This window comes from Culex pipiens, chromosome 1 (genome assembly GCF_016801865.2).
Source record: "Culex pipiens pallens isolate TS chromosome 1, TS_CPP_V2, whole genome shotgun sequence".
Classification (NCBI taxonomy): Eukaryota; Metazoa; Arthropoda; class Insecta; order Diptera; family Culicidae; genus Culex; species Culex pipiens.
The window spans coordinates 61,849,960-61,985,910 of record NC_068937.1 but is presented as its reverse complement, the minus strand read 5'-3'; the positions used below and the strand labels follow the sequence as shown (position 1 = coordinate 61,985,910).

General features: G+C 40.6%; 8 protein-coding genes across 11 annotated transcripts; 3 read left to right on the top strand and 5 right to left on the bottom strand.

The window, feature by feature from the left end:
- Positions 1–34,345: 34,345 nt before the first annotated feature.
- Positions 34,346–35,328, top strand: LOC120419901 (protein stunted-like). 2 transcript variants are annotated; one of them, XR_005605791.2, is made up of 5 exons: positions 34,347–34,438; positions 34,509–34,575; positions 34,688–34,818; positions 34,913–34,982; positions 35,245–35,328. XR_005605791.2 is itself a non-coding variant. In XM_039582769.2 (4 exons), exons 2-4 carry the CDS (start codon positions 34,547–34,549, stop codon positions 35,259–35,261), a joined length of 177 nt encoding a protein of 58 aa, XP_039438703.1. In that variant the 5' UTR covers positions 34,346–34,438; positions 34,509–34,546; the 3' UTR covers positions 35,262–35,328. The 2 variants fall into 2 exon arrangements, 1 of the variants encoding a protein (XP_039438703.1); XM_039582769.2 differs by lacking the exon at positions 34,913–34,982 and having other exon boundaries at positions 34,346–34,438.
- LOC120419900 (diphosphomevalonate decarboxylase-like) lies at positions 35,307–37,592 on the bottom strand. Its single transcript, XM_039582768.2, has 5 exons — positions 37,396–37,592; positions 37,248–37,318; positions 37,061–37,175; positions 36,222–36,353; positions 35,307–36,165 (listed from the first exon to the last, which is right to left on the bottom strand). The coding sequence occupies exons 1-5, from the start codon at positions 37,445–37,447 to the stop codon at positions 35,417–35,419; spliced, it is 1,119 nt and encodes a 372-aa protein (XP_039438702.1). The 5' UTR covers positions 37,448–37,592; the 3' UTR covers positions 35,307–35,416.
- A 73-nt stretch (positions 37,593–37,665) lies between these two features.
- On the bottom strand, positions 37,666–41,510 carry LOC120419881 (uncharacterized). Its single transcript, XM_039582745.1, has 3 exons — positions 39,921–41,510; positions 38,611–39,846; positions 37,666–37,722 (listed from the first exon to the last, which is right to left on the bottom strand). Exons 1-3 carry the CDS (start codon positions 41,508–41,510, stop codon positions 37,666–37,668), a joined length of 2,883 nt encoding a protein of 960 aa, XP_039438679.1.
- Positions 41,511–50,220: 8,710 nt separating this feature from the next.
- Positions 50,221–129,931, top strand: LOC120419869 (E3 ubiquitin-protein ligase highwire-like). 2 transcript variants are annotated; one of them, XM_039582729.2, is made up of 37 exons: positions 50,221–50,407; positions 50,523–50,568; positions 50,869–51,186; positions 51,241–51,528; positions 51,584–51,775; positions 51,828–52,214; positions 52,270–53,133; positions 53,194–53,377; positions 53,434–54,010; positions 54,075–54,618; positions 54,676–54,812; positions 54,880–55,049; positions 55,636–56,171; positions 56,228–57,208; positions 57,268–57,423; positions 57,484–57,534; positions 57,593–59,100; positions 59,159–59,409; positions 59,533–59,665; positions 109,007–109,229; positions 109,303–109,860; positions 112,931–113,104; positions 113,183–113,552; positions 113,611–113,702; positions 113,764–114,341; positions 114,414–114,701; positions 114,761–114,948; positions 115,007–115,156; positions 123,202–123,326; positions 123,394–124,596; positions 124,654–124,833; positions 124,895–125,787; positions 126,948–127,583; positions 127,643–127,811; positions 127,875–128,542; positions 129,368–129,467; positions 129,538–129,931. In XM_039582729.2, exons 1-37 carry the CDS (start codon positions 50,337–50,339, stop codon positions 129,919–129,921), a joined length of 14,373 nt encoding a protein of 4,790 aa, XP_039438663.1. In that variant the 5' UTR covers positions 50,221–50,336; the 3' UTR covers positions 129,922–129,931. The 2 variants fall into 2 exon arrangements, with proteins under 2 accessions (XP_039438663.1, XP_039438662.1); XM_039582728.2 differs by having other exon boundaries at positions 112,931–113,552.
- LOC120419871 (uncharacterized) lies at positions 59,672–74,955 on the bottom strand. The gene is made up of 5 exons (XM_039582732.2): positions 74,612–74,955; positions 61,079–61,288; positions 60,690–61,017; positions 60,497–60,628; positions 59,672–60,441 (listed from the first exon to the last, which is right to left on the bottom strand). The coding sequence occupies exons 1-5, from the start codon at positions 74,801–74,803 to the stop codon at positions 59,939–59,941; spliced, it is 1,365 nt and encodes a 454-aa protein (XP_039438666.1). The 5' UTR covers positions 74,804–74,955; the 3' UTR covers positions 59,672–59,938.
- On the bottom strand, positions 76,768–96,105 carry LOC120419870 (uncharacterized). Its single transcript, XM_039582730.2, has 8 exons — positions 95,755–96,105; positions 88,435–89,310; positions 79,688–79,964; positions 79,472–79,617; positions 79,227–79,412; positions 79,047–79,150; positions 77,526–78,685; positions 76,768–77,460 (listed from the first exon to the last, which is right to left on the bottom strand). The coding sequence occupies exons 2-8, from the start codon at positions 88,786–88,788 to the stop codon at positions 77,048–77,050; spliced, it is 2,640 nt and encodes an 879-aa protein (XP_039438664.1). The 5' UTR covers positions 88,789–89,310; positions 95,755–96,105; the 3' UTR covers positions 76,768–77,047.
- On the top strand, positions 117,051–123,195 carry LOC128092421 (uncharacterized). Its single transcript, XM_052706183.1, has one exon. The coding sequence runs from the start codon at positions 117,321–117,323 to the stop codon at positions 122,613–122,615; it is 5,295 nt and encodes a 1,764-aa protein (XP_052562143.1). The 5' UTR covers positions 117,051–117,320; the 3' UTR covers positions 122,616–123,195.
- Positions 129,932–130,033: 102 nt separating the features above from the next.
- LOC120419872 (rhythmically expressed gene 2 protein-like) lies at positions 130,034–131,197 on the bottom strand. Of its 2 annotated transcripts, none has more exons than XM_039582734.2 (2): positions 130,986–131,197; positions 130,034–130,931 (listed from the first exon to the last, which is right to left on the bottom strand). In XM_039582734.2, the coding sequence occupies exon 2, from the start codon at positions 130,923–130,925 to the stop codon at positions 130,146–130,148; it is 780 nt and encodes a 259-aa protein (XP_039438668.1). In that variant the 5' UTR covers positions 130,926–130,931; positions 130,986–131,197; the 3' UTR covers positions 130,034–130,145. The 2 variants fall into 2 exon arrangements, with proteins under 2 accessions (XP_039438668.1, XP_039438667.1); XM_039582733.2 differs by having other exon boundaries at positions 130,034–130,928; positions 130,986–131,195.
- Positions 131,198–135,951: the final 4,754 nt, after the last annotated feature.

The window sequence follows — 135,951 nt, the reverse complement described above, 5'->3', positions numbered from 1 at the left end:
GCAAATATTATATGTGATCTTCTTTTATTGTGTGATACACGTTGTTTAAAATGTCGCCACGTGCTTCCGAGAGACAGAACGCGCGCGCAAACACAAAAAAAAACGATGGGAAGTTGACAGATTTTCCCCCCGTTTTCCGGAACTCGTACTTCATTCACAGCTTCACTTTCAAATCGGTGATCGAGAAAATTTTTTAGACTCAACGCATGCACCCAACCTGGATTAGCAAAATTCACAAAATTCACGAATCACAAAAAAACACTTTTTTGCTGTCTTGTTTTGATTGCTGTTTAAAAATACTAAATCCGAGATGGCAGCCAAAAAATCAAAAAAAAATCTTTTTACTTCGTATCTATGTGCATCGGAAATAGTTTAAATTTATTCAAAACATTATTTTGTGTACATTAATTTTTTGATATACCTACTTATCAACTACAAAACCCTTACGCATTTGATGTTAAATTAATCGTCCAAATATTTTTAAAATCAATTGTTTAAAAATGTGCTGTCCTGTCACTGAAATGACCTTTAAGTTTAAATTATTGGGTTATTTTTTTTACGTACATGGTTTCCTTTAGCATAATTGAAGATTACTTACTGCAGTTTGAATCATTTGTTTTGTAAACAAAAATTACCAGCTTTTGCAAACATGCTCAATTTAGGTCCAAATTAGTATATTCCTAGTTTTAACGTATATTTTTTACACTATACTTAGGTACAGGTGTTATGTAAAGTTGCTGTAACTTACAGAAAATCAAAAGTCTGGACGAATAAGAAACATCTTGCCTAAGATTTCTATAAAGTGTTAAATGAGGATTTATTCACCCCTAATATTTTGAAAATGCCGGCTTAGAATATTTTTTTTAAACGCTTGGCATGATTCAAAAAACTCATCTGATCAAATACCCATATCAGCCAACCAAAGTTGATTTTCAAGCTTTCAACTCTTGCAAAAAAAATCATAGTTTTGTAATAAATTGAAAGAGCTATGTGCGATCCAAAAAGGGGATTAGATCTCCCCACTCTCCCCTACATTTATACTACCAGATCGTATTCTTTATTCTCTCGGATGACGCTGTCTTACTGATGGTGTGGAAAATATTGTTTTACGTCAGTTGCTTGGTGACCGAGCCACGTAGCCCAGTGGTAACACTTCCGCCTCGTAAGCGGTAGATCGGGGTTCAAATCCCGGCTCGAACCAACACAACTGGCGATCTTTTCCCTTCTGGATTCGATTGATTAGTAATGGGAAGGTAGTGTATCGTCACAAACTGGACCTTATCACGACACCTTAGGAAGACAACATATGGAATGTTTACATTAACCTTAACATGTTAACATTAAGTTGATTAACAAACTGTCACTGAATCCGTTTGTAAATGCCGGCCCCGATACTCTTCACGGGTGTTCCCCTCAGGAACAGGGAAAGATTCACTTCAGTTGCTTGGTAAACTAATCAACTTTAAACCCGTTGTGCGTTTGGTGCAAAAGTTACTGATTCTCTATTAAAAACGTTACTTAATCCACCTTTAGGTGGTTGATGCCTTCTCGCATTCATAAAGTGAATACACTACACAGCCTCAAAAAAGTGTATAAATAACACTTATTTTTATCAATATCTGAGATCTGGCCTCAAAAAGGTGTATTAAGAACAATAAAGTACTTATGTATTAAAAACAATAAAGTACTCATAACTTTTGGTGGGGTTGTCAGATCTTCAATCCTTTGAACGCGTTGGAAAGGTCTTTCAAATACCTTTCCAACAGTATATAGCATGACAGGTTTTCTTACGAAAACCACCATTTTGACGTAGACTTACGTCTTTGTCGAAGGTACTGGGGTGTCATTCCAAAAAACCCGGGCCGAAGGCCCTGGATTACTGCGTCATCCGTCAAACGCTTATATCTTCCTTCCCTCTAATCGAATCGACACGATTTATGTTTCATTCGATTCGAAAATTATTCAGCAATTTGCTATAAAACCTTCATTGTTGGCAAAATAGTTTAACTATTGAAACAATTGAATGTTTTAAAATGTTTTCAAAATGCACAGATTTTCAGGCAAAATGAGCGCTTCCCACTCACGGACGGGAATGTCAAGTACCTATTTTGAGGGGAAAATCATCCGAGCAACGCGACCGAGTGTCGGTCGCGAAAAAGGAGGGGAAGTAGCGGGCCGAAAGGCTATATAAGAACGCGCGCCAGAGCCCATTCTATCATTCACGTCTCAGACGTCGGCAGCAGCAGTAGCAGGAAAGCTCAGCCCAGAGCAGCAGCAGCAGGAGAGACCAGAGCAACAGCAGCAGGAGAGAGGGACCAGAACTGGAAAAGAAGCGCGCATCGCCTTCTCGTCGTCACCGTCAGCCAGTTGCCTCTCGATTCGCGATCAAAAGCTCAAAAATTCCGACAGATGGCGCAAAGCATCGAAGAATGACGATTCAGATTTTCGCTGTTCGGTTACATAGGAATGCAAACTTAAAATTGAATTTACAGCTCATAGAACAACTTTTGAGAAAAAAATCAAGTAGTACGATTGTTAACTCTTTGCCCTCTATAAAATAACGCAATAAAAAAAAATTGAAAAAAAATAATTTTGAAAAAATAATATTGTAGCATCAAAAGTTAGCAAAGTATCAGCTCAAATTTTTGCTCAAAAGTTGTTTTGAACGCTGGAATTTAACAAAACAGAATTCGCATACATAACCTCCAAGGGCGGAAATTTCAATCGACATTCTTCGCTCTGTTCTGCTACTAAACACTAGGTGTCGCATGTCGTTTGGCTCTTGAACGGCAATGGCCGGACCGTTTAGATCTTTCGTGGTTGCCGTGGTTCGGAGTTGCCTCACTCCCCGTCCCTCGTCCCACCCGGGACGAGGCATCAACGAGATGAGGCGCGCGCCTGCTGCCTTCCGCTGAAGAGCCTCTCGTGGGTCAAGCCGTGGTTGTGAAACAACAACTAGCTCGTCGCATTCGCGGCGAGCTCTTCTGAAAGAATTGCGTCGTGTCCAATTCCAAACTGTTGAAAGAGTTGCCCTCATCCCTCGTTCCACCCGGGACGAGGCAGCGAGCTAATTTCAATTTAAATTTCAGGAACAAATTTTGGTCTTCGGGGGCGACGGAATGCTCAGCATTCTGAGGCTGCTCTCGCCCCCAACCCCTTCCCCACATTCGGCTCGCTAAAATTCCTTCGTCTCTTTCTTTCCTCTCTTTGGCGTTCGAATGGGTGTTCCGTCCAAATAAGAAACTGCGCCAGATTTCAGACCATCATTCACGTCTCAGACGTCGGACCGGCAGCAGCAGCAGGAAAGTTCAGCCCAGAACAGCAGCTGCAGGAGAGAGACCAGAGCAGCAGCAGCAGGAGAGAGAGGGACCAGAACTGCAAAAGAAGCGCGCATCGCCTTCTCGTCGTCACCGTCAGCCAGTTGCCTCTCGATGGCCGGATCGTTTGGATCTTTCGTGGTAGGGGGTGAAGACTTCCCAACTCTTCGGAGTTGCCTAACTCCCCGTCTCTCGTCCCACCCGTGATGAGTCGGTGAAATGCCTTTCAGGAACTAGTGTTGGTCTTCGGGGGTGACGGATTGCACAGCTTTCTGAACCCCTCTCTCCACCACATTATGCTACCAAACTTTTATTCGGTTCGCGAAAAAATCGTTTTTCGTTTTTCTCTCCTCCATTCGATGTTTCCATTGTTTAAATAAGGCTTTCTAGTCAAAGATTTACCAACACATTCAAAGTATGGTTACATGGCAGTTGAGTTGACTGGAGTGTTTAAGTTCTGTTTTGTCGGGGGGTCCATCTCCCATTTACGATCTTATTCCGTTAATGTATTTCAAGTATCTAGCTTATTCTTCAAAATTAAGATATGGAAAACTCAATGTCCATATCTCAAAACTTTACGTAGTCTACGCCATTTCGGTTATGTCTGTGACATAACTACTTTGACTTTTTACAATCTTACAAAGTTTAGCTAAAATCGTTTTTTTAGCATAACTTTTGAAGTACTTTTCTAAACTTCATAATATTAACAAGGGTCTTGTTGGACCCCAAGACGGATCGAATGAGACCAAAACGGTCCAAATCGGTCCTGCCGTCCGGAGATAATCGTGTGCATATTTTTTGGTGCACGGACTCACATCCAGACACACGCACAGACATTTGTTCAGAATTTGATTCTGAATCGATAGGTACACGTGAAGGTGGATCTACGAGGTCCAATTAAGAAGTTCATTTTTTGAGTGATTTTATAGCCTTTCCTCATTGAGGTGAGGAAGGCAAAAACGTTTTCTAAATAAAGTGCCTTTGGAGAGACTTGAACCCTACATTTCTACAGTTTTTGGAACCAATGCGAATTTAAAAAAAAATACAGATGTCCAATCTGCATAAAAACCAATAAAATTTACAACTTCAACTCATCAAACTTACGTGAAATTTTCTGAGGATTCAAATATGTCCAAATTGAGCCCAAAAAGTGCCGTTGTTGGCCTACAGCGAAAAAACTAACGGTGTTAAAATTTTGTTAAAGAAAAAAAAACCTTTTCTCATAGTCTACAATTTGGCTAAAAGTTATTGCCACATTCTGCTGTGACGATACAACGGTTTGACGTTTCTTTTTCAGTTTTTTGCTGTAACTCGGAAATATCAAAGAAAAAACCACATTTTTTACAGATATTCTTTAAGTACGGTGAATTTGCCATAAGAATAACATTGGACTAAAGATTTAACGTTTTGGTTGCTGTTCCACAAGCGATTTCTCTGTTTTTTTTTTTTTTTTTAACTGGGGCAACTTTTGGTTTGGTTGAAAATTAGGGTGGGTCACGATAAGGGCGATTTTCAAAGTCTAACTTTTCAGGAATATTTTTGGATTTTTTTGTCTTCTAGAAAGTTGTTGGGCTTGCAAATTCAAGCAACTTTGTCGAGGACACCAACATTTCATCTCGCAATCTACGCCTTCTACGGCCAAATTTAGAGAAAGCAACTGAGCGAACCTTCAAAAATATTTTTTTTAACGTAGCAATTCAGATTTAGCACAAACGCTGAACAAAATCTCAGAGGTATTTTTCTTTAAACTCGAGATATATGTATGGGACCAACATAACAAAATTCAAAGTTTTCACATTGAGGTGAGTCTTACGCTTACCAGATAAAGATTAGAAAAAAATTAAAGCATTCATATCGTTTTTTTTTACCTCAGTATACTCTACTCAAACCACTGGTTTTATGGATTTCCAGCAAGTCTTAATTTTGAACAATTATTCAAATTTGAAGTAGAAGAAGGTAATTGGACAAAGCATTAACAATATTTTATTATTCGTAAATTTCAAATTTACTATTTTATACACAGCCCTATTAACCGTAATTTTTTTTTTAACTTAAAAGTTTGATCGTGTGAATCCAATCTATTTAATAATCTACGCTGGATCTAACGACTCAATTACTAATGCAATGCAAACAGAAGACTCCTTTTTCCCAGAAAAAAATCACCGTAAACTGTCGTACGTGTGGGAGAGCGGAAAAACGGGCTTATATTTCCCTAGCAAACCGCTACAACAGGAACGATCGTCACTCGTCACTTCTATGTCCATTCCTTATCGCGATTGCAACTGATCTGAAAAGTGTCTTCAAAATTGGGAAAACACAACCGCCCGAACGCTGTCGTGACGCTGCCGAAAGCGGTTGAAAACGCTTCAAACTGGAAAAAACTCGTCAAAATCCATAGATAGAACAACATCTACGTCAATAATGAATAAAAATCCAATTCAGAAACACTGTCGGTGACTATCACGGTGGTGTTGGGCGATGACTCTTTTACCTTGAAATCCGTTCAACTTGCGATTCGGCTCTGTTGTATTTTGTGTTGCACACGCTCATCAGAGTCGACGTTTTACAACGGAACAATCACGCACGTGATTTGGTTTCGATACACGCTTCCCGAACCATCATGCACCCTCGTTTGAACGGTACCTATTTCCAGCGATAGCACTCTGTGGCGCGTTGCGAGGGCCATGCGTAGAGGTTCCGTTCCGAACGAGAGTGTGGAAAAATCGGACAAGTGGATATTGGATTTCGCCAAGAAGGTGTGCCCGGACTCGGTGCCGACACAACCATCATTCGACGTTGTTGATGGGAGCGATTCTAATCCTCCCTTCTCGATGGTAGAGCTCTCCATAGCACTATTGACGGGCAACAACACTGCTCCTGGTCCGGACAAGATCAAGTTCAGCTTGCTGAAAAATCTTCCGGACGTCGCCAAGCAGCGTCTGTTGAATCTGTTCAACAAGTTCGTGGAGCAGAACATAATTCCACACGAATGGCGACAGGTCCGGGTGGTTGCCATTCAAAAGCCCGGTAAGCCGGCATCCGACCACAACTCGTATCGTCCAATCAGCTTGCTGTCGTGTCTACGCAAGTTGCTGGAGAAGATGATCCTCGACCGCCTCGAACCATGGATGGAACGAGAGCACTTGCTGTCTGACACGCAGTATGGCTTCCGGAGAGGCAAGGGAACAAGCGACTGTCTAGCCTTGCTGGCCACAGGGATCGACATAGCCCGTGGTAAAAAACAGCAAATGGCTTCTGTCTTCCTAGACATCAAGGGTGCATTCGATTCAGTCTCCATCGATGTGTTGGGAGTAAAGCTGCGGCGGAGCGGTCTCAATCCGACGATGTGCAACTTCCTCATCAACCTGTTGTCAGAAAAACACATGCACTTTGTGCAAGGTGATCTGGCAATCACCCGGATAAGTTACATGGGTTTGGCACAAGGCTCACGCCTTAGCCCATCCATGTATAACTTCTACGTCAGCGACATCGATGATTGCTTGACCGGAGACTGCACCCTTATACAGTACGCAGATGACGCAGTGGTTTCAATCGCTGCCAAGAAGGAAGTCGATCTGCTAGAACCCTTGCAAGATACCCTGAACAACTTGGCCCATTGGGCAGTTGGAAAGGGTATTGAATTCTCTCCGGAGAAGACGGAACTGGTCGTTTTTACGGGGAAGCATGAACCGCCGCAGCTCAATCTTTCTCTCTCGGGAAAGACTATCGAGCAGTCGGACCACTTCATGTACATGGGTACCATCTTCGATCAAAAGGGAACATGGGGGAAGCACATTAACTACCTGAAGCAAAAGTGCCTGCAAAGGACTAATTTTCTGCGCAGCGTCTCTGGCAACCGGTGGGGTGCTCATCCTTCTGACCTGCTTCGACTGTACAAGACAACGATACTCTCGGTGCTGGAATATGGCAGTTTCTGCTTCCAGTCAGCTGCGAAATCACGCTTGTTGGTTCTCCAGCGGATACAGTACCGAAGTCTTCGCATTGTCTTGGGATGCATGCACTCAACTCACAACATGACCCTCGAGGTCTTGGCGGGAGTGTTGCCTCTGCGAACTCGTTACTACGAACTGTCTTACCGGTTCCTGATCCGGTGTGATTACAGGAATAAACTGGTAATTGACAACTTTGAAACGTTGCTGAACCTTCACGTTGAGTCTCGGCGCATGCTTCTATATTATGACTTTATGTCATCGTGGGAGTGGAGCCCGAGCACAACGGTACAGCGCACGCCTCCGTTAACCAGCAGCACCCTGATTGGCTTCGACACGTCCATGAAAGCCGATACTCGCGGTATCCCAAACCATCTTCTGCGGGGAGTTGTACCGTCGATCTTCGCATCAAAGTACAACCATGTTCCTCCAAACAACAGATTCTTCACCGATGGCTCCAAGCTCGACGGCTGTACGGGCTTCGGTGTTTATCATGAATCTTATCAGCTGTTCTTTAAGCTGAAGGACCCGAGTTCGGTTTACGTCGCAGAGTTAGCCGCGGTTTACTGCGCACTGCGAATCATCGAGACCATGCCACCTGACCACTACTTCATCTTCACCGATAGCTTTAGCTCTGTTGAGGCTATCCGGACTCTGAAGCCGACCAGGGAGTCTACGTTTTTCCTCACGGAAATACGCAAGACTTTAAACAACCTGGCGGCTCAGTCCTTCAGCATCACGGTGGTATGGGTCCGCGCTCATTGCTCGATTCCGGGTAATGAGAAAGCGGACTTGCTCGCCAAGAAGGGTGCTGAGAGTGGAGACATTTTTGAAAGGCCAATTAGCCTACAAGAATGCTACGGTTTGCCGAGGCAGCGTGCGCTCCTGGATTGGCAAAATCAATGGGACGACGACACCAAAGGACGTTGGATGTATTCCATACGACCTAAGGTGCAAAGAAAAGCCTGGTTCAAGGGAATGGACTTGACGCGTGGATTCATCAGAACGATGTCCCGCCTTATGTCGAACCATTACTCGTCCAAGGCTCATCTTTACCGTATCAACATGAGTGATACAAACTTATGCGACTGTGGGCAGGGTTATCAGGACATCGACCATCTCGTATGGGCGTGTCCAGATCACCAGGCTCACAGAATTAAGTTGAAAGATACCCTCAGGGCCCGAGGAAGACCACCAGAAATCCCGATGCGAGACGCGCTATCTCAGCTAGACCTTGATGTTCTCTATCCTATCTATCAGTTCCTCTCAGATTCCAAAATATCTATTTAGTTTTCTTCCAGTTAGTTTCTCTTCAGTTAGTTTTCCTCTATTTAGTATAACTCGCCTTCACACAAAGCCGTCGTTTCTGGTTTGCACCGGAAGCAAAGCAAGATCGCCCCAGCAGCTGGACACCGAGTTGCGGCTGAGGACAAAACGCAAAGGCCAGAAGAGCCAACCAAGACCCCTACACAATCCCCCTTCCCTTCCCACGCCTTGTCTTTAACATCAATCCCTTCCCTACTAACCCCGAGTAGGCCGCGGGTAATCGGCTCCCCTCCCACTAACATTTACACACAAGATCCTCTGTAATTATTAAGTTTTTTGTAATTACAAAAGCCGACTCGGTCCTAACCAGGTCCCAGTACCGAAAAGGACCTAATAAAAATAATTTTATGAAAAAAAAAAAAAAAAATATTTCCAGCGACAGTGCCCAAGTGACGACAACTTTGCTTTTGCTTTGAGATGTGAATCAGATTCTCAGGACTTGTAATTTTTAACTATTATCTTTTTGGGTTTTTGCTTGAAAACAACTAAAGTGTGTGAAACATTAAAGATATGAAATAAATAAAATAAGAATTATTAATAGAGAGGAAGTCCATAAGGTTAGATACTAAGATCTTTTCTGAATTAAAAATTATGCCTGGATGTCATGTTGTTAGATAGGTTAATTAAAAAACGTTACCGATTGGTCAAAAAGGTTGTAGCCGCTGCGATTCTATCGGTTGGAAACGGTGCAGCTTATGCGCCACTCCCGCGAGGGAGACTACCCGCCATGTCAAATTTGCCCGGTTTGAAACTCTCGAAGAGGTGCTCGGTTGAACTTCTTCCCAGGGAAGAAGCAAGATCGAATCGGCCAGCGTACCAAAGTGACTCACAAGAACGGTACGGAATGCTCAGCCTCATCATGGGTAGTACCGACATCCGCCACGAGAAAACTTCACGAAGCATGGGAAATACGCAGAATGTTTGCATTGGGGGAGGAAAGGATTGTGAACGGACCCTAAAGTGACGGAAGCAGCGCTCCGGATCGACCAGAAACACTAACACCTGAGATCATTTTAACTGCAGGGACTTTATTTAACTTTAGAATAATTACTCATAATTTAGTTGGAAGGGAATCAAGAAAGGTGCTCGTTTCAATGCTTGAAAAGGGATCTATCACTGAACGTGACTGCTCGATATTCGATAGAACTTTCTGTCAGCGATCATTTCCCAAAACGATATTTGATCGCTGACACACAACGCCTATCATGACCGTCATTGCTTGGCGACGGTCGATTGATCGTAAACACGAAGACGAAACGAACGAAAAATGAGCAAAACTCAAGCAGCCGCCCGAACGAGACAACGTACTCTTTCTCTTTCTCTCGTTTTTGTCTCTCTCTTCCTAGTGTATGCTGCGTGGTGACAGAAATCATATGATTGCTATCATAGAGTTATCTACGTGCGCAAGTATTGCGTGTACGTACACGAAAAAAAGTGAGGTTAAAATTTGTACCAGCCTGCAAAACAAATGGTGCGCTAGTGTGTGTGAGCTCGGGCTTAGAAAGCTCTATAGAGTTATCTAAGCCCGATCTCACGCACACTAGCTCACCATTTGTTTTTGCTGGCGGGTACAAATTTTAACCTAAAAATCCTTCGTGTACGTACACGCAATACATGCGCACGTAGATAACTCTATTGGAGAGATGATCGGAATCTCGGTAGAATGTCAAACGACCGCTCTCTAGGCGATTTTTCTCCTGAAGGGAAGTCAATGATTGTGTGAGTGACTTTGAGTAGCACTCATTCCTTTGTGTGTGAAACGAACTAAAGCAGAATGTAAAAATCAGGTTGTCGTGGTGAAGACGATTGGAGTGCTCTGTCAGCTATCACAAACAAAATCGAAATTTCGCAAGCCCTGGCTCGTTTATTTGACTAGTCTAAGGTCAGTGTATTTCATTCATTGTTCTATTCTAGCGTCTAGACATCTTCCTACTGTGTGCGTTTGCTCTCCCTACTGTCTACTCTTCGTTTTCTGTTACCCCGTGCTTTTGTACTCAAACCTCTACCAAATCTTCAATTTAAAGCCTAACCGGAAACACTACTACGCCACTTTCAAACCTCAGGACTGGACAGGGGAACCCGGGATAAAAGTCTGCGCACTCCACACTTCACAAGGATCTGGGACAAAGTGAACGAGTACTAGGTTCCTCAGAACGGGGAAAGTGGCCCCAGACGTATTTTTGGTACGTCGTTTCCCGGAGATTGCCTCGGGCTTCTTCGGATCTTTAAAGATCTGAGTTCCCGTCCCACTCTAGCGATCGGCAATGGCTCTGACCGTCCCTTTACGTCTTCCCGAAGGATTCAACATATAAGCGACCTCAGCGAGATTCTCTCTCCAGGTCTTTAACCAGTAACGATAGTTACCAACGATCGTGAGGGCTAACATCACCTACATTGATTACCCCAACGGAGATCAAATTACATTTAAAGACGAACGGAAACCCCAAAATAAATAAATAAATAAATGCTAACAAGTGCAACCGTTACAAGGTATAGAACGTACCGTCATCTGGGGTGAATCGAGGCACATGGGGCGAATTTAGCCTTGTAACTGCACAATATTTGAATATTTTTCAGATAGAACAAACACATATCCTCAAGCTTTTAAATGCTCTAAAACCTGCTGCCTCTGAGCAGTTCTCCCAGATTTCAGTCATTCGATATGTATGCCCAAAAAAGCCATTTTGCATCATTAGTTTGTCCATATAATTTTCCATATATGAAAATTCAAAAATCTGTATCTTTTGAAGGAATTTTTGATCGATTTGGTGTCTTGGGCAAAGTTGTAGGTATGGATACGGACTACACTGGAAAAAAAATGATATACGGTAAAAAAAAAATAATGATTTTTTATTTAACTTTTTGTCATTTAACTTGATTTGCAAAAATAGTAGTTTATGCAACAAGTTGCAAAAAGAGGATTTTTTCAGCACGAGTCGTAAATACGAAGAGGTTTGAAATAATCAAGTTTTGCTACGAGTTCCATACAACATTTTTTGCAATTCCAAAAAACACACACTGAGTGAAATCATTTGAATAAAAAAAAATGTTGAAGAGTGATACTTTTCAGCATTTATTTTGTTGCTATTCGATTCTGTTATTTTTGGTACAGAAAAGTAGGCTATTTTGTCCTTCAAGAATGATATGAAAAGTAAGTAGTTTCACGACGGAATTGCAAAAACACTATTTTTATTTTTTTTATTTTTTCATATGTTTTAGAGGACATTAAATGCCAACTTTTCAGAAATTTCCAGGCTGTGCAAAAAATCTTTGAGCGAGTTATGAATTTTTGAATCAAGAAGATTGGTCGCAACAATTTTTGAACTTCATTTTTCGATGTAAAATCATATTTGCAATCAAAAAGTACTCAAGTGAAATTTTGATAAAGTGCACCGTTTTCTAGTTAAATCCATCTTTAGGTGACTTTTTTGAAAATAGTCGCAGTTTTTCGTTTTTTTTTTTTTCAATTCGTGCACATGTTTGCCTACTTTTGAAAAATATATTTTTGAAAAGCTGAGAAAATTCTCTATATTTTGCTTTTTTGAACTTTGTTGATACGACCTATAGTTGCTGCGATATTGCCATGCAAAGGTTAAAAAACAGGAAAATTGATGTTTTAAAAGTCTCACCCAAACAACACACCATTTTCTAATGTCGATATCTCAGCAACTAATTTCCGATTTTCAATGTTAAAATATGAAACATTCGTGAAATTTGGAATCTTTTCGATCTTTTCGAATCGATCTTTTCGAAAAAAAAAAATTTCAAAATTTTTAAACCCATACTAACATTTAAAAAGGGCGTAATATTGAATGTGACGATAAATTTTTGTTTGAGACTGAGAGGATCATAACTACCATGTAGGGTACGTTATCCATTAGTGGACCCCTTTCCTATAGTGGACCCTCTGAAGAGTTTTTGATGAAAAATTCAATAAAATCACAATTTCAAGCGTGTTGTTGCCTACAAATCTTTTATTTGGCATGTTCAGCATCATTTAAAACAATATTGACTGACATTGAATTGTCCTTTTCACCAAAATAAGTGTTTTGAGTTCGGCATCTGAAATCAGCCATGGCCACTAGCATTTTCACAACAAAACTGCATTTATATTTTTTGATTGAATTAATCATCCAATCATTTTTTGACTGATTAGGTATTTAACTTCAGCGAGTCGAAATAATGTAAGTTTAATGAGCTTTACTAAAATAAAGCGAAGTACTGCTCATTTTCGAGCAAAAATCAAGGGGGTCTAACATAGGACAACGAAAATCCAAACTTTTCCAAAAGTGGACCCCTGTTAATTTAACCTTCAAAAATGAAGAAATCTGTGTATTTAGCATAAGTTTCTCTTAAACATACAATAAATGTTTGTTGTTATCAACCTAAACACATTTTTTTTTAAATATGAGTATAAATTTAGCTGTTTTCATATTAAAAGTACCAAAAATGCTGAAGCCGTAAGAATTTATAATTAATCAAAACTATAGTTAATTGTACTTAATTGAAGCATCATTATTGCAGTTTGAAATGATATTTTGTAATACTAAATCAATAACAACACTTTTTTTTAAATAAACATGTGTGGTTTTATCAGCAACTGTAAACAAATCTTTTTTTTTAGTTTCGGTCAACCATTTATGTAATTAATTTGGGAAAATTTGCTTCAAAATTACTTTTTTAAAAATTATTTTTATGTTTACATGGTTTTTTGAATCTTTTTCTCTTATCTTTTTCGGAAATAAATGTGTTTAAATGTCTGTTAGGTTATTTTGTTGAAAAAAGCAAAACTTGTTAACAAAACATATTTATTTATTTTGAAAAGTATCCATCTTCCATCTTTTATTCATTATATCTATCATTAGACCTACACCATGCATCAAAACATCAAATATCGGTTAAATTTGGTATAAAAATAACAGTTTTCCTATAGTGGACCCGGGTCCACAATAGGATTATGGACCCGGGTCCACTATAGGAAAAAGGGGTCCATAACAGGCAAAAATAACTTTTTTTTCAAATGGCGTTTTTCTGCTCAAAACCAAATAACTGATGAAACAAATAGTCAAAATTGTTCAAAAGACTTCAGATTTCATTGTTTTGTACAAAGAGTTATGAAAAAGTGCTTAAAATATTGAAAATTTGTGAAAAATGTGCTTCGGCTCTACTAGGGGGTCCACTAATGGTTAAAATACCTACCATGCATACTGTACCATGCGTACTGCGACACTACGACCTCTACCTGCTGAATTTTACAATGATCTGCAGTGGAATGGAGAAATTGGTGATAACGATCTACGATAGTGGATCGGGTTGAAACACACACTAGGACATGGGATGCTGGGCAAATATTTTCACCACAGATCCCACTTTTGGGATTCAGAACAGATCCGTAGGAAACTACAAAGTAAGTTGAAATTGGCCGTTGATTGTTCTGGATGGTTTCGGTTTGAACCAGGGGGATGCTAAAGGCCGCCATGTTGGTTGATTGAGATTAATGACGCGCGCAAACTGCGCACAGTGAAAACAAAAAATATTGTTTTATTTATAATTCAATTTTTGTTCGTCAGGATTACTGTAGAGCAGTTCTCTACGGAATCGGTCTTTTTTCTTTAATTTTAATTTTTGTATTTTTTAATCCGGCTGAAACTTTTTTGGTGCCTTCGGTATGCCCAAAGAAGCCATTTTGCATCATTAGTTTGTCCATATAATTTTCCATACAAATTTGGCAGCTGCTCATACAAAAATGATATGTGAAAATTCAAAAATCTGTATCTTTTGAAGGAATTTTTTGATCGAGTTGGTGTCTTTGGCAAAGTTGTAGGTATGGATATGGACTACACTGAAAAAAAATGCTACACGGTAAAAAAAATGTTGGTGATTTTTTATTTATCTTTTTGTCACTAAAACTTGATTTGCAAAAAAACACTAAAACATTTTAAACGGGCCAAACATTCAATATTACGCCCATTTGAAATGTTAGTCTTGATTTTAAATTTTTGAAAATATTTTTTTCGAAAAGATCGGAAAATTTCACGAATGTTTCATGTTTTAACATTGTTAATCGGACCTATAGTTGCTGAGATATCGACATTAGAAAATGGTGGGTTGTTTGGGTGAGACTTAGAAAACATCAATTTTCCTGTTTTTTAGCCTTTGCATAGCAATATCTCAGCAACTATGGGTCGCATCAACAAAGTTCAATAAAGCAAAACATAGAGAATTTTCTCAGCCTTTCAAAAATATTTTTTTCAAAGGTGTGCAAACATGGGCACTAATTTTAAAAAATAAAAAACTGCGACTATTTTCAAAAAAAAATACCTAAAAATGGCTATAACTTGAAAACGGTGCACTTTATCAAAAATTCACTAAAGTACTTTTTGATTGCAAATTCGATTTTACATCGAAAAATGAAGTTGAAAAATGTTTGCGACCGATATTTCGATTTTTTGAAAAAATCAGTATTGATTCAAAAAATCATAACTCGGTCAAAGATTTTTTGCCCATTCTGGAAATTTCTGAAAAGTTGTCAGTTATGTCCTCTAAAACATATCAAAAAATAAAAAAAAATAAAAATAGTGTTTTTTTGCAAATCAAGTTTTAGTGACAAAAAGTTAAATAAAAAATCACCAAAATTTTTTTTACCGTGTATCATTTATTTTCAGTGTAGTCCATATCCATACCTACAACTTTGTCGAAGACACCAACTCGATCAAAAAATTCCTTCAAAAGATACAGATTTTGGAATTTTCACATATCATTTTTGTATGGACCCAAATTTGTATGGAAAATTATATGGACAAACTAATGATGCAAATTGGCTTCTTTGGGCTTACCGAAGGCACCAAAAAAGATTCCACTGGATTAAAAAATACAAAAAAAAAATCGAATGACCGAAAACTCAGAGAATTGCTCTGTAGTGAAAGTCAAATTACACAGTGGTTAAGTTAAACGTTTCATGTGATAAAAGTTTAACTTTAAATGAGGTCATCGAGCAGATGTGTGCTTAACAATCCCAACTTTAGTAGTTTATTTTGCAAAGAAATTGATAAAAACCACCTCAAAAACATAAACCAACTTTTAAACGTACATTGCGGTCAAATTTTACATGGAAACAATAATTACTTCATTTCCATTTTATGCCTGCAGTTTTTGTACTTTTTTTACAGTGCGCAGTTGCTTTGTTTTGGTTCCATAACGAACAGCTGTTCTTTTGCGCTGGCGTCGTACACTGTAACTGAAAATCGCACTTTGCTGAGTTCGTTTTCGCACTTTTTCATACGATTTTTTCAGTTCGACTGCGATTACACAAAAAAGTGTAATCGTAGTTGAACTGAAAAAATCGTATGAAAAAATGCGAAAACGAACTCAGCAAAGTGTAATTTTCAGTTACAGTGTAATTGACAGCCCCCTTTTGTTCTGGTGCCAAAGTTGACAGCTTGTGTTGGCTGCGGGCGAGCTGTCTGTAGTGAGATATAGATGTCGCCCTCCTGGTTAGAACAGGCTCAGACCAACAAAATGTGTACATTAATTTCCAAATTTAAAATCTTTTAGTACTCTAGAAAATGCTGTCCCTATTCTCCGATCGGGCTCAAAACTTTTCTGGGAGTAACTTGGCCAAAATAATAACACTGACAAAGAAATTGCATGCAATAAGTGGGGGTAGCGAACAGCCCTAATTCTCCATACAAACTTTGGTGTTTATGGAGACCTCAAATTACATGTTTTCCCTCGAGTTGAACCTGTGCAAAAAATTTGTTGGTTGGTGTAACCCAGTCACGAAATATTCTAGCAGAGCTGGTTCTGTCAGAATCCTGCTAGAACGGTGGAACATTTCTACTAGAATACTGTAAGAATATCCAGCTCTGTAAGAACCCTGCTAGAATCCTGCTAGAACGTCGTGACTGGGAATACCCGTATTTTTTGTCCACTGAGAATTTTGGCTCGAGATCGAGCCTAAATTCTTAGTGGGTGTTTGATTATTAGGGTGAACTACGCCGTGGTGGTCCCAAAAATGGTAATTTTCTTAAATTTTCGCTGAAACCATATTTTTTGAAAAGTCATAACTCCGAGCCGTTTCTACCAATTTGAGTTCTCTTGGACGCAAATGAAGAAGGCTTTTATAGAACTTTAATTAAATTTAAAAAATCGTATGAAAATTTAAAATAGCGTTTGACCGTGCTTGAACCAAAGAGGCTATGTCTTTTTTTTTTTCTTAAAATAGACCACCTTAGGTCGGGGTCGCTGTTCGTATGGGGTGAGTGATTGTGGTAATCGAATAATAGCATCATTAGTGCGCTGGAAGTGGGGACGCGAAGTCGTCATTATTCAGGTTAATTTTTTTGTGTGCTTTTGTGTCACTATTCGTATGGGGTGAGTGATTGTGGTAATCGAATAATAGCATGACTTACTGAATTATTTGTGTCTTGAGCGTAATTTTTCTTAAGTAATTGGTGTTTTTTGTGATTTTTTTGGTGATCTTAACTAATTGTTTTGTGATTTTCAAAGCCCTTCCTATATCATCTTGATCGGAAGGCTCGGCGTCGGGTAAATTGTGTATAATTTTTTGAATAAGGTTAAGGGGTGAGTGATTGTGGTAATCGAATAATAGCATGACTTACTGAATTATTTGTGTCTTGAGCGTAATTTTGCTTAAGTAATTGGTGTTTTTTTGTGATTTTTTTTTTTTGGTGATCTTAACTAATTGTTTTGTGATTTTCAAAGCCCTTCCTATATCATCTTGATCGGAAGGCACGGCGTCGGGTAAATTGTGTATAATTTTTTGAATAAGGTTTTATTTTTTATGGTGAAAAAGCCATTTCTATATAATGATCGAAAGATGCACTGTCATTTTGGATTAATTAATAGTGGAGTGAAATAATTGTGCGTGAGTGACTTTGTGTGCTAACCAAAAAGACCTTCCCATAGCATCGTTGCTCGGAAGGCTCGCCGACGGGTCTGTTATGAAAGTCCTCCCCATAGCGTCGTAGCTCGGGAGGCATCGAAAAGCCAATACCTTATCCTACTAACCCAAAAAATAATAATCACGTGATGCTTGAAGGAGATGCTGTGGATTCAACGGTCTCAAGCGGTATCAACAAGTATATATCGAAAAACTATGTGCTTGATGAGTCTGCAACTTCAACTATCGGACTAACATTCCTCCCTTTCGTTGAACTGCAGGCTTCTCGGGAGGGCGCCGGTATTGACTAATAAAGTAGGGATCTTCAGAGGTTAAACAGTGAACGGATGGTTGGCTCCCACTGATCATTTTTGATTCATTGTCTAACTTCAGCTGATCTGTCAATAACGGAGTAGCAGCTCATTGGCAGTCAACCATGCTCATGCTCATGCTCATGCAAATAGACCACCTTAGGTCGTTACAAACATTTTTTGAAGTTTATGTACCTCGCCTCTGACCAAAGTCGAGGAGGGGGGCAACACAATAAAAAAAAAAAGTTTAAAAATTGAATTAATGAGCCATGGTTTCAACATTTGAATGAAAAAAGTGTTTTAAAATGCATTGCATATCTAAGTTTTGACGAAAATTTTATTTTTTTGCGAAATAAAAAGTTTTTGTGGTGCTGTGCATTGGAATTTCATCAAAATTCAAAATATTTTCAATCCATCCCAAACATGCTAAACATGATTATCAATGCAGAAAAATGCATTTTACGTTGTTTTCAGTTGATTTAACTTCTATTTTCATCAAAATTTGAAATTCTGATGTTTCTTGAAAAATAAAATTTTGCCCCCTGATTTTTCGGACAAATTTTGAAAAATATTTCCAACGACCTCATGGCCAGACAAAACAGGGTCTAATTAGTTTGGCCAAGGAAGTCCAAGAAAAATTTTGAGCCCGATCGGTGGACTTTTTTTTGGTTTATGCTCTTTTCAAATGAAATTGCAGTGTAAATAAATTATACAGAATTTTTTTAAAGACAAAGCACAGCGGTGCAAGAAAAAGTCATTCAAAAACATGTTCAAATGTACGTTACATTTCTGGGCACATATTTTCAGCAAATTTAATTAAAGAGCGTCATAGTTGCACACCTCGGCTTGGATTAGATTCGATTGCGGTTAGAACCGATTCTAACTGAGCCCGACGCGAGGTCATTTCGTCAGCAAAAATCCACGAGTGCTAGCTACTGTCGTATCACTGTTCAAATGGCCATTTCCAGCCATCTAGCTAGGATAATAAGCTGTAAAGGTATAAATATCTCTGATGTACAGGACAGTGCGAGGCACGATTGTGATTATTTGCACGAGGATTAGCCGCGCTGACGTTCAAGAGTAACTTGACTAGTTTGTGTCACGTTGATGACGATCACATCGCGGTTCGTACGTCCGTTAAGGCTGGTGAATCCAGCAAGTGACAAGGTGAGTATAAGCTCATCCTAGAAATGCAAAATACTATAAATTAGGTTGACTATTTTCTGCATACCCTAATCTGTTTATTAACTCAATCATTGAGCGGCAACCACTGCCCCATTACCTTTGCGCGCTACTGCGCCAACAGAACTGTCAGCAGATGTTCCTGTTTACTTTGTTTACAATAAATCTTAGTCTTTTAACAACCGCTCTAAACGTAACACACGTGTTTTAATTATCCTCCTGTAAGCCATCCGAACCTCTTTTAGGTTATGGGCCCAGCCCGTTGCTAATCCGGGTTGTCGTTTCTTAGTAAACTTGTCGGGATGTCGGAGGACGCGGTTGTGCGCGAGGATCGCTACCATGTCGCGCTGTTTGACGGCAGGAACTTTGCCGCGTGGAAGTATCGAGTTCTGGTACTCCTGGAGGAGTACGAGCTGGACGACTGCATTCTACACGAGGTTGGAGAGCTTCCTGAGCTGATTCCGAAGACGGAAGATTCGACGACGGTTTCGGCGGACAAGGAGAAGAGGCGGAAGGAACAGCTGAAGAGAAGGCGGAAGTGCAAGCGTTTGTTGATCGAGCGCATTCACGATTCCCAACTCGAGTACGTTCAGGACAAGCAGTCGCCGAAGGAAATCTGGACGACGCTCAAGAATGTGTTCGAACGGAAGAGCGTCGCGAGCCGTATGCATCTCCAGCGGCAAATCCTGAGCATGCGATTCGACGGTGGCCGTTTGACGGACCACTTCTTGCGCTTCGACAAGCTGGTGCGTGAGTTCCGTGGAACCGGGGCCGTAATGGACGACATTGACGCGGTTTGTCACCTTCTGCTGACGCTCGGTTCGGCGTTTGCTACCGTGGTGACGTCGATTGAGACCATGGCGGAGGAGAACCTGTCGATGGAATTCGTCAAATGTCGGCTGCTAGACGAGGAGACGAAGCAGAAGGGTTTGGGCGTCGATTCGCTCACCGCCGGGAACGAGGCCGCTGCTTTCTCCGGAATGAAGATGCAGAAGAAGATCCGCTGCTTCAGCTGCAAAAAGGAAGGCCACAAGAGTGTAGACTGCACGGAGAAAAAGAAGAAGAAACAACAGTACAACCAAAAACAACACGGTGCAAAAGCAAACGTTGCTGGCACGAGTGAGCGAAACAGTGTTTGTTTTGTGGGCGTGAGCGGCGGCGAGCCGCAGAAAGTGCAGCGGCGGGTAAAGTGGTTCCTTGACTCCGGGGCGTCGGACCATCTGGCGCGAGAGAAAGAGTTGTTCGTCGAGCTGCACAAACTGTCCAAACCGATCGAGATTGCTGTGGCCAAGGACGGGGAGTTTATTGTGGCCGAACACGCTGGCACTGTGAAGATGTTTTCTGTTGTGGGTGGCCGGTCCGTCGAGTGCACTGTGAAAGATGTTCTTTTTGTTCCGCAACTGCGCTACAACTTGTTTTCCGTGGTACGGATCGAGAAAGCCGGGATGCGGGTTGTTTTCGACGGTGGTAAAGCGCTGATTTACCGCGGCGACGAAATTGTTGTGTGTGGTGCTCGACGTGATAAGCTGTACGAGCTGGATTTTCGTCCTTTCGATTGCGAGAAGTCGCTGTTGTCTTGTGGCCGCGTTCAGAGTGATTCTGTGTTGTGGCACCGTCGATTTGGCCACCTCAACGAGAGAAGTTTGACAGATCTCGCGCGAAACGACATGGTGTCAGGGTTGACACTGACAGTCGACAAAGGAGTCGACCAAACGATTGTCTGCCAGTCGTGCATCGAAGGTAAACAAACCCGCAAACCTTTCACCCCGCGGGGTGGTAAACATTCGTCTCGAGTTCTCGAACTAATACACTCGGACGTGTGTGGTCCTATTTCGCCGCATGGATTGGACGGTAATCGATTTTTTGTGACTTTCATAGACGATTGGAGTCACTTTACCGTCGTGTTCCTGATGCGATCGAAGGACGAAGTGCTAGGCTGTTTCGAGCAGTACGAGGCGCTGGCCACGGCGAAGTTCCAGACGAAGGTTTCCCGTTTGCGGTGCGACAACGGTGGCGAGTACACCGGCCGGCGTTTCAAGCAGTTTTGCCGTACGAAGGGGATCCAGATCGAGTTTACCGTTCCGTACACACCGGAACAGAACGGGACGAGCGAGCGCATGAACCGGACACTGGTCGAAAAGGCCAGGACAATGCTGCTGGATTCGGGACTGGACAAGCGTTTCTGGGGGCAAGCGGTGCGAACGGCGGCATATTTGCTGAACAGGAGTCCTACCAGCGCAGTTGTTTACAAACAAACACCGTTCGAACTTTGGGAGAAGAAAAAGCCGGACGTTTCGAAGCTGCGAGTTTTTGGGTGCGAAACGTTTGTACATGTGCCGAAGGAACTCCGAAAGAAGCTGGACCCGAAGTCTTGGCGTGGTTTCCTGGTCGGTTACGCTGCGAATGGGTATCTGGTCTGGGATCCGGTCAACAAACGAATTGTCACTGCTCGAGATGTGGATTTTGTCGAAACCAAAACGACCGTGAAGAAGAACGACCAGCATGAAGTGGAGCAGTTCGTGGTGTGCCCGATTCCTGACGAAGCTGAAGAACCTTTCGCCCCTGTCGCGCCGGCCGAGCGCGAGGGAGAAGAAGAAGTGACGTCCGATGAAGAGTTCGGCAGTTTCGACGACGACGAAGAAGCTGACGGCGATCAAGAAGAACTGGACGCGAGAGGAGTTCCCGCCGCAAAAGAAGGGCCTGTCGGAGAAGATCCTGAAGTCGGTGCCGACGCTGATCCAGGTAGACCGCCGAGGGATCGTACAGCTCCATCCTGGCATCGTGATTACGATATGGATTACGCTGGTTTCGCCTTGTGTGCTACAAGTTTCCTTGACAACATTCCACAAACGATTGCTGAGCTGATGAAACGGGACGACTGGTGCAGATGGAAATCTGCCATTGACGTGGAGATCGATTCGTTGGGGCGCAATAAAACTTGGACCTTGACGAAGCTCCCCGCTGGTCGCACGCCGGTCACCTGCAAGTGGGTGTTTCGTGTGAAACGCGGTGACGGAGTTGTGGCCGACAAATACAAGGCGAGACTGGTGGCTAGAGGCTTTAGCCAGAAGGTGGGATTCGACTACACGGAAACGTACTCCCCGGTGGCGAAGCTGGACACGCTGCGACTGGTGTTGGCGCTGGCACATCGGCAAGAGATGCACGTTCACCAGATGGACGTGAAGACGGCGTTTTTGAACGGGATCCTGCACGAAGAAATCTATATGACGCAGCCTGACGGGTTTCAGCAGGGGAAGGACCTCGTTTGCCGACTACATCGTTCGCTGTACGGGCTCAAACAAGCGTCGAGGGCGTGGAACGAGCGTTTCGACGAGTTCATCCAGAAGCTGAAGTTCGTCCGTAGTCCTAACGACCAGTGCCTGTACGTTCGAGGAACCGGAAGAGAGCAGATCATCGTAGTACTGTATGTTGATGACATTTTGGTTGTTGGGTCGTCGCTGAAGCTGGTGAAGGTCGTGAAAAAGTGCTTAAACGGAGAATTCGAGATGACGGACGCCGGCGAGGTGGGACAGTTTCTTGGATTGACCATCGATCGGCAGCCAGGGGTCATGCGAATCAGTCAGCGGCGGTATTTCGAGAGTTTGCTGCAACGGTTCGGCATGATGGAGTGCAAATCGACGTCGACGCCGATAGAGAATCGTTTGCGACTGGAGAAGGGAGTTGAAGCGCAGCGTACCACCAAACCGTACAGAGAACTCATTGGCTGTTTGATGTACGCAGCACTCACCACGAGGCCGGACCTTTCTGCTGCAGTAAACTACTTTAGCCAGTTCCAGGCATGCCCGAATGATGAGCATTGGATCCACCTTAAACGGGTGCTCAGGTATGTCAAAGGAACGCTGGATGTCGGGCTTGTCTATCGGATCGAGAAGGATGCGCCGTTGCTGGAAGTCTTCTGTGACGCTGACTGGGCGAACGACCTGGTCGATCGGCGATCGGTGACAGGGTGCATCTTCAAACTGTTCGGCTGCACGGTGAACTGGATTACCCGAAAACAACCAACTGTTTCGTTGTCCTCGACGGAAGCTGAACTTGCAGCGCTGTGTACCGCCGCTTGCCATACTCTCTGGATGGTGCGGGTGCTCCGCGACTTGGGATTGAAGCCGGACGGGCCGATTCCCCTGCACGAGGACAATCAATCAACAATTCGGATTGCCGAGGATGCGCGTGATCACGGGAGGCTCAAGCACATCGACACGAAGTTTCATTTCTTGCGAGATTTGATCAACGAGGGAGTGTTGGAGCTGAAGTTCGTGCGTTCTTCGGCACAGCAGGCCGACATGATGACCAAGGGCCTTCCGGCGACTTCCTTCAGGGAGTTGTGCACGAAGATCGGGCTTGGAGGGTGCTGTGGTTGAGCAGGGGTGTTGAGATGGCAACCACTGCCCCATTACCTTTGCGCGCTACTGCGCCAACAGAACTGTCAGCAGATGTTCCTGTTTACTTTGTTTACAATAAATCTTAGTCTTTTAACAACCGCTCTAAACGTAACACACGTGTTTTAATTATCCTCCTGTAAGCCATCCGAACCTCTTTTACATAAGTTTAACGAATCCCAGTAACAATTGGTTACTGGTAATTCTAGCATATATAAAAATTCGTGTCATTTTATATTTAATTAAATATTGCAATCAATCGCCGAGAACTTCCCCTATGTTTATATGGTAATAAGAAGCCTAATCTATAAAAATTGACTTCTAAAACTTACAGCGACAGTCCCAAATTTCAGTACAAAGAATGTTTGAAAAATTACCCTAATAATACTATTTCTGGAGCAACATTTGAAAAGGATTTAATTAAAAGCTAACCCCTCTTCCCCATCTTTAGAACATAATAATACAACAATTCGAAAACAGCAAAATTTGATTTTACGTAACTTTTCCCATACAATCTGCAGATTTTCCGGAATCGGTTCCAGAGTGGCCAAAGTTGTCACTTTTTGGCATAAGAACCTTCCTTGAACTTATACGAACTGATTCCCAGTCGCCAGCCAGCGACAAGTTAAGACGTGTTTTGCTCGTGTTGTCATCTCGCGTGCTTGGAAGTTTTTGACAGATGGAGGTGGAGGAATCTTCCGAGGAGGAAGATTTTCGTCCCGTCCGCGGGAATCGAAAGCGGAAGAAGTCCAGCGAGGTCACTGGAATCGGCATCGAAGGAGAAAAAGTTGAGAAGACCCTGCTCAACAACAACAACTTCAGCCCGCTAGCGGATAACAAAAACAACAACAATGCCAGCCCAGCAGGAGGAGGGGACGCCCCGGCGGTTCCACCACCCGGCCAGTCAGCAGGTAAACAAAAGCAACCACCTTTGGTGGTGAAGAACACCACGGATTTTTACAAGCTCGTGGCGATAGTGGCAAGTTGTAAATTTGGTTTCAAACCGATTTACAAACTAACCCGATTTGGAACCAAGGTGACCTGCTTCTCTGTCAAAGATTTTGACAAGTAGCAGAGCTACTCAAGAAGAAGAAAGTGGAATTCTACACCCACGATCGGCGGAGCGAACGAAATCATCGGGTGGTTCTTCGTGGTTTTCCTGATGAACTGAAACCGGACGAGGTCAAGTACCTTCTGAAGAGGGATCTCAAGCTGGACGCGCTTGAGGCCGCATTTCTGGGGTAACATTTGAAAAGGATTTTAAATAAAAAGTTAATTAAAATGTGATGTGATGATTGTCTAACCTAAAATTGCCTAGGAATCGATAATTGGGAATAGAACCAATTCCACCTGAACCAGATTCTCACCACCATGGCAGCCGTCCATTGCCGGCCGCTCCCATCTCCACCGCGCACCAGGGACAAGGAAGGGGATTTGGAAGACGGGAAGTGTTGATGCTCCACTTGTTTAAGGGGTCAAGGGCAAGTCACCACGGAGTCCCCAAGTAAGTTTCGCTTGGAGTTGGACGGTCTTGGGAAGGTGAATGGTCTGAGGAGCCACCCTAGGCGAGTGGTAACGACCGTTTTGCATTGTTGTTCGAATTCTTCGTGTGATCATTCTAATGGGAAAGCTTTCAATTCTTTTTCATCTCTTATTGAATGAATTCTATCAGTCGCCCATGCTATTTTTAGCGAGGTATTTTCAGATTCAATTTCAACTGCGCATGCAATCTTGTTTTGAGAGTTCTGATGTTCAAACTTGCATTCAATTTTGATTCTTTGTCCGATTCTTGGATTCAACTATACCAGTCTAATTCCTCCTCAAGCTACCATGGCAATGGCTCCACGTTTAAGTACGGTATGCTGATCGGAAGGAACGCGGTCAAGAAATGTTGCTCGTTCTTTTCGTGACCCCCCCAAGAAAAGTTGACAGTTCGGTATGAGCGCGATTGACGGTGTGCGCGCTTGAGGTTGTTTCGAGGAAAACATAGAAAGATTAAAAATATTCAAAAGTTAAAATTAAATAGATTATAAATGTTTATTCAAAAACTTTTAACAACAATTATAAACAAAATTAAGAAATCAATAATTGAACATTTCTTTTAAAAAAACAGAAAATTAGAAATTCTTATACAAGAAAAACTATAATTAAAAAAATAGGAAATCAGGGAATAAGGAAATTTGGAAATTATGATATTAGCAAATTAGTAAAATAAAGAAATTAGGAAATAAGGAAATTATGAAATAAGGAAACAAGGAAATTAAGAAATAAGGAAATAAGAAAATTTTGAAATTAGGAAACTAGGAAATTAAGAATTTAGGGAGTTAGGAAGTTAAGAAATTAGGAAATTAGGAAGTCAGGAAATTAGGAAGTTAGGAAATTAGAAAACTAGGAAATTAAGAGTTTAGGAAGTTAGGAAGTTAAGGAAATTAGTAAATTTGGAAAATTAGGAAACTAGGAAATTAGGAGTTTAGGAAGTTAAGGAAATTAGTGAATTTGGAAATACGGAAGTCAGGAAATTTGGATTTATTAAATAAGGCTGGTACAAATTGGTTACAAATGTTTAATTTTTTTCCTGAATTCTTAAATTCTTAAATTCATAAATTCTTAAATTTTTAAATTCTTAAATTCATCAATTCTTAAATTCATCAATTCTTAAATTCTTAAATTCTTAATTTTTCATTCCAGATTTTTTTAATTTTGGAAGAAAAAGAGTTTTTGATTGTTATAATTTCGAGGTTTTCTTAAATTTGTAATTACGAATTTCTATGTTTCCGATTTTTAAAACTTTTGAAATTTCGACTTGTAAATTCGTTCCGAGTTTTAACATTTTTGAGCTATTGAATTTATAAAAACTTTAATATTAAAATTATTATTATTCATACATTGTGTAGGCACTTTGCATAAAGTGATTTTCTCGATTTTCCCCGTTTAAAGGCTAGTGTGGAGATCGGAAGGAAAGGGGTCAAGAAACAGCTTTACGAACAGCAGAACAAAGGAGAGGGAGCGACTTCTTGGGGCTTTTCTTCACCCTCTCTGACTTGCTTGCGCTGCCGCTGCTACCCATTTGATTTTTTTCTTGACCGGTTCCTTCCGAAGTGCGTATACCGCTTTAAGTGGAAACCATTTTTGCTTGCCGACCCTAAGGACAGGGGAGCGAACCTCGCCGTGAGCTTTTGAAAAAAATCATTTATCTCAATTTTTTTAATGAGTCCAAGACTTTCTTGTTGGGAGCACATGGGTATCGAACCCAGAACCATTCGCTTATAAAGCGAACATCGTAACCATTCAGCCACGACCGCTCCGTTTGAGTGTAGAAGATAGATATCAAAAAACTTGTGAAGTTCTGTTTTCAATATTCCAAGGTTTTTGAAAATAAAAACTATAGGTTTTTCCATAGTCCACCGGAAGTTCACCGCGCAAAAAATGGGAAAATGACGAAAACGGGAAAAAACGACTCGTATCTCGGAATATTAAGGAATATTAAACATCATCAAAATCAGTTTAGGTACTACAATCACAGACAACCTGTCTGTGCTACAAACATAAAAATGGTGATATGGGTTGAACTGAAAAAAATCGTATAGAGCTTTAGGCGTCATCCATAAAGTATGTCACGCTAAAATCGGCCAAAATTAACCCCCCCTCCCCCCTATGTCACACTTTTTCACGCTGGCTCTGACCCCCCCTCAGAAAGTACGTCACGTTTTGTCGGACCCCCCCCCCCCTCCGCACTATCTTGTTTTTTGTACAATTTAAACAGTAAAAAAATCATGGTAATATTACATCTGGGAAGGGGTACATCTTTTATGTCAGAAAAAGGGTGTAATTTTACCTCTGAAAATGAGTAATTTTACCACTTTTCTGGTGTAATGACACTAAATGAGTCTAAATTGAGGTAAATTTACATCAATAAATCTGTAAAATTCAACTTTCAGAAATCACAGCTTCGAAATTTACACATTTTTTTACTGTGTGGCATGATTTATAAAAAGGATGATTTTGAAATTCGGAATTCATTCGAAAATGTTTTTAATTTTTACAGGTTGCGTTTGGATTTTTTAAATTTTGTTCAATGTTGTAGTGATGAAAATCACCATCACAGTTTTTGAAGCATAGTAATCTATCATCAAAAACTCTGTTGCATAAAGCCTTGAATCGTGTTTCATTTATGAGTAAAAGTTATCAAACATTAAATTTTTAAAGCTATATTTAAAAAAAAAGTTCAATATTAAATAAATAGTCTAGCGTGACGTCAAAGTCTCACGTACCCCCCCCCCTCTCCCCCTTGTCACACTTTGTCACACTTGCGACAACCCCCCTCCCCCCCTAGAGCGTGACGTACTTTATGGATGACGCCTTATGACGTTTCGCATACGCACACTAGCGCACCATCTGATTTTGCTGGCCGGACAAAATTTAACCTCAATCTTTTTCGTGTACGTACATGCGCACGTAGAAACCTCTATGAAAAGTGGAAAAGTGGGATATTGAACTCAGAAAGTCATGATTACTAGGAGACTGGTCGATGTGAATTCGACGTACCCAAACAGACGCAAGTTTGACTTTACGCCCAGCAAAACTTGGCAGTGTTGGCAAGCACAAAACATACGTTGCCAGATCGATTTAGCAAAGTCTGGCCAGTCTCCCTATTTAGGGTCTCTAAGGGCATCTCCACCGCAGAGATCTAATTGCGTGGCAAACCTATCGGTTGGATCCCCAGTTTAAGCTTTGCTCCGTAGCTAATACACGTTTTCGCACCGCTGGGAGCAAATTTGGCTACCGAATCAAGCCCACCGCAGGGATCTAATTTATTTATTTTCAAATTCTAGCCGTTTTGTTTATCGAAATCAATAAAATTACATTCTAGCATAATAGAACATGCTTCCAATTGCATTATATGTCCTAATTGTTTACTTACATCAATAAAATATCATTTTCAAATTTTCAAAAGAGTTCATCCGATTTGCTCCCGACATGTTTGCACCCCAACTTTCGCACCGCGGGTAGCAAAGCTAAAGCTAAATTAGCCTTCGAGTTCATTCAGCGAAGAAAAAGTTCATCGGGGATCCGTCGAGTAGCCAAGATAGGTGCTCGAGAAGTCCCCGAGCTGCCAGTGGCTAATTTTTTCAGCGATTTTTTGAATTATTTGTCTTTGTTTTGATTGAAATTGCATTATTTTGATTATCAAATTTGAATGAATATTGAAGAAATTAGTAATTTGGTTCAAAACGACTTTATCAAATTGAAAAATTTTGTTATTTGTCATTTATTAGTATTTTTTTAATTAAAAATAATCAACCACCTATATTTAAAATAAGCAAATCATCACAGAAAAATTTAACATGAATGTTCAGAACTTAAAATAACTTTTTTTGAAATAACCCATTTTTGAATTATGTATTAAAATTCAAATATATATCAAGAATTTTCCTTTTTGTATGCGACTGAAAATCACAAACGTTTTAATAATATTGTATTCGATTTAATAATATTGAAAATCCCCGCCGAATCTCATGCAGAAGTTTGAAATTAAAAGGACAGATATAGTTTTTTGGTAGAAATGAGTTAAAAATAGAAGTTGTCTTTATAGCTGTCGGCCACTATTTCTAGTACCAACCAGCAACCTCTGGATTGTGAGTCCAGTGCGCTGTACAATTGGGTACTAAAGTCCTATGTCAATCTATATGTACAACGGTAAAAAACACGATTAAAAACCATTTCTGATCACTTTTTTCATTTAAATGCAAGTTTTTTTTTTTTTTTTTGACGGGACAACATTTTTTCGTTGTGGTATGGTTGAGCGTTTTAGCAGAATGCATTACTATGAATACAAAGAGACGAGTTGTTCCTTTTAACATTTTTTCGATGGGTCAACTATGGTCCCCTTGGAACGAGCTGTCAAGTAGGAGCTTTTCTGTCAAGAAGGACCGCGAGGTTAATTGTTCAAAATTTATTTCAAAATCCATTTTAAACTCCTTGTGGTCGTACAAAGGGTCATTGTACTCAGAAAAATAAACTTTATCGCTGTAAACAATAATATCAGCAATCTAAGCTTCATTTTAGGACCCAATTGATCCACACGGATCGAAATGAAGTAAACCAGAGTGAAAATAAACTTGACAGTTATCAGACAAATATCTATTATCTGACTGAAAAACTCAATAGTAAAAAATTCTTAAATTTGGAAATTCTAAATGAAAAATATGCAGAGTTGAATAATAATTTTAATATTAAAGTATTTATTTTATTCAGAAATAACAAGTCGAAATTACAAAAGCTTAAAAATCTGAAATTTAGAAATTCAAAAATTGAATTATTTTCCATAAGCAAATCTTATAAATTTTATGTATGAGCGATTTTTGCTTTCATAAGAAAAACTTATAAACATAAAATATGATAAACACACAGTGTTTGGTTTTTTATATAGTTATCTTATAAATGTGATATTTGTGTTGTTGTTTAAATTAAAACTTAATTAATGATTGAACATAAATATATTAGTTTATTTCACAAAAGTTACATTATTTAATAAGTCATTGGCAGAAAAAGTAGCATTTTGATGATTTCACTGGAAGGGTCAATTAATGTCAACGCGATCCTTCAGCTTTCTGAACAAGTTCACCTTGGTCATGCTAGTGTTCGACATTCCGCTGTGAATCTTCTTGATCGTTTGCTTTTGCTGATCCAGGGCTTCACACAGGTCATTCAGCACCGCCGAGTACAGCACGGCGTATTCCTCTTAGGCGTTCGAATGGATTTCGATCGGCTCCAGCGGCTGCCTGCCAGCCTCGGCCAGGATCAACTGGAACTTCTTTTGCTCCTAGTCGATCAGCATCGTGATTAAGGTACCCGATTTCCGGCACAACTTGTTCGCCCGGTCCGGCCAATTTACGTGTTGATGTGGCGCGGCATGTTGACGAGATGACCACGTCGATGTCGTCAATGTCAATATCGCAACCCAGAGCGTCCGTACGGATGATGCTGGAAGAGGAAGTTGCTTACATATTTTATATTAAAAAGTATCTCAAAACAACTCACCCATTAACCTTTCTCAACGCGAACCGACTCAGCAGTGCTCAGCACGAACATCCTTGCCTGAAGACTGAACGACGAGGACCACTCCTCGATGACCAGCACGGTGCTGATAATTTTCTGCAGCATAAACAACAACCGATGCGAGCCTTCGATCGAATTGTCCCTGCTTAGCCCATGTTGTTCGATTGGCGTCGATTCCTGGAAGTCGTTGCCTTTGTCCAGGTACGTCTGGTCTCTGCAGCAAGGAAAACATTTACTTAACCTGTTAAGCAAATCAAAGCAAATTAATAGCAAAACAAAACGTAAAAACTCAAAATTTAGTTAAAAACCTGAAATCTGCTGAAGGCCGCTCCTCCACTTGATTAATATTGTCCGCCATACTAATTTCTGGTTCATAAGGTTGGCCATATGATATTTTCACATAAATAATTTTAATGAATGCCATAAGCCTACCATATAAATTGAATAAGATTTAGAAAAGTCATAATTTAAACTTATGGAATTCAAAAACGATTAACTTTTCACAGTTTATAAGGTACGCCATATGAATTTTAATAGATATTTTGGCTGAGTGTGTGAAAGAAGATTGTGGTCGCAACATCGCCAAAAGGCCAAACGAGGCCAGACGACCAGCAGCAGCAATCTGAGCAGCAGTCCACGAAGGATAAGCAGGTTGCTCCGAAGGAGATGACTCCACCACAGGATCCGTCTTCCTCCGCAGTAGCGGGCGCCTCAACAGCAGCCTCGACATCGGTAGGCCTACCGGGTTAATAGTTGGGCAAAAGTGGAAAAAGGTATGTCCTCACTAGTCAGCCGCTCATCTGACCCTGACCGAGACTGCCCCAATCTTGTCCCGCAAAGCAAAGATTGTGGGCCACCGTTAAAATTACTGAATTCCATCATATCTGTTTTGACTTCATTTGCTGCCACGTGCTCACGCTCAAATTTACAACAACAAAAACACATCACACACACTGAGGAAAGACGGACGAGCTGTCACGACAGCAGCGCCATCAGCACCGGGTGAGTGGATGCCGAAGCTAAAATGCATTTGAAATAACCGTTTTTGGCTCGGTTATTGAAGGACGATGGTTCCGCACTCGAGTGTCCCGTCTGTTTGTCTGTGGTATTGTCGCTCTGGCACTAAATCGAACTGAGCGATTTCCACTCTCACCGCGCTTTTTCTCTCCGCCTTTTTCTGTCTAGCCTAATTCGGTATTACTCGATAAGTGTGTAGGCCAAGTTTGTTGTGATTCCTCCATCTTGTTTTGATTGGCTAAAACTTATGTCGATGGATTTTAGCTGATTTAATTAAAAACGAAAGGAAATATGTACTTTTTTTACTTGCATAAATGGCCAACATCATCATCCAAAACCTACGACAACAACACGCAAGCACTGATACTATTTAGTTAGACAAAAAAATGCGGAGAGAAAAAGTGCGGCGAGAGTGGAAATCGCTCGTTTCGGTTTGGTGCCAGAGCGACAAAATGTTTTTCAGTGACGTTTAACCTCGCGTTCAACACAACATCTCGTTGCACTCAAAATTAGAGTTGATCAGTTTGCGGAGCGTAGTGTCAGATAAGTCGCCGCGAAAATTCGATTTATTTCCGAAACCATAATAATTCCATGCGTAAACTTGCAGCACGGGAGGGAAAATAACTCGAAGTATCAATCATCACTCAATCATCACTCCTAATGTAAACATTTACTGACGTGAGCAGGATAAACTCTTTGTTTTCAAACTCACATTGGCCCAATTGGGTACTAAAGCCATATGTCAATTTTCATGTATAACGGTAAAAAACACGATTAAAAACCATTTCTAATCCCTTTTTTTCATTTTAATGCAAATTTTTTTTTGACAAGACAACATTTTTTTCGATGGATCAACTATGGTCCCCTTGGAACGAGCTGTCAAGTAGGAGCTTTTCTGTCAAGAAGGACCACGAGGTTAATTTTTCAAAATTGCCAGATCGATTTAGCCAGCATGCAGCTTCATTTCCATTGATTCAAATTCCTAAGCTAAGTGAAATTTTCTAAGCTAAGCCCGCATAGTCAACAACCATACAGTCACCATTTGTCGAATGATTTTTCCTAAATGATCTTAATAATACACCAAATAGGGTGCAACCGTACATTTTCCATTCCCCAAACAATCCTACAATTTATTAAATAGGTCGTTAGGTAATGTTACAATACATTTTTACAAGGGATTTTTTTCGTGGATCATAGTCATACCCTACCCCAAACTGTTCAATTCTTATTTTATGTGAACCGTACCACAAATTAATAAAATATGATTTTAAATGGTGAACTGCTTTACCGACACTTACCGACACCATTTGAAAAGGGAGGAGCCAAAAAATAAACTTTACAAATGTTCTGGGAACTATGGATTTAACGGGAATGGTATGTATATGATTATTAATGGTGAGCGTTTTTTTTTTGTAATGTCCGGGATTTGTTACCGCTTGATGATGATGTCTCCTGTTGATTCTTCCGTGGTGCTTCCGCCTTATCTAATTGAGCTATCTCAGTTACATTACGTTTGGCGGTTTAAAATGCATTTTATTATGAAATGTGGCCTCAAAATTTATCATAAATATATCGTAACATGTATGGTAGAACCATACAAATAAATTATAGACCAATCACATGGCGAACAGTTATCGTTCTGATAATGGTCAATCAATTGATTAAATTATTTGGACTTATAAAAATTATCACGAAAATAAATTAGCTTTACATACAAACTATATGGCAAACAGGTATATCGTTCCATGAATTGTTGAACAATGGTTTGAATTGTTGGGACTTAGGAAAATTTTCGCTGAATTCAGGTATATCGTTCCATGAATTGTTGAACAATGGTTTGAATTGTTGGGACTTAGGAAAATTTTCGCTGAATTCAGGTATATCGTTCCATGAATTGTTGAACAATGGTTTGAATTGTTGGGACTTAGGAAAATTTTCGCTGAATTCAGGTATATCGTTCCATGACTTGTTGAACAATGGTTTGAATTGTTGGGACTTAGGAAAATTTTCGCTGAATTCAGGTATATCGTTCCATGAATTGTTAAAGTATTATTTGAATTATTCGGACTTAGGATTTTTTTTTTGCTGTAGTTCAATTGGCTCAATCATACAATACCTGTTTCAAATAATCCTAAGCGTTTGGCGAACAGTTATATCGTTCCATGAATTGTTGTACAATTGTTTGGATTATTGGGACTTAAGAGTTTTTCGCTGAGCTTCAAGTTGGAAATACTACGTCGGCTATGGTACCCTTATGTTTTAACAATAGCTGTTCCGAAAAATCCTTACCATATGGCGAAAAGTTATATTTCTCCATGAATTGTTGAACAATTGTTTGAATCATCGGGACTTAAGAAAATTTTCGCTAAAATTCATTTTTGGCTCAATCATACAAAAACTGTTTGAAATAATACCAAACATATGTAGGAATAATTATATCGTACCATTAATTGTTGTGCAATTGTTTCAATTATTAGGACTTAGGAAATTTAGGAAATTTTCCGCTTAGGTTTCTTTGACTAAATCATACCGAGTATCATAACTTTTATCATACCGGCTACAGTACTATTATGTTCTAACAATAGCTGTTTCGAACCATCCTAATCGTATGACGAATAGATACCGTTCATTAAATTGTAGGAAAAAAAATCAACCATTCGAATATGTCAAGATAAGTGTTACAATTCGGGAAATAGTACCATTTTAATTTTGTTATATGATCGTGACATTATATCAACAATATCACAAATGGTAACCATACCAGAAATAATTTTCTTATGATTTCGACAGTTTCACCTTTGGTATTTGATTATGCGGGAGTGATTGTAGATAGGCCATTACTCATCATTGAATCACCCCTCGTCCGAAGTAAAATACCACCCAGCTCTATTCATTTCGCAAAACGTCATCTGTCAAACGTTCTAAATCCGTCATTCATTTGGTGCGTTCTCGAAAGCCGCAGACATTTAGATTTTTGGTGAGTAAAATCAATTTCTCTAGATTCAATACTTATTTCAAATAACTAAAATTGCTGTATTCCGTTCCAGCCTTTCCTCTAGTCGATCCGCGACAAAAGCATCCCAAAATGACTGCCTGGAGAGCTGCTGGATTGAAGTGAGTATTGAGCCTTTGCGACGTTGTTTTTCTTTCTCCTTACGTAACCCCTCTCGTCGGTCGGTTACGTTCCGGCGGCCATTAATCGATTTTTTGTCCGCTTTGATTCCAGCTACATCAATTACTCCAACATTGCCGCTAATCTGCTGCGCCGGGCGCTCAAGTCCGAGCTCCGGGATCAGGCCGCCCGCCGTGATGTCACTTCCATCAAGTTTACCAAATGGGCCAACGGCAAGCCAGAAAGTAAGTTGAAGGACGAATGACGGGCCGGGTTTATTTTTCTAGGTTTTCAGAGTCGTTGCAAACTATTTAGTAACTTAATTTCATTTTCCTACAGATGAAAAGTAAATCTTTTCTTTAATGTGTTGTTGGAAGGTTTAGTTGGTTTGCAGTTTTTATGGGGAATTGTAAGTTCCGGGTGTGCTTCTCTGTTTGTGTGCACGCGCCCGATTTGATGCTGCTGTTTTCCGCAAACATATTTCGGCCATGTTCCTCGAATAATAAAATAACCATCAAAATTGTTACCAAAATGTGTGCAAAACACTAACATGAACAGTTTTTTCCAGTAGTAATTAAAACATGTACAAATATCCTGTTTGAACAGTGCATACTTAAACTTGTGAGAATTCGTTTCCTAATTTTGCTCTTTTCCCTGTTTTTTTTTTGCAGAGGTTGCCGCAAACTAAGTCCGGATTCCTGAATTAAACTTCACTAAATAAAACAGAGTTCAGTAATATGGAAAGGTAAACAACATTTATTTTTTAAGACAAATCATTCGAAAGAAAGCCATTGCTCCAACACCGAGAATTTTGGGAGAAAACAAAAGTAGTTTATTTGTGTATTAGGCTAATCGTTTTGGTCCTTCGCCAACCCTCGTGTTTATGATGTATTTCAACTGATTTTGTCCATTCGCACAAAACTGCTCATCAGCCGCTGGCAATTGCGAAACTTCAACTGGAATTCCCTTGATGTACTCTGGACTTCCCAACGCATCGTTGGGGAACACTTTGTTCACAGTGGCCAACACTTCCGGCACGTCTTTTTCCAGCAGATAAAGGCACGCGTTGGGACCAGCGTCAAACGTGTACGCCACTCTGATGTCTTTCTTCAAATCGTTGAACCGGTGCACCAGAGTTACAATCGCGTGCGAAGTGTCGTTCATGTAAACGCACGGCGGGAACGTATCCAAGCAGACGGCGTGAAACTGGTTACTGTCCTGCATCGTGATTTTGCCAAATATTTCAAAATCCTTCCCCTTGAGCGCCTCAACCAGCTGGGCTGTGTGCTCGGGAACGCACCTCTCCGCACGATGCTTCAGCAGTTTGGAGGTTTTCACACTGGTCGACATTCCACCCGTAGAGCTGGTCTTTTTGCGCATGTCGTTCACAACCAGAACGATGATGCGCATCTCGGGCCAAAAGTCGGCCGGCGTTAGCTGAACCGCAATCGAATCGCTCCCGTCCGGCAACTCTCCCTTGCGCCACTGCACAAAGCCCGAGTACAGACTGCGACAGGCCGAGCCGCTGCCCTGGCGCGCGATTGACGAAATCTCCTGGTCCTCGATGCCGTACAAGCAGGCCAGAGTGTACACTGGAATTGAACTATCGATTAATTCTGATCTGGAGTTCACTGTTTGACGAACTTACCGAAGCAAGCATACCCGGATGCGCTCGAGGCCAGCCCGGCGGCCGTCGGGAAGTTGTTCTCCGTGGTGACTTTGATGTTCCACTTTAGAATGTCCTTCCGGCACTTGTTGGCGGCGTCGGCCTTTTTGCGCACTGAAATCGAATGAAATAGAAAAGAGTGGCGCTGACGATAACAATTGATAAAAAATTCGTGAGAAGGTTCAAAACTGAGAAAGATCGAGTCAACAGCTGGTTAAGCAAAAAAAAAAGGGCAAAGGTTAAGAAGGTAATCACTCCTGTGGAGACCCCAAGTACCTGATCTGAATCGTTAAAGGGGGGATCAGATAGCTACAAACGAACAACGCTTTCAAAATGGCTCGTGAGAAAAGCAACGGAAACGCAAGAGTTTATGACTCTTTCGGAGTCGGACAACGACTTTGCAGAAAATTTCAAAAAAAAAAGTTTGGTGAACGATTTTGATGTTTTCAACGGGTACATCTTCATTTCACGATCGGCTTTTAAACACAAAAAAAAACTATTTCGCCTTCTCTATCATACTCTCATAATAATCAAGACAACTACCTATGCCAACCCAATTATATACGTAGTATAGCGTTTTCAAACAAATGCCAATCTTTTGACACGTCACACAAATTCTTGGAAAACGAGGGAAATTTGTTGTCGATCCATCGTTTTGCTTTGACCGTTTGAAAGGTCTTTTAAAACCTACGACCTCGAGTTTCGAATCTTTGACCTTTAGACTACGCGATCAAGCGTATGAGCCAAACTTCAACTCAAAATTTATCAGAAATTAATACCTAAAAACAACCGACCGTTTATGCCCAGGTTTCCCCGATTACCTTCTTCCAAGCACCGGATCAACCGTGGATTCTCGAACGATTCCTCCTTCCCGTTCAGCACAATCTTGTTCTCGGTCAGGCTTTCACTGGTGGTGATGGTCGTTTTTGTGCACAACTAGAAAAGAATACATTTACATAAATTCATATTCCCTCAAATTTTCAAGCTTCTTTCAGAATTCTTCCTTACATGATCAGTTGAGAGCGTGGCACTGACGGAGTCGTTCAGTGGTAAAATCAGATCCTCATCACGTTTGCCCCCTTAGTTTCAAGCAAGAGAAAAGAGAAAGTTTTGTTAGCCCATCTTCAAAATGTATCAATTTCCCAACTATACTCACAATACTTTATCACCGCAATGTTTACCGGTGCTATGCAGGTTACAGACAACATCTCAATTCAGTCACTATCGTCGATTAGTAAGTATGTTACAGAAAATTACGTGGCAGGAGAAAACACCGTGGGTTCTCTTGTGCGTTGATTCCAAATTTGCTGCTGTTTTGCTGAACCATCCGTGGACGACTGACACATAAGACTGATGCTTATGCGTAATGTTTATCATTCGGAACACTCTCCTCCTTTAGCTCTCTTGTTTCTCTCGCAGCTCTTCTTCATTCATTCATCGTTGCTTTCTCTCCGATGTCATGTGCCGGTTGATTGGTGTTGGACTGTTGTAGTGTTATCAGTATGAGTTTGAGTATCAGTTTGGAGTAAAACTGGCTCAGGAAGCTCACAAAACCAATGTTATATATACCAAAAGCTGCGCAAAGATCTGTCCTGCACACCACTAATGTTTGTTATAATCGCATTAGTGGCGAAAATGCCTCTAAAAGTTACATATGTGATAAAAAAACTCGGACTCGATGCCGACACAACCATCATTCGACGTTGTTGATGGGAGCGATTCAAATCCTCCCTTCTCGATGGTAGAGCTCTCCATAGCACTATTGACGGGCAACAACACTGCTCCTGGTCCGGACAAGATCAAGTTCAGCTTGCTGAAGAATCTTCCGGACGTCGCCAAGCAGCGTCTGTTGAATCTGTTCAACACGTTAGTGGAGCAGAACATAATTCCACACGAATGGCGACAGGTCCGGGTGGTTGCCATTCAATAGCCCGGTAAGCCGGCGTCCGACCACAACTCGTATCGTCCAATCAGCTTGCTGTCGTGTCTACGCAAGTTGCTGGAGAAGATGATCCTCGACCGCCTCGAACCATAACTGGAACGAGAGCACTTGCTATCAGACACGCAGTATGGCTTCCGGAGAGGCAAGGGAACAAGCGACTGTCTAGCCTTGCTGGCCACAGGGATCGACATAGCCCGTGGTAAAAAACAGCAAATGGCTTTCGTCTTTCTAGGCATCAAGGGTGCATTCGATTCAGTCTCCATCGAGGTGTTGTTTGTTTGTTTGTTTATTAAGTATCAACAGGCCACCAACGGCCCCAATGATACTGTGACTATGTTACACAATAATACTTTAATTACATCTAAAAAACTCTAAAAATTGCTTTTTCAAAACATCACGTGACACATTAAAATCGAAAATTGAGGCTACTCGATTGAAGGTCCGTTGAAGTCCGATGATGGAGCCATGTGCACTGTAGTTGGCAGCTTCTAGTGGGATTCGGAAGAAGGCACCTCCGCGCAGCACACGAGATCTAGCTTGCAGATTCAGCTCACCGAGTAGGGAGGGGCAATCAATCCTTGATGTGAGCAGGTCGGCAACAGCGGTTACACGTGCGGCGTTGCGACGAACAGCCAAAGAGTCCAGATGGATTAGCTGACATCTGCTTTCGTAGCTTGGGAGACGGTGGGGGTCACTCCATGGAAGCAAGCGGAGTGCGAATCGTCGCTGCACGCTCTCGATCCTCTCCGAGCTATTCTGGTACCAGGGATTCCACACCACGGAACTGTATTCCAGGGTTGACCGAACAAGGCCGCAGTACAATGACTTCAGGCAGTAGACGTCGGTAAACTTTTTGGTCGCACGAAATATGAAACCAAGCAGTCTTGAGGCTTTTGCAACGATGTATGCGACGTGATTCTTGTACGTGAGCTTCGCGTCTAGCAGCACTCCGAGATCGTTTATGCATTCGACCCGCGGGACGGTTGTTCCGAGGAGCGTGTAGTTGTGCGTGATCGGCCTGAGCTTCCTGGTGAACGATATAACGGAACACTTCTGAGGATTTAAGGTCATGCGGTTTGTGGCACACCAGTCGGCGAATTGATCCAGCTGCTGTTGAAGTAGTTCAGCGTCATCCGTTGAGTTCACGTACCGGAAGATCTTCAAGTCGTCGGCATAAGCGAGTCTTGGTCCATCCAGTACAAAATTGCTGTCGTTAAAGTAGAGCAAGAATATAAGAGGCCCCAAGTGACTTCCTTGCGCTACACCGGAGTAGGCGAGGAATAGCAGCGAGACGCATTCACCGATCTTCACACTGATTGTTCGTCTGGAAAGATAGGACTGAAACCAACCGAGCAAACTGCCACTAAACCCTAGTTTTTCGAGCTTAGCGATCGCGATGTCATGGTTGAGCCTGTCGAAGGCTGCGGAGAGATCAGTATAGATTACGTCGGTTTGGCTTCGACTAGCTAGCCCCTTGGTCAGGTAGGTGGTGAAGGTCAGCAAGTTCGATGTAGTCGAACGTCCCGGCATGAAGCCATGTTGCTCAGCGCAGATCTGTTGCTTGCAGTGAAAAAACACCAGGTCGAGCACAGCGAGCTCGAACAGTTTGGAGACAGCGCAAAGCGCCGAGATCCCCCGGTAGTTGTCCATGTCACGTTTGTTTCCCTTTTTATAGACTGGAAACATGAAAATGATTTCAATTTGGCAGCTGCGTTCATGATTCGTTGGTCGTCGAGTACGAGTCGGTCCAGAACGTTGCCGCAGGGTGGCACATTTTCAGTGGCGGCTGCGACCTCGTGCGGTGAAAGGGTTTCATTGATGAACATTCTGGAAAATTTCTCTGCAAACAGTTGACAGATGGTATCGGGATTTGAAGCGGTCTCGTTGTCAAGGAATATAGAGGAAGGCAAACCACTTTCTTTCCTCTGGTCATTGAAGTGTTTCCAGAAGGCCTTCGGATTAGATTTCAGTTTTTGTTGGATCCGGTATCGATAGCGGTTGTAACAGTGATTGTTCAAAGTCTTGTACCGTTGGTTCAGTCGAAGGTAGTGGTCTCTGAGTGGTAGTGTGCGCCTTCGGGAAAACTTTTTGAGAGCGGCTCGTTTTTTGGATTTCAGCTTCTTCAACTCGTTGGTCTGCCACGGGATGCGATCGGGGGGCAGGATTGCTTTTTTGGGTACGTGACGGTCAATTGCGTACGAGAGAATGTTAGAAAAGGTCTGCACCGCCACATTAACATCGTCTGGGTCTAGCGTATTAGTCCAGTCAATGCTCGTTAATATCTCAGCGATTCCGTTAATGTCAGCCTTGCGGTAATCGTACCGGATCGGTTCGAATGTCACAGTGCGTGCGGGATAGCGGAGTACGTCAAGGGACAAGATCAGGGGCTGGTGATGGGGAACGGTCTTAACTAGAGGAGCTGGGGCGACATATATTGGAGGCGCAACGTCCTGCCGGCTGACGAAGCAGAGGTCAAGCGTATTGTTGTTCTCGTTTGGGAAGCTATTTATCTGCTCCAGCGTGGCGGTACTGTAGACGTCCAACAGATCGGTGATGTTAACGGACTTAGCCTGGAGGCGTGGATCAGGATACAGGAATCCATCGTGAGAGTGCAGCCACCGAAGCTTGTCAAAGTTCATGTCGCCGATTACCAGGATGTCATCTACGGGTCGAGCATCAGAAGTGACGGTGTTGACAGAGTCAACATGCGCTTGAAATAAGACAGTGTCACGGTACCGATCAGGTGGCAAGTAGACCGCGCAGACGTACAGCTTGTGATCGCCGAAGTTCAGTGCTAGCCACACCTGCTCCACACAGCACCAGTTCTGATTCGTAATGTGAACGACTTCAATTCTGAGACGGCGCGCCACTGCAATTGCTACTCCTCCTCCTGCTGACTTGCTGCTGGTGCGGGGAGACCGGTCGCAACGAAAGACTTCGTATCCCGGACCAAAAACTTGACTCGACAGTGTTCGATCATCTAGCCAGGTTTCCGTGATGACGATTACGTCGTAGAGGGTGTCTGCGCAGGCCAGCAGGTAGTCGTTGACGTAGGTATTTAGCCCTCCTGCGTTTTCATAATAGATGTTTAGGTGCTCCGGAACAAGTCTGGTGCGACCTGGGCGACGAGCTCTACGGCTAGGAGCTGACCGGTAGCTGCAAGCCGAAGAATTTTCAGTGCGAGTAGATGTTACAGATGTAGTGATTGAATACTGGCCTGGGGTGTGGGATTGGAAGACCCCCTCCCGTATTCCGAACACAGGGCCGGGACGACTGAGCTGGCCGCTGGCTGGGAGCGCGACTGCGTCGGATCGGTCAGGGGCTTCCATGTTGCTGTGTGACAGGCGTCCCGGTGTTGGCAGCGTACAGACACATGTTGCAGGGCTGAAGCTGGTGATGTCGACTGGTAAACTCAGGCTAGGCACGGGGCTGAAATCCGGAAGATTTTCAGGACATGGACGGGCTGATGTGAAATGGTACTCGCCTGTAGATCGGACTTGGAAGACCCCTTCCCGGATTCCGAACGCAGGGCCTGGACGACTGAGTGTTGGGAGTAAAGCTGCGGCGGAGCGGTCTCAATCCGACGATGTGCAACTTCCGGAGACTGCACCCTTATACAGTACGCAGATGACGCAGTGGTTTCAATCGCTGCCAAGAAAGAAGTCTATCTGCTAGAACCCTTGCAAGATACCCTGAACAACTTGGCCCATTGGGCAGTTGGAAAGGGTATTGAATTCTCTCCGGAGAAGACGGAACTGGCCGTTTTTACGGGGAAGCATGAACCGCCGCAGCTCAATCTTTCTCTCTCGGGAAAGACTCTCGAGCAGTCGGACCACTTCATGTACATGGGTACCATCTTCGATCAAAAGGGAACATGGGGGAAGCACATCAACTACCTGAAGCAAAAGTGCCTGCAAAGAACTAATTTTCTGCGCAGCGTCTCTGGCAACCGGTGGGGTGCTCATCCTTCGGACCTGCTTCGACTGTACAAGACAACGATACTCTCCTTGCTGGAATATGGCAATTTCTGCTTCCAAACAGCTGCGAAATCACGCTTGTTGGTTCTCCAGCGGATACAGTACCGAAGTCTTCGCATTGTCTTGGGATGCTTGCACTCAACTCACAACATGACCTCGAGGTCTCGGCGGGAGTATTGCCTCTGCGAACTCGTTACTACGAACTATCTTACCGGTTCCTGATCCGGTGTGATTACAGGAATAAACTGGTAATTGATAATTTTGAAACGTTGCTGAACTTTCACGTTGAGTCTCGGCGCATGCTTCTATATTATGACTTTATGTCATCGTGGGAGAGGAGCCCGAGCACAACGGTACATCTCACGCCTCCGTTAACCAGCAGCACCCTGATTGGCTTCGACACGTCCATGAAAGCCGATACTCGCGGTATCCCAAACCTTCTTCTGCGGGGAGTTGTACCGTCGATCTTCGCATCAAAGTACAACCATGTTCCTCCAAACAACAGATTCTTCACCGATGGCTCCAAGCTCGACGGCTGTGCGGGCTTCGGTGTTTATCATGAATCTTATCAGCTGTTCTTTAAGCTGAAGGACCCGAGTTCGGTTTACGTCGCAGAGTTAGCCGCGGTTTACTGCGCACTGCGAATCATCGAGACCATGCCACCTGACCACTACTTCATCTTCACCGATAGCTTTAGCTCTGTTGAGGCTATCCGGTCTCTGAAGCCGACCAGGGAGTCTGCGTTTTTCCTCACGGAAATACGCAAGACTTTAAACAACCTGGCGGCTCAGTCCTTCAGCATCACGGTGGTATGGGTCCGCGCTCATTGCTCGATTCCGGGTAATGAAAAAGCGGACTTGCTCGCCAAGAAGGGTGCTGAGAGTGGAGACATTTTTGAAAGGCCAATTAGCCTACAAGAATGCTACGGTTTTCCGAGGCAGCGTGCGCTTCTGGATTGGCAAACACAATGCGTCGGCGACACCAAGGGACGTTGGATGTATTCCATACGACCTAAAGTTGCAAAGAAAAGCCTGGTTCAAGGGAATGGACTTGACGCGTGGATTCATCAGAACGATGTCCCGCCTTATGTCAAACCATTACTCTTCCAAGAGTCATCTTTACCGTATCAACATGAGTGATACGAACTTATGCGACTGTGGGCAGGGTTATCAGGACTTCGGAAGCAAAGCAAGACCGCCCCAGCAGCTGGACACCGCGTTGCGGCTGAGGACAAAAGCAAAGGCTAGCAGAGCCAACCAAGATCCCTACACAATCCCACACCTCTGTAATTACTCTTAGCTTTAAGAAAAATGTAATTACAAATGCCGACTCGGTCCTAACCAGGTCCCAGTATCAAAAAGGGCACAATAAAAATAATTTATGAAAAAAAATTAATACTATGCAATCATAAAAAACAACCTAGCGTGACGTCACAGTCTCGCCACCCCCCAACTCCCCTTCCCCCTAAAAGCGTACTTACTTTATGGATAACACCTTACGGATTAAATCCCATTTAAATTGTTCCTGGTACCGACAAGCCAGTTTTCAACCAAATTGGGTGAAATTTGGGCTGGAGGCTCTATTTTTAGTACTCTTTCATTTCATTTATTTGGTGCTGAGATATGGACTACCTTTCAACAGCTGATTTGTTCTAAATGGGGAGAGAGTTTACTCTTACGAATTGGACAGAGAAGGAAAAAAAATGCAAAAATAACCTTCGAAAAAGCAAATAGATGTGGGATAGTTAGAGAAGGGGACGGTACTTATTCTAATATCACAGCTCAAGGGGACAACCGCTGCAGATTCTGGCAATCTCCTAAACTTTTTGATCTTAGCATTTTTTTTTATTTGGCCCGGGCTAATGCAGAGTTTTAGAGATCCTTACAAAAAAACGTTACTTAATCCACCCTTAGGTGGTTGGCGCCTTCCTCACATTTAAAGGGTGCTATCCAAAATGCAAAAAGTGCGTAAATAATACTTAAGTGCTTGTAACTTTTGATAGGATTGTCAGATCTTCAATGTTTTGGACGCGTTGGAAAGCTCTTTTGAATACCTATCCAACGATAGGTCGCATGAGAGATCCGGACAGCTTTTTCATCAACATATCTGAGATCCGGCCTCCAAAAGCGTATAAATAACACTTAAGCGCTTATAACTTTTGATAGATTTGTCAGATCTTCAATGTCTTGGACGCGTTGGAAAGGCCTTTTAAATACCTTTCTGAAAATGTATAGCATGACGGGTTTTCTTACAAAACCCACCCTTTTTACAATCTTCCGGACTTTTGTTAAAATCGTTTTTTTAGCATAACTTTTGAAGTACTTTACTAAACTGCATAATTTTTAATAGCGACTTATGGGACCCCAAGACAGACCGAATGACGCCAAAACGGACAAAATCGGTTCAGCCAATGTCAAGATAATCGAGTGACAATTTTTTGATCAACATCCCACCACACACACAGACATTTGCTAAGAATTTGATTCTGAGTCGATAGGTATACATGAAGGTGGGTCTAGGACGTCAAATTAAGAAGTTTAATTTCCGAGTGATTTTATAGCCTTTCCTCAGTGAGGTGAGGAAGGCAAAACACATTCTAAAACAATCGCTACTATTACTAGCGAAAAAGGCGTCCAAGCCGAAGCCGCCAACATGGTAGAAGGACAAACAGACTCCGGCTGGAACCGCGTTCCTCCGCTACCTGGAGTGGTGCCGTCCGTCGAGCCGGAAGAAAAGCATCCTCGTCCCGCAGGAAGAAGTCGAGAAAATAGTGGCGCCGGTGCAATCCCGAAGGAGCAACAAGGTGAACGGAAGTTGTACAGCGAGTCCGAGCTGTGGACCGTTTACCGAGAATATTGAGGCAGTGCAAGACACCCGAGGAACAGATTGATGTGATTGCACACTAGTTGACACATGGCGCGGGAAAATGATCATCTACTTCAGTAACGTTTTTTTTTTCTTTTATTATTTTTGTACCATTGACCCTGGTCGCAGCACCTAAAAGGACATAATAAAAATAAGTTATGAAAAAAAAAATACTAGGGAAAGCGAAGGAGGATAGGAAAGCTTAAGTATATATATCTCATCATCTTGAACCTATGATAAACAATTTGTTTTTTTTTTTTTTTTCATTGAATCGTCGTTGGAATCAACCCTTGAATTTCTTTTTTTTCTAATCATATATTTTGTTTGTGTTCAGCTTGTTAGGCTGGTACAAATGTTATTGAAAGTTTTTGAAATCACATATAGCTAGAAGTAATTTTCAACAAACTTTTCATATTAATAATTTCAAGAAAAATTAGAATCCTGCGCTTCAATTAATCGCCGCAGAAAGATACCGTCGCAATGGAAAAACCTATGGAGAAGTCAAGAGAGTAGGCTTAGACAAAAAATAAAATAAAAACATTTTGATTGTCAATCTTAAAATAATCGTAGGGACTTTGCTGCTGGTGTCGATTGCTTATTGGTTTTAGCTGTCTGATATTTGGTGACGGAATATGCGGTTCTGTTATCTTTTAGGCCGGCTCGATGGCATCCGTACTGGTGCCGGAATCTGCGACGTTCCCGATAAGCTGTACCGTACCGTCGGATGGAGGCACTGCGGGCGTTATTGGCTTTGTCGGGCAAGCTCCCCCCTCGTCGGCGAACCTGTTGCCCAGGCATACGCTTATCGGGGCATGCCCTGAGGTTAAGCCGCCTGGTTATGTTGGCACTAAAAGGCGCAAGACGACGGGGAAAATGGATACGAACCTAGATACGAACAGTTTAGTTTTAGTTTCCAAAAGCTTGATTTTTCACTAAGAAACCGAATGTAATGAAAAATCACACCGCACGAACCAGAGTACGGGCCAATTTCAACATTTCTTTTACCATGAATGTTTATTTAAAACAATCTTGGAATAAAAAATCCGTAAGAATTGAACTTTAAAACGGGTTTCAAGATCTCCGGTGGCCACATCCAGAACCGTACAGTATAAACTGGTCATGCAAAGTACAGAACTTCTTGAATATAGAATGTCTGTAGTGCAATTTCGTCTTCTGGACAAGTTTTTCATGTTCCCCGGTGGCCATATCCGGTTTCTCGAGTGTAATAAAGTCTTCGACCCCCGAACCCCACCCCCTTACTGTGTTACATTATAAAAGAATGCCTGCGGTTGGCCGGTCGTTTGGGCTGGATGCAGCGGTTCTATGACCTTCGCGGCGGGCTTGGTGTTTTTTTTACCTTCGCCCTTGGCTGGATGAACGCACTGCGTTCCTGGCTTCTTCGGGCAGATATCTTCGGAGTTGAATCGGCAGCCCTAGCATCGCGTGATCTGGTTGTGGGCTCGAAAAGCTCGAATGGTTGTGGGCTCGAATAGCGGATGCAGGTGCCGTCGATTCACCAACGAGGAACAATTCGGCCCGACAAAGCCATCACCACCTCCAGTGCGTCCATCCGACCCACGGAACCGTTGCATCCGGCGGAATTCCTGATCATAATTTTCTAAACCTTTGTAAATTGACAGCAATGGAAAATTAAAATCAACACGGTTGCTGCGATGAATTTGAAAAACGCTTGCGCTCGTATCTTTGAGACCCCTACAAGAAAATCACCAAAACTGATTTTTTCTCAATACGCGCAATACGAAAGGGCTTTGTAGAAAATGTATTCCAGATAAGGTACAAACACACATCTTGAAACTATCTTACTATAACTTTTATTTCAGAATTAAATTTATATACTTATTTTCGCTTGAAACCAGTGCAAAACTTGATTTGGTCATTTTTGGTACAACAATATTTCAGTGGATTCATTTGGCCAGCAAATAATTGAAATATTAGTAAAAGCCATAACACCACGCCATATCCTTGCCAAAAAAAGGACCTGACATTCGGCCATTTTCCTGGCACTCACGAAACCACGTGCGATTTCCCCTTATTTGAGATACCAACACGTGCGTTTGTTTACACTCAATCCACCAATCGGAGCGTTTGTTGTGACACCGAGCGCCAGCTGATTTTGACAGTTTGACCGGCCTTGCCACACGGTTACTGAAAATCGCACTTTTGGGAGTTCAGAAATCGCACTTTTGGGAGTTCGTTTAATCGAACTCAAAAAAGTGCGAAATCGCGAACTCGAAAAATGGTAAAAATCACCAAAAAACGAGTTCAGTTAAGCGAACTCTCAAAAGTGTGATTTTGGACTTAGCGATTTTTTTTAATTCGCTTGAAACATTTCGTCGTAAATACATGTTAGTTGTTTTTTGCGCTCCGGAGTTTCGGGTTGGATTTCTGGTAAGTTAAAAGGAAGGATTGTCCACCGGTGGACGGATTGGCCGACAATGTTGTTGAAAAGGTTCCGTCTACCGGTGGACGGATTGCCCGCCAACATTAGCGAAAAGGTTCCGTCCACCGGTGGACGGATTCTGGACAAAGTTTAGTGAGAGGAATCCGTCCATCGGTGGACGGATTGCCTGCCAATCTTGGCGAAAAGGTTCCGTCCACCGGTGGACGGATTCTGGACAAAGTTTTGCGAGAGGAATCCGTCCACCGGTGGACGGATTGCCTGCCAATCTTGGCGAGAAGGTGGACAAAGTTCTGCAAGAAGAATCCGTCCACCGGTGGACGGATTACCCGCCAACGTTGGCGAAAAGGTTCCGTCCACCGGTGGACGGATTGCCCGCCAACGTTGGCGAAAAGGTTCCGTCCACCGGTGGACGGATTCTGGACAAAGTTTAGCTAGAGGAATCCGTCCATCGGTGGACGGATTGCCCGACAACGTTGGCGAAAAGGTTCGGTCCACCGGTGGACGGAATACTGGACAAAGTTTAGTGTGAGGAATCCGTCCATCGGTGGACGGATTGCCTGCCAATCTTGGCGAAAAGGTTCCGTCCACCGGTGGACGGATTCTGGACAAAGTTTTGCGAGAGGAATCCGTCCACCGGTGGACGGATTGCCCGACAACGTTGGCGAAAAGGTTCGGTCCACCGGTGAACGGAATACTGGACAAAGTTAAGAGAGAGGAATCCGTCCACCGGTGGACGGATTGCCTGCCAATCTTGGCGAAAAGGTTCCGTCCACCGGTGGACGGATTCTGGACAAAGTTGTGCAAGAGGAATCCGTCCTCCGGTGGACGGATTGCCCGCCAATGTTGGCGAAAAGGTTCGGTCCACCGGTGGACGGAATACTGGACAAAGTTTTGCAAGAGGAATCCGTCCACCGGTGGACGGATTGCCTGCCAACCTTGGCGAAAAGGTTCCGTCCACCGGTGGACGGATTCTGGACAAAGTTTTGCGAGAGGAATCCGTCCACCGGTGGACGGATTGCCCGACAACGTTGGCGAAAAGGTTCGGTCCACCGGTGGACGGAATACTGGACAAAGTTTAGTGAGAGGAATCCGTCCACCGGTGGACGGGTTGCCCGCCAATCTTGGCGTGAAGGTGGACAAAGTTCTGCAAGAAGAATCCGTCCACCGGTGGAACAATATTGGGGAAAAGGTTCCGTCCACCGGTCCAATGGTTGATGTTTTTAAGAGCAATGTTCCGTCCTCCGGTGGACGGATTGTCTGCAAGAGTAGGCAAAAGAATCGGTATGGACAATCTTTTGCAAAAGGAATTCGTCCCCCGAAGAACGGATTGCCTGCAAGAGTAGGCAAAATAATCGGTCCACAGGTGGACGAATTTTTTTTTGCAAGTTCTGCAAGAAGAGTCGCTCCACCGGTGGACGGATTGCCTCCCAAAGTTGGCAGGACGAACCGGACCAACTTTGGACAGTTTAGAAAAGGAAATTATAATATTTTGTTTACTTTTTCCGGCAGAACCATAGAACCTAGTGGCCAGTGTGGAAGCGGAATGAAAGGGATCCGGAAATATGGGCCAGCGGTTGCAAGACTTTATCGGGAAGCTAATCTGGCGGTCCGTTTCGAGGACTCTCGGATGCTGCGGGAAATGATCTGGTTGAGAAAGCGATGTTCTCCAAGACAACCGGTTGACTCATCACAATACTACCAGCAGGGACCAGCGTACCAAACTTCACCAGAGCTTTTGAACGAACCCGTTCATGTCCCGACAGCAAGTCATGGTTGTCAAGAAAAGAACACCAACAATGACCAACAAGGCCAGAACCGGGCCGAAATGCTGCCGACGAGTTTTAAGTACCTTCGGCGTGTGGTGAATCAGTCCGACTTGACGTTTTTCATCAGGTGACGAAGGTGTGTCCCATCGGTCCCATCAGTGTTGCACAACAACTAAATCTGTTCTACCTCAACCTTTTTCAGACAACCAACTTATACGAAACGACGAAATCCAGCTAGAACCGAGCTGCAGGCAAATGTGGCACGAACGGTCATCCTACTCGTTAGAAACGGGCTCTATCATTGTCACCGATCTCGGCAGACGGCGGCGGCAACGATCAACTCCTCCACGGGCTTCCCGGCGGCCGGCGACCAACGACACGCTTATGTGCAAGTTGCAGCTCTACGACGACGACGAGGCCAGCACGTAGTCGCTGCACAAGTTTTCCGAGACGTAGGTCTGCCTGACCGGATCGATGAAAACACGAAGCTGGAGAAAAGTGAACAACGTCATGGTCGCAGGAGCCCTGTGTAACTTTTGGTCCTGGAACGAAATCCTTGACCTCGATATCGCTGCACCACCCAACGCGAAGCAGCCTGCCGGAACCAGGAGGGATCATGACCATTTTCCCCAAGGAACCAACATTGAATACCATGAAAAACTTTCTTGAACGAAGCTTTATTTTATAAAATATGATCCTGTCATTATATTTTTGTAATTATTATCAAATAATTCAATAAAAATGCCGTTTAGTTGTTAATCAATTATTCACTGCAACTAGTTTAATTATTAATTCAAAGAAAATCCTTGGAAACGCCCTCAAGTAGGCAACCTCTCAACCGGTGAAATATTTCCCCACGCTCGAACTCGACAAATCACGAAAATCATGATTTTGCCAGTTCGACCCACTTTACCAAAAAAAGTTTTATCCGAGTTGAACTCCAAAAATCATGATAATTACCATTTTTTTGGTTTTATTTGGTAAGCGTGCAGTATTGATTTTTCCACTTCCATCGACGCAGCCCTAAACTTCACGTCGTTGTAGTTCTTCATCGTTGGAAAATTACTTAAGTGGTGTAAGTTTACGGGGTTTCGCGCTAAATGTGGAGTAAAAGTGAGCTTTAGCATGGAACTGCTCGATTCGGATAGATTTGGTGAAAGTTTCCACGATATTTTCGTGCAAAATCTTGCAAACAGGTAAGCGAGCTAATGGAAGACGAAAGTCCTTTGTGATATTTCTTGAAGGAATAGTTGGAGTTAAACTAGATCAAGAATCCCGCAAATATTCTCAAATCTGTTTAATTTGTTCCAGGAAAGTGAAAGATGACAAAATAAAACGGAAAGACCATACGAATAAGGTAAATAACTAAAACACAAATTTGCGTAATATCATTGAAGTTTTCTGAAATGGCAGCCATTTTTCTTTTCGGGTAACTCGCGTCACTCACGGCACTCATTTTTGGTCACTCTTTTTAAAAAAATAGGGGATGGAAAATAAGGGGTGGTTGAGTTCGTTGAACTGCTTCATCGATTGTTTACATTGCGTATTTTTAGCTCGACTGTTTACGATTTCTTTGCTCGATTGTTTACGTTTTCGTCTCTGATGCCGGCATTTTTTATTGATTTAGAGTATAGCAGATATTACACGTTCTTTTCAGGATGGAGAGCTGCTATCTCCGTGGATCGAAATCACACCGAATGCATCCAAGTTCGCGGTTTACAATGCGATTCGCTCGATTGTGTTGGAGGTGGAGACGAAAAATTCAAAATTTGCTTCTACCGGAGGACCGTTGGGTAAACCAAACAAACCGTTCTGCTATCATCAAAATGGCTCTGGAAATGACAATGAACAAAACTGCTTATCGTGCAAGGAAAAGGCCAAAGATCTGAACTCGTTCAAGGAAGCGGATATTCCGGAATTTGATTTCGAAGAGAACTTTGATAACGATGAATCGGTCCCGTGCAATGTTCCCAAGGTAAAGAGAGTTGATCTTTAGTTATGAAAGTTGCTAACATTTGTATTCTTTCAGATTGTCGGCGCTGGTTTGGAGAGTTTGTTCGAAATCATATCAGAAACCCGGACTGAACATCCAAGGATTTGTACAAAGGCATTAAAATCACTGTATGATATTATTCAAGGTCAAGATCCCGAAAGCTTTCGTAATGAACCTGAAAAGCTATTCGGTTCGCTGTATGATATTTTGCTGGAGCTGGCCACTATGCATAACCAACCGCCTCCAAACATGGGTCTGCACCAAAAGGACACCAATTGGTCATCAATTAGTTGCTCAACCCTTTTAGCTCTGTGCACCGTGCATGTAAGTAGTAAAGACCACGCAAAAATAATTGATTAACACTTGTTTATCGCTGCAGGGAGACACTGGCAAGATTCTGAAAGCAGTTACATCAATTTTGATGTCACCGAAGATACTTTCCGGGCAGATGATTCAGTTACCACAAAGCATAATTAAACTGCAACGTAGCGTCCAGTCTGTAGCGCTGGGAAAATTAAGCATTCCAGATTACTATACGTATGGAATCTCTCAGAATAGCTTGATAGATTATGTGAGTTGTTATGAATTTTAAGTGCTCGAAGCTAATGGAATTTTCTTTTCAGTTCAATATAAAAGATTACATGTTTGTCGAGAAAGTTTTCTCACCAAACTGTATCACCTCTGATGGTAAATTTATCTACATACTGATATCAAAATCGCTGGTTAAAATAGGTTCCGGATTCAACGGAACCGTGCCCGGCTTCATATATGGAATTGCTAAAGATTTCGGTAAAGAACGTAACGAATGGATCGGGTATTGCAACAACAAACTGTTCTACAAGAAACTTTCGAAGCGTACCATGGACAGTCTACTCGTGGTAGATACCGAAACACTGCAGATAACAGGTTCAATGCAAACGCAAGCTTCTGTATCTATGAAAGATGGAAATAACTGTTTGCTGTTTTCGGACGGAGAATCCATCTGCAGTATTTGTACCACATCTGGCAGCGTAAGTCCTGTCTTATTCAGAGTTTCAATAGCTCAACATATTTGTTCTATTGCAGGATAATCTTCTTGTCAAGCAACTATATTCGAAGAACTCGTTCGCGTTCGATCTCAACTTAAAATTAGCCAAAAATGGTTTCTACACCTTAGGATATTCCTTGTTCGAAGAGGAGATTCTCAGTGAGAACCAGCTCAAGAAAATACAAAGCACAAGCAATGGATTTATTCCAACGCTTCCCAACGAGGTCAATCTCAACGGCATATCCTGCGGAAAAGAGTTTGGACTTGTCGTGGGAAGCAACGGCAAGGTGTATTACTACGGCAAAGGAAGCAGTCTTGGGTTGAAGGCCGTTGGGAAGAATCCCAGCTTGAAGCTTAACGAGATCGTCATTTCTAAAGCAACTAATTTTACCCAAGTTTTTGTCGGTCACGATGGCATTCATGCACTGCTGCTGAACGAAGATGGAACGGTTTTCTTCGCCGGAACGGCTCGCAGGGGAGAAGATGGCGAGCAGTCCAAGAATCGTCGCCAGCTGAAAGCGGTTAAGCCGAAAAAGATAAGTAAAATCGACGGATACTTTATCATGAACATCTCGTGCAACAATGGGACGTCGGCATTCGTTACCAAGGACGGAAAGCTGATCATGTTTGGGAAGGACACCAACTACTGTGACTCGTCCGGTATTGTAACCGGACTAAGCGATGCTCAGATCGTAAAGGTTGCACTCGGTAAAGCGCATTGTGTCGCTTTGGACGCCAAAGGACAGCTGTACACGTTTGGGTTGAACAACAAGGGTCAATGCGGACGGAAATTCATCAAGGATCGTAGCGAGGATACTTTTGATCCCAAACCTGCAACAAAGGCGTCATTCAAACCGATGTGCTCAATCGACGAGCACAACATTGTTGATGGCAAGTGTAGGGTGAGTTTGAAGAGTTATTCTAGATGTCGTTGATTTTAAATCACATTGAAACCATTTTAGATCTGCAACGTTTGCCGTGAATGCACCGGCTACAACACGGCATGTGTTTCCACCAAGAAAACATTCGTCAACGAGCGAGTTCCGGGAATGCCATGCTCTTGCGGTCACGGCAGTGCTGGATGCTCAAAATGTGGAAGTTGCAGCACTTGCGTTGCTTCGCAGGAGAATGGCTCTCTTTCGATTGGTTGGTTTAATTAAACATCACCTTTGAAGCATTTATTGTCATTATTGTGTTTCTAGAAAACAACTCTGAAGCTCAAACAATCCTTGAAAAGGCCAAAGAGGCGCTTCACAAAAAGTACGACAACTTGCGGCACGCGGATGAGGCGAACCAGTTTTCCGATCCGGACACGCCCCGTGTGGTGCCGGTTCCTCCGCAGCGGGTAGAACTACCCACAAAGAGTCCCATCGTGCAGATCAGCTGTGGGCTTCACCATACCGTCGTGCTAACGCTCTCCGGTGAGGTGTTCACCTTCGGCAGTAATCAGTACGGTCAGCTTGGAACCGGCGACCTGCAGCCAATTTCCGGAGCACATTTGGTAAAGATCCCGCACATGGTCAGCCAGGTCGCTGCCGGAAGCAATCACACCGTAATTTTGACGACTAAGGGCATCGTTTACACTTTTGGAAACTATCAAAAAGGTCAGTTGGGCAGACTTCCGGGTGAAACTAACCTTGTGGCGGGACAGGAACCGTATGGTATATCGTCCAACAATATGGCAAATCGGATGGATCAATCGAATGATAAGGGAAGCGTCGCAGATATCCTGATGCAGCGGCAAAAATTCCTGTGGAATTGTTCTCCTGGAGCCGTGACGTAAGTCGACCAAGACGCTGTGGTTTGAATTGATCCTTATACTTTTTTTTATTTCTGTTTCCAGCGGTATCGGCCCCTCCACGGGCAAGAAGGCATCGTGGATCGGGGCCAGCGGCGACCAGACGTTCGTCAAGGTCGACGAATCGCTCGTGAACGCGTCGATGCTGTCCAAGTTCAGCGTGGTGGCAGATAAAAACACCATCCTGTTGATCCCGAATAGCAACTATCAGCTCAACTGCATCGCCATCAATCGGCGCAATGGAAACTGCAAAGCTCACAACGAGAACCAGTTTGACTTCAAAACCATCGTCAACAGGGTCGACGAGGGGGGTTTGAACGCCGCCCGAAAACGTCCGAAAGTACAGCAGCCGGCGCAGCTTCCTGGTGCGGAAGCGTTGCTGGAGAACCAGCCAGAGGCGTTGGCTTTGTCGGAGATGGATATTGGTTACGAATCCAAGTATGGCGCGGCGGATACTAGTAAGCATCCCACCGTTAGCTTGGCGTTTGCCGTTGATCCGTGCTTCAATATTTTGTGGGGTTTTGATAGCGTGTCCAAAACAATGATGTTCTTCAATGTGATTGCGTCGGAAATTTCACCAAGCGCAGAGGTATTGTATTGATTTCAAACTTGACAGAACTTTTCAAGACATGTTTTATTCTTCCAGCACGCAAAGGACTTGGTCGCCCTGCTGACGCCGGAAATTGCATTACCGACTCATGAAGACGCTGAAGTCACCCGGTACCAAGCATCGTTGAACATTTTAGCAACGCTGGATATTTTGACGACCAACCAGAAAATGCTGTAAGTTTTTGCCACTTCAATGGGTATGTCGTCTGAGACAATACTAATTTTACGTTTAACGTTTCAGCAAAACCTGCTTCCTGCCCTCAGACGTGAGTCTCAAAGTGAACCTGGACGGCAAGGACAACTGCGAGTACAACACCGTGTGTCGTTTCGAGAACTTTGGTGGAGGATGGGGCTACTCGAGCTACAGCGTTGAGGCCGTACGCTTCATGTGCGATGCTGACGTTATCATTGGTGAGATTCGGATTTAATTAACGATGCTCGGAGGCTCAGCCTTTGTCGGTAAATTTTTAACAGTATCGAATGGAATTGCATTAGAATTACCAAATCAACTGAGTTGGTGATAGAGCACCACTTGACGAGTGATTGTTTACGTTTGCGTGCTATCCAGATTTTTAAGCGAATGCTATGGCACACTTTTTTGTAATGTTGGTACCAATGCGTGATTTTGACATTTCGGGCGTGCACCAATCGTAACGCCATCTTCGCTTACAAATCTGGATTTAATTCAAATGTATAACGAACATTCGAAACTCGAGCAAAACTCAGAAAACTGAAACCGGTCTGTATTGTTCTCCACAAGCAGCACACTCAGTTAACGTCAAACCAGTACAAATTTGATGTCGGATTTTTTCAGGAAGAGATGGACATTATGGGTTGTTGTTTTAGTTCAGTTTCCCTAAGTAGTCTAACCTTAACAGGGAAACTGGACAGAAATGGTTGGAAACAATGTCGGAGTCAGCATCGAAAAATCTTGACTAGACTTAGTCAGATTCTTTCAATGGTTACATATTTAGCACCAACTGTTTTTTTTTTTCAGCCGGTTTCGGTATGTACGGAGGTCGTGGAGAGTACACGTGCAAGCTAAAGCTGTTTGATCTGGGTTATGATGGTGGAACCAACGAAAAGGATGGCGTTCTGATATCCGAAGTCGAAGAAGTGCCCTTTGAGTGTCCTTCAAAGTGTAAATTCAACATCACTCTACCAAGTCCGGTGACAATCAGCGCAGAACGGTGGTACCTGGTTCTGGCCAAGATCTCCGGCCCATCGTCCGACTGTGGCTCGTCGGGGCAGTCTTCGGTCACGACGTCCGACAATGTCACGTTCCACTTCAAGACGTCGAAGAAGGCGAACAACGGCACGAACGTCAGCTCGGGACAGATTCCGTCCATTTTGTACCGGGTCATATCGCAAAACAGCAAGGCCGTGTTTCCGACGGTTTCGAGCGAGCCCGTTTGCAAGCTGACGAAAAAGTTTGCCAACACGCTCACGAAAGATTGCTTCGAGAGCTTGGTCATGCTGCTGAACTGGTCGTGGAGTTCGTTCAAAATATCGACCACCGATCTGCTGGAGACTGTAAGTTTCCATGCTCAAGCTGCTTGAGTTTAATATAACCGTTTTATTTTTTTTAGCGCAAGGCGAACCAGAATGCAATTTCGCTCAACAGACTCGTTTACATTTGCAAGGCAAGTTTGCGTCTACTGAGGAAGTATATAAACGAGATTTATCCGTACAAGGGATTCAACAATAGTGAAAAACCAAACAACAAAGTTAAAACACTTGGTCCACGGCAAGACTCTAAGCAGGACAAGTCACCGAAAAGTAAAGTCTACGAAGTGAACGGACTCATCTCGTCGGTGGAGAGCAAAACCGACCTGCTCAAGGTGAACGATATCAACATTATGGAGATCAACACGCCAATGTCCAACAAGAAGATTGCATCCGAGAGCATCCAGCTGGCGGAATGTATCGGCGATGTTCGAGCGCTACTGACGCAGATACTTTGTGATGAACTGCCATATCAGTCCGGAAACGATATCTGTACAATGATTCTGGACGTGCTGGATGAATGTCACAAAACGTTTGTTAGCTGCTTCAACGCGTTCTATCCTACGTCATTCCTCAAGTGGAACTGTATTTGCAACCTGTTGGCACAAATAGACAAGGGGATCCTACACTCCCGCTTGCTCAGCGGTGTGCTGGCAGGATTGTGTGATCCAAACATCAATCTGCGGTCGACGTTCTCGATGCTGTCGCCCAACGTGGAGTACAAATCGCTCACGAGTCCCAGCGATAACTTGGGCTTTCCGATGCTGGTGAGTTCGGAAAACTACCAGTACCCGATCCTGGTTGAGCAGATGCTCTACCGTACGCAGAAGGAGAAAACAATCACCTGCAACTCGTGGACTTTTAAGGACGTGCTGAGCCGCTTGCTTGACATCATCTCCAAACCGATTCGGTTGAAGATTGAGAACATTTACAACAATCAAAGTACGGACATTTATAATGGTGATGGGATGAAGCAACGCTTGAACAACAATTTGATAACCAACTCGTGTCGGTTGCTGTCGAAAATGTTGGCTGAAATTATCTACCAAAATTGTACCATTGATGTAAGTTGTTCGCTCTATACAAGTTGTAACATTTTGTCTAATATTCTACCATTCTTCAGAACGAAACAGCGATCGTCCCTTCGAATATTCTCCATTCCAGCGGAAATCGTTTTGCAAAGGTCGATGTAAGCAAAACCTGGAACACGGGTAATTTCGGGCCGGACGCGATTGCGTTCACCGTTGATCGTCCGGGAATTTCCATTGCGGGAGCTTGTGTAAGACGGACCTAACATTTCGTTTTTGAGAGTTGTATTGATTATTATTTCAAATTTTAGGTTTATTCCGGATCCGGTAGCTACGAATACCAACTGGAACTGCTGTACGATGTATGAGTCACTTCAAGTTAGGATTTGTAATTTTGTTATTAATTTTACTTGATTTCAGAGTATGGAGTCGAAAAGCCAGCTTCAGCACAAATGGGAAGTGATCGAGTCCGTCGTGGGTGCTTACGAGCAAAGCATGGTGAAAAACTTTATGACGGAGATCAAGTTCGATCGTGCCGTCAACATAAAGGAGAACGTACGATACGCGCTGCGACTGTGCTCTCAGGGAGCTCGAACGTGTTCCGGCGATGGAGGCTTTGCGGCCATTCGTGGACCGTGCGGAGCAACGTTCAAGTTTTATCCGTGCGATCTCAGCTTCAACGGGACGACTCCGGCTCGCGGACAGATTCCTAGCATCCTGTACTACAGTATTCCGTCCATTAACGATAGCTATTCGGGAAAGTGCAGCAAGGAATCCCACGCACGGGATATCGCTTTGCACATCTCTACTGATGTAACCTCCCGGTGCAAGGATCTGTTGATTCACGCAAGAAACGCAATTGCATTTTCGTCGACTTCAAGCGATAAGAGCTCCAATTCTTCGCACAACACACATACCATCGACTCGGAGCATAACATAACGCCCATCGAGGAGCATTTAGACATTGCTTGGATCAACAACTCGGACATTGCGAACGTCAACAACGTGACAAGCGCCAATTTTGATCATAACAATACATCAACCGCTAAGGACATTACGAAACGCATAGAAAACTTTTCAAAAGGTATCATCGAAACGCTAAAGTTTGACAAAAAGTCACGCAACTCGATTGACTTTGATATCGAGATTGAAATTGGTGCCGAGGAGATCACGCCGAATGATTACATAGACGATCGAAACAACAAGTTGGACTCGATCTCGAATGGGAATTCTTCCGGAGTCGGAATGCATAGCAAAGCTGAAAACTTTTCAATATTGAACGACGCTGGAAGTGACGTCGAAGAGTTCAACCATCAGCTCAATCAAGAACGCATCATCCAACTCTTCTCCGCTGACGATTCGTGCCTATTTACAATGCTGCTACCCCTGACGTTTGCTCACATCGGTCCGCTGGTCTGCAGCAATCTCAAAAGTTCCGTCGAAGTTCTGAGTCTCATTCGCGCCATCCTGCCGCATGTGTCCGCGCTAAATCAGATCAACAATTTCAAGCTGTACGATAAACCGGAACTAGAGACATCACGCAAGACTGCGACCGCAGACCAGAACGATCTGTGCACGACCAGCCACTACTACTGCATCGTCGAGAGTGAACATCCGTACAAGTCCAGCACGGTGGCAAACTACCGCGTAGAGTTCCCCGCGAGTGTTCGCTGGATAACCATCGAGTTCGATCCGCAGTGTGGTACGGTCCAGCCGGAGGATTACGTCCACGTAAAGATACCGCAGTATTCCGAGCGAAGCTCGGAGCAGGCTTTCGTCAACGACAACCACGCTGCGTCGTTGGCATCGGCTACTTGCCCACGAAAGAGCAAGGAGGTCAAGTTTGAAAGCAACTCGAAACCGTCCAATTGCAGCCAGAAGGATGAGCAAAGCGAGATAGATTGGACGATTATTAAGAAGTTTAACACGTAAGTTGACCTAACGGGCAAAAGAAATTTGTGACTTTAATGGTTATTATTTGTGAAGATCCTCAAACTGGAATAGCAACGCCATCGTGCTGCCTGGCAACAAGCTGGAGATTTCGCTGGAAACGGCCTCCACGTACGTGCGCGAGCACAAAGGCAACAAGTACGGCTTCAAGTGTCTGATCATCGGGTACGACAACAAAAACCAGATGAAGTATCCGAGTACGTCGTTGATACACCTCGAGTACGAACTGTCCTACCTTGGGGGCTTGTGCAGTGCAAACCTGCTGAAGAAGGATCTCATATTTTCTGGTGAGTTTTGTGAGCGAGTTTTATTTATTCTTCTTTTCATAGGGGTTTTGTGTTGAGAAGTAATGACACGATGATTTATCTAATAAAGATAAAGCTAATAATCTATCTACGTTAATTTTATAGATGACATAACGGAGAACATTGCTAACGTCGAGGAAACGCTGAACAAGCATACGGCTTTGTTGTCCAAAGGATTGATGGTGTCGGACACGGTGCTGACTATCGGTAATGCACTGGAGTCTAATCTACCAATTACGTAAGTACACTTTGACTAGAAAGGATTTTTTTTCTGCTGCGCCTTAGTTGTAAGAAACATGAGTTTCTTACATTCAATTTCTACTTGGGAACGATAACATACTTCGATGTACTAGCTATAACTTTTAGGTATCTTAAATCACCCTGTTGATCGTCACGTGTTGACCAAAGGATAAATTAATGGTATTGTGTTGGGCACTAAACTAGCTTTTGCCAGATTTAGGCTTGAGTACGCTAGCTAAGCAAAACTAACACACCTTTTCTGTAACTCATATCATAAATCCGTTTTTAACAGACCATGGTTCTCAATCTGCATCACGATCTGAGTCTCGCGATAGGTCCGTGGTTCCGGCATTACGACCTCCAACGCGCGTAGCTTCTTTCTCCTCTGCGCTAAGCAATACCACGAAACGATTGAGCAAATTAAAACTAGAACAAAAGCACCCACTGTCACACCGATTATTAAATACAGCCAAAAATTATTCTCCAAACATTGCACCCGGCGAATGTCGTTGAACGATTTGAACTCGTTTCCAGCTCCGGAAGTGCTGTAGAAGATGTCGTTTGGATGGCTTTTGAACAGACTGGATTGTTCCAACGAGACCACGTCGTTGCAGGATATGCCGTGAGCAATGTGCACTCCTTCTAGCTGCAGGTTAAAGTCGTCCGAAAAACGCAACGCGTTTGATTGATCTAACTGGCCTATTCGGTTGTTGGAAAATTGCAGCGCAGGTTTCTGTGAGTTTCTACTGAAATAGGAACTGTCCAGGGAAATCGCTACGAAAAGAGGGAAATTACGAAAGGGAAACATTATGTTTTGTCGTTGTTTTACCTATAAATGCTGCATCGTTAATTTTGTTGAAATAATTTCCAGTTATTCGAACACTTTTTCTAATTTGCAAATTTAGAGATTCTCCATCCATTTTTTCAAACTCACTATTCTGGATTTGTAGGTGCGTCACGTCTGCAAAAAAAAAACAACCTTATTATCTATCTGTTCCTCAACCCACCGTAACTTTTCTAACTTTTCATGGTGAACGCACTCGGCATCAGTTGATAAAACGAGCAATTTCTTATATCGAACCGTTCCTGCACATCGACCTCGTAGAAACTTTGCGATGAAATTGGCGCGACAAATTTACTGCCCTCAAGCAAAATGTTGTTCACGTTGAAGCGCTTGAACGCGTGGCGCTCTATTCGGTTGATGAACGTCTCCCCCATCCGGAGAGTTTCCAACCGGTCTCCGATGTTTGCCACGCTGAACGGCCGAAACACTCCGATTCGACATCGGACTAAGGCGATTTCGTGGATTGGTCCGCTGATTAGGTTCGACGGTAGTTCCTCGATGAGGTTCTTTAGAAGGTTAGAAGCAGTTATAGTCAGTTTGGTAGTTAAACTCCCCAAATTTACTCACATTAATGAAACTGATTTTTAGCCGGGCTGCAGGATCATTTCGTGCAAAATTTAGCGCACCAGGTTCCAGGATTAGGTTTTCTACGTTGATGATACTGAGTCGGGAAAGTCCGAATAGGCCCAAGAAAGTGTCGGACTTGATTAGCAACGATTTGCAGTTAACCAGCTCGATTTCGGTTGTACTGCCGTCAAACCTGGGCACTATAAAGTCCTAAAACAACATATTGAATTATGGACATTTGGTTGTATCGAATATACAAAAAAGTCAAATGATACTTGTCGTGTCTAAAAAATGTAAATGCAAATGGCAAAGCGAGTTGTGGCAAATAGTGTCCAGGACATTCGAGGAAATACAATGTACCATCCCAGAGTACCAAAACTTTTTAGCTTGGTGCTCTGCCGTTCTACGCATAATTGTCCCATGTAAGTTTTGGACGATTTTGACTTTATGATATTTTTAAGTTTAGTTTGATGTGTATTTTAAGAAAAACACATAAAATCTGGTACTTTGTTCGGAAACTCATTGAAAACAACACCAAGTCTGTTTGTCCCATCGTTAAACTTCTACGCATAATTGTCTCACCAAGTATTTTCTTACACGGAATCATTAGTTTTACTAACCATTATGTCTTGTTTATCTGTTGTATAGCAACAGAATCACAATTAAGGGTGATAAGCTACTAACTGGGGCGATTAGGGAGACATAGGGCGAATAGGAACCCACGGGACAATTATGCGTAGAAACACAGAAATCATCGAAAAATTTCAATCGCGTTTTTCTCAGTTGCACTTTTTTGAACATGGGACAATTATGCGTAGAACGGCTCCCAACGAAAAAAACTAAAAACCAAAAACGCAGAGCGTATGCTGTCCCCACGCTTCTTCCTCCCCTGTAGATTCAGAATTGTGTTGTTGTTTAAACACTTCGTGCGCAAACCCACTAAAACGAATCATCTCTGTGGTAAACTTTACGCAGTAGGCCTGGCCGCTTACACGTATGTGATGTCTCAATGCATTACAGTGCAATGGCGCACTACAAATGTTAATAAATGACAAGAACAAGGCTAGGCGTAATCTAACCTATATCTTTCTCCAGGATCCCTTCAAAAGATTGGCCGCCTTAGAGTTTGATAAGTTTAGATAAGTTTAGATAACTGTAGGGATTATGGGTTGCAGGATTGAATATGTAATAAATTATTAAATGAGTATTTATTATAACATTGATACAATTCATAAATAATAGTTAAGAGCGCAACAAAAAGTGCGCACCTTCATGAATATTGCCTTGTTAGCTGATTGCGGATGGAGTGCGAGAGCGCGCTAGCGCGCTGCGAGAGAGAACAACAAGCGAGAAAACAACGAGATGCGCGCGGCTGGCGAAAGAGAGAATGAAGATTGTCAAATCAGTTTTGTGGTTAATTTCTGTGGAATAAGACGTGTTGTTTGTTAATTGCAAAATATCTGTGTTTTTATTATAAAAGAAAGTCCCCGATCACGACAATGGCACAGTCCGGTAAGTCGAACCTTTTGATTCATGAAAGATCGTTTGTTTTGCTTGAATTGTTGTGTTGTGAAATCCAACAGTTTTGTTTACCTGCCAGGATGCAGGTCCAAAGTTTCGCTTTGTTGTTTTGCCTGTGTTTTGAAACAGGTAGATGTTTGCTTGAACTTGTTATTTGAAATTGATAAAAGGCATAAAACTATCTGCGATAATTGACGGTCTTGAATTTAATGAATTATTTGCTTGTTGTTGTGATATTGGGAACGAATGTTTTGTTTTGAAGTAGTAAGTTTGGCTTTTCGTTGTGATAATTGAAAACCAATGTTTTATTCTAAGTTAATGGTGGAATTTGAAGGCAAATAATTTGCTCGAAATTTGATTGTTTTTGTACAATCACATTTTTGCTTTAGATTTGATTGATGTTGTTTTGATTGACGACCAATGTTTTGTTTTAATTTGATGCAATGTTTAATTGTTGTTGTGGAAATTGAACTCCAATGTTTTGTTACGAATTAGACTTCATTTTTTTTTATTTTTGTGATTGATGAAAATCAATATTTTGTTTATAATTTGACAAAAGATTTGACAAGATTGTGGAAATTGAAAATCAATATTTCTTTTTGAATTTGATGGAGGATTAGTTTGCGATTGAAGGTAGATAATTTGTTTTTAATTCAGTTGTTGTTTTGGTAATTGAAATCAAATTTGTTGTTTGAATTTTATAGTTGTTATTATAATTGACGACCAATGTTTTGTTTTGAATTTGATGCAAAATTTGATTGTTATGGATTGTTGTTATTATTGATGATCATTATTTTTATTTTGGATTGGATGCTGGTTATTTTGGTAATTGAAGACCAATGTTTATTTTTGAATAAGATAAATATTTGCTTCTTGTTAGTTTTGTTTTAAATTTAATGAAAGATATGCTTGTTGTGGCAATAACTTGATGCAAAGTCCAATAAAATCACAAATTACAAAATTTACAGGTTTAATTTTGATTGAAAGAGTTGATTGTTGATGAGGGCATTAAAGACCAATGTTTTGTTATGATAAGATGACAAATTTGCTTATTTTTGCGATAAGTGAAAACCAATATTTTGTTTCGATTAAGATACGAGGTTTGATTGATATTGTGGTAATCGAAAACCAGTTATTATTTTGAATATGCTGATAGATTTGCTTTTTGTTGTGCAATCGAAGGCCAAGATTTGTTTTCAGAATTTGAGTTTTGTTATTATAGAAAGGTATTTTTTTTCGGTTTTAAATTTCATGCAATATTTGATTGTGGTTTTATAATGGGCAATTTTGAGTTTTAAATTTGACGCAATATTTGATTGTTCATATGGTAATTGATGACCAATGTTTTGTTTTGAAGTTGATGCTAAATTTGATTATTAATTTTATGGTCAATGAAAAAATGTATAGTTTTCATTTGAATGAAGATTTGATTTGATTGACGATAAATTTTTAGTGTGAATTTGATGCAATATTAGATTGTTGCTTGATGCTGTGGAAATTGAAAACTATCGTTTTAGAATTCTAATGAAAATTTTATAGATTTATGCAGAAATTGACAATCAATGTTTTGCTTTGAAATTTGATTTGAGCAACGTTTTTTGCCGTTATAATTGATTAGTCATAGTTAATTTTGAAGTCTCTTCTGTGTTGGAGACTGACAAACCTCTGTGATGGTAGTCAGAAAAAAGTCTCCTGTGTGTTGGAGCCTGACAGACCTCTGCGATGGTAGTCAGAAAAAAAGTCTCCTCTGTGTTGGAGCCTGACAGACCTCTGCGATGGTAGTCAGAAAAAAGTCTCCTCTGTGTTGGAGCCTGACAGACCTCTGCGATGGTAGTCAGAAAAAAAGTCTCCTCTGTGTTGGAGCCTGACAGACCTCTGCGATGGCAGTCAGAAAAAAAAGTCTCCTCTGTGTTGGAGCCTGACAGACCTCTGCGATGGTAGTCAGAAAAAAAAGTCTCCTCTGTGTTGGAGCCTGACAGACCTCTGCGATGGTAGTCAGAAAAAAAAGTCTCCTCTGTGTTGGAGCCTGACAGACCTCTGCGATGGTAGTCAGAAAAAAAAAAAGTCTCCTCTGTGTTGGAGCCTGACAGACCTCTGCGATGGTAGTCAGAAAAAAAAGTCTCCTCTGTGTTGGAGCCTGACAGACCTCTGCGATGGTAGTCAGAAAAAAAGTCTCCTCTATGTTGGAGCCTGACAGACCTCTGCGATGGTAGTCAGAAAAAAGTCTCCTCTGTGTTGGAGCCTGACAGACCTCTGCGATGGTAGTCAGAAAAAAAAGTCTCCTCTGTGTTGGAGCCTGACAGACCTCTGCGATGGTAGTCAGAAAAAGAGTCTCCTCTGTGTTGGAGCCTGACAGACCTCTGCGATGGTAGTCAGAAAAAAGTCTCCTCTGTGTTGGAGCCTGACAGACCTCTGCGATGGTAGTCAGAAAAAAAAGTCTCCTCTGTGTTGGAGCCTGACAGACCTCTGCGATGGTAGTCAGAAAAAAAGTCTCCTCTGTGTTGGAGCCTGACAGACCTCTGCGATGGTAGTCAGAAAAAAGTCTCCTCTGTGTTGGAGCCTGACAGACCTCTGCGATGGTAGTCAGAAAAAAGTCTCCTCTGTGTTGGAGCCTGGCAGACCTCTGCGATGGTAGTCAGAAAAAAAGTCTCCTCTGTGTTGGAGCCTGACAGACCTCTGCGATGGTAGTCAGAAAAAAGTCTTCTCTGTGTTAGAGCCTGACAGACAGACCTCTGTGATGGTAGTCAGATTAAAAAAAATGAATAATCTGTGCTGGAGTTCTTTGCGAAAGCAGTCAGATAACAATCTCCTCGATAAAGGAACCTGACAGACTTTTGTGATGATTTTTTTTAAATAACTTCGCAGAAGGAGCCTTATGGATTTTAGAAATATATTGTTCAGCAAATCTTTTCATTCAATTAAGAACCGTCTTTAACATCACAAAAGAAATTGACCTAAGAAAATGAATAAATAAATTTAAATGTGAAAGTGAGCACTTTTTGGTATCCACAGATAAAGCAATATGTATTTTGGAGTTATGTCTGTGAACTACCTAAAAAAATGATTTTAAATTCATCGAATAGGACTAAAACGGTTGTCACTTTATCTAACACTGGAGTTGTCCTCTCTTGAAGGATAAACCTCTAAATTGAAAGACGTTAATGATTAAGTATTCCATATTGATAGTAGTTATGGTTAATTGTTACTTTAATCGATTTACTCAGCTGTGATACAAAAGTTGCTTGAAACCCAACATTATTTCACAGGGAAGTAAAAATTTAAGTAATCGTTAACATGAACAATACATTATTAGTTAAAAAAGGTAAAATAATTCACTTAATAATTAATTTGATGCATTTTTAAATAATAAATAAAGGAATGATTAATCATCAGAAATTCTTGAAATATAATTTAAAGTGTGAGAGCGTTGCGTCACAAGAGAAAATAATACAAATATTTAAATATTAATTTTGAATTCTCGATTAAATTTTCAAAAGGCCCTATCTGCATAGGAAACCTATGAGGGATAGGTTGTTTTGAAAATTTAATCTAGAATTGAGAAGTATGAGTGACAATTTGAGCAACGAAAAAAAAAACATAATTAAAAAAAAACTAGGAAACATTTATATTTATTATATTAATTTTTATTTTTCAATGCAATATCTGTGATTTGTATCAAAATAGTTCAAAATCATTCATTAATTTCGATAGAAATTATATTTTAACAATGTATCATTTTATTGAGTTAAAAAAACACTTTCAGAATTTTAGTAAAGTAAATATATCAAAATTAAATTAAAAGAAACATTATTTTAAAATAAATTAAAGAAACTTTGGGGTTCTTTAATCGATTGTACTTAATTATGAAACCAAACTTTTTCAAATTACATAACAGGAGTTTATCAGTAAAGAAAAAGTTAAAATTTTAAATAAGAAAAGATACCATTGACAGGGATCGTAAAGATCGTGATTAAAAAAAAAAGTTTCTGTGAACAATCTACTCAAGTAATATATCAAAGTTGCTTGGAACCCATTTTACATTACGAGAAAAATAAAACCAAATATTTACAAATAAAACATTAAAAAAATCTTTCAGCTGTTTTTAGGTAAGCAAGATACGTTTTGAAGGAATTTATGGTTAGGATATTGTCTCCTCCGTGTTGGAGCCTGACAGACCTCTGCGGTGGTAGTTTGAAAAATGTTTCGCCTGAGCTGGAACCCTTTGAGAAAGTAGTCAGATTGCAATCTATACATCTATGCATTACAAGAATAAATGAATAAAATATTTTTTTTTTTGTTGTTATCTGATAAGCACAGTACATTTTGAAGGTATATATAAATAATATGACCTTAAACATTGTTTTGATCATGATTAAATGTAACATTAAATAATCTAATCTACGGTAATATCAAAAGTGCTTGAATCCATACCTTTAGCTACTTTAAATACAATTTGAAGAGAAAATTAATTTGACATATAATAGAAATCGAATATAGCGGAACGTCATTTATTTCAATTTATATATTTTATTTTTATTGCAACAATTTACCACATGATATTGTTTTATTCATTAGAATAATATTTTCTGAACTATGTTTTGTTTCAAGATAAACAAAAATATTATTAAGTAGACACAACAGAGAAAAAAAAAACTATTCGGTAAAAACTATCGTTTGTTTGGTTAAAAGATCGCGTAAGTGAATATTAATAGAAAGTTCAAAATTTTTAATATAAAAGTTGAAAAATGTTGATACTACCATGCATTTACAGAACAAAATCGTTAAATCGGTAAAAAAAAATTTAAGAAAGCTTTTGTGGCAAGAATAAACAACATTTGATTTTATTTTTTTATAAAAAAATGTATTTTGTGCAGCAAAGCACATTTTGAGCATTAATTGAATTATTTATATTATTTTTGCAATTTGCTTCATTTATTGAGATTGCTTTTTAAGAAATCATCCTAAACTGAAATACGGACTATTTTTTATTTTATGAAAGTGTACCGGTACTGATGAAAACAAATTCTTTAAAAATATTACTGATTTTGCATTTTAGTAATTTTTGCCATGATTTATTAACAGTTTCAAAATTAGTTAAAATGCGGTAATTTTTGATACAATGTTAAGCGGTGTATGTACATCTGAAGGAACCGGTCAAGAAAAAAAATAAAATGGGCAGCAGTAGAAGCGAAAGCAAGCCAGATAGGGTGAAGAAAAGCCCCAAGAAAACGCTCCCTCTTCTTTGTTCTGCTGTTCGTTAAGCCTTCCTTTCCTTCCGATCTCCATATTAGCCTTTATATATAAAAAAAAAGTTGTTTGTTTTAGCTGTACAGCTTGGTTGGGAATAAATTACAGAAAAGTACAGATAAAAAATATTGAAAATGAGGAAGGAATAAGCTTGCTTGTAGATCCATTTTGGGTGTTTTTGGGTATTAATTACAAACATATACTTTTTGTCACGACTGCATTTAATATTAAAATCAGTTTATGTTTAACTTCAAGTCCCGTCTGGTGGATCAATCGGACGTGGCACTGGGCTGATCGATTTGAACTCCGTGGCGGGCGCACATAAATTCAAAGTGTAAATTTGAGTAAAAACAATATCTGTGCCTGTCATAGTTTTTGTTTCAGATTTTTTTTTTTAAATAAATTAAATAAATTACCACATTGTATATATTTTTAGAAATGTTTATTCTTTGTTTTATATGGTACACATGAATTTAAAACTTTAAAAACGCCAGGATTATGCTTCATTTGTTATTTAAGTCAGCAACATGTTAGATTTTTGAATTTAGAACACATTGTTTTATATTTCATATTCACAAAATGATAATAAAGAAAAATAATTTGATTCCATTTAATTCGAAATGTTTAAAAAAAAAATTGCTTTTGAATTTGAATTATTATTTATTTAAATCGTGTTGTGTTGTTTCAGCAATGTTTGTAAAATTTGCTTTTTAATTTTAAATTACATAAAATTTAAAGAAAATCAGGTAAACAATCACTAATCTCGTATTGCATAAAAAATTGATAAACCTGCGTTTATTTGAGAAATATTTGTGGTTTTTGTTTTTCTCCTCGTTTTTTTTCTTTTTCTTATATTTTCAGGTGTTTTAAATTTTCAACCTCATCAGTGCATTCCATTTTCTACAACTCCTGCGATCGGATGTCAGTCTCTTGGACAACATAGATGAAACATTTCGAAGACTGCGCTTTCGTATTTAGAACAGCATGAAAACAAAGTCGAGGAACCCGACGAAAATCTTTTAGGAAATTTAAAAAAAACATTGATTGATTTAGCATTCATGCAATTTTTCTGTTAGGAATTATGATTGATATTCGTCATCTTGAGAGTAGAAAAGAGGGAGAATGTAGGGATTATGGGTTGCAGGATTGAATATGTAATAAATTATTAAATGAGTATTTATTATAACATTGATACAATTCATAAATAATAGTTAAGAGCGCAACAAAAAGTGCGCACCTTCATGAATATTGCCTTGTTAGCTGATTGCGGATGGAGTGCGAGAGCGCGCTAGCGCGCTGCGAGAGAGAACAACAAGCGAGAAAACAACGAGATGCGCGCGGCTGGCGAAAGAGAGAATGAAGATTGTCAAATCAGTTTTGTGGTTAATTTCTGTGGAATAAGACGTGTTGTTTGTTAATTGCAAAATATCTGTGTTTTTATTATAAAAGAAAGTCCCCGATCACGACAATAACAAATGTAAATGCAAATTGCGATTGACATTATTGACAAAACTTAAATGTTATCGCTATTTTCGTGTGGAAAATTCTGACAGCAATGCTGGAAAGGAGAACGGTCACTGACAGAAATTGCCGATATTTGAAAGAGTCGAATCGGTCGAAAGATTTCAATCGCGTTTTTCTTAGTTGCACTTTTTCGAACATGAGACAATTATGCGTAGAACGGCAGCGCAAGTCATGAATGTTTTTTGGTAAACTTCAATGAGATCAATTTTGTTTATTTTGCATTTGATGGTAAATTAACCGTCCTACAATATTTATAATACAAAGATTGCAAGTAGAGTGTGACGATTCTCGAGATTTTCAATTTCCCGGGAATCGAGAGTTGAATGTGGCCATTTCCCGGGAAAATAATTTTAAAAAAAGTAAAAAATATTTTTTTTTAAATGAACTTACTTACAATTGATTCTTACTTTTTCTATGAAACGTTAATTGAAGTATCCTCATTATTTAGAGGAACTATATCTACCTTACATTTTTTTTTCTAAATCTTCAATTACAAGATTGAGCTTTTTGGGACTCTGGGACTGACTGGGAATTATAGATTAAATGTTTACGAATAATATATAATTTCCTAGTATCGGGATTTTTGCAATATGATAAATAACAACTCAAACAACAATTTAAACTTGTTTTTTTTTTCATTTTACGGCCAACTGTAAATATTAATTGAAGAAATATCTATAGTTATTAGGAAAACCCAAATGTTCACAATTGGCGGACAATAAATTTACAAAGGTTGCCAAGTTTTTTTCCCCAAAATATAATTGAAAAAAAACCTTGATACAGCGAAATTAACTTAAGGATTTACAATAATAAAAAAATATTAGTATTGCTATACTCGAGAGAGGATATGGAAATTGAACTTATTTTAAAAAAGCTTTACCCGCTTAGAAATAATAAATAAAAATCATGTTTAAAAAAACATAAAATTTAATTTCAGGGGTGTAACTGCTAAGTATGCTTTAAGGTAAATTTTGGGTTCCAATTTTTTTGGCTTCTCTCAATTATAATTATTGGAATTTATAATTTACACTTTCTGAATAGGAAGATTAGAGAAGAATTGGTTTATTCGAACTTGAATATCGAGCATTGTCCAAAACAATTTAGAATTTTCCAAATAATTTTCTGATTAGTTTATGTAATTTTGCTTCGATATTTATAAGTTCTAAATTTCCCGGGAGTCTCGACCAAATTTACCGGGAATCGAGAGGTCCAAAAATAGTCGTTTTCTCGGGATTTTTTTCATGGGAATTCCCGCTCGTCACCCTCTACAGTATGGCCATAAAAAAATGCGACTTTGTTATTTGGTGAAAATCGGCCCTGTTTTGACTATTTACGATGTATGTAGCATGTGTACATGTTAAATGGGATCCAAACAAACGAATAATGCATTGAAAAACTTTTCTTTAGCTTTAAAAAATGTCACAACACATTTAAACTTAAAATTCTCCAATTTGCTCCCAGCCCAGGCTATATAAAGGAAAATTGACTTTTCTATGTTGTACGGATCAAAAAGTAAACAGCTTCCAAGATTACTATTTTTGAGACGTGTCAGTCACAATTAGTTTCATCATTCTATTTACCAGTTATACTAAAACAGTGACCTTTTCAAAAATATCCCGATTCTGAAAATGCTTCAATTTTTACGAGTTTTTGGAGCCTGCAATGATTCAAGGGGAAAAAATAATTCAACAAATGATGGTAATTGACTCTAACAGATGCCCTGATATGACTTTTCAGCAATTCCCCACGAAAACAGCATGATTCGAAAAAAAAGTTCTCTGATCGAGCTCAATTTTTTTCTGGGGGATCCTTGGCCGAAATAATTAGACCCGTATTTTTTTTTTTTGGCTATTAGGGTGACCTACGCCGTGTTAGGGTGGTTCGAAAAATGGCAATTTTCGTCGATTTTCGCAAAAACCACTTTTTTCAAAAATCATATCTCCGCGCCATTTCATCCGATTTTAGCTGTCCTAGACGCAAAAAAAAGGTGATTAGTTTGGCTATTTCGGAAAAATGGAAAGAAGTTTCAAAAATCTAGCTTAACATTTGAAAAGGTTGAATGAAAACATAAAATGCTGTTTTGAAGGTCTCGGGACCAAAGAGCCTATGTCTGAAATTTTTTTTATCGGATTCCTCGGAAAATTTCACATAACATATCAAAAAATTGTGAAGTTATGTTTTTGATACGATTGAGATACGATTTTTTGAAAATAAAAACTGGATTTTTCGACGCGCCACGCGCAAAAATGGGAAAATGACGAAAACGGGAAAAATCGACTTTTTTCACTAAAACTGTGATAACTATAAAATTTCAGCGATGACCTATACTGCCCATGATCGCATAAATGTCCCATATGCATTTTCATCGTTTTTGAGTTAATGATGCAGTTTGGTTCTAAATCGTGTGCTCTTTCAGATAAGCCAGAAATCAGGAGGAAATCCTGTTTTTTCACGAAAACTTAACACGTAGCCTTATGTGTGGGACAAACTTCAAATGCGTTTTTCTCAGCTTGCTCTTTTTGCATATGAACAATTCTCTACCAAAACCGGAAATGGATTTTATTTGTATTTTTTTCTTTGGCTCAAAATTTGCGGGGGCCTTTCCTATGACCAAATAAGCTATTTTGTGTCATTGGTTCACCCATACAAGTCTCCATACAATTTTGGCTGCTGTCCATACAAAAATGGTATGTAAATATTCAAACAGCTGTAACTTTTGAGTGAATTTTGTGATAAATTTGATTTCTTCGGCAAAGTTGTAGGTATTGTTGAGGACTTTTGAGAAAAAAAAATAGGTACACGGAAAAAAAAATTGCTTTTTTTTATCAGTGATTTTTTTATCAGCTTTTTTTTCACTAAAACTCAATTTCCCAAAATACGTATTTTTTGATTTTCGAGATTTTTTGGTATGTTTTAGGGGACAAAAATCCGCAACTTTTGAGCCATAGAGAAACATGGTCAAAAAATCTGCCGCCGAGTTATGATTTTTTGAAAAAAATAGTGATTTTTGGAAAAAAAATCAAAGTTTCATACAAAAACAAGTTTGACATTATTTTTTGATGCAAAATTGAATTTGCAATCGATAAGTACTTTACAGATTTTTTGATAAAGGGCTCCGTTTTCAAGATATAGCCACCGAAAGTTTGATTTTAGCGAAATATTTGCAGTTTTTCAATTTTTAAAAATAGTGACCATGAGTGACCATTTCTAAAAATATTTTTTTTTAAAGTTCAGAAAATTTGCTATACAATTGTCTAAGAGACATTAAAGATTGGACCTCGGGTTGCTGAGATAGAGCCGCTTTAAGAAAAAGAAACACGAAAATTGAAGTTTTCTAAGTCTCATCAAAACAACCCACCATTTTCTAGTGACCATATCTCAGCAACTAATGGTCCGATTTTCAATGTTAATACATGAAATATTCGTGAAATTTTCCGATCTTTTCGAAAAAAATATTTTGAAAATGTTTTAATCAAGACTAGCATTTCATGTATTTACATTGAAAATCGGACCATTAGTTGCTGAGATATCGTCATTAGAAAATGGTGGGTTATTTTGGTGAGACTTAGAAAACTCAAATTTTCGTGTTTCTTTTTCTTAAAGCGGCTCTATCTCAGCAACCCGAGGTCCAATCTTCAATGTCTCTTAGACAATTGTATAGCAAATTTTCTGAACTTTAAAAAAAATATTTTTAGAAATGGTCACTCATGGTCACTATTTTTAAAAATTGAAGAATTGCAAATATTTCGCTAAAATCAAACTTTTGGTGGCTATATCTTGAAAACGGAGCCCTTTATCAAAAAATCTGTAAAGTATTTTTCGATTGCAAATTCAATTTTGCATTAAAAAATAATGTCAAACTTGTTTTTGCATGAAACTTCGATTTTTTTTCCAAAAATCACTATTTTTTCAAAAAATCACTATTTTTTTTCAAAAAATCACTATTTTTTCAAAAAATTATAACTTGGCGGCAGATTTTTTGACCATGTTTCTCTATGGCTCAAAAGTTGCGGATTTTTGTCCCCTAAAACATATCAAAAAAATATTTTAGTGAAAAAAATGTTGATTATAAAAATCCGCAATTTTTTTTCCGTGTACCTATTTTTTTCTCAAAAGTCCTCAACAATACCTACAACTTTACCGAAGACTTGATGTCTTGATCACAAAATTCACTCAAAAGTTACAGCTGTTTGAATATTTACATACCATTTTTGTATGGACAGCAGCCAAAATTGTATGGAGACATGTATGGGTGAACCAATGACGCAAAATAGCTTATTTGGTCATAGGGAAGGCCCCCACAAAGTTTAAGTCAAATAAAAAAATGGTCGAAATCGGCCGATTTCGAAAAGAGTTGCTCATATGGGACATTTATGCGAACATGGGCAGTATACATGTTAGGGTACCAAAATTTCCGTAATTAAAAGACGCAACTTTTGGTACCATAACGTCTATAGGTCATCCATTATTGTAGCCCACCAATACCCAATTTTGGCGAACTGCAAAAAACTGTCATGAAAATATCTTCAAAACATACCAAACTAACACCATGATACATAACAAAATCAGTTTGTCAAATACATTTTAGAATGGAACAATTTTTCGGTGAAAAAATGCACATGTGGCATTTTTTTATGGGCCATATTGTTATTGCAAGTTATTCAAAAAATGCTGAGATTGGAGTTTGATTCATCATTTGGGGTTCATCATCTTGACAATTTCAGATCTTTCGAAACAACTACTGTTCGTTTCAATATTAGGTTTGATTAGAAGTAAGGTAGACACAGCTTTTAACTACGTGAGTCATATCTGTATGGTATGTGAAAATTAAGCGTTACTTTTTTACGGAAAATAGTCAAATAGGGATGGAATAATCACAAAAATAACATTTTCGCTGGCGAACTTTATTCACCCGCGAAAGAGAGAAGAGGCAAATCACGCAAAAGAAAATCGCTCTCGAAATTCTCCAAGAAAATCAATCTGCTGATGATGTTTTGTGAACTTCCTTGTCAGCACCACTTAGAATTACTTATTTCGTTTTGTTTACACACATTGGCCATCTACAAAATGTGGCAGATCATTTTTCGACGTGTGACATATCACTTGCAAGTGTAGTAGTGAAAAAGATATTCCGCTAAATAATCAAGATTCGGATTTTTTCTCTTGATGAACGTTATGATGATGATTATTCCATCGCTGCTTACGAATCATGTTTTCCTAAACTCTTCACCATTCACGTACTTCGTTCCGGTAGCCACAATCGCAGATTCTCTTCCCGAACCGTGGTGTCACATCGTGGACACAATCCACCGCTCCGTGGGCATCCAAATTTCCGAAATCTTCTGCCGCGATATTACGTCCACTCAACGCGAGATATGCCACAATTGTTCGAAGGAGCAAGAATCGCACGTGGACCACTTTGAATTTCATCATTTTATCATTCTATGCTGGTTTTAAGCAATTTTAAACTGATCAAACATATTTGTCACAAGTTTAAACCGTTGCACAATTACTCAAGCAAAGAAAAGTCGAAACAGTCTGGCCAAATGTGGAGCTGATTACGGTTGATAGCGAACTGACTTACCTTCTCTCTAACGGGCACCCAATGAGTGTGTCACGACGGCGATAAATAGCGGCCAAAGATAACACATTGCCGATAACGCAGAAAATAAATATAAACAGACTTTTCGTTCAGTTCTGCTTCTGCTCTTCCCACTCGATATTGTGAATGAGCTTGTTATCGCAATGAGAGCCCTTTTGATGCTTAGCTCTGTAATAGTATACTTTCTTTGTTGCCTTTGTTTTTACTATTATCGATGCCCGCTGAACGCTACTAAAATAGTAAGAGTTCAGAAAGTTTGGATGTGTGCCTTGCTTGCTGCAATTATCGTTTAAGTAATCATAACTAATTATTGATTGCAGTTCCTCAATACATTTATTTTAACCTAAGTATTTCTCTAGAATTTCACAAGTGTTTTCGACCTTTACAATGTTGTACATATGTCTAATAGCGTGGTTCACGGATATATGAATAACACAAAGGTGTTTAATTTCGAACGCCGGAATTTTATAGTACTATGACCTCAGAGTCTAGCCTTAAAATTTCAACTCATTTGGTTAAGGTTTAGTAGCTCCAGTTTTGATGTGAAGAAAGCATGGAACTTAAATTAATTTACTAAGAAGAACCGTAACTTTTAACATCTTCTTAGAGAAAGTTTCCCAAAACCCTATCAAATTGTCGTATTCTTAAGTTTCTTATAGGTTTTAATCCGGAAAACAACTTTGTAGAACATAACAAAGCGCTGGGAATTGATCCCGAAAAGGTACAGGATATTTTTTGGAGTTTACTTTTTTCGGCAAAATTACAAAACATGCTCAAAAAATTACCCTGTATCTTTTCGGGATCAATTGCTAGGCACTTTGCGATATTCTACAAAGTTGTTCCCCGGATCAAAACCTATAGAAAATCTCTAAGAAAAGGAAATATTACCGAGTTGAGGAAAACTTTCTAGAAGAAGAGTTAAAAAGTGATAAATAAATCAAATTGATTGAAATTCCATTCTAACTTCAGATCAAAACTGGAGTAACTAAACAATGAGCTCAAATTTGCAGGCTAGCTTCTGGGACTATAGTGCTTGAACATTCCGGTTGATGCGTGCAAAATTAAACATTTTTATCTTTTTCATTTATCCGTGAACCGCAATAATGTCTGTGTCGGAAGAAGCCATTTTGTACCATTGGTTTTTTTTCCATAGATGTGGTCACGCTGGTCATGATCGGTTTTTGGTAAACTTCAAAGAGATTTTATTTGTTTTTATATGTGTATAAAACAATTAACATTTATTGACAATATTATTTTTATACACTTTATTTTAAATTAACCGCAATTGTTTTGTTATGAAAATCATCACGCCTTCCGGCGGACGGGGAAGTAAATGTTGTTAGCTCAGTTAGGTCGTTAGTTCAGTCCAGGTGTAGGAGTCGTCTCCCTGGGTCATGTCTCCGTGGGGTCGCTGGTAGGCAGTTGAACTAAAAATCCAAAGGTCGTCAGATCGAATCCGGGGGTGGATGGAAGCTAAGGTGAAAAAGGAGGTTTGCAATTGCCTCAACAATCAAGCCTTCGAACACCTAGTTTCGAGTAGGAATCTCGCAATCGAGAACGCCAAGGCATTGCTGAAGAGGGAAAAGTTTGACTTGACAGAAAAGTCAGTGCAGTTTTTTGTTAAAAAATAACAGCGGGTAAAGGATTGAAAGCACACTTTCACACACTTACGCACACACACAAACACACACACACACACACACACACACACACACACACACACACACACACACACACCCAGAGAGAGAGACAGGAAGGATAGTAATACCATTTCGAATGGGAAAAAATAACTCAGTTTTTCTTTTAAGGAAGTCTTTTATTTAGTTACTTTTCACGCCACTTGTTCCATTATCTACAGGGCTTCACTATATAACTTGCTAACATTTAAAGTTATTTCTCTCTGTGATTTCGTTCAACTTGGTTTCATTACATAAAAAATACATTTATAAATTAAATTAATATCACTTTTTTATAAAAAATTGTTCATTACCATACAGTAGTGTTGTTTTGGACGTTTTTTGCTCTTACACTAGACTAACATTCCCTCCATATCCAAAAACCCGACCCCAGGTCGGCTACGCGTCAGCGTACTCAACAATGTCGTCTATTTTAACCGTAATATCACTGCCACCCGAGTGTTCCGAATGGCTCGTGCCAGAACTGTCCGAATCTTCGGACGGTTCGCGACGTGGCGCCGGTTTCGGTGGCACTTTCTTGGCTGGCAGCGTGTACTCGGGAATCTCCCGACTGCTGGTCGGCGATCGGTCCATGTACCTAAGCGGTTCCGGCAGAGGAGGAGGAGGGCCACCGGCCACTATCATGGCATTTGCTGTTGTATTACTATTGCTACTACTACTGTTGGTGGTGCTGCTGTTGCCACTGTTGAGAATGTCGGGCAAATTCCGCGAAGTGCCGGGTTGTGGGTGCTGGACCGCGCCCGAAATGTTGTTTCCTATGGCGTATGGAGTGATAAGCGTACGAGTGTTATCTGAAATGAGGCAAGAACAAGAATAAGCCTTTGTTCAAATTGTGATTGTGTGGAGTGTGCGTTACCTTTGTGCATGATTTGCACGGGTTCCGAGTAATGTGAGTCACTCAAGTCCATCGGGGCGGCGTATTCGTTTATCAGCAGTGGTTGAGCCGCGCTCGTTAGTTCCGCGTAGATGTGGTCAGGTGTACCGCCCGGGACTCCACCAATCACGGTCATGCCCTCAGCCGGAGCGGACGGTTCGGCGTAGATGGTCTCAAGTGGAGTCGCACTGGTGCTGGGCGCCAGATGACGGTACAGAATGTCGGTAAATGCCACAAAGTCATCTCCGCTGTTTTCGCATTCGTTGAGACGTCGCACGATCTCTCCGATTGTTAGGACTTTCTCCGTTTCGGTTGAGTTGCCGTCGAGCAATTTCTTGGTGTGAATGAAGATGTCCTCGTAGGTGTCAGGCGACTGCTTTTCCTTAATTTTCTGCAACGTCTGATGAATAATCGACTTATCTTCCTTTGTGAAAGCCTTGCTCGGTTTATGAGTCATCGTGAACGAGGCGTTCGAAACTACATCTCCTGAGGCGGCAGATTGTCTCCCTGAACAGATTGTGCGGAACAGAATACACAAAACTACAATCACTATGGCCACTATCGCTGACGCTCCCATCACGATGTACTGATAGTAGTCCTGATACTGGACGTCTTCAATCTCGGTTGGACTGACAAAATTTGGTTCAACTTTTTTCTCCTTTTGACTGCTGGAACAATCGATTGATCGAGTCGATTCATTGCACACCTGTTGCGTGTACTTTTTAACATTAAACGTTGAAGCGTTGTAGCAATGCTTCAAAGTCTCATCTATCCGGCAGTAGCTTTCCTTCAGCAGCTTATCATAATCCTGGAAGAACAACTCCTTCATCCATCGCTCATCACAAGTGCACTGTCGATTGAACGAAATTTCACGCAAAGTGCACGCCTGATGGTGGAAAAAGCTGAAACTCCGGATTGCCGGTAGGGTCACCGAATTGCCATGGAATTGGCACAGCGAAGGCTGTTCAGTTTCCTCCATTGTAAAGTAGTTGAACTCGCCGAACGAATTGTTCACGATGGCCACACTGGTCCAGCCACCGTTCTGGAAGAACCAGTTGATTCCAGTTTTGATGATTTTGTTCTGGATGATTTTACTGGTTACTCCGGTAAACCGGATTGCTTCTGGGGCAATCTCGCTGATTCTGTAAATACAAATTGAAGTAAACTTTCATAATTGTGCTAGATATAACAAAGATTCAATACACAGAATTGTCGCTTTAAAATATTAAACTAAAGTCAAAAATACATCCAAAACATTTTTTTTCATCTCTAGAGTAAGACAGGTAACAGCATGCACCTTATCTTTCTGAAGAGCCGTGGTAAACTTCACAGCAACTGGGCAGAAAGTTTAACTCCATGTTTTACTTGTAACATTTTGATAGTTCAAAAAAGAACAAAACAGATATGAAATGATGTTCTTAACAATTCAAAGTTGCTCAAAACTACTTTTTAAACAAGTAAAAATGATCTAAAATCAAATCCTAAAAAGCTTACGTGACTTACGTATTGTTCTGCAATATGAAGTTCACTAACCCGCTTTCCGAAATAAACTCTCTTTCGATTGTCCCAATCTTGCAACCTGTCACGGTGAAATGCTTACATAAAAGCTGGGAAATGAAAAAAAAACAAAGAAAAGAAACTTGTTAGTTAATGTGCAACTTCATCTATATATGGCAAATATACCTTTTCTGTAACCGCCTGCGATTTGAGTACACCAATGTTGCAATTCTCAAACACCAACGAGTCTATTTTATTCACATCAAATGCCTTAGTTAAGACTTCTTTGATGTTTGTATTGATGAACCTGATTTCCTTAAAGGACGCCCGCAACTCGCACAAACTCCCGATGCCACAGTTTACAATGTCGAGCTGTTGGGTAAGAAGAAACCATAAGGTGAAGTGTTTTATGAAATTGAATTTGTACCCACCTTGGTTGACACGGATCCCCGAAATGCATCGTCCTGAATTCTGATATCCTTAACGCCATTGAGTAGGATTTCGCTTTCTGGCACGGAAAATGCACTTTGCATTATAACAACCTCGGCGGCACGTGTCACGTTGAGGTTGAATTCCTCTGGAAAGTAATAACAACAAAATCGTTCGTATACCTAATTACCCAAAAAATACAAACAAGTCCAACTCACGGCAAAAAGTTTGGCTGTGGAACACGACGGTGTGAACGTTCACCACCTCCAGCTGAGGGTAAGTTCCGTTGTTTAGACAGAAGGCCTTCGCCAGGAACTCAACGTGGTCAACTTGACTGGAGCCACCGTTGTTGTAGTTTCCCTTGATCAGGACTCGGTTCAGCAAGCTGTTCTCGAACAGTTTGGAGCTGATGTGAAGTCGCGTTGCTCGCACGTTGAGTTGGATGTTGAGGCTTTTTGCTTCCCGCGGAATGTTGTATCGACCGTCCAGTGTGAGCTAGAAAAAAGAAAATAATAATTGCTATCAAAGTTCTTAACGTTTTAAAAGATATTTTAATGAGACATTCAAATTTTATAAAAGTTTATTGAAAAATCCTTTAACAGATGTTAGTTAAGTTAAATTTGCATTCAAAATTGTAAAAAAAAGCAAATAATTCGCTCTACAGCATTGCCTTGGCGTTCTCGCTTGCGAGATTTCTACTCGAACCAGGTGTCCGAAGGCTTGATTGTTGAGGCAATTGCAAATCACTTTTCACACCTTAGCTTCCATCCACCCCGGGATTCGAACTGACGACCTTTGGATTGTGACTCTAACTGCCTACCAGCGACTCCGCCGAGACAGGACCCAGGGAGACGACTCCTACACCTGGACTGAGCTATCGACCTAACCTTTTTAGGTTAGACCGGGGCCAATATTTACTTCCCCGTCCGACAAAAGGCGTGGTCAGACAAATCTCGTCTCGAAAAATTTCACCGGTACCGTCTGGGATCGAACCCAATCCGACTGGGTGGTGCATTCAAAATTGTGCAGCTTCTAAATTTACAAACAAAATGAGCAAAATGAGATTTCCCCTAACCGATTTTTTTTTTGCATTTTTTAACAGGTTGAATAATTTTGTATCGTTTCCATATTATTTTCGATACAAATTTGGCAGCAGACCATGCTTATGCTTAAGGCTACCAACACTTGCTGAGCAAAAATCCGTACACTTTACCGATATGACACCATGGTATAACAAAAACTATCAATGAATTATTTAGATAAATTGAATTTAATAAATTTGAGAACTAAAAATATAAAACTGTGTCGTTTTTACAGCTAACAAATTTCACAAAATGCTATCAGAGTGCTTTTGACTTGCACGTTTAAAAGTATTCATAAAATAAACCATGATTTGAATCAAATCATTATGTTCTTCAATTTTGTTTTGTTAAACGTTTAAAAGCTTACGAAATGTCAAATTTACTTTTACGAATAATATCGTTCTTAGCGTTTCCACGAACACTTTTCCAGAGTTTTTTTTTTTTTTGAAAAAAACCCTATAACATGTGAAACACAACAGTTTATAGGACCTTTAAAAAAACTCTAGATTTGTTATTTGAAATGTTTTCACAAGTTTTAGAAAGCCTTTGGAAATGGATAAATATATTTAGTAAGGAATTTCTAAAAGAACAATTCTAGAATTTTTTTAAAGGTCCTATCAACATATGAAAGACAATAGTTCAAAAACTCTTGAATTATTGATAATCAAGTTTGAATTGAGGAAACCTCGTAAAACTATCTTTTTAAATCAAACTCACAGAAAAATACAAATTTCTAGTTCACAAAAGCTTTGACCAAATCAAAAAAGCAATTCAATGATTAAAAAGTTGTTAAAATTCCGTACAAATCCGTATTATGCGTAAAATTCCCTACAAAAATTCCGGCCTGTTAAAAATCCGCGAAGAGGTTCGAAAATCCGTATAGTAAGGAAAAAATCCGTACAGTTGGTAGCCTTACTTATGCTTAAGATTTTTTTTTTGATTTGGTGTCTTCGGCATAATTAAAGGTATAAATGAGGACTAAGCCGAATAAAACTAATGCACGATAAAAAATAAGTTTTTTTTTCAATTGGTTAAATCCCATCTTATCATAAAATTTCAGAAAGGGCCTATAATCTCTACCCAAGTATTTTTTTTTTAAATAGAGTTAAAAAAAATAAGAGGCAAGATGATGGAACAATCGCAAAAAATCATTTTCGCTTGCGAACTTTCTTCGTCCGCAAAAAAGAGAGAATCGCACCCGAACTTCTCGGAGAAAATCAATCTATTGAGGATTATTTGTGTGAATTTCCTTGTCGGCATCACTTAACGTTGTTTATATCGCTTTGTTTACACACATTGCACATCTAAAAAAGGTGACAGGTGCTTTTTCGACGTGTGACGTTACACTTGCAAGTTTAGTAGTGAAAAAGATGTTCCACCAAATAATCAAGATGATGATTTTTGGAGATTCCTTATACTTATTTTTCGTGCGCGAGAGAGGAGAGCCATGATCCCTACGGATTTTTTCGCTCGATGAACGTCAAAAGATTTTTTTGATGTTGATTCTGTCATAGCGGATCAGAAGAAAGAATAAGAACATTTTTTTTGAAATTGTATTATCAAGGATAACTTTTTGAAAAGGTTTAATATACTGAATTCTGACATTTTAAAATGATGGGCTGCATTCAATATTTTAAAATCTTTTTTTTATTGAAAAGATCGCAAATTTCACAAAAAAAAATATCATTGAAAATCGTACCAATGGTTTCCGATCAAAAAACGAGGGCTTCTTGGGCATGGCCATATTTCAGCAACCAAAGACCGTTCCAACAAAGTTCAGATTAACAAAGTGTAGGGAATTCTCAGCACTTGAAAAAAATATTTTTTTAAATGCAAATTTGTTAAAGAAAATGAAAACTGCGACCTTTTTCAAACAATTTTCCTATATACTTTATCTAAATTTCTCTAACATACTGTTTGATTGCAAACTAAGTAAATTGCATTAAAAATAAAAGTCAACTTTTGTCAGTTTTTTCTTTAAATCATTGTTCGGAAGTCGGAAACACACAAATTCGGAACACTTTTGGGGTAATTTTCAAATTGGGTGCAAAATCAAACTTTTTTGTTTCTACTTTTTTAGGGACCTAGTTTAGGCCATTCTTTCACTTTTTTACTGGTAAAACTCGTTCTTTTTCAACAAAATATTGCATTTCAACTACTTGAACAAGAGCTGCAAAACACTTCCTCCAAATTTAACTGATAATTTTCCAAAAAAATATCATACAATTCATAAAAACATAACAAAACAAAAGTTGTCCACATCTTTAAGGTGTAAATGTTAAAGTGAAATAAAAGTTACAAATTCGCTGTCGGTCAATACATCATTCAAAAGGTCACGAGAAAATCTTTCAATGAAGGTGAAAGAGAACATTATGTTCAATTATCGAATCCACATGATTTTTGAAACATTAATTGGTCTGTAAACTAATTGTAAACTGTTCAGAATATGAGGGATTTAAAAAAATAATCATATTTTGGTCAAGGATTGTATGCTTTTCCAGGAATTTCCTTGAAAAGATGGCTACAAAAAAAATGTTAAAAAAAATATTGTGGTGACACAAAGTGATTTCGTAAAGAATTACTCACTGTGAATGAATTCCTCAATGTTACTTAACCTTTTTTGGTTGTACTGCATATAATTTAACTGAAATCAGATACAACAAAGAAATACAAACCAATTATAGGGATTTGCATAAATTAAGGGTATTATGCTTTTCCTCAAATTACGGAAACGCTTCAACTGCATTGTTATCAACCTGTGACCACCAAGACGACGTTCGTTGGTGGTATACTCAATGTTTGTTGGGACTTCATTACGGCCGCCCCACAAATACAACAAAGTGCATAATGATGTGCGACAATGACGGTGACGACGACGATCAATCTCATGTTTATATCGCTGATGGCTTTCCGTGTCGTGTTATGTTTCTTATGCGGGCGGAAACGAGAAAGTGTGTGTGCGTGTGGCTTATGCAATGTTCACAAGTCCCAGCTGAGGCCCAGGGAGTCCGAAACGTTTACGCGTATTTTATTAAGCATCATTGGAAAAACGTGTTGCGGGGACGAACGAACTTACGAACCGAACGCAGTTGATTGGATAATGGTATTCTCGGCGAAATATCCGGTTTGTCCGGCTCTACTTTACTCTTTGTTGGCACTTCAATAAGTTATGCTGTTTTTAAACTTTTAAAGCTAAATTTATTAAGTGTAGCAAAAAATTACCATACTTTTTTTTTGCACAAAAAAGAGGCGTTGCCAAGATCATTTCTAAAAATGTGCAGAAAGTTTTTTTTAAATCATCCTAAGGTGTTACGTCGATTCCGTTTCAAAAAAACATTATTTTTTTTCAAAAACATTTCTCGGAACGGCTGAACCAATTTTAGAACGCCACCTTCTAAAAGAAAGTTTATTAGTTGGGCTTATAGGATAAAATATGTTGAGATCTGAAAAAAAAAACTAGCTGAATATTTGCAAAGGTCACATGAAAATTGTTTTTGCTGATTTGAAGGTCCGGGACCAAAGAGCTCATATCTGCAAATGAAATTTTCCCTGATACATGATTTTTGGATGATATGATTTTTGGAACTTAAAAACTAGGTAAAATAAAAACTGAGTTTTTTTCGACGTGCCACGCGCAAAAACAGGCCTGTCGAAAAAAATGCAATTTTTCGAACCACCCTAGCACGTTGTAGGTCACCCTAATGGCCAAACAAAAAATTACGGGTCTAATTATTTTGGCCAAGGAACCCTAAGAAAAAAATTTGAGCCCGATCGGAGAACTTTGTTTTTTGGTTTAGGTTCTTCTCAAATGAAATTGCTGTTAAATTGTTTTTATTAACAGGAATTACGAGAGGTGTATCGTTTTTTGGCCCATAGTCACCCGCACTGACGGTACTCAAAAACTGGAAGTGTTCATTAACAGGATTCCGAGATTCGATTAAATTGAAAATAAAAAACTGGGATCATCGGCGCATCGATAAGTTCAAAATTTCAGCGATGACCTATACAAAATTTTGATACCAAAACATGTATAGATCATCGCTGCTATTTTAAAGTTTTCGCAGTTTTAGTAAAAAAAGGTAGATTTTTCCCCGTTTCGCCTTTTTACGTTTTTGCACGCGGTTAGCCGAAAACTCCTGTTTTTATTTTCGAAAAATCATATCCTGGAATTTTTGAAAAATGTGGTATTTTGGCCAAGGAACCACCGGAAAATTTTAGAGCCCGATCGGAGAACTTTTTTTTTGTTTATGCTCTTTTCAATTGGAATTTCTGTATATGTATAAGTATATGGGCAGGCCAAGGATTGATACCTAAGAGCATGCAATGGCACTGACCTTGTTGCGTGCTCTTCAGTTGACGTCCACGTAAGGAACATCCTGGAAGGAGCGTAACTAACTACATCCGTAGTTCTGTTAGATCATCCGAATTATCTTGATCAGAACAGTATAGCTCTGGTTCCTTGCGAGTGTCCTATTTTCTTACCTCCACGTTGGCTTGGTTTTCATGATGACCTAGCTGGTGGCCTGTGGAAACGGATCGTAAACCTTTGACCACCGCGGGTCAGAGTCGAGACGGCTAAAAGAAAAGGGCGCGACAATGTGGGAAAGGGAAGTAATTTGTGATTGTAGACGGTATTGTTTTGATTCGCAGTATGTTGAGTCAACTGCTGTGGATGTACCTGAAACATCGCACAACGGGGTTTCTCTTCTCTTCATTTTCAGCTACCACCTATCTACTATTTTTATTTTGCTCTACTGATTCTCAATTCTTCACTGATTCTTCTGTTTAATATCCATCATTTGATTTTTTTTTTTTTTTTTTTTTTGCTAACTTTTGATTCTCTTATCTCTCAAAGCTTTTCCAATCTTTTTTACCAATTGATACTGCTGTAACAAACTTTGTTTTGTTTTTTTTTTCCTTAAAAAATATACTTTTCCTTAATGTACTAGTAATATCAAGTCTATTTATCATTTGCCTAATCTTTGTTGATGTTATTGCGAATTTATTTATTTGAATAATTCTTTATCTGTCCTATAAATTATCATTACTATAATCTAAGCTTGTTTTGTATCTCTATTTATTAACTATTGTCTAATTTTACATCTAATACATCTAGCATCTCATTTTTATTCTTCAAAATACGCTCATCATTCTCTTACTATTGATACTTGATTTTTATAAAATAAATTCTCTTTTACTGTCAATTGTTTTCAATCTTCACCCTTTTTTTTCAAACAAGTGAGGATTGAGCCCTTACTCAATTTATGGAATGGTTAAAGGATCAACACAAATATTACTATTGTATTTTTGGTAAAGTTTTATAACATGCTTAGGACCAAAAATTGTAACAAAACATCGCGACAAAAGAAATAGCAACAGATAAACAGACTCAACAATAGGGAAAATTTCAGGAGAAAACAATACACAGTAAATAATCATAAGTTTTTGAATTCAAACAAAAAATAAAAAAGTACTTGCTTTAATGAAAATTGATAGGCACACTATAAATGGTTAGGCGCTTATACTTACATCAATCCCTACGCAATGTACCACCCCCGGCCGAGTTAAAATGCGTAACCGGAAAAGAAGGTGTGCATGCCTGGCACGAACACTCAAAGCGTGTTCTAGCGTGCTGCTCGTACTGACTCAGAGCAAGGGTGAGATGTAGGTGTAAGGGCAGTGCGTGTTCGTCGGGAACCTAGTGCATAAGATCGGTCAAGGCCCGTTCTTACACTGAAAATTGCGAATTGCGAATTGCGAATGTATAAGTATATGGACATGTCAATTGTTTTATTCAAAAACCCCGAAATTTGGTTATAGACCTCAGAATTTCATGTAAACTTACCAACTAAACTGTCGTTTATGGTAAAATTACGTATGCGCAATATTCCTCGAATTTGATCCTGTAATATAATGAATAGTAAGGAAAACTACTACGTCATTTGTGGATGGCACCTTGCCAAGCGAACCAAATGTTGAATTTCATGTGATTTTAAGAGCGAGTTTTTCACCGATGTGAAACAGGTCGTATCGAGGTTGGATGAAACTTTCAGGGTTTGTTTGTCTATACATGAGATGAACTCATGCCAAATATGAGCCCTCTACGACAAAGGGAAGTGGGGTAAAACGGACTTTGAAGTTTGAGGTCCAAAAACATGAAAAATCTTAAAATTGCTCGCATTTCCGTAAAACTTCATCAATTCCAACTCTCTTAGATGCATTCGAATGGTCTTTTGAAGCCCTTCAAAACGTGCTATAGACATCCAGGATTGGTTTGACTTTTTCTCATAGCTTTTGCAAATTACTTTTAAAAATGGTTTTTTTTTAAAACCTTAATAACTTTTTCCAACAGCCTCCAACACCCATACTCCCATAGGTCAAAAGTTAGGGAATTTCATGGACTATACGCCTACGGTATTAACTTTTTGGCCAATCGCAGTTTTTCTCATAGTTTGACGATTTTTCTAGAACAAACATTTTACAACGTTAGTTTTTACCCTGTATGCCGAGAAGACGGCACTTTTTGGTCTCAATTTTGACATATTCGGAATCCTCAGAAAATTTTACATTAGGTTGAGGTGTTGTAATTTTGAATTTGATTGTAAAAAATGCCATTAAGAATTAATTAAAATATTATTTAGCATTTTGTCGGATTAAGGGTAAAACAAGTTTTCGCCTACTTGATACAGCATTTGACGTATTGAGCATAGGGTAAATAAGATCTATTTCTTTTTTCAAAAATGTTTTATTTAATTATTTTTTAAAGCAATATTACAACTCCAATACTTCTAACTTACGTGAAATTGTCCGAGGATTCCGAATATGACAAAATTGAGACCAAAAAGTGCCGTCTTCTCGGCATACAGGGTAAAAACTAACGTTGTAAAATGTTTGTTCTAGAAAAACCGTAAAACTATGAGAAAAACTGCAATTGGCCAAAAAGTTAATACCGTAGGCTTATAGTCCATGAAATTCCCTAACTTTTAACCAAATGTGAGTATTAAGGTTTTAAAAAAATCCATTTTTAACAGTAATTTGCAATAGCTATGAGAAAAAGTCAAACCAATCCTGGATGTCTATAGCACATTTTGAAGGGCTTCAAAAGACCATTCGAATGCATCTAAGAGAGTGGGAATTGATGAAGTTTTACGGAAATGCGAGCAATTTTAAGATTTTTCATATTTTTTGGACCTCAAACTTCAATGCCCGTTTTACCCCACTTCCCTTTGTCGTAGACGGCTCATATTTGGCATGAGTTCATCTCATGTATAGACAAACAAACCCTGAAAGTTTCATCCAAATCGGAGCACCTCGATACGACCTCTAGAACAAACCGAGCAGAATCTACAAATACTGCCTCTTAACTCCTAATTTTATGAAACACAAAAATTTAAATAATATTTGTGCTGTAAAAAATCATGCGGCTTAACTACCTACAATAAAAATCATCAGTTGCTAAGCCGGGAATTCAACTCCAGAACTCTCTTGGAAGTGGTAAATCTCTTTTGCTCTTCAAACGGATCATTTGACCTTCAAATTACATTCATACTTCGCCCCAGTTCAGTAATTTATTTTCCCTCTCTATTTATTGTATGTTTTCATTTTTTCCTTGGAAACGTCCGAAAAATTTGTTGAGTGATGCGTTGAAGAATTTGTGTACAAAAACAGAACCCCCGGCAGCACAAAATAAACCGTTTGCTCGAGATGCAGTTTCGATTTATTTTTTTCTGTCACATGCGAAGTGATCTTTAAGGATCTATTTTTAACGTGTCAAAATATCGCGTTTTTTTGTTGCGTATTTATCAAATTGTTCTGAGCAAGACTAGGTTGCGCGAGTAGAATTATAACTGGTGCCCATAAAAACTTGTATAAACAACACATACCTGGCCGAACACTTCACAGTCGATGGTGAGAATTGGCTGGTTCGAACAGCTGCACCCTTGCATGTTGCATAAATTCTGAGATCCAGTTTGTCCAGTGCTGCTGCTGCTGCTACCGCTGCCAACCGACCGTCGGTGTCGTTGGGCAGGGTGGCCCACGGCGGCTGACTCATTGTCGATCGCGTAACTATTTCTGGCACCTTGTTTGTTTAGAAGACGAAACTCATCACTGAACGTCGTCGTTGTTTCTTCACGATTATTATTGCTCATCCCTGGGCTGTGTTGCTGCGTATCAATACTGTTAATTCCGCTAAGGAGCACTATGGCAATGAGACACTGATATTTGGACGAACCCATGCTGATTCACTTTAGTAAACACACTCGAAATCAAAATCTCACCACAAGAATCAGTGAAAGACACTCGCCCGGCGACCTTCACTCGTTCGTACCGTTAATTAAGATTTTCGGGGGTTAATTCTCTTCTCGATCAACTCGACACACAACTTTACGGGTTGGCCCCGACGCCTCTCAAGCTCATATTTGCTTAATGTTTTTTTCCGACGCTTTCTCATCTTCGGCTATTCGGCACTGGGATGTTTTCAGCTATTTTCATGCACATTCAAAATCATCTCGCAGTACTGATTCTACTATTTTGATGCACACGACTAGATGTTCCGCTATTACTGTCTGCTGCATGCACGACACCACTCACAACGCTTTCGTTTTGTTCAGCAGCTGGCTTAAGCTGAAGTTCAATTGATAAGGGAACACGCCACTAGAACGTCCGCCCGCTCATGTATCTGATTCAAGTGGGTTGTCGAAGTTTGTACCGTAATGTTGATGATTGGTGCACTGACTGGAGGCAATCTGGGCGGGAATCTGTAAAGATAAATTATATCGTTTTAAAACAGAACTTCATAAATAAAATGATTTTTCAAGTAAAATTTCTAGCATTCAGGCCTTGGCGGTCTCTAGTGTATGTTTCCTACTCGAAACTATGTCTTCGGGAGGCTTAAACGGTGAGGTAATCCACCTAGTTTACATCCACCCCGGGATTCGAATTGACAATCTTTGGTTTGTGACCAAACGAATTTGAGTAATTTGGGGCTACCGAGCTCGAATATGACCTCTAGAATCTTCCAGCCCAGAGAATAGCATGTATGATTTCAAACGCTGCATTCAGGCAAATCGATATAACGTGATTTATGCACTCCACGATTCGAATTTTTGTCAGCAATTTCAAATAAAACTCGCAACACTGGCACTAAACATCGGATGTTTTCACCAAATAAATTTATTATACCATTCATTAAACATTACTAAGCTTGAGTTTCATTGGTTTCAGTGTGTGTGAAGTCATTATTTTGTAAAAAAAAATCTGTACTCCTGGAGAGAACCAAAGTTTGTTTACATTCGTAAGAAAAATGTGTTCCGAATTAGTGGGTTTCAAAAGTCAATGTTTTTCATGAAAAACTTGATATTAAACGTAAATATTTGGAGCCGGTCTATACATCAACATGAAGGTAAAAGAGCAATTCCAGCCCAAAACAGGAATATTTTAGGTACTTTTTTCTCGACCCTCTCCGATTTGAATGAAATTTTGTAGACATGTTATCCTAGGCCTATAAAAGCCATTTTTGTGTATATAGGGCCAGTTACACTCGATAATGACATTTGAGAAGGGCGTAAGTGTTTTAAATATTTTTGTATTTCGTAATTTAAATATTGCTGTATCTCGAAGCCGTTGCATCGTATCAAAAAGTGGTCAAAGACAAACTTGTAGGAAATTTGATGGGCTTTCGGAAAAAAATACACTGAAAGAAAAAAGCACTCCACTTTTATGAGATTTATTGATTTTTAAGTTTAAAAGTCAAATTTGAAGGTGAGCCCACGATTTTTTTCGTTCAAAATTTTTGTGAAAATAGCCTAAGATGTTACAAAAAGACTCACGAAAAATGCAGGATGGAGCAACACATCTAAAAAAATACAAAAATCATTTACTGAAACTGTTTTTTTCAAAAGTGCGTACGTCAAAATTTTCAAAAACCAAACACGAGAGCCGATTCTCCAGACAATCTTACATAAAAGTCTCCATATTGACAATTGTCCTAAGTCGAATCCTTGTAAAGTTACAACGGTTTTAAAAATAAAAATGTTGAAAAAATGGGTTTTTGATGGTTTTTGGCAATTTCTTTATGACAGACTTGATTTTTCAGTCTCGAAAATATTTTTACCGGAAAGCTCGTCCAATTTCCAATAAGTTTGTCTTTGACCACATTTCAATTGGATGTATGGTCTTACAGATATAAGCTAGTTTACTATCCAGGTTACTACACTACACTGAAAAAATATTATGTGTTCAGTTATGAGCAATGTAATTGTATTACCGTAATCTGGGGTGAATCGGGACTACAGTCTGAATAGGGACAGCAGTTTTTAGAGCACTTAAAGCTTTAAAATTTGAAAATGGATGTACACATTTTCTTGGCCTGAGTCTGTTCTAACCGAAACCAAAAAGAAAAATCTAAATATTGTGCTCCAACATGGTTAAAACTGCTGTCCCAATTCGCCCCATAAGTCCCGATTGACCCCAGTTTACGGTATTTGTATTAGTTTATATCGTTTAATTTGTGCCAAGAATCTATAAATACCACATATTTTTTAGTAGCAGTTCTTATTTTAATTTTTAAACTTATTTTATTTAATTTGTGTTTAATTTGTGTGTGTTTTTTTTGCGGTGCCATTGCATTGTAATTTCATAAAAGTTCAACATATTTTTAAACGAGCCCAAACATGCTAAATATGATTAACAATGCAGAAACAGAAAAAGGTATTTTAGATTGTTCTCACTTCTATTTCCATAGATTTTTTATAAGTTTTTGAAATAAAAAAAATGCCCCCTTATTTTTCGGACCAATTTTGAAGAGAGAGGGGGGGGGGGGGGCATAAACTATGAAAAATATTTGCAACGGCCTTTTTGTTCATCTGAAGAAAAAAACAAAAGCCTGAAGCGACTGTGCTTTCCCCCAGGGTCCAACTTGCTGCAACAGGATTGATCGTGTGTATAATTCTGTTAAACGAGGGCATTTTATTGGATATCAAGTGCTACTTGAAACCCACACTAACCGCTGGCTGGCGTTGTATCTCTTCCACTCGTAAATGACGTGTATACAAGACGGTAATGCACCACACGTAGTTTGTTGAATCAAACTAATGCTACCACTTTACAGTTAAGAATCTGCTTCCTTGCGTACAATATTTTGAGAGTTAAATTTCAGTTGTTTTTTTCAGACTCTCTTGAAAAGAAATTGCATAAATTTAATGCATGTTTTTTTTTTTTTTTTTAATTTTAAAACTAATAAATATTGTTGCAGTGTGCAACAATTGCCAAAGAACCCCAACAGAAATTGTAACGCAATACAAATCTGAAACTTATCTCGGCTAAGCCACTACTAAATTATCCAATTTGTTTAGAGTACTATTTCTCAACTGCGTGCACTGGTACAAATTGTCACTCACAAGTGCGATAGGGCGCGCTAAATCACCAATCGCGCGCCATCTGTTCTGGATCTTCGTGCTCACAAGGCACACTACTTGTAACATGTTATCAGCGCATAAACAAATAAAAAAGAAACATCTCATCGTAAGATAAACAAAACTACTAGGGGTAATTTCAATACAATCACGTCCATTTGTGCCGGAGTTGGTGCTCTTTTGAAGCAAACACTCACGAAAGATCGACAAAACGGCCTTCGCGTACGATGTAAAATGTGTGCCACCCAGCGCCGGTTGCCAGCAGTCAAAAGTCGAGAAGGAAAGAACAATATTTTGCTTTGCAGACAGCCAGTAGCAGATAAATACCGGCTAATGATGGGTCAGAGAAGGGTGGGTGCTCTTGCCTTCTCCTACACGTATAAATAACCGTTTGGCTGTATAGTTTTCGTTACAGGGGAAAAACGATTATCAATCAGCACATGTACTATTTACAAACACAAGTGTCTGTGAAGGTTTTTGCCCACGATCAATTTGTAAACTTTTAACTTATGACAAATTTACGATCTATAGGTATTTGGATGAATTATTTTTTGTAAACAAAAGTTTGTTAAGCCTGTCCACAGCCTGTACATATCTTGGTTTCGGTGGTCTCTATTGCAAGATTCCTTAAACATGTTTCAAATGATTTCAAACGCAGGGAAGTTAGTTTTAAATTGTTTTAAACTGATTGCACTAAAATTTCGCTAAACGTTTGAAGAATTTAAAAAAAAAAGTTTGTCCCCTGATTTTTCAGCCCGATTTTAAGGGGGGGGGGGACAAAAACATAGAAAAATATTTGCAACACTTTAATCAGTAAATTACGTTTATTAAATTTTCGAAGATTAGACAATAGAGTGTAACAAATTAATTTTTGGTTGGCATTCATGGGATTGTTTCAGCACTGAGCCAAAATCGCAAACATGAGCATGATTGGACGTTACAGGAGTTGGCGCTTTGGATGCTTCATCTGCTTCTTTGAACAGGTTAAGGAAAGCATTAAAATTTAAATAGATATTCGAGAGTGACTCACCTTCAGTAAGAATTTTTAGGCTGTCCTTTCGAAGAGTTTATTAAATTCAGATCTTGTTTAACCATGTTTAAAATAGTAAACTTTTCCGTTCCACCCTATTAAGCAGATAAAATACAAATTGCCCGCAGTACTAGCACTAGAAATTTAATAATTCCATGACACAGCACAACACATTACGAAAATAGTTTCATAGTAAGGGGTGCTACTATCTGGAATCAACTACCTAACACGATTAAAAACATTCAAACCACTGTAGGTTTCCGCAAAGAATGCATCACTTGGTTTAGAAGATAAATTAACTAAAACGACATAAGTTTACACTGATCAGGAGTTTAGAATTTAATTAATATTTTAGAAAAATGCTGTTCTGGTTCTCAACAAAGTGTAATAATTTAAAATGATATTTTCTTACTCTACATGAATAAGAAATAAATGAAGTGAAGTGAAAGGATATAGATTTAAATGAGGTTTAACCCGTGAAACAGATTTTTTAATTTACAATTTTCGAAGCACTTTGGCTTTTACTATAAATATCACAGGCGTGTAGGCCAGATCCTTGCAAGTTTTGGTATATATAACCGATATATAACATTGTAGGTTTTAGCTGAGCGAGTTGTAAGAGAGCTATAATCACGGCAAATGGTGTCCAGGACATTAATGAAAATACAATGTTCGAACCAAAAGGGTTTCGGAGCACCAAAACTTTTAAGCATGGAGCTTCCAACGAATAATTACCTAAAATCAAAACTCGGAGCGTATGGTGGTGTGTCCCCACGCTTCTTCCTCCCCTGTCGATTCAGGATTGTGTTGTTGTTCGAACACTCAGTGCTCAAACTCAACCCAATTACGAGTCATCTCTGCGATACGGCTTTACGCAGTAGGCCTGGCCGCTTTAACGTTTGTGATGTTTCGATGCATTTTAATGCAGTGGCACACTACAAATGTTAATAAATGACAAGAAGAGAGCCAGACGTAATCTAACCTTAAGCTTTCTCCAGGACCTCTTCAAAAGATTGGCTACGTTATGGTTTGATTAGATTAGACTAGATTTTGAGCAACCTGAAGCTCGGTACAGGCTTTCAAAATTTGGAATTTTTGTTATGGCTCGATGGGTCGACTGGGATAAACAGTTAGTTACATATTGTAAGTTATTTACTTCCAATTTTAATATAGTATTTTGAAGTGGTTACTTACAGTCATCCCACATATTCGAAACACTCACAAATTCGGAACACTTTTGTAATGGCATGCAAAATGCAGCTTTTCTGTCGACTTTACTATTTTCAGGACCTTCATTTGGACATTCTCTTGCTATTTCACTAGTAAAAGTATTACTTTTTGAACAAAAACCTCATTTCTAGACTATTTTATCCAGAGCACGAAAACACTGCCTCCAAGTTGCCTGTTCCATAATTGTGGGATGTTATTGTGCCTCCCACAATTGTGGAAAACCTGAATTTAACTGATATTTTCACAAAAAAGTTATCAAACCATGTATAAAACATCACTAAGCTTGAGATTCATTGGTTTCAGGGTGTGAAGTCATTATTTTGTTAAAAATATGTACTCCTGGAGAGAACCAATGTTTGTTTACATTCGTAAGAAAAAAGTGATATAAAACGTAAAAAGTTACAATCGGTCGATACATAAATCGAAAGATCACAAAAAAATCTTTCACATGAAGGTAAAAGCAAATCATTATGTTCAAATATCGATTTTCTATGATTTATTGAACATTGGTCGATCTGTAAACCGTTCTGAATATGTGGGATGACTGAAGTTACAATTCGTTAATTTTACTTTTCCAATAGACTTTTAATATTTCTTTTATGTTTAATCATTTAATCAAATAATCAAATTTTGGCTCTATTGTAAAATCCTACAGTTCCTTCCTTGACTTGACGAAAAGTACACGCTACAACTTATCGTATCCAATAAAGCAACAAATTACAAATTATTTCTCACAAACGTTATCAATGAAAACAACAGTTGTTTAGAATTGAAGCTTTAACTTATCTTTTGATTCAGACGCCAAAGTTATTTTTATTCATTCATTATAAAAAAAATGATCATTTTAGCTATTGGCTTTGCTCAGTAGCTATTCAAACTTTCTTTCAACCATTCTTTAGCATGCGGTCCGCAGACGACAGCCAGCGATTTCCGGTGACAAATTTATAAATTTCAATTATGCGCCTTTCCTAGTCTTGTTTATTTTTTTCATTCATTTCTTTCGTCGTTTTCCATCAGCCACGGCCGCCAAGTATAAACGTACTAATTTTGAGCTTCGTATCGTTTTGTTCTTCCTCACCTAAACGGCGGGGACTCTGTATGTTGACTGTGACTCTGACTGACTGACTGACGGACAGACGGACGAACGGACGAGTACGGCGGCCTGGCCTTATGAATTTCTGATCTTTTCGACTCGTTTAACCTCGAAGTGAGAGTTTCGCGCGACATCACCATCATCCGTAAGCCCAGTGCAGTGCAGTACACAGTTGTAGGTCGGTCTTTCACAGTGGATGATCATCCGTTCGTGCCTCGGACTGGTTTGCACCATGGTCGGTTTCGGTATATGCATTCATTGTAACTCAATTGCAGTTTAAATCGATACCAATAACGGGAACACAACTGCTTAAATGGAAACTTGATTGAAGCCACTCCTTGAAATGGGGATTCAATTTTTTGCAGTCTTACAAACTTGTTACAACTGTGAAACATGCCTGCTATGTTGGATATCGTTAGGATATTATCTTACTTACATTTATAACTGTGTTATACAACTTGTCCGTTGATTAATCCAAAGAGAGTCCGCTCATCCGCCCACTTTTGATCTTCTAAATTTAACACACTATCCCCAGATTTGGCCACCATAGCCACACACTGATACACACAGATCTATTGCACTTTAATTTCTATGCACGACTCGAAACCCATCCCATTCGATCTTGGAATATTATTATTTTTTGTTTCTTTATCTTCACTCAACCCCAAAACGAACATTCCCACGACACGACCGAACCCGGACCCGGAGAGTCGACTGAGCAAAGAGGATCGAAAACGGCGCCCGCGACGACACGGTTTGTGTGCTCGTACGCCTATCCCACAAAGCAGACTGAGTTGAAGCTGGTTGACCTGCGCGCAAGGCAAGAACCGACTACATCACACACTACACAAACCAGATATCATGGTAGTAGGCCGACGGGCTCTCACCATTACCATCTTCTGGGTTGGGCCTTAACCAGTTTGTTCTTGTGTGTAGGTGCGATGGTGGGGTGGTTCAAGCCCGCGCGTGGTGTGCTCGTGTGACGTTTTAGAGTTGAGTCTTTATTTTCTGTTACACAAAAAAAAACTTTTGAAACTCGGATTTTCAAACTGAAAATCGGGCACGTCTGCAACTTTTTTTTTATAATTTGATTTGAAATTGGAATCCTGATATGTCATTTTTTCAGTTCCGCAGGTCAGAATTTTGTAAAAAAAAGTTAGATAATAATGGAAAAAATATGTTTAAACGCCATTCCAGAATTATAAGCTAGTTTACAAAAATTGGTGGCGGCTTTTGACATGAATATATAGAATTTATGATTTTATTTTCACTACCGCAATGAAACTGTTATAAATCCAGAGACATCCGGATTCCGGTTGCAACCCACCGATTAGGGCGCCCAATTTTCCGGGGTTTTGAATTTCTCAGAAAACGGGAAAAATATTTTTGAATCCCGGGAATTCCCGGGAACCCTACATTTTTTTTGAAATAGTCATGTAATCTATATTTTCGTTATATGTGTTATGCTTTTCAATAATAATTAATAATTAGCTCATCTAAATCTAATCTAAACAACACGGAAAAAAAAGTGTTCCGGAAATCATGCAAATCGTACCATGAAATCGTGAATAACGCGATTTTTGCTTTACGAATTTTTGAACTATGCATATTGGGCACGAATTATCCAGGAATCGTGAATAAATATGCATGACTTTCCATGGCCGATTTCACTCGTAAACGTGAATAATGTTCATGATTTCATGAAATAGATGCATGCAGTCGTGAAAAATATTCACGATTTTATGAATAAAAAATCATGATTACGGTCGAAAAAATATACATCGTGAATAAAAATTCAAGATTTCATGCATAAAATTCATGACATCGTGAATTTTTATGCATGAATTCGTGCACAAAATTCATGAGTTCTGGAATATTTTTTATGATTTATTTTTGAAGGCGTAAAAAAATTCGTGAAATCATGTATAAAATTCATGATATCATGCATAAATTTCATGAATTCGTGATTTTTTTTTTATGAAATCATGAATTTAATTCACGTTTACGAGTGTATTCCGGCATGTCTAATCATGTATATTTATTCACGTCTACTGGTTTATTCGTGCCCAATATGCATAGTTCAAAAATTCGTAAAGTAAAACTCATAATATTCACGATTTCATGGTACGATTTTCACAATTTCCGGATTACTTTTTCTGTTCATTTACCATATTGTTCCACTGGGTGCAAATATCGGAATTGACAAGGAACCCTGTTTTGTCAAAAAACGGAGGACATTTTATGTATTGCCAATGTACTCTGGCCCCACCTGGCCACTTTGGAACTGGTCACCGGTTCCCGGTGGTCACTGGGGACAATTTGGAATGTGCAAGGAACCCTGTCATGTGACATATCAAAATTCATAAAATTTAAAACTTTGGCCATTGTATGTGATGCCAATGTACTCTGGCCCCACTTGGCCACTTTGGAACCGGTCACCGGTTACCGGTGGTCACAGGGGACATTTTGTGCAAGGAACCCTGTCATGTGACATATCAAAATTCATGAAATCAAAATCTTTGGCCATTTTAAGTGATGCCAACGTACTCTGGCCCCACTTGGTCACTTTGGAACCGGTCACCGCTTACCGGTGGTCACTGGGGACATTTTGGAATGTGCAAGGAACCCTGTCTTGTGACATATCAAAATTCATGAAATTTGAAACTGTGGCCATTGTATGTGATGCCAATGTACTCTGGCCCCACTTGGCCACTTTGGAACCGGTCACCGGTTACCGGTGGTCACTGGGGACATTTTGGAATGTGCAAGGAACCCTGTCTTGTGACATATCAAAATTCATAAAATTTAAAACTTTGGCCATTGTATGTGATGCCAATGTACTCTGGCCCCACTTGGCCACTTTGGAACCGGTCACCGGTTACCGGTGGTCACAGGGGACATTTTGTGCAAGGAACCCTGTCATGTGACATATCAAAATTCATGAAATCAAAATCTTTGGCCATTTTAAGTGATGCCAACGTACTCTGGCCCCACTTGGTCACTTTGGAACCGGTCACCGCTTACCGGTGGTCACTGGGGACATTTTGGAATGTGCAAGGAACCCTGTCTTGTGACATATCAAAATTCATGAAATTTAAAACTGTGGCCATTGTATGTGATGCCAATGTACTCAGGCTCCATCTGGCCATCTTGGAACTGATTACCGGTCACTGCGAAAAAATTCTAAATTTACAAAGGTCCCAGTTATGTGATGTTCAAAAATGCCTTAAATAAATGAAAAATACAATCATAACTTTAGTAAAACCACCATTCAAAACTTGACATGAGCATTTCGGAAACGTTAATTGAGTACTGATCGTTTCTATACAAAAATACAACAAAAACTTTAATTAAATACAAAAAGACCTAAGGGATTTCATGTGCAGTCCAGACTCGATTGTCTGATTGTCTGAGTGCATAATAGAATAATCGATAATTCTTATAATTAAGCCATTTTTTTTGTCTCATTAAGAACTCCAGTTACAATAAAGTGATTAATTACAATAATGGGATTTTTTTTTGTTAATGCAGATGATCAAACATTTTAATTTGACGAAAATAGAGTCATAGAAAGTTGAATTGAAAATTTGAAAAATAAAAAATAAAACACCGAAATAAAACACTCAACATACTCAACAAATCTTAAAATCTTAAAATACTTCAAAAACTCAAACTATTTAAAATAGGCAAAATAAATTAAATACTTCAAAAACTCAAAATATTTGAAATACGCAAAATACATAAAATAAATAAAATGCTCAAAATGCTTAAAAACTAAAAAAAACTTTTTTTGCATACTTTATTAAAGAGTTTTTAAGCCGAAAACTGGTTCAACTCTTAACTTAAAATACTTAAAATACTTAAAATACTTAAAATACTTAAAATACTTAAAATACTTAAAAAAATTAAAATACTTAAAAAACTTAAAATACTTAAAATACTTAAAATACTTAAAATACTTAAAATACTTTAAATACATAAAATACTTAAAATACTTAAAATACTTAAAAAACTTAAAATACTTAAAATACTTAAAAAACTTAAAATACTTAAAATACTTAAAATACTTAAAATACTTAAAATACTTAAAATACTTAAAATACTAAAAATACTTAAAATACTTAAAATACTTAAAATACTGAAAAATATTTAAAATACTTAAAATACTTAAAAAACTTAAAAAACTGAAAATACTTAAAATACTTAAAATACATAAAAAACTTAGAATACTTAAAATACTTAAAATACTTAAAATACTTAAAATACTTAAAATACTTAAAATACTTAAAATACTTAAAATACTTAAAATACTTAAAATACTTAAAATACTTAAAATACTTAAAATACTTAAAATACTTAAAATACTTAAAATACTTAAAATACTTAAAATACTTAAAATACTTAAAATACTTAAAATACTTAAAATACTTAAAATACTTAAAATACTTAAAATACTTAAAATACTCAAAATACTTAAAATACTTAAAATCTGGAGTTTTTTTGAAAAGGTCCAACAAACCAAATTTTAAAATATTGCTTTTTGGGTGTTTTTTTAATACCCCTGACTCAAGGCGGTTTCAAAAACACCCAAAAAGCAAAAACTGAAAAAATTGGTTTATTGGACCTTTTCAAAAAAAACTCCAGAAATACTTAAAATACTTAAAATACTTAAAATACTTAAAATACTTTAAAAACTTAAAATACTTAAAATACTTAAAATACTTAAAATACTTAAAATACCTAAAATACTTAAAATGCATAAAATACTTAAAATACTAAAATTACTTAAAATACTTAAAATACTAAAAATACTTAAAATACTAAAAATACTTAAAATACTTAAAATACTTGAAAAACTTAAAATACTTAAAATACTTAAAATACTTAAAATACTTAAAATACTTAAAATACTTAAAATACTTAAAATACTTAAAATACTTAAAATACTTAAAATACTTAAAATACTTAAAATACTTAAAATACTTAAAATACTTAAAATACTTAAAATACTTAAAATACTTAAAATACTTAAAATACTTAAAATACTTAAAATACTTAAAATACTTAAAATACTTAAAATACTCAAAATACTTAAAAAACTTAAAATACTTAAAATACTTAAAATACTTAAAATACTTAAAATACTTAAAATACTTAAAATACTTAAAATACTTAAAATACTTGAAATACTTAAAATACTTAAAATACTTAAAAAACTTAAAATAATTTAACATACCTCAAAATAATAGTAATTCAAAAAACTTATTATACATTACAAAATTAAAGTACTAGGAAAATATAATTGCTTAAAATGCTTAAAAAAAGCTTATGCTTACAATATTAAAATCATTAAAATTATTAACATACTTTACCTGTCCCCATTTCTAGCTCAAAACAAATCGCCGAATTGTCACTCAGCGCATCCACGGGAACCAATAAAAAAACGGGATTTTTTCGTTTCCAAAACCAAAACAAACCTCACAGTCTGTCACACGCGTAGAATGCCCCGGCAATTGACAGAAAACCGAATTCCCTACGAGTCCGCGACCAAGAAACTGTCACACGCGGAGATAAAACACGGGAACATGTTCCCTTTGATTCGGCAATCAAAACAAACACGCGAACCAACCGGGAACTGTTCTGTCTTTTGCAGATTGTCCTCACTCTTACCTTGTTAATCCTCCTGCCGCTCGGTCCTCCTCCCGCGCTCTGTCCTCCTCCTGCCGCTCGGTCCTCCTCCTGCCGCCCGGTCCTCTTCCTGCAACTTGGTCCTCCTCCTGCTAGCTCTTGGCTCCGTTGCCATTTCCAACGGAACGGCCGCAGATCTTTTCCCGGTTCCGGTGGACAGCACCTCCAAATCCCGGGTCCACAAATCACGGTCACTTTCACCGGCAAACACAACAGGACGCGACAAGTCACAACGCGATTGACTTCGTGGCTAATAAACACGCGGCTGAACTGGAAAACGAAAAACAAACTTGACAGTTCGAGCGAAACTGTTCTTGATTGATCAAGATCACTCGTCATAAACATGGATAAAAATTCATAAACCCATGAATGTTATGCACGAATTCATGCATTTTATTCATGAAATCATGTAAACTTTCATGAAATCATGAAAAACATGATTCATAAATTCGCGAATAAAATTTTACGGCGTAAAATTTACGCATGCATAAATAATCGTAAAATCATGAATATTTTTCATGAATTCATGAAGTTTAGTCATGACTTTATGTAAATCAGTCATGAAATCATGAATAGTGATATGCATGATTTCATGAAGGAAAATTCATGAATATTCGTAAAAATATTTTAGCCATGAATAAAATTCATAAATTCGTGCATTTTTATGCACGATTTCATGAATAAAATTCATGAAATCATGAAAGGTATCACGAAATCATGCACAAATTTATTCACGAATTCATGAATCGAAATTCACGATTTCTCGCACACGTTTTTTTCCGTGAAGGACAGCTGTTTTTAATACTTTAAAATACTTTAAAAATTGTCGTTAAGTCACAACCGCCAACTTGGGAAAATCGGGAGTGCAGTTTGATTAGGTACAGGAGATTTTAGAGCAATAAATTTGGAAACCGGTGTACTAATTGTTTTTGTCCTGTTCTTGTTTTAAACGAAATCAATAAAAAAAATCAAAACAATATGCAACAAAACAGCTGTAATTTTGTCCCGGGAATTCCTGGGATGGACGCACTACCACCGATCGTCAAAAAGTATTCTACAGGTTTTGTAACAAAAGCAAGAATTTTGTAATGGATTAGAATATTGAGTTTTATGTTAAATTCTGAAATTTATTACATTTCAATCTCGATTATTCGAAGGCCTTCGCAAAATTTTACTTCGGATAATCGGATCACGAAAACCAGTTTTTTTCGTTGGCTTATTTTTGATTGTTCACCTCAAGTATGATGCTTAAGAGCGAGTTTTTCACCAGTGTGTAACAGGTCGTACCGAGGTGCTCTGATTTGGATGAAACTTTCAGCGTTTGTTTATCTATACATGAGAACTCATGCCAAATATGAGCCCTCTACGACATAGGTAAGTGGTAGAGGTGGGCAAAAAAAGAGCGAACCGCTCAAAGAGCCGGTTCACTGAAAAGAACGAACGAACCGTGGCTCACAAAAAAAGAACCGCGGTTCTTTTTTAAACTCCGCTCTTTTGAATGAACTGTTTCAATATGGCATGATTTTTGTTATAAATATAATTAATTGAATTTCCGAAAATTGTAGTATTAAATTTGTTTTTGAGAATTGAAAATGCAATTTCAAAACTTGCAATGCTTATAAAAATTAATCCCAAAAGTAAACGATTTTCTAAACAAAATGAAATAAACTTTTCAGTGTGCAACTGATTGTTCATTAAAGTAAAAAACTTTCAAATTTTAATGAAAATAGAAGTCTTATCCACTGAAAACAATTAAAAAGCATCGTTCCCAAGATCAAAAATATTTTGATTTTTGGTGAAATTCCGTTGCACAGTACCTAATGCTAAAGGTTTTTTTTCGGTTTAAAAAAAGTTCATCAATACTTCGATATTTTAAAAACTGATGATTGCAAAACAACTGGGGATGTGTAAAATGCATTTTTAAATTCTTTTTTCATTAAAATGTCTTACTTTTATTTTTTGTGACTTTGGCCAGAGTTGAGGGACATAAACTTCAAAAAATATTTGGTATGGCCAAATTTATAAAAGTCCAATAGAGTTATCTACGTGCGCATGTATTGCGTGTACGTACACGAAAAAGATTGAGGTTAAATTTTGTACCGGCCAGCAAAACAAATGGCGTGCTACTGTGCGTGAGATCGGGCTTAGATAACTCTATATGAAATAATTTATAAAATCACACGATTCTTGAAAAACCCTTATTCATTCAAATTTGAAAAAAGAGCGAAAGAGCCGTTCAAAAGAGCGGTTCTTTTTAAAGAGCGAACGAAAATGAGCGGCTCCTAAAAAAGAGCGGTTTTGCCCACCTCTAGTAAGTGGGGTAAACCAGGCATTGAAGTTTAAGGTCCTATAAACATGAATAATCATAAAATTGCTCCCTTTCACGTTAAACTTGATCAATTCCAACTCTCGTGGATGCATTTAAAAGGTATTTTGAAGCCCTTCAAAATGTGCTATATGCATTTTGGATAGATTTTACTTTTTCTCATAGCTTTTGCAAGTTACTGTTTTTGATTTTTCAAAAGCCTTAATATCTTTTTGCAACAGCCTCCAACACCCAAACTCCCATAGGTCAAAAGATATGTAATTTCGTCGACGTCGTGCTAACTTGTCGTACGTGCATTTTGGGCCAAATTGTGTTAAGAACGCCATTTTGTGCAGCTCACAATGCCTCATCTTTTGACCTTCACAGATCCCCAAAATTCGATTTCAATCCTGAGATATTCAATGAAAACCAAAAGAGCTCCGAAAATTTGTGTCACTTTTCATATGAATGAAGTTTCAATCTTGTCGTGCTATCTTGTCACTCCCTGAAAATTGATGTAATTGCGACAAAGAGCAAAGCGATTTCAGGTCAGAACGCGTTTGACGCACGTACAAGTTAGACTACCGTAAACATTTGTAATTATAACTCGGGACTCCAGCAACAAACTTTAACCAAACTTCGGGACAATGCACAGATTGGTCAGCCATACGAAACGTGTTTGTCATTGTTTACATTGCGTGGTTTCGTTTTTGTTTATTCAAGGTCAAACATTAAAACGCGTTTTTCTCGGAACGTCGAAATGGCGGGTGCGACAACATAGCATGACGACGTCGATTTCATGGACTATACTTCCCATGTTCGCATAAATGTCCCATATGCAAAACAGCCTACGGAATAAACTTTATGGACAATCCCATAGATTTACAATTTTTCTATAACATTTTTTTACAACGTTAACTTTTGCCCTATAGTCCAAAAAGACGGCACTTTTTGGGCTCAATTTTTACATATTCGTAATCCTCGGGAAATTCCACGCAAGTTTAAAATATTTGAGTCGTAAATTTGATTTTAAAAAATAATTAAATAAAACATTTTTGAAACAAAAAATTGATTTGGTTAACTTTGTGATCAATACGTCAAATGCTGTATCAAGTAGACGAATATCTGTTTTACCCTTAATCCGACAAAATGTTAAACATTATTTTGATTCATTCTAAATGGCATTTTTTTAATCAAATTAACAACTTTTTAACTTCAAACTTACGTGCAATTTCCCGAGGATTCCGAATATGTAAAAATTGAGCCTAAAAGAGCTGTCTTCTTGGACTACAGGGCAGCAGCTAACCTTGTAGAAAGTTTGTTATAGAAAAATCGTAAATCTATGAGAAAAACTGCGATTGGTCAAAAAGTTAATTCCGTACACCCAAAGGAAAAATATATCTCAAAATCTGCAACAGTGGATTTGCTGCAGAACATGTCACAATTTAATAACAATTTTTGCAGCAGAACAGTTCTGTCAGATTTCAGTCCTTCGATTTTTTTTTGTATTTTTTAATCCGACTGAAACTTTTTTGGTGACTTCGGTATACCCAAAGAAGCCATTTTGCATCATAAGTTTGTCCATATAATTTTCCATACAAATTTGGCAGCTGGCCATACAAAAATGATGCATGAAAATTTAAAAATCTGTATCTTTTGAAGAAATTTTTTGATCGATTTGGTGTTTTCGGCAAAGTTGTAGGTATGGATATGGACTACACTGAAAAAAAATGATACACGGTAAAAAAATGGTGATTTTTTATTTAACTTTTTGTCACTAAAACTTGATTTGCAAAAAAAACACTATTTTTATTTTTTATTTTAGGACATCAAATGCCAACTTTTCAGAAATTTCCGGGTCATGCAAAAAATCTTTGAGCGAGTTATAAATTTTTGAATCAATTCTGATTTTTCCAAAAAATCGAAAAATTGGTCGCAAAATTTTTTCAACTTCATTTTTCGATGTAAAATTAAATTTGCAATCAAAAAGTACAATATTCAACATTCAATATTACGCCCTTCTAAAATGTTAATCTTGGTTTAAAAATTTTGAAAGTATTTTTTTTTAGACATGATCGGAAAATTTCACATTGAAAATCGGACCATTAGTTGCTGAGATATCGACATTAGAAAATGGTGTGTTGTTTGGGTGGGACTTGGAAAACATCAATTTTCCTGTTTTTAAACCTTTGCATGGCAATATCTCAGCAACTACGAGTCGTATCAACAAAGTTCAAAAAGTGCAAAATAGAGAGAATTTCAGCTTTTCAAAAATATTTTTTTCAAAAAGTGGGCAAACATGTGCACTAATTTAAAAAAATGAAAAACTGCGACTATTTTCAAAAAAGTTACCTAAAAATGGATTTAACTTGAAAACGGTGCACTTTATCAAAATTTCACTAAAGTAATTTTTGATTGCAAATTTGAGATAAAATTTTGGTGTCTGCGACAAAGTTGCTTGAATTGGCCAGCCCAACAACTTTTTAGCAGACATAAAAATTCCCAAAAATATTCCTGAAAAGTTAGATTTTCAAAATCACCCTTATCGTGAACCACCCTGATTTTAAACTTAACCAAAAGTTGCCCCTTTCCATTAGCAACAACTCTTCTGAAGACACCAAAGCTCCAAAACGTCACCATTTTTCGGAAAATCCATTTTTCGGAAAATCCATTTTCCACATAATTTTGCGGTCTGGACCACTGTGCACTGTGCTCCAAGGCTACGCACATGCAGTCCCGTTGGGATTTGGGAGGGGACGGTTTTGTTGTTCGTGATTCGATTATCCGAAGTCCTATAAAAACCTTCTGATAATCGAGTCTGTACTGCATTTTAATTTATGTTTGACATGAACCTGTTCAGATATGATGATGGATTCAGATATGATGCAAAAAAGTTAATGAAAAACGCTGAGCAATACTCCCCATCTACCTACAAAACGATCTGGCCTCATAAAAATAGATCCCTTCTTTCTCAGAGAACAGAATTCTTTCCAATAGGAACGAACATGTTTTGATATGTGATCTTTACGTTCAACATGATCGTTTTCGTAGTGTGTGTGTATCATTTATACATGTGTTTCGGTTTATCTGTTGCATATGTTAAATGTTAAAAGGGTACCAACATGTTTCATTGACCTGTGTGGGTTGATAATATTTGTTTAACATTGTTTGTCTTTTAGAACTGGAAGTTTTTTTTTATTTCAACGAGTTTTTTTTTTTGCTTCATTTTATCATTGGGACTATTGTGCAAATTTTACACAATCGATCATATCTGACCTTCCCCTACCCATGCATGTATGTACATTGTACAACTGCAATTTAAATTCCGTTGTGGTCGTACCAGAAGTCGTCGGCTTGTTGAATCAAAGTTAAACCATTTAATCTGCTTATTATGCGCCAAGCCAGTCCGACCCTTTCCGTCTGTTCTCCCTCTCTTTTCCGCTTTGCTTTTGTCGTTTTGTTCCGTCCGAACAACCGCAAGAAGTCAGTTAGCTGGAAGTCGGGCAGACAAGTTGTGGGCACTCTCTTTTTCCATCGTTGGATGAATCACCCCGCACATCTCCTGTTGTGGCAGAACCAGAACCTCTGTTGCATACACTCTCCTAGCGTCGTCGGTGCTAGTAAAGTCTGTCAGTCCCTTGAGCCTGCAACCAGTTATGACGATGACTGTTTCTTTTTTCCTGAATTCGATTAGTGACTGAGAATGAATCGGAATAATCCAACAGGACAATCCTTGAGGGCGAAAAACAGTGAAAGTTCGTATCGAGAACTATTGAATATTTTTGGATGATTTGAGTTTTGAACTTGTTCAGAATATCTCGAAAAACTTAGGTTATGAAAAAGATGATTTAAAAGGTGCCCCACTGTACCGTCGGACAAAGTTCTCACGAAAAGACATCAACGCAATCAATTTATACGCGTGTGCGTATAATCCCCACACAATCAACAAGCAGACAAACAAGTTTTGAATTAAAACTAAAAAAAAAAGTTGAATGGATTTCACTTTACACCGAACACACACACTTCCTCTCTGTGCATATATGCACTTGTGCTGCTGGCTCTAGAGATATTTTTTAATTCACTCTCTCTCTCTCTCTTTCTCTCGCTTTATTCTTTGAAAAGTGCGTTGATTATGGTCGCGGTATTGTGTACTGATCACAAACATAACGTCACTGGGGCATACACTCACTTTTGTGCATGCTAGTAGGTACTGGTAGTGAGAACTTGTTTTTCAACCCGTGGGATAGGGGAAATGGTATTATGGTTCAAAATTTACATAAATATTGTTCTACCGCCAGCAGTGGCCATGCAATGTGCGTAACACGACGACTGCCACCACGCAGCCCAGTGTGATCTGCTCTGCCGCCTATGAAATTATTACCTAAATTTAAATAAAATTTATTGTTTCAGTTTTGTCAGAATTTTCTTAATTTAGAATTAAAAGTTCGATCCAAATACAATTATGAAATTGAAATCTAGTTTGAAAACATGGCAGCGATTATTACATTCGATCGTAACTTATCAAACAATACATTTTCATTATACCGTCATTGGGTCTGGGAGTGAGATTGGGACTTACAAAAATGCTGCTATAATGTGTTTCATGTTGTTGTTCATTTCTTTAAGGTGACTTTTACCAAAATGGGTTCAATCGTCACCGGGTTTGTTTTATGAGTAAATCATAATAACTTCTAATCAATTAAAACAAATTAAAACAAAATATCTAAAATAATAATTATATTATCTGGAGTTTTTTTAAAGGTCCAATAAATCAAATATCAATTTTTTTTTGCTTTTTGGGTGTTTTTGAAACCACCTTGAGTCAGGGGTATTAAAAAAATACCCAAAAAGCAAATACTGAAAATTTAGTTTATTGGACCTTTTAAAAATACTCCAGATATGTTCAAGGAAGGAGGAATTTATTAGATATTTAAATTATAAAAAAAATGTGTTCAAAACTTCTTGCATCTTTTTAAGTTTACAGGAATTCAAGGGTATACACTAGAAAGTCCCAAAAATTACATGCAGTTTGAGGTCTTTAAAAAGATATTCGGTGTAGAAATAGTTTTTCGACACAATAAAATTCAACTTTTGATCAAATTTTAAAACAATAAATAAATTAACAGCTCAACCTCCCGATACTCAGGGGTGCAAGAGATCAATTCGAGTCAGTGAACTCTACACAGAAAAAATAATGCAAATTTGGAAGCTGTAATTTTTGAAGGTTGAATATTACCTCTTTTATGATGTAATTTTACCTCAATTTAGACTGAAAAAGTGACATTACACCAGAAAAGTGGTAAAATTACACATTTCCAGAGGTAAAATTACACCTTTTTTCTGACATAAAAGATGTACCCCTTCCCAGATGTAATATTACCATGATTTTTTTTTCTGTGTAGTTTTTAAGGTTTCAGCAATATGTTATTCGAAACATTTCTGGAGTTCAGGGTTGGTCACGAATAATTGAATACTGAGCGCTAAGCAATAGCAATATGCAGCCAGCATGCTTCGAATAATCATTTGCATCTGTGCCGATACTCAATTTGAATGAGAGAACTTAAAAGTTATCATAACAAATTAGTGATTTCTCGAGTTAAGAGCTCTCGATTTCACCAAATAATCCACAATTTCTCGGTTCTTACCCTTTAGTAACAATATTCTCTTTCTCTATCTTAATCTAATTTCGCCGCAGTGAGCAAAGCTATGAAAAGCAGTTCCTCAAGGATTTTATTTACGTCGCGGCGGGTTCCCCCGGGGCTCGGCTGGCTGCCTGGCTTCAACCCGAATCTCGGCTGGACCCGAACAAGTGCGAGATCAAAATGTCGCAAGAACCGCTGCGTTGCGGTTGGCCTTCGCATTTCATAATCGAAACACGCGACCAGTACGGCGACGAGATCTTCGTCCCGGGAATTAAGGTAAGTGGCGTTGGACCGTTGAATGTGGGGGTGTCTCAGTTTGGTCAATCTCGGCTTTTTTTTTGTTCTCCAGATCGAAGTGAAAGCCTCCCTCGGCAGCAACCTTATCTCGGAGGGCAATCGGAAGATGCACATGAAGTCCCGCAACGACTCGCTGTATCTGGGCGGGGCCGCACTGCCTCCGAAAATCGGCTACGAGTGCACCTTTAAGGAGAAAGAAAAGAGCTGCCTAAAGGCAATTACCGCAATGAAACCATATCAGCCGTACTCGTTCGAAGAGTTGCGTTACTGTAACACGATCCAAAGCAAAACCACCGAGATCCTGACCGCAAACGATCTAGGCAACAACACGTACGGGGTGTTCTGGACGCCGAGCGTTCCCGGGAACTACAGTCTGACCATCACGATCGATGGGGTTTGCGTGGAGGAAATCTATCGCGTCGACGTGATTGATGCCGGACTGCCGCCGTTGTCGCAGGAAACCACACTGAAGAAGGTGCAGCCGCCGACCAAGCTGAGGAAGTTTATCGCGAAAAATTCGGCCGGATTGCGCGTCCGGTTGCACCCCACGCTGCAGTCGGACCAGATTGGGATAGTGAAGCTGAACGGTATCGTCTCCTACATCGACGAGGTGGTTTTTCTTGATTATACCTGTTTTGTGATGTTTTGCTTCATCTAATGTGTTGAGGGTATTTTGCAAATGAGATGAGAACATCCTAGTGATTGCTTCATTTTTTTTTTTTAATTTAACAGTATTTAAAACTTACCGTCAAACTTAAGTCATTTTGAACTGCTGGTGTATTCATAACCTCTTTTTTATTTTATATATTTTTGGTTCGAGCGGAAATTTGCAATAGAGACCACAAAAAACCTGAGGGTCTTTAATGTGGATGATCTGTTTGTTGTTTCATGATATTTTACTTTTTGATAATCATCCATATGAGAAAACTCATAAATTGTCCAAAAATATCAACATTAAGAACTTTAATCTCAGCGAAACAATGCAATTTAATTAGTTTATTTCTCATTACGGTATAATTGTTCCATGTCATTTTTGGCCGATTTTGGCTGTTGGTCTAGTTCGGTGAATATTTTCAGAAATTTTTCTCGAAAAGTATACAATGTTCTGAAAACTGTAAAAATAACACCAAGTTTGTCCCATCATTAAAGTTCTACGCATAATTATCCAAGCCAGTTTTTCTTCATCCCTTGCAGGCCTGAATTTAAAAAAAATATTTTAGTAAATGATGGGAAAATTATAGGCTTGTTTTGAAAATTTTGACATTTAGGTCATTTATTAACCATCTGGCCTGGAGGGTTAACATACATACATCATATCAAAAAATGGTTAAACAAACATTTAGAAAATTTGACGGGCTTTCTGGGGAAAAATACACTGAAAGAAAAATATACGCTGCTTCCATGAGATTTTATGATTTTTATGTTTCAAAGTCAATTTTTTTTTCGTTCGAAATTTTTGTGGAAATAGCCTAAGATGCAGCAAAAAGTCTCATGTTTTTAAGTGGTCAGAGCTTAAATTTGAAAATCGAACACGGGAATCTTGAATCTTGAAAATAAAACAGGGATTATTGCCAATTTTTGGTGATTTCTTTATGTAAGACATGATTTTACAGACACTTCAATATGTTTTTACCGGAAAGCTCGTCCAATTTCCTATAAGTTTGGATTTGGCAGCAAAATATCTCATGAAAGTGGCGTGCTTTTTTCTCTCAGTGTATTTTTTTTTCAGAAGGCCCGTTAAATTTCTTCCAAGTTTGTCCTTTAAAAATATAGCAACTGGGTTTTTTTTTCTTAACTTATTTTTATTAGGTCCTTTTAGGTGCTGTGACCAGGTTGGGACCGAGGATCAGTAAAACAATATATAATAACAAAAAAAAAACAAAAACAACTCCTTAAATTCCATACTTGGAGATCATGTAACTGACGAGGGTTACTTGGTCCAAGCGGGTCTTGCAGGTCTTGAACCTGCCGATGTACTCGGAGAAAATCCCCCACAGCTCAGCCGAACTGTAGAGTACTTTCCCGGCTTCCATCTCCGTGGCTCCACCGTCTCGGTAACCACCTTGGCTACTTCCTGCGGGTCGAGGGCGATCCTTCGATTTTCCGTCCGGAACTACGCCCGGCAGCGGAGGGAACTCCGCCGACGTGAACGCCGGAACTGCTGGACTCTGCTTCTCCGCCTTCCTTGCCGGCGGTTTTGGTTTTGACGCCTGCTGGCGCCTCCGGATGAAGTCCGCACGCTTGGGGCAGCTGCGGTCCGTGGCTTCGTGGGCTCCAGAGCAGTTGGCACACCGCTTTGGCTCGGCTTCCTGGACTTTGCACTCGTTCGTCTTGCGGGGACCCCCACAGTTGTTGCACCTCCCCCTGAGGTGACAGTTTCTGGTTCCATGACCCAGCTGCAAGCAGTTCCTGCACTGGGTCACGTTCGGTCGCTTGTTCCGGTAGGCCTCCCACCGGATGTGAAATCTCCTCAAGCGCTCGATCCCACTCAGCTGCTTCAGGTTGGTGTACCCCTTGGGGAACGTAACAATATACGGAGTTTCCTCTGAGGAGGCGAACTCTCCCTTTCTCTTGATGGCGTGCACCTCCACAGCATCCAGGTTTTGTGATTCCTTGAGGTTCTTCTTGACGAATTCAGATGAAGCCAGTGGAAGTCCTCTGACGACGACGACGTGGAGTTGCCGCCCGCTTCGTTTCTTGTGGGTGTAGAACTCCACTTTGTTCGCAATCAATTGGGCCCGCGCGGTCTCAAAACGCTCCTCGGAGGAACACAGCAATTTGATCCCAAACGGAGTTAGCTTGTAACTTGGCTTGGTTGTGCACGGCGACATTACACTCCTCAGCTTGGCGTAGCTCGAATTCTTTACCACCAGAGGTGGTGGTTTCTTGGCCACACGTTTTGGGCAGCTTCGATTCTTGGTTGAATGGTCGCCACCACAATTGAAGCATTTGGCTTCGATGTTCTCGTTGATTGTTTCGCAATCACCATTTTTGCAAAAATGGCTTATATCTCGAAAGTATTGAAAACTTTCATGATTTGTTTTCCTCTACAACTTTGCCGAATGCACAAAAGCTCAAAAAATGTCACTCAATATAGTTAGATTTCGGTTGATCGTCTCCCTGTTTTTCAATAACATCAACAGATAATAAGAGCTATCTACAATAATTCTTTCGAAGACACAACTTTGCCAGGATGTCAAATAATGGCGTAAACAATTTATTTCACCTGATTTTGCCATCCCGAACACTGTGCGTAGTGCGACAGTTATGCGTAGAATGACAGAAAAGGGTGGAACAATTTCAATCCCGGGTTTTCTCAGTTACATGTTTTCGAACATGGGACTGAGACAATTTTGAGTAGAATGGCATGTCCGGCACTCAGCACTGATTTTGGCATAATGTAACAGGTTTTTAATATTAGTATGCAAAATAATTTGCAAATTATTTTTTGCGATGTGCAAGTTTTTGTTGGTGAGATCACCGATGATATTCTCTAACACAGTTTTTGATTATAATTACTTAGGCAAACATGTTGGCTTGGCTCCTAATCCATGCGTACAAATTTTAAATCCATCTTGATAATTAATTTGCAAATTTACTCAGCAAACCCAGAAGACAAAACAAACACAGATTCTTCATTAGCAAGTTTTGCTCAACCTGGTCCAACCAACATTTTACAGATGGAGAACGACGATGGTTTGTGGGTGCGGCTATCGACGGAATCAATCCGTGAGCATTGCACCTCCAGCTGGTTCCCAACGGAAGCGTGGTGTCTGCAGTACAACCAGCACCTGGGCAAGACACTCCTACATCCGATCCTGGAGTCCAGCTCAACCAAAGCTTTGATGGAACAGGTAGATCAAAGCAGTCCCACAACTTCTGATGCAAATGAAGAAAATGAGAATACCATTGATTATTTTGATTTTATGAAGACGGATCGTCCCACCGACGAGGCGTCATCCGCAAACGATGGCGAGGAACTGGTCGCCGCCGCTAAGCTACTCCAGATCACAGAGCAACCTCCAACAACAGATGAAAGTCCAGCCAATGCGGCGGCGGCTGCGGCCGCGGCGGCAAACATTAACATTGCCAACTTGAACCAAAGCAATATTGGAGCCGCAATCGCGGGCGTTGTTGGCGGCGGGGCCAAAAAGATGCAAGCCCTCCAGAAGTGGCTCAAGGGGGACAGCTTCGAAGAGAATGAATCTCCCCGGAAGCGCAAAAGTGAGGGCCACGATCCAAGAAGTCTGGGAAATCGATCCTTTGACCGCAGCCGAAGCGTTAGCCCGGAGATCTTTTCACGTAACATATATTTAATACAAATCGCTGAAATATTTGCTAACATTTATCAATATTTTAGTGAGGAGGTGTGACTCGTCCAGTAGTAACAAATCCGATACCTCAAAGAATTTGCAGTACAAAAGTGTATCGAAATCGGATGGCAGTATGGATGTAAATATTGTAACATTAGTAAACACACAATTTTTCTTAATTTACGTCTTTTCCTCCCCAGGACCGCAAATCTCCAGAAAATCTCGCCGCTCCAGATGGAAACTTCTCCACCAGCATTCCGCCGTTCAACAGCAAATCGCTGAAAATCGAATCCAAAGAACTGCCCAAACGTGCCCTTTCGCCATCGATCGCCGAAACTCTACGCGCCGTATTTTCCGCCTTTCTCTGGCACGAGGGACTCGTCCACGACGCCATGGCTTGCGCGTCCTTCCTCAAGTTTCATCCCAGCATTTCGAAAAAGGAGAGCGAGAATATGCCCGTTGGAAATCCACACGAGCATCTCCTGACTAGGGAGCAGAAGGTGTTACAGCGTCACTCAGTTGAGATTTCGAATGCCGGGACTTATTTGAACATTCGACCTTCGACGCTGGAAACGCTGGCCAAGATTGGAAACTGTTGCGTGCACAACAGAAAGTTGCGCAATCGAAATGCGGACATTTTCTCTTCTAAAGATGGCGAATATCCACAACCAAGTGCGCTGCCTCCCGCGTTACGGTGCCTCGTGTACGTCTGGGATCAGCTTTGCTGCAATTTCATACACTTGGTGGAGACCAACTCCAATGATAAGGAAAATGATTTGTAAGTATAGGATTCGCGTTATCTCACCCTATAAGATCCACTAGTAATTTTACTTCGATTCGTCCTTTGCAGTAGCTCGCTCAAGTCGAACAAATCGACTGAGGAAAAGTCGGCCAACAACCCGAAAGCCGCAAACCAGAAAAAGGTCGAGGACGGCTGTTGGTGCGAGTTGTGTGACGTTTTCCTGCCGATTCCGGTTACGTATCACATGCGGATCGTTCATCCAGGCTGTGGCAAGTACGCCAAAGGAAAGGGTTACAACTCGATTGGCGTGTACTGCGAGGGATGGGCCGGGAACTGTGGCGACGGTGGCCAGGGCGTGTCCAGCTGGTATCTCATGTGTGAAAAATGTAGACAAAAGTTCGTTTGCTAGGGTTAATCTGCGAGACACGATTTGTAACTCATTGCCTCTATTTTAGATATGTCAACACAGCTAAAGTGTCGAACAATGTCAACTTTAACGGTGCGAATCAAACAGGTGGAAAGGGGGAAGGTGGTTCCAACATTTTGCTAGGTTTTGGAGCGGAATCCACAATTCCATCTGAGCTGTTTACCATAATGAAGGAGAATTCTTTTTTCCTGCTCGAACTGAACTCTTACAACGGAGGTAGGTGGAACTTGATCACAACTGTGTTACAGAAAACCCCATTACCATTATGTTGTAGGGCTTATCAACAAATCCGCAAACGGCACTTCAGATGCAGCTGCAGTTCATGAACAATCAACTAGCAGCAGATATAAGAACGTTGATTTGAATGATTCGTACGATTCGAGCTATTACTTTGACGATAAAAACATTCACTGGAGTGGTGGTGGTAAGTTATCAGAATTGCTTGAAATTTTGTCCGGAACGAATGCTATTACAGGCACACATTTGAAAACTAACCAAAGGTGGATGAATCCGGGTATGGACATAATCAGCGCATAAATCCTGTTTCAGGTAACAACTTTGCCGAAGAGTGCGAAGAAGTTCGTCCGTTCTGATGAATTTTGGTTTTGGTTTGGAATTAAGCCGTTTCTGAGGTAGTACTGCCAGAATAACTTGAAAAGAAATCTCATTTTCTAGGGACGACGTAAAAAATAATAACAACTCCTCACCCTCTTCGGTAAAGTTTTTCCCTGAAACACGATTTGTGCACTCAATAATGGCAAAAACAAAAACGCACCAATTTTACAGAATGAATAGTTTGAACCCCTCTATAGTCTGTAGTCTTAGTGTAGAATATTTTATATTTCTATCGAGGATTATTTTTTGACATTCATCCAATGAGTGCCTGTAATTTGTAAGAATAGAGTCTAGACAAAGCTTTTAAAAGCAGATAATGTCGGTTAAGTCTTTGCATCGATTGATAAACCGAAGGTGGCTCCGTGAACCAGGACACCTTTTCCGCATGAAGTGGTGTGTCTAGGGATGATGAGGCAGCGGGTGCAGATGTTGTTGGATGTATAGTCTGGTAGGTTGTCATAGTAGGCTTGTCTCATGAAACATTAGATCCTTAGTCGAAGGTTCGATGGAAAGTCAATAGACTTTTATACTGCCGTTCTACGCATAATTGTCCCATGTTCAAAAAAAGGCAACTGAGAAAAACGCGATTAAAATTTTTCGATCGATTTCTTTGTTTCTACGCATAATTGTCCCGTAGGTTCCTATTCGCCCTATGTGTTCCTAATCACCCCGGTTAACATTTGATCACCCTTATTTGCACCTTCTTGCAGGTTACCAGGTAAACAAGATAAAATGCTTTGTAAAACTCATGATTTCATGATAGAAAATACTTGGTGGGACAATAGAGTTATTTACGTGCGCATGTATTGCGTGTACGTACACGAAAAAAAGTGAGGTTAAATTTTGTCCGGCCAGCAAAATCAAATGGTGCGCTAGTGTGCGTACGCGAAACGTCATAAAGCTCTATTATGCGTAGAAGTTCAACGATGGGACAAACAGACTTGGTGTTGTTTTCAATGATTTTCTTAACAAATTACTAGATTTTATGTGTTTTTCTGAAAGTATACGTAAAACTAAACTTAAAAATGATAAAAGGTCAGAATCGTCCAAAAATGACGTGGGACAATTATGCGTAGAACGGCAGTATAGCCCTATGTAAATTTTTATGTACAACGGTTAAACACAAAATTAAAAACTATCTCTGATCACTTTTTTTTCATTTAAATGCAAAAATAATGAATTGAAAAGACAACATATTTTCGATGGATCAACTATGGCCCCCTTGGGACGATCTGTCAAGTAGGACATTATCTGTCAAGATGGACCGCGAAGGTAGTTTTTCAAAATTGATTTAAAAATCCATTTTAAATCCTTTGGGTCATTGTACTCAGAAAAATAAGCTTTAGCGTAATATCACAAATTTAAGCTTCATTTTAGGACCCAATTCCAAGGATAAAGTTGCGGACAGCAGCTGTGGTAACTCGTCGGCGAAGGTTGTGTACAAATCGTACGGCGGATTTGAAGCAGTCTGTTTATCTAATGATTTCAAGTTGTCTTGATCCTTGTTCTGAGTGCCTGTCACAACCCAGTGAGAATTGTAGGGCCGATGCAAGTCTCAAGACGATTATATATGCATTAGTGCAGGTGGGCCTAGGAGGTTTTATTGGATTTTTTTTTACATTTTTCGAGTCAAAGCTTTTCCACAGCGACTAAGGCAAAAAGGATTTTCTGGAAAAAAAATGCAATAACTTTAGCCCACTGTTGGGACGCATTTGGCAACCCTGCAGCGATTGACAGCTAGAAGGAGAAATTTTGGTTCAGTGCATTTCCGCTTTCACACAACACACTCACACTAACACACAGCACGAACAACCAGGACAGTTTAGAGACGGCAAGAGAATAAACCAGTCGCAAATTACAGTCCACGCGTTTTTTAATTCGTCTCTACATTTTTTGGTCCTACTTCGCCGGATTTTCGTAGTAGTTTCGGTCGAAAGGAACGGACAAGGACCCGGTCGATTGGACGGGCGTAGATGCTCTCAACTCCGGTGAAAGATCCGGACAGTTCTTTATTGGAAGTTTTTAGTACGCCGATCGGAGAGCTGCAACAATCGAGAAGAAAGATGGCGGAAGAGTTCGACATTTTGGTGAAGCAACGTGGTGCAGTGAAAGGAAAAATCACCCGGATTAAGAACGTGCTGGGCCAGCACACGCAAAACCAAACGATTCCGGATGAGTTCCTCCTGCACACCCAGCTGAAGACGATTGACGCGGCCTACGAGGAATTCAACCACTTCCAGAATAAGATCTACGCGGCCAAGCCAGCGGAAGCGGATGACCAGGAGAAGAAGTATGTCGAATTTGAAGCGGATTACAATTTCGTTCGGGCCAAGGTCTGCCAGTTACTGCGTGGAGTCAAGCAAGAACCGGACCCCCAGCCTCCGGCAGCAGCCCAACCCGTGCGAGTGCAAGCGACATCTTCTCTCCACACGCCGCTGCCATCTTTCGACGGGAAGCCAGAAAACTGGTACAAATTCAAGGCCATTTTCACGGATGTCATGAGCAAGCACCCCGGCGAGTCAGACGCAACCAAGCTCTATCATTTGGACAAGTGCCTGGTCGGAGAAGCCGTTGGGTCAATCGACCAGCAAACGATCAACGACAGCGACTTTGCTGCTGCTTGGGCGGAACTGACCGAGCAATACGAGAATAAGAGGAGGATCGTTGACATTCACGTCGGCGGTTTACTTAACCTCAAACCGATGACATCTGAAAGTGGTAAACAACTCCGTGAGCTGGTGGACGGGTGCAAACGGCACGTAAGTGCTTTAAACTTCCACGAGTTCCCGATGGCTGGCCTTGCGGACATTCTGGTGGTCAACATTTTGGCGTCGAAGCTTGACATCGAGACGAGGAAAGTGTGGGAGACAAGCATCGAGCACGGCGAGATTCCGAACTACGCCGACACGGTGAAGTTTCTCACAACCCGGAGTCAAGTTTTGGAACGCATCGAGCTTGCTGACAACAAGCTGAAGAAGCCTGTCGCAGCAAAGACAACGAAGATTCCCGCACTGAAGGCATCGTCCCTGGCGGCGTCGGTCGAGTACCGGTGCGCATTTTGCGGACAGGAGCACCAGAACCACGAGTGCGGCGAATATCTCAAGCTGGATCCGAAGGAGCGCTACGAGAAGGCGAAGCAAACTGGAGTTTGTTTCAATTGCTTAAAGAAGGGGCACATTACGCGTCGCTGCTCCTCGACGAAGACGTGCAAGACCTGCAAGAAGCGGCACCATTCTACACTACATCTGAACGAAACGGGTGTCGCTGTCGAGCAGCCACTTGCACGATCCACGCAGAACTCCACGACGGCTACGCCGAGCGCAGGACCAGCCGGAACGACGGCGGTCACTGCCTCCTGTGTGATCTACCAACAACGAGCGCTTCTCTGCACGGCGATTGTGAACATCCTCGACGACGGTGGCAAGGCCCTGCCCTGCCGCGTACTGCTAGATTGCGGTTCACAAGTGAATCTGTGTACGGAGAAGGTCGCGTCGCTACTTCGACTGAAGCGACGAAGTGTGAACGTCGACGTCAAAGGTGTGGATGGTTCAACGACCAGGGTTACGGCCTTGGTGCACATCAACGTGCAGTCCCGAGACAACGTCTACACAAGCAGCTTGGAGTGTCTGGTGATCAACCGTATCACTGGAACCATACCTGCGAAGAACATCGACATCTCTACCTGGCCGGTACCCGCCGGCCTGCAGCTAGCGGATCCGGAGTTCTACCGCCCTCAACGGGTGGACATGCTGATTGGCGTCGGCCAATTCTTCGGTCTCCTGAAAACTGGTAAGGTTAAGCTGGCAGAGAGCCTGCCGTTTTTGCAGGAGACAGTGTTCGGATGGGTAGTCGGTGGCCTGGCCGACTCCACGAGCTGGAAGTACGAAGTGACCCGCTGCAACGTGGCGGTCCAAGACGCTGAGCTGAACGACCTCGTCGAACGGTTCTGGGAATCCGAGGCGGTGCCGACCGCTTCAAGGATGTCGTCGGAGGAGACGGCATGCGAGCAGTGCTACGAGCAGACCCACAGCCGTGACCCGAGCGGTCGCTACGTCGTGATGCTACCCTTCCGTGGCAACGTGAGTCAACTCGGCGACTCGAAGCAGCACGCAATACAGCGCTTCTCGTACCTCGAGAAGAAACTAGCCAAGAACGCGGACCTGAAGGCGGCCTACTGCGCTTTCATGGAAGAGTACGTGCGCCTCGGCCACTGCCGCGAAATCGATCCGTCCAAGGAGGAAGATGGTGGGTACTACCTGCCCCACCATGCCATACTGAAGCCAAGTTCGTCCACCACCAAGTTGCGCACAGTTTTTGACGCCTCGGCACAAACGAGTTCCGGGCTCTCGCTCAACGACACCCTGATGGTCGGTCCAACCATTCAAGATCCGTTATTCGATATCGCCCTTCGATTCCGGACGTACCCGTACGTGTTTACGGCGGACATCTCGAAGATGTACAGAATGGTTCGTGTGCACCCCGACCACACGAAGTTTCAACGTGTGTTTTGGAGAACGGACCCTTCCGAGTCACTCAAAACGCTCGAACTGTTGACCGTCACTTACGGGACGGCATCAGCGCCATACCTGGCGACCCGCACGTTGAAACAGCTCGCCCAAGACGAAGGACAAGCCTACCCTCGCGCTGCCAAGATTTTGGAGAACGATTTCTATATCGATGACGCACTTGCGGGTGCTGATACACTGAAGGAGTTGCTGCTGGCGCGCGACGAACTGGAGGAGCTGCTGGAGAAGGGAGGCTTTGAGCTCCACAAGTGGTGCTCCAATTCCGCCGAGTTTCTTGACACTATTCCAGACGAACGACGAGAGAAGCAAGTGTCATTCGAATTGAGTGGCGTGAACGAAATGATCAAGACTCTCGGCATTCTGTGGAACCCCACCAGTGACCAACTGCTGTTCCGCGTCGCTCTCACTGACTTGACACAACCGGTTTCCAAACGTCGCATCCTGTCGGAGGTTGCCAGATCTTTTGACCCGCTAGGTCTGCAAGCACCGGTTTGTGTCACCGCTAAATTGATCCTGCGTCAGTGTTGGCGAAAGAAAGTGTCTTGGGACGAGCAACTGTGCAAGATGCTTACGGAGCTATGGAACAAATTTCGTGGTGGACTGCGAGCACTGATGGAGGTACAGATCGAGCGCCGAGTCATCGTGCCACACAGGGTGGCCCTGGAGCTGCACGCATTTTCGGACGCGTCGCTGGAAGCTTACGGCACGTGCGTCTACGTGCGTAACATTCTGGCGGACAACACAGCAGTAGCCTACTTGCTGTGCAGCAAGTCGCACTTGGCGCCCAAAGAGACGATCCCGAAACTCGAACTGTGCGGCTTCCGGCTGATGTCAAGGTTGGTGTCCAGGGTAGTGAAAGCACTCAAGGTGAAATTCACTCGGAAGGTGCTGTACAGCGACTCGACGATTGTACTGGGATGGTTGGCCAAGTCCCCAAGCGAGCTCGAAACGTACGTGGCAAACCGAGTTGCCGAAATCCACGAGCTAACCCCGAGGGCCGACTACGAGTACAAGTACGTGCGAAGCAGCGCCAACCCCGCAGACCTCGTATCACGAGGACTCTTCCCGGAAGCACTGATTGGGAATCGCTTCTGGTTCCATGGCGGGTTCCTCGAAGAAAACGACTACCAAGAAGACGAGATGGCCATCGTAGTCGAACTACCCGAAGTACGAGTTGCAGCCGTTGTGATAACCGACGAACAAGAAGAAGACTACAACAGGATCTTCACACGGTTCAGCTCGTTCCGCAAACTACAACGAGTGCTAGCCTACGTGATTCGCTTTTGCAACAAGACCCGGAAGCGATCCACGTACGGAGACAACGAGAAGTACCCAACCATACCCGAACTACGATCGTCGCTGCGCTCGATTGTGTACATGGTCCAGCAGCAACGAATGCAGACAGACATCCAAGAAGTGCTGAAGAAGCAAGGCAAGCCGAACGAGAGGTACACTGGCCGACTACGAAGCTTGAATCCTTGGGTCGACACCTACGGCATTCTACGAGTCAACGGACGGATCAAGTACGCCAACGTGTCGTACGAGCAGCGGTGCCCGGCCATACTGCCTGCCGAGCATCCAGTAACCGAGATCCTGATTCAAGCTGTCCACGAGGAGAATCTGCACGTCGGACCGAGCGGAACTCTATCGGTTCTGCGGCAACGGTACTGGATCCTGAACGGACGAAACGCGATCCGCGCAAAGTTGCGGAAGTGCGTACGGTGCTTCAAGGTGGACCCGTCGGAGACCAAACTGTTCATGGGAGACCTGCCCAGCTACAGAGTGACCCAGGCCTACCCATTTGAACGAGTTGGCGTTGACTTCGCTGGACCAATCTACGTACGCAAAGGGCACCCGCGCAAACCAGTGTACTGCAAGGCGTACGTGGCATTGTTTGTGTGCATGGTCACGAAGTGCATCCACATCGAGCTGGTGTCAAACTTAACGACGGATGCATTCATTGCCGCCCTGCACCGATTTGTCGCTCGTCGCGGCCTTCCCTCCGACGTTTACAGCGACAACGCCACAAACTTTGCTGGAGCCAGCTCGGAGCTCCACGAGCTGTACGCGCTGCTGACGCAGCAGCTGACGAAGGATGCGCTTCAAGAGTTTTGCCTGCCCAAGGAAATTCGCTGGCATTTTATCCCACCACGGTCGCCGCACGTAGGAGGTTTGTGGGAAGCCGGCGTGAAGTCGGCGAAGCACCTGATCAAGCGGAACGCAGGTGAAACGAAGCTGACAGAAGAGGAGTGGTCCACACTACTAACGCAGATTGAAGGCATACTTAACTCGCGGCCGTTGGTGCCGCAGACGGCGGACCCTGGTGACCTCAACGTGATCACGCCCGGTCATTTGCTGATTGGCCGCCCATTCAACGCGATCCCGGAGCCGGCGTACGATCAACTCAAGCCTGGAACGCTGACACGGTGGCAGCACCTGCAGAAGATGCGAGCTGACTTTTGGAAACGGTGGTCGGCGGGCTACCTGTCCGAGCTGCAGCAGCGGCAGAAGTGGAACAAGCAGCACACTGTCGTCAAGGAAGGAGATTTGGTGCTGCTCAAGGAGGAGAACGTTCCGGCGCTGCAGTGGAGGCTCGGCCGAGTTGTGAAGGTCCACCCGGGGCAAGACGGAGTCACCCGCGTGGTGACGGTAAAGACAGCAGGAGGAGTCTACAAGCGGTCGACGGCAAAGGTTGCGGTGCTCCCACTCGACGACGAAGCAGAGGAGAAGACAGCCGGTTGAAGTTCCCGGATGTCCACTGGCGGGGGAGGATGTTGGGACGCATTTGGCAACCCTGCAGCGATTGACAGCTAGAAGGAGAAATTTTGGTTCAGTGCATTTCCGCTTTCACACAACACACTCACACTAACACACAGCACGAACAACCAGGACAGTTTAGAGACGGCAAGAGAATAAACCAGTCGCAAATTACAGTCCACGCGTTTTTTAATTCGTCTCTACACCCACTTAAGACAAACCATTTGTGTTACCAAATGAGCTGATACTTGGCATAAGTGTCTTAATAAGCATCTCCTGCACAACATCCGTTTTAATCTGAGTTCTTTTACGCTACTTCTACACCTTTACCGTCATCTTGGGCGAATCGGGACAAATAGGGCGAATTGTTTTGATTTTATTTTGATTGACTTTGGTTGGAACAAATTTAGATAAACTAAATTAGTGCATCGATTTCCTAATTTATAGCGTTTGAATGCTTTAAAAGCTGCTGTCCCTATTCAGAATGTTGTCCTGATTTGCCCCAGTTGACGATATCTATATACTAACAACTAAACTAACTCCATAACCATCGGCATAACTAATTTTCCAGAACTAATGTGGCCACCACCAGAACTGCTCGCTAGCATGGAAACCCTCGGGGCAAAAACTAACAACGATCTAACCTGCGACTTGCTTGGGATGAATCTTGGTGATATGCATGCTTACGATTTTAAGGTTAATGTTCTTTGCTGATAGGAAAGTTGAATTGCTTTCTAACACAATTTTCTAACAAACTTTTCAGGTAATCGAAGACCTCTCGATGGAGGCGGCTGATTCGTACATGAAAAACATCCAAACGTCGCCGGCAATTCCGTCCACGAGTAAGTTTCATCGGAGCTTCTCAATGGGCCAGGGTTGGAACACACCACAGAATAAGCTCGCCACAGAGTACAATCCGGTGGGAAAGGGCGAAATTGGTGGCAAGGGCGATGGTCCCTGCAATGTGGTTATGAGGCGTAAAAAGCAGTGCACGTGTACGAGTGGGGACTCGAATCTTCTAAACTATCCTTCGGTTAATTTGCAAAAACTTGTTCCGGAGCACTTGTTGAATAACAGTTTGGTTAAAGAAAACATTCCCAACAGTAGAAGTAAAAACAAAGTGAACAACAAGATCAATGATAAGAACAATCTTCAGACAAATCCCCGCGCGACACTGCTGGCGAGTGGAAAGAGACCGGAGGAAATAAATTTCTCGGAGTTCCTCGAGATGTACCACAGCAACGCTCGAGAGAGCAGCGAGAAGCTGAAGAACGTTGATGAAAAGTCGGACGGTTCTGGATCGGGTAGTTCGGGCAACTCGGCATATAAGCTTGATGTTCAGGCGGGAGCTCTGTCACTGCTCAATCGTCCGTCGATGATTTTTATGCTGGAGAAGCATGACCTGAAAAAGCTTCGCCATTTGATGACCCGGAATCTGCGGAAAACAATTTGCAACATTTACAGCTTGCAAGCCCTAAATTGGCTGCTTCGATCCGTGACGCAACCGATCGGACTGCACGACATCATGTGGTGGTTCATTTCATCGCTTTCGTACTCGACACACGACTGCGAGGATGAACCCAAGCTGGACGAGGGAGTGCTTGGTCTGGAACATCCGGGCTCGAACCAGTTCAACGGACCACTCTCGCAAACGCTCTCCCAAAGTTTGCACTCGCTGCTGCACACCATTGCGGATCTAACGCTGCTCCTGCCGTCGGGATCGTCCTTGCAGAAGACTGCCGTCCAGTGTTTTGGGTTGAAGTTCAAACAATCCGACCACCAGTTCTTGCACCGGTCGCACGTTTTCGGGAACATTTCGAAAATTTTGTCGAAATCCGAGGAGCAGAACGATGAAAATCTGCTTCCGTCAGTGGCCATGTTCAATTCCTACTCGAATGCCGTCGATGTGTTTACGGAGGAATGCATCCGGATCAGCATGCTCAGCGATATTACGGAGATTTTCGATGTGAGTTTGATTAACATTGTTCGCTAAAGGAAGACATACTAACTTCTTAATTTTCAGCTTGTAGTTTCATCGCGACCTGCGTTGGCAAATTCGTTGATAGACAACTCGACGGAGACATTCTGGGAAAGTGACGAGGAGGATCGGAACAAACCTAAGATCATCGAACTGACTATGAATCGAACCAATTACCACTGCAAGGTTATCTGTATTCACATCGACAACAGTCGGGATATTGGGGTGCGTATTATCTACTATACCTACTCTTGAAAATTTTGTAATTCAACAAATCTTCTCACAGAACAAAGTGTCCAGCATCCTTCTGTACGGAGGCAGCTCGTTTGGCGAAACATCACTCCTGAAGACCATTGACGTCGATCCACTTGTGTGCAGCTGGATTTCGGCAACAATCTCCGACGACGAGTGCACCCATTACCGGATGGAATTCCGTGGCCCGGAAGCGACCCTCCGCGTTCGTCAGATTAAACTGCTTGGCTACACGGCCGAAGACAAAGCTTCCCAGTTCAAGCATAACCTTAAACACACTAGCGCCAATTACATCCAGCAGAAAAACTGCGAAGCAGAAACGCTGCGTGTTTTCCGTCTACTAACGGGACAGGTGTTCGGGAAGCTAATTCTCGAGAGTGGTAAAAATTTCGGTGCAAACACCCCGACTTCGTCCAAGATCACCGAATCAACCGTCATCTCTTCCTCAACGGAGTCGCTCGATTTACGCGAGCACATGGTCGGCATTTTGTTTAGCCGTAGCAAGCTGAGTCACCTCCAGAAGCAGATCATCGTCCACATTGTGCACGCCATCCAGAAGGAAGCGCTGCGCTCACGGGAAGAGTGGGAGCACAACGTCATGTTCAGCGCGGACAATGAAACCGACTTTGAGGAGAATCTCAAGCTGAACGACACGTACTGCTTTGAAATGCTCAGCATGGTGCTGGCGCTGTCCGGAAGTGCCGTTGGTCGATCGTATTTGTCACACCAGCACGGTCTGCTGAAGGATTTGTTCTCGCTGTTGCACACAGGGAGTGATCGCGTCCAGAGGCAGGTCACGGCGCTGATCCGGCGCATTTTACCGGAAATTTCACCAGAGACGCTGTGCGAGCTGCTTGGAGTGGAGAAGGTTCCGGAGATTGACTTTAATCTGCTCAGTCAGAACAATGAGATGTTTAATATGAACAAGTAAGTTAAAACCCAAATTTATTTATGTTTGTTTTAGTTCGTCTCACATGACTTCAAATTAGTCTTTCTCTCACTTCTGAAAGTTTCATCAAGGTTGACCCCGAAATTCGATTTCAATCCAGATATATTCAAAGAAAACCGAAAAAACTCTGTGCATTGTTGTCACTTTTCATATGAAAGAAGTTTCAAATATGTCGTGCTTTCTTGACACACCCTGAAAATTGCAGTAATTGGGGAAAAGAGATTTCAGGTCAGAACGTGTTTGACACAAGTACAAGCCCGACTACCGTAAACATTTGTAATCATAACTCGGGACTCCGGCAACCAAATTCAACCAAACTCCGGGACAATGCACAGAATAGTCTACCAAACGAAACGTGATTTTTATTGTTTACATTACGTGCTGTATTGTTTGTTTATTCAAGGTCAAACATTAACATGCGTTTTTTCTCAGAACGTCAAAAAGCAACGTGCGACAAGATAGTACGACAACGTCGATATGGCAAAAGTAAGAAAATTTGCCATATGCCAAACTGTCAAACTTGTACCGCGCTTTTCTGGAAACACTCACTACATTTACGGGGGTGTGTGCACTTCTGATCCAATCTCCCGGATATTATGGGAAAGTATAGTCTGTATCAAACTTGGTGTTTATGCTGATACAGCTTATCTCATTATTCCTGGTTTTAGGTGGTGTTAGCCCTCCTAATAAACCTATTTCAGAATGACAGAGATTCTCGCGATTCAATTCCGAGGTCGTTGGTCGTAGATATGTGAACGTCATGCATTCCCGACCATCATTTCGAAGGTACGAGGTTTTTTAATTCGAATACGTTCGAATTAGTGAGCATTCGAGTTAGCGCACATTCGAATAAACGAATCCGCTTATAAACTATCTGCATTTGAGACAAACTACAACCATTAAGCCACGGAGCCGGTAGCACTCAATTCATGTTTCAGGATATCTCGGGACTGGATGAACCAAATCGGTTAAAATGTTCAATACGGTCACTTCAATTCCAAATTTAAGGATCTCTTCAGAGCCCAAATAAGATTTTCCGCAAATGCCATGAAAATTATTTGGCGTGATTATAGCTTTAAAGACCTCATAATTTGTATTAAATATAAAAATAATGACTCTAACGCGCTTTACCTTACAGATGTGGTATTTTGGACATTTTCCTAGCCGTAATTGCGAAAGCCCTTCAGGTGCAGATCAAGGTGAAGAACAACTCGAACAAAAATCCACCAACCATGAAGCTGTGGCGATACATGAACATTTGCAAAATTGACGACTATGAAAAGTCCACGCTAAACAAGCTTTCGATGACTAATTCCCAATTCAGCAACGCTGAATCGGACCGCCCGGGTGGTGCTACTGGCCAAAGGGACAACAGCCCGGCGGTGGAGCAGTACGACTTTGAGGGCTCGTCATCGGAATTCCTAGATGACAAAACCAACGACGACAATTCGGTTGACTTTGACGGCGTTGGAGCGGTGTGCTCTTCGAAGCCGGGCATTCGGATCGAGACGGTCGGGGTGAAGCCGCGGTGGTTTTTGAACGGAACAATTTCGTCCAAACAGGCGGATAATATTATGACTTTGATTCGCGACATGGCGCATGGTAAACTGTCGGAAAAGTGGTCACTCATCACGAAGGCTGCCATCGCGGAGTGTATTCTGAACATAACGAGGCTTTCGGACGTTTATCGGGTGCCGGAGACGTGCATGACGACTCCGACACTGTGGCTTGCGCTGGCCAGTTTGTGCGTCCTGGATCGTGACCACGTGGAAAAGTTAGTAACTTGTGGTGATATGATTTGTAGCTTGGCTAATGTTTTTTCGTTATTCGTAGATTATCGTCCAGCCAGTGGTCAAAACAGTCCGAGTCTCGGCCGCTTTGCTCAAATCACGACGATGATGTTACGTACGCCATGATCATCTGCAGCTTGTGCGGTTCGCTGTGCTCCGATTGTGACCGGTTTCTGCACTTGAACCGAAAGACCCGAAATCATTATCGCACGGTAAGATCTTCTCCCGGTTGCATCTTCTCTTTTCCCTTCTCTATTCCACGACTCTACTTTTAGGTTTGCAAAGAGGAAGAGGAGGCCATTCGGGTCGAGCTGCACGAAAGCTGTGGCCGGGCCAAGCTGTTTTGGCTGTTGGCGCTTGTCGACTCGAAAACGCTCAAGGGAATGCTCGAATTTCGCAATGGAAACAACACGCTGGTTTGTGATCCGCCAAACGCCGCGATTGGCGTGTGCCGGTTTTGCGGAGTGACTGGCAGCACCGGTCTGTTGGCAGTGGGAAATGTTTGCGTGGACCAGCAGTGCCAGGAGTACGCGGCAAGTGCTTGTGCGAAAATCCATCCGTGTGGCCATCTGTGCGGTGGAATCGTCAACGAGGAAAAGTGTCTGCCATGTTTGCAGCAAAAGTGTCTCACGTCCGAGGGTAAGGCCAGCAGTGGCAGCGGAGCGGAGCAACCGAAGTTAACGCAGGACGCGGACGACATGTGTATGATTTGCTTCACTGAGGCCCTCTCGTCGGCTCCGTCCGTTCAGCTGGACTGTGGCCACGTGTTTCACTTCCACTGCAGTAAGGCGGTTCTGACCAGGCGGTGGAACGGGCCGCGCATTAGTTTCGGGTTTTCACAGTGTCCCATCTGCAAGATGGACATTCAGCATTCGGCGCTGGCGGAAATATTGGATCCGATCGTTGCGTTGAAAGCGGATGTCAAGCGAAAGGCGTTGATGAGGTAACTGCAACTGTATTCGAATGATCGAACTAATATTCGCTAATTGGAACGACTGACAGCTGTCAAAAGCATGAAACCACGTGCTCGGAATTGTCGAACAATGGTGTTGAAACGTCAACATCAGTTTGACAACTGGTTTTGACGGTTGAGTGTTCGGACATTCGAAGTAGCGAAATTCGAATTAACGAATCCGCTCTGTAGTAGATTGAGATCAATTTAAACATTTTATAACTGTAAAAATTTCTAAAATTGTAAAATTGTGCTATGGGTTCGATTCCCGCCTTATTCTCCTGGTCTTCTGTCGGATGAGGAAGTAAAACGTCGGTCCATTTGCGTATAACAGGTTTTGGGTGACTCTCCACACATTATCTTCGGACGACTAGCAGAAACTTGCAACAGAGACCACAAAAGACCCGGGGGTCGTTAATGTGGATTGCTTTGCTTTTTGGGTAAAATATTAGGTCATTAAAACATTAAACATTTCGATTATCAATATTTCATTTTTTTCAATATTTTGTCACCGCTATTTTGGTCGCCATCTTGGATTTAAAAACTTTCAATCACTTTAGCGTAGTTTAGAGGTTATATTTAAGCTCGACAATGAAAAATTAGGCAGCGAAAAAACATGTTTTTCGTGATTCGATTATTCGAAGTGATTTTTTGCTGAAGTCTTCGGATAATCGAGTCTGGACTGTACTTTAGATCAATGTTTCGAGATATATATATTTTTGCATTCCAAATTATTTAAAGCAAAGAATGGACAAAGTTTCTTAAAAAAAAAGACACAGAAAAAAAAATATATATTAACGATTTTTTTTAATTCAGGCTCGAGTACGAAGGCCTGGCCAAGAATCTCGATAGCAAGGATCTGTCCACTTACGCTATGGAACGCTACGCTTATTACGTTTGCAGCCAATGTGAAAAGGTAAGATTCTTTCTTTGCTTCGTGATTGGGATTTTTTTTAACATGTAACAACTCTGTCCTCGCTTTCTAGGCTTATTACGGTGGCGAGGCTCGGTGCGACGCCGAGCTGGGCGAGAACTACAACCCCCAGGAGCTGGTATGTGGCGGATGCAGCGATGTGGTCAAGGCCAAGATGTGTCCCAAGCACGGGACCGACTTTCTCGAGTACAAGTGCCGCTACTGCTGCTCAGTGGCGGTCTTTTTCTGCTTCGGCACGACACATTTTTGTGACACGTGCCACGACGATTTCCAGCGGCTGACTAACATTCCGAAGAACAAACTGCCAAAGTGCCCGGCGGGTCCCAAGGCAAAGCAGCTGATTGGGGAGGAGTGTCCGCTGCACGTTATTCACCCGTCCACCGGGGAGGAGTTTGCCCTGGGCTGCGGGATTTGTCGCAATGCTCACACATTTTAGGGGTTTGTATCGCAAGTGCATTAAGTAAATCATGAAGGAAGGAAGATTTAGCTTTAGTTAGTAATTCAAAACGGCGAGACTTTCTCTATATGATTGTACTTATGATCTCATGTTAACCGTGTATTGTTGTTTGATATTTATTTAGCAAATTACTAACTTATATGTACACAATTTGATAACATTATATTTATCATAAAAATACAACTATCCAAAACAAAGAATAATCACCAATCAATCTCTATCGTCTCTAGCACGTGAATAAATTCTCGAAAATTTTTAAACACGTGCTTTTGGTTGATGTCTTTTTGTAGAGAAACTCCCTGTTCATCGACGTTGACTAGAACGCTCGACCAGCCGGCCTGTTTGGCACCCAAATAGTCCAACATTGGAGTATTTCCTATGTGCAACGCCTCGCCGGACAAAACATTCGCCCGGCACATGCTCAACGCGAGGTCAAATATCTGTCTGCTTGGCTTCTGGACACCGGCTTCGTAGCTCGTAACGATAAAATCCACCGTGGGCAGCGCCATGCTCTCGATTATCACCGATAGTCGCGGGTCAAAGTTGGATATGATCCCGACCTCTTTCGAATGGGCACGAAACAGCCGAATAATGTCGTCGGCCTGATCAATCTTCGCCCAGCAATCGCTCGTTTGGTAGTCTGCGACCAACTGTTCCGCGATCGCTTGCAGTTTCGTACGATCAAGGTGCGAGTGAGATTCATGAAATATGTCCACCACCAGCGTTTGCCACCACCACCGCCAGTCACGATTTCCTGACGAGGAGCACTTACCAAAGTTGGGGTGGTCACGTGCCATCCGCTGAAAGTTGGACCGGAAACAGCGAGCCAGAGCGCGCTCGTCTACGTCGGCGTATCCATGCCGGCGAGCCACCAACGCGTACTGAACCTCCGGTGGTCGCGAGAATTTTAACAGGGTATCGGTTACATCGAACGTGACCACCTTGAAGCGGGCCAGATTTTTGGCCACCAGTCGGGAGTTCATCTTCTGCTGGAATAAAGCACTTGTTATCAAAATTGTTTGCACCCTATCGAACAATCTTACGCAAACTGTCGTAGAATATCAGTATCCAAGGATTTCAATCCACTTTCATCTTTACAGCCTAATTTCTTCCTAAATAAACAGTTAAAATTGATATCCCTTTTCACAAAGAATCTCTTAACTCGCTTTGTTTTCGTAATCAGTTGTACCGCTCGCTCTGTCTCCGTCCTTTATCACAGTTCGTTGAGTTATTCATTATGTTTATTTTCGCGGGTTCGAGACAAAACAAGTTAAATAAAAACATCAACAACCATGTCTACGCGATTCACCCCTCGAACACGGACATCACAAGTTGTGAGCATCACCAGTACTAGCCTATCTTTCGTTCAAGTGGGCAGTTAAACGAGAATTGTTACTCTAGAAAATATGCTTGCGAAGGTAACACACGCCGTTAAAATGCATCAGATTGCAGTCATCATATCGGACTTCAGCTAAGAGTTACGGTACCCGATCGCAATCAGTGCGTCTGTTATCTGGTTGGTTCGTAAGGATACCGCGGCGGTTTTTAACACAAAAGTATCAAATGATTTTGATAAGGAAAACCATAAAACACAACAAACTAAACCGGAGTGTTAATTGTATTCATGTTAGTTAGAAAAAATCCGGGTTGGTAGCCCACATTATCCTCTAGATTGAAAAAGAGGCAAATATTAAAAAAGAGCACATTTTCGTAAGGATACACACTTGAATAGTATACTTATAAGCGAATCGCATTCAGAATAACGTCATTATTCGAATTCCCGGACGCCTCATCTTGTTTTATCAATAATTTGGATCTTATATCCCTTATGAATGTCAAAACTGTGTTATTTGATGAATTCTAACATCAACATTCATTTCAAGTTTGTTTGAACGCTGTAGTTAATGTCAAAGCAATTAAATAAAATAAAATTATAAGATTAAATGCGAAACATTTCACGTGAAATATTTCATAGGCGTCCGAAGCACCGGGAAGGCAAAGCAGAAATTTGTGATTTTGATTTCCTTAAATTCTAGCGATTTTTTATATAAAAAATCGATTGTTTTGATGTTAACAGCTTATTTGAGACCTAAAGAATGCCATTCACTAACATTTCAGTCCAAATTTGTGCGATTCATTAGCAAAAACGAGTGTCCGGATTTCGAATCAGCTTTTATCAGTGTTCGGGATTCGAAGCATAACAAGTCATTTTAATTTTCAAATTATGATGAAAAATTGCTAGAAAAGACATATTTTGCATGCATTCTTTTAATACTTACATTCTGATGATATTTCTTAATTTCCATTTTTGTCATTTTTTGTCAGCTCTAACGATTTGATATGCTACTAAGTGTCCGGATTTCGAATCATGACGTTAGTAGCGATCATCAATTTCGTTGGTCCGCGCCGGCTAAATACGAAACAAACCAGATAGGAATGAAAGGGAAGCCCGCAATAGAAATCATAAAATTGAACTCCTTTGTATTGTGAATCGAAAGAAGCTGTCAAAAGTGACTCGTTTTCGACCAAAAAGGGTCTAGTCATCTCAGATGTGTTATGACAAGAATTTGAAAAACCTCTCATACTGATAATCGGATAGGTTTACATGGTACTTAATCATGTTAATTTTTTTTTTAATGTTAGTTTTTGATTTAATAAAAAAATGTATCGAGGTTTTAAGCGAAGATGGCGTTCGAATGGTGAACGTCCGAAGTAGCACCAACATTAGAAAAAAATGTGGCTGTCATGCCATGGTACACTTTTTTCGTAATGTTGGTGTCAATGCGTGATTTTGACATTTCGGGCGTTCACCTTTCGAACGCCATTTTCGCTTAAAAACCTGGATAAGAAAACAACTTCAGCGGAAACTCATGTGTCTCGCAGCATTCTAGCAGAGTGTTTCACCGTGGATTATTTGATGACTAGGCAATGCTTATCGTAAAACATGTTCAAACGCCACTGCAAAAAGCTATTCAATATAAATTTCAAACAATCAAATTTAAATGATATTCTAGTTTTTGATAAGGTCTTTCAAATTGTTTTATTCGAAATACATGTGAACATAATTTTATTTTCATGTTTGGTCGCTTTGGATTTAACCACGTAAAAAAAAAAAAATTAGCAGAGTGTTTTACTAGAGATCACATCAGTATCAGATTGAGATTGTCTAAGACTGCGGGATCGAAAATATAAGTTACTGGTTGAATCTTCCATATTATCATATTTCCACCCTAGTACAATAACTAGCTTCAAGAAAACGCGCTTTTCTAAAAAAAATTAACTTTCAATTTGACGTGATCGCGCTATTTTGTCGCACGTCGCTTTTAGACGTTTCGAGGAAAACGCGTTAAATTGTTAATAATAGAAAACTATTTTGTTTGGTTGATCATTCTGTGCATTGTCGGGTTGTTTGGCTACCAGTGCACAGTGGTCCAGATCGCAAAATTAAGTGGAAAATGGATTTTTCGAAAAATGGTGACGTTTTGGAGCTCTGGTGTCTTCAGAAGAGTTGTTGCAAATGGAAAGGGGCAACTTTTGGTTTGGTTGAAAAATAGAGTTGTTCACGATTAGGGTGATTTTGAAAATCTCTTTGGAATCATTTTTGTCTTCTAGAAAGTTGTTGGGCTTGCTTATTCAAGCAATTTTGTCCAAGACACTAAAATTTTATCTCGTAATCTACGCCTTCTATGACCAAATTTATAGAAAGCAGCTGAGCAAACCTTCAAAAATCAGTTTTTTGAACGTGGCATTTCCGGGTAAAGCTTTAGAGAAATGATATTTTTACAATGAAACCCAAAATATAACCAAAAATCAACTTTTCGATACAATGGATCAATTCTGAGGACAGATTCAGATTCAGCGGGCAAAATTACATGGAAAATCATATATTTGGACAATTTTCGAAATTCGTTAGGGCGGTCCCATATGGTTTTCCCCAAGTTTCCTTTGAAAATTAGACTTTTTCAAATGAAGATATCTCGAGTTTAAAGAAAAACACCCCTGAGATTTTTTCAGTGTTTGTAGTGCTAGATCTCCTCTTTCAAATGCAACCTAGCGCTTAAAATTTTGCTTGCGCCTTTTCGAGGTATTTAAGTTTTAAATTTTCATATTTTTTACCTTAAAATGGCTGAACTTAAGTCCAAACTGACATGCGAGAACATAAAAATGTTCGTTTTTTTGAGTTCTAAAAGTGCTCTCAATATTTGGTCATAATTTGGTCATAGAAGGCGTAGATTACGAGATAAAATTTGGGTGTCTTCGACAAATTTGCTTGAATTGGCAAGCCCAACAACTTTGTAGAAGACGAAAAAATTCCCAAAAATATTCCTGTAAAGTTAGATTTTCAAAATCACCCTAATCGTGAACTACCCTAAGCTTCAACCAAACCAAAAGTTGCCCCTTTCTATTTGCAACAACTCTTCTGAAAACACCAGAGCTCCAAAACATCACCATTTTTCGGAAAATCCATTTTCCACTTAATTTTGCGATCTGGACCACTGTGCAGTGTCCTGAGTAATAATCGAAAATGTATAATGTAGTCCGGGACCGTGGTGTAGGGGTAAGTGTGGTTCCCTCTCACCCAGTCGGCCTGGGTTTGATCTCAGAAGGTCCCGGTGGCAAATTTTGAGACGAGATTTGTTTGATCACGCCTTCCGTCGGATGGGGAAGTAAATGTTGGCCCCGGACTAACCTAAAAATGTTAGGTCGTTAGCTCAGTCCAGGTGTAGGAGTCGTCTCCCTGGGTCCTGCCTCGGTGGAGTTGCTGATAGGCAGTTGGACTCACAATCCAAAGGTCGTCAGTTCGAATCCCGGGGTTGATGGAAGCTATGGTGTAAAAAGAGGTTTGCAATTGCCTCAACAATCAAGCCTTCGAACACTTAGTTTCGAGTAGGAATCTCGCAATCGAGAACACCAAGGCAATGCTGTAGAGCGAATAATTTGATTTTTTGATTTGATAATGTAGTCGGGCATGTGTGGCAAACATTCCCTGATTAAATTTCCTTTGGACAGTTGCCGCAACTGCAGGGTGTGTCAAGATAGCACGATCAGATTGCAACTACTTTCATATGTACATATCTCAGGATTGAAATAAAATTTTGGAGATCTGTGAATATCAAAAGTTGAGGTAAATGGCGGTAAAGCTGTACAAAATGGCGTTCTTAACTTATTTTGGCCTAAAGATGATGGAGTTATAAGGTATATATGAGTCAACTTAGGTTTCCGATGAAAGAATTTTTCGTTATCCTCAAAATCATGAATGCTTTCTCCCAAATGAAGGTTTTTTCGCATCCGTAAAGATCAGTACACAAACAACTTTCCAGTTTTCTAATTCATATTTCCTGTGGTTTATCATCAGACCACTTTGGAACAGAACAATAATTACTCGCTCCACGCCAAAGTGGTTGAAAACCACTGATGGCTCGTCGTTTGCATGCCTCTTTGCCCGAATTCGTTAATTCGGTGGGGGAGCTTTTTAAACTTTCCTCTCACGTGTCCATTCTGAAGGTGCTGACTCAAGAGCAAACACACACCCATTCTTTCTGATCGCAGCCACGCTTCTTCTCTCTATCTCTCCCAAGCAGGTCTACCCACACAATCAAGATCGAATTTCGGCTTATCCCAGTTTCTACGGCGCCGCGTGCTACTCATCGCGGTGCATCCAAATTTGAGCAGCTGCACAGAGCTTCGGGGGGAGAGCGAATTGGATGACTCTTGGTTTTGGCTCCCTCCTACTTCGTGTGGGGCTCAAAAATGCGAGCGAAATTGTGGGTCAAACCGTTGCTGGAAGTTGGATACGCTGCGCCGCCGTTTCTTTCTTCGGCGTCGTGCTCAAGACTTCGGGTTTGAAGCCGGAGAAAAGTCCACGCGGACAAGAGCGAGCGTTGTTGTTTTAGTTTTTGAAAAGTTTTGTGATAACGTTTGTGTTATTTGGGTTTGTTCAAATTTTACGTCCAGAGATTTTCGAGATTTCAGACCCCGCCCCCTCTCCCCCAGTCACTCACTCCCCCC

What these genes read in the sequence shown, in the direction of transcription:
- LOC120419901 (XM_039582769.2), top strand. Translation starts at nt 34,547, where the DNA reads ATGACTGCCTGGAGAGCTGCTGGATTGAA. An exon ending in TGGAGAGCTGCTGGATTGAA is followed by an intron (nt 34,576 to 34,687) that starts GTGAGTATTGAG and finishes CTTTGATTCCAG; the next exon opens with CTACATCAATTACTCCAACA.
- LOC120419900 (XM_039582768.2), bottom strand. Translation starts at nt 37,447, where the DNA reads ATGTTGTCTGTAACCTGCATAGCACCGGTAAACATTGCGGTGATAAAG. An exon ending in CATTGCGGTGATAAAGTATT is followed by an intron (nt 37,319 to 37,395) that starts GTGAGTATAGTT and finishes CTTGAAACTAAG; the next exon opens with GGGGCAAACGTGATGAGGAT. An exon ending in GATCCGGTGCTTGGAAGAAG is followed by an intron (nt 36,354 to 37,060) that starts GTAATCGGGGAA and finishes ATTCGATTTCAG; the next exon opens with TGCGCAAAAAGGCCGACGCC.
- LOC120419881 (XM_039582745.1), bottom strand. Translation starts at nt 41,510, where the DNA reads ATGGAAGCCCCTGACCGATCCGACGCAGTCGCGCTCCCAGCCAGCGGC. An exon ending in GCAACGTTCTGGACCGACTC is followed by an intron (nt 39,847 to 39,920) that starts GTACTCGACGAC and finishes GTCTATAAAAAG; the next exon opens with GGAAACAAACGTGACATGGA. An exon ending in TTCAACGGACCTTCAATCGA is followed by an intron (nt 37,723 to 38,610) that starts GTAGCCTCAATT and finishes ACACTACAACAG; the next exon opens with TCCAACACCAATCAACCGGC.
- LOC120419869 (XM_039582728.2), top strand. Translation starts at nt 50,337, where the DNA reads ATGGAACTGCTCGATTCGGATAGATTTGGTGAAAGTTTCCACGATATT. An exon ending in CGATGCTGACGTTATCATTG is followed by an intron (nt 55,050 to 55,635) that starts GTGAGATTCGGA and finishes TTTTTTTTTCAG; the next exon opens with CCGGTTTCGGTATGTACGGA. An exon ending in CCCGAAATCATTATCGCACG is followed by an intron (nt 127,812 to 127,874) that starts GTAAGATCTTCT and finishes CTCTACTTTTAG; the next exon opens with GTTTGCAAAGAGGAAGAGGA.
- LOC120419871 (XM_039582732.2), bottom strand. Translation starts at nt 74,803, where the DNA reads ATGATGAAATTCAAAGTGGTCCACGTGCGATTCTTGCTCCTTCGAACA. An exon ending in ATTGTGGCTACCGGAACGAA is followed by an intron (nt 61,289 to 74,611) that starts GTACGTGAATGG and finishes ATGTTGTTTTAG; the next exon opens with GACTTTATAGTGCCCAGGTT. An exon ending in TAACGATGCAGCATTTATAG is followed by an intron (nt 60,442 to 60,496) that starts GTAAAACAACGA and finishes CTCTTTTCGTAG; the next exon opens with CGATTTCCCTGGACAGTTCC.
- LOC120419870 (XM_039582730.2), bottom strand. Translation starts at nt 88,788, where the DNA reads ATGGGTTCGTCCAAATATCAGTGTCTCATTGCCATAGTGCTCCTTAGC. An exon ending in ACTGTGAAGTGTTCGGCCAG is followed by an intron (nt 79,965 to 88,434) that starts GTATGTGTTGTT and finishes TCTTTTTTCTAG; the next exon opens with CTCACACTGGACGGTCGATA. An exon ending in CGTGCAAATCATGCACAAAG is followed by an intron (nt 77,461 to 77,525) that starts GTAACGCACACT and finishes GCCTCATTTCAG; the next exon opens with ATAACACTCGTACGCTTATC.
- LOC128092421 (XM_052706183.1), top strand. Translation starts at nt 117,321, where the DNA reads ATGCTCTCAACTCCGGTGAAAGATCCGGACAGTTCTTTATTGGAAGTT.
- LOC120419872 (XM_039582734.2), bottom strand. Translation starts at nt 130,925, where the DNA reads ATGAACTCCCGACTGGTGGCCAAAAATCTGGCCCGCTTCAAGGTGGTC.